This window comes from Lepidochelys kempii, chromosome 27, assembly GCF_965140265.1.
Source record: "Lepidochelys kempii isolate rLepKem1 chromosome 27, rLepKem1.hap2, whole genome shotgun sequence".
NCBI lineage: Eukaryota > Metazoa > Chordata > Testudines > Cheloniidae > Lepidochelys > Lepidochelys kempii.
Window position 1 is genome coordinate 10,869,113 of NC_133282.1, and position 111,819 is coordinate 10,980,931.

A 111,819-nucleotide genomic window follows, 5' to 3' on the forward strand; every position below is an offset into this window, starting at 1 on the left:
TGGGTGCCCGACTCCACAGTGCCCGTAGCCAAGCACCCGGCCAAGCCAATCCGTGTCCGACCAGCACTGGTGCCTGCCTCTGCCCCCCGGGCAGCCTGGAGCATCGGCCTGGCCCCCCCTGGCCATTACATGCTCCCGCTTCGTGGCCCAGGCATTCGGGGTGGGGGACAGTGAGGAGAGCAGGCTGCCTGGCCCCTGCACCGAGCCCAGCACAACCCAGTTAGCTCAGGCCCAGGCTGGCCTAGGGCCAAGGCTTTAGGACACACGGTGTGGGACCCAGCACTGGCCAGGCAGGCCCACCCTGGAGGTTCAGCGTCCCTCGCCCACCGCAGCTGTGACAAAGGGAGCTGTTTAAAGAGCTTCCGCCCCTGACTGGAGCTCAGCCCAGTACATACAACGCTGACGCTGCCAGATGCTTGGCACGTACTGGGCAGCGCATGGGCTGGGCTCGGCCCTCACACAGCCCGTGTGCCTTCCAGGCTTGGGCCGAGCCCGCGACTTAACCTAATGGAGCCTCACCGCTGCCCCTGGAAGGTGGGTCGGGCTCACTGCGCCCCAGTTTGGTGATGGGGAAACTGAGGCACAGAGCGGCCCAATGACTTGCTGCAGGAAGCCTGTGGCCACACCCTGTAGCTACCTTGGGCTCATCAGAAAGCCACATGGGTTGGATTGAGTCGTGATACTGTAGAACATGGCTTTGGCGGACAGGGAGAGGGCTGCAAACCACCTCCCCCATCCTCACCAGGGGCTGAGCTGTTCACGGGGGAAACGCGCGCTGACCTGCAGCTGGTCTGTCCAGCGGTTCTGGTTGAATGGGGAAGCCTCTCTGGCACGCCAGCCTCTCTTACACCAGCGCCGCGCTTGGGTCACGGCTCGGCCTCTAGCCAGCCTCGCCCATCCGTCTCTAACCCCGTCAGGCACCTTGCTCTGCGTGTTCTGGAGGGCAGCTCTTTGTCAGGATATTTGTTCTGCTTTGTCTGCACCCACCCTCCGCCAGAGGCGCACGTGTACACTTGTGCAACGCACACGCTGCAGCCTCCACCGCTTTGCTTGCTGCCTGGCCCCTGCTCAGACACCCTGGCTGCCGTTCCGGGGACGGGCTCAGCGCTTTGTGGCACCTGTGGTGACGGCCAGGTCAGCCCAGCGCAGTCATGGGGAGTCTCCCCTGTGCCTCGCTGGTAGAAATGCTACCTGAACGGTCCTGGTACGAATGCCAGGCAGGGGAGGCACCAACCACCCCACCTCCTGTCCATGTGGCCGGCAAAGCGGGGGCTCTCTGGGGCAGTCAACTCTACCATCTGGCCAGCAGGAGGCAGCCACACCCACCATCGGCTCTGACCCCCCGCAGAAAGCAAAATGAGGCAGGCAAGGCTCAGAAACCTTGTATTACAAAAATAATCAAAACAAGCGCGTGGCCGGGGGCCGCCAGCCCGGGCTCTGGTGCAGAACGTACCAATCGACGGCAAATAGAAAAACCAGACAGACAACGTTAAACAGGCACGGGGCAACATCGTGACGGCTGATCAACCCCAGCTGACCTGAGCTGCTGCAACCCAAAGAGCGACCCGCCCCCCGCTTCTCCCCCCTCCCGCCAGCACCAGCAGGCAGGACGGGGGTGGGGGGGGGTGACACCAGGGCACTGGTTCTGTGGACTCCAGCTGCCCCCTTCTCCAGGGCGGCAGACACCTGGGCCTCGTGAATGGGGACGGGGGTTAAAGGTAATGCGCGTTGCATGCCCGTCTGGTGGGCACCCAGTGGCTCTTCCCCGATTTCTGTAAGCGGGGGGGGGCCCTATAGATATTAGGGGAACCACCCCATATGCCCAGGCCAGCCCTGACCGTCTCCCACCGAGCACCTGCTCTCAAGCCTTATGCTCAATTCAGGTCGGCCCCCTCCAACCGTCCCCACTGAGCCTTGCGCGTCCCAGAACCCTCCCGCCCCAGCAGGTCCTTCACCTGCCAAAGGACGCCCCGCCCCAGCCCCGGGGGCTGCTTGGAGCCAAGCGGCGTCCGCCTGACCCCAGCCGGCTCTGCGGGTCGCCTTTGCTTTACAGCAGCTCAGTCAGCCCCGGGTTCAGCCTTACGCCCCGCGTTGCCCCTTCTGGGTTCGGGGCGGGAGGGGGCGGGAACGGGCCCCCCCCCCATCACGCCGTCTTGGTCCCGCTCTCCACCTCCTTGTGCGCCCACAGCTCCTTGTGCTGCTTGCGCCCGAACCCCTCGTCGTAGTTGCCTTTGCTCTTGAACAGCTGCTGGAAGTGGGGCTTGCAGAAGAACTCCCCGTGCAGCGCCGCGTAGCTCCCCAGGCTGAAAGGAGGGAGGCTGCGATCAGCAGGCCCGGGGGCGCCCAGCCGAGCGCCGGGAGGCGCCGGGAGGCCACGAGGGGGCGCAACGGGAACTCGAGGAGCGACAGCGCAGCGATGTCACCCGGGAGGAGGCGAGGCGGGCGGAGCGGGGCCGGAGCGGAGCGGCTCGGGGAGGGGAGGCGGTGGAAGACGGGAGAAAAGGCCTGTCCCCGGGCACGCAGCCTCCACCCCCCGCGCGGACACGTGGCCTTGCTCCCAGCTGGGGCTGGGTTTTTAGGATAGAGGGTCTTGGAAACGCCCTTCCAAACTCCCGACCCAGCCTTTGGGGAGCTAGCGACGCTCCCGCGACTCCCGGCTTTCCCTCTGGCCCAGCGCGGGCTGGCCTGGGACCTGGGGCCGCGTCAGTGCTCGGGGGCCCGCTGGTTGCATTCAACCGACTTTCGAGCTTCCTCCCTTAATACCTCGGCTCCAGCCACGCGGGAACACCTGGGCAGCCCACTCCGGCCGGAGCAGCGTTCCGGTCCTCGGGCACCTCCGGGAGAGCTCTGGGCGGTGCCCCGCCTGGCACGGCTTTTCTTAGGACTGCAGCACTTAAGCCCGAGTTTGAGCAACGGGCTGTGACTCCGGGAGGCTCAGCCCAACCTTCCCCAGCCCAGCCCAGCCCCCTCCTCACCTGAGCTTGGCATGGCAGTGCTTGCAGCAGAAGCAGGCGTTATGGAAGACGAATTTATCGGCCACCAGCCGCTCCATGGGGTAGACGGGTTTTTGGCAGGCCGCGCACATCTCCTTCACCTGGGCTTTCAGGCTGAACGACTGAGCCGCACAGAAACCAAAGGGAGACGCTGCTGAGCACCCGCCAGCGTCAAGGAAACACAGGTGCCCCCCCCCCCAGCCCTCCCGCTGGGTCCTTAGCAGCGTTTCAAATTAGCCCGAATGCTGGGGCACTGGGCCTGTGCAAACCAGAGCCACCCCCCCCCCAGCAAATAGCTCTTCCTTGGAGGTTTCCACCCCAACTCTGACCCAGCCCAGCCCCGCTTCGCTTCGCTTGACAGCGGCTACAGGCCCAGGGGACAAGGTGGCTGTGGGTACCGGCTGCCTCGTGATCTGTTCTTTCCATACATCACCTGTCACGCTCGCCGGGCAAAAGCCACCCTGCCCCAGCCCCCGCACGCCGGACCCACCCATTGCCTTTGCGTGATGCGGCCGCCCCTAGCGCGGGGACTGGCACGAGGCGGTCGTGCGGGTCAGGTACCTTGGAGCGCTGCACCGCGCTGCCCCCAGGGGTGCTCCTCGCCTCCTAAAAGGGGGAGAGAATCCAAGTGAGAGACTCCCGCAGCCTGCAGCAGGAGAAGGAGCCGGCCAGGCAGCGAAGAGACGCCTCCTGCCTGGCTGGGAAGCAGGGAGGTCGTGGCAGATTAGACACGTGTGGGAGGAGGTTCCTTTTATAAGGAACTTTTAGGTTTGTTGCTGATGACACACGGGGCTTTATTTTTCACGCTCCATGCGAGAAAGCACCGACTTCCTCCTAAGGCTTCTGGGTAACGTAGTCCAACGGGCATTTGCTGTACTAAGTAGTCCCACTAGAGGGCACTCAACATGCTTAGGTCAGCATTTTCAAAAGCTCAGCCCCCACAGTCAGGGCCAGATTTTTCCAGGGCTCAGCATGTTGGGTCCACTTTTAAGAAGTCTGGCCTTTACTCTGACCCCTAATTGGGACCTGAGCGCTTTTGAAAATGTGCCCCCACCCCCAATCAACACGGGTACCAGACTGGCGGACACAGCCCTCAGCCTCTGAATCCTCAGGCATTGCAGACCAGAGTTTGGGGGCTAGCGGCTTCACCCCACTCTACCTGCTGTCCCTCGTCATACAGGAAGACCAGAGATTTCATAATGAGACAGGCCAAGCAAGAGCTTAGTGTATGATGGCCACCCTTAATCCATGGCTCGGGAATTATGCTCGTTGACACATTCACCCACAACTGCAGCCCATAATCTGGTCAGTGATCTGACTGGCTGGCTGCACTTATTCTTTCGTTGTATTACGGCCGTGCTGAGACACTGCAGCTGAGCTCAGGGCCCCATCGCAGTAGGCGCTGCACAGACCCCTAGTTGCTTCCCCAAAGAGTTCCCCAAAGCCAAAGAGAGAAACCAGCTGAAGGGTGAGAAAAAGGAAGTCTCCATTTTACAGATGAGGAACTGAGCACAGACCGGTCAAGTGATTTGCCCAAGGTCACCCAGCCAGCCTGTGGCACACCAGAGAATTGAACCTAGAGCTCCTGAATCCCGATCCATTATCTCAGCCACAAAACCAGCCTTCCTCTTTAACTCCTTCACTTCCCCCCCCGCAGCCCCCCCAAGCACAGACACTAACGCAATGCCAGCTGCATTAAACAGACGGCAGCTCATTGGAGAGTTACTTGCTCTGCTCCATTTGCCTCCCCCCAAAAGGATCGACCCGGTTAATAATCTCAGCGAAAGCACAGACACAAAGGAATATAGGGAAATGCGTCATTCAAATATTACCTGCAAATAAAAACATGCTAACAATTGCTAGGTCTAAAAAATATCTAACAGCCTATCACCGGTACGACGTTTCTACAGGCTGGTCCCCGACCTCTAGGGGCACATTGTCTATTATGTCTCACCCGTTACTAGTTGCGTTAATATTGTCCAGTGTTTGTTTGCTGGACATGTTGTACGTGCTGTTGAACAAAAAGAATGTTTGTGAAATTACAACCATCAGCTTAAATGGCCTCTCCGGATATTGCTATGAACCAGTTGTATAACACATGCCCCCCTCAAGAATTGGTCTTCAGGGATCAAAAGGGGGCCAAGCAGTAGCAAAATTTTATATTTTGTATTTTGTATCATTTAATATAAAAATAATAAAATAATAAATTACATTATGAAATGTAGGTTTCAGAGTAGCAGCCGTGTTCGTCTGTATTTGCAACAAGAACAGGAGGACTTGTGGCACCTTAGAGACTAACCCATTTATTTGAGCATAAGCTTTCGTGAGCTACAGCTCACTTCATCGGATTAGTCTTCATTGTTAGTCTCTAAGGTGCCACAAGTCCTCCTATTATTAAATGTATTTTGAGTAGCAAAAAGGAATGGCCTAATGTGCCATTGGTAGAAATGTATCAGCCAGAATTTCTTTGTGTCTGGACTAATTTCAAGGCAGTAACAAACCTTTAAGGGTCACCACTTTGTTGTAGGTTTAGCATTTTAAAGTAAGTAAAAGAATGCTGTACTTGTTTTTCTTTTGCATTGCAATTTAGTGTTCCTGTTCAAAATGTTCTGTGTAGATTAATTCTGTTTTGTGTGTAAATGAAAAACATATATTAAAAAGTAAGTGCAAAGGTCATCACTCAACCAAATATTCAAAAAACAACAAAAAACCCAGAGGCAAACACAAGAGCGCCAGGAGGCTGCAACACGCCCCTATTAAAATGTCAAAAAAGGGCAAATTAACAACTCAAAAAATAAAACAAGCACCTATCAATAAAAACAAAATAGTTATGATCAAAACCAGTGTAAAATAACTCCCTTAAAAACTTAATAAAAAACAAAACAAAAGAAAAGAAAAAGCACTTGTCAAACAACAATTAATGATGTGCAAAACTCATTGGTCCCAATAAAAAAAATCACTATGTAAACAGGGTGCCTTGCCATAAAACTTGGGGTTCGTCCTGCCAAGACTTCCCCGGAACATCATGTCGTGACCGACAGAACCCGGCTCCTCCCTACCCGTGATCAACCGAGCTGGCCGCTAATTGATCCAGACTCTGGACTGGTAACTATAAGATCGACTTGCGGTGCTGAGTGTGTGTGTGTGTAATGTAATTAAATGCATATGCTAATTGTTGTATCTTCAATAAACGTGGTGTATTGCCTTTTCCCCTGAAAAGGATCCCGTGTGCTTAACAACACTCCGGTGGCACACAGGGCCCTGCACCCTGGGGCCGCCAATGTCAGCTGTATCATCTCCCCCAGCCCTGGTTACCAGAGATTCTACTGCCACTCCACCCCTGCTTCATCTGCCCCATCACCTCACCCGCTCCACCCAGTGGCCTGACTCTGCTCCCCTGGCTTGTCACTGACAGTGCAATGCGAGTGTGGCTCCCAGTGTGATCTGGGAGCACTGGCGTAAGTGACTGTGTGTCGCACGTGGCGGTGGAGAATCAGGCCCACAGAGTTCATCGCTCAAACAGCCGTTCAGGAACAAAGGGGTTAATGGGCTTCTAGCAAGTTACTCAGCAGCGTAACCCAACTCAGGATGCAGGGAAGTCAATGAACTGGGTAATGAAAATATGTCAGTTTCAGCCCTGCTTGCTATAGCTTTGTAACTCCAGGCTTGGCTGCTGCTTCAAAGACACCCCTGACCGACTCTCTCCTTCCCCTCCCTCCCCAGCCTCCGCTCTGTCCCCCCACAAGAGCCTGGTACTGCAAGAGTCTTCTCTCCAGCGCCTGCTGTCTGGAACAGCCTCCCCCTCTCTCTCCAGCCACCCCCTTGATTCTCCCTCTCCTTTCCCAGCACCGCCTCTTCTCCCTCTGGCTCCATCGGTATTGTGGGGGAAACAGTTTGTGTAACACACATGCTGGAAATGCCCATTTCCAGGAGCCGCCTCTGCAGACATTTCCCAGCTGTTCTCAGTGCCTGGCACAATACAGCTAAGGCCAGGGGCCAAATTCCTCTCTCAGGCCAGGTCTACGCTACAGCCCTATATCGGTATAACTACGTCACGCAGGGGTGTGAAAAAACCACACCCCTGAGCCACGGAGTTACTCCAACCTTACCCTCCATGTAGACAGCGCTGTGCCGACCGGAGGGCTTCTCCCGTCAACATAGCTACCACCTGTCGGGAGACGCCGACGGGAGAGCTGTGCTGCTGTAGGTGAAGACAAGCCCTCACTCACACCAGCCCAAGCCTGGAGTCACCCACTGACGTTAATGGAGAGAGATCTGTAGGAAGGAGAAGAGAATCAGGCCCTGTGAAACCAGATGGACTCCCCTGGCTGGGCAGAAGCAGCTGCAGGATTTAGAAAAGAAGCTGCCCCTTTGCAAGGGGTCAACTGCAGAGCGAAACCTCCACGCAGTCCCACAGACGCCCATGTAACTGACCTGCACATCTCGTCATCGATGGGTAAATGGGTCCAGATCACTCTGTGCCTAGCTCCCGCTCGGACTACACACAGTCTGCCCAGACATCTCTGTACCTGGCCAGCACACTCATAGAATCATAGAATATCAGGGTTGGAAGGGACCCCAGAAGGTCATCTAGTCCAACCCCCTGCTCAAAGCAGGACCAATTCCCAGTTAAATCATCCCAGCCAGGGCTTTGTCAAGCCTGACCTTAAAAACCTCTAAGGAAGGAGATTCTACCACCTCCCTAGGTAACGCATTCCAGTGTTTCACCACCCTCTTAGTGAAAAAGTTTTTCCTAATATCCAATCTAAACCTCCCCCACTGCAACTTGAGACCATTACTCCTCGTTCTGTCATCTGCTACCATTGAGAACAGTCTAGAGCCATCCTCTTTGGAACCCCCTTTCAGGTAGTTGAAAGCAGCTATCAAATCCCCCCTCATTCTTCTCTTCTGCAGGCTAAACAATCCCAGCTCCCTCAGCCTCTCCTCATAACTCATGTGTTCCAGTCCCCTAATCATTTTTGTTGCCCTTCGCTGGACTCTCTCCAATTTATCCACATCCTTCTTGAAGTGTGGGGCCCAAAACTGGACACAGTACTCCAGATGAGGCCTCACCAATGTCGAATAGAGGGGAACGATCACGTCCCTCGATCTGCTCGCTATGCCCCTACTTATACATCCCAAAATGCCATTGGCCTTCTTGGCAACAAGGGCACACTGCTGACTCATATCCAGCTTCTCGTCCACTGTCACCCCTAGGTCCTTTTCCGCAGAACTGCTGCCTAGCCATTCGGTCCCTACTCTGTAGCTGTGCATTGGGTTCTTCCGTCCTAAGTGCAGGACCCTGCACTTATCCTTATTGAACCTCATCAGATTCCTTTTGGCCCAATCTTCCAATTGGTCTAGGTCCTTCTGTATCCTATCCCTCCCCTCCAGCGTATCTACCACTCCTCCCAGTTTAGTATCATCCGCAAATTTGCTGAGAGTGCAATCCACACCATCCTCCAGATCATTTATGAAGATATTGAATAAAACCGGCCCCAGGACCGACCCTTGGGGCACTCCACTTGATACCGGCTGCCAACTAGACATGGAGCCATTGATCACTACCCGTTGAGCCCGACAATCTAGCCAGCTTTCTACCCACCTTATAGTGCATTCATCCAGCCCATACTTCCTTAACTTGCTGACAAGAATACTATGGGAGACCGTCTCAGTGCCCCCAGGAACAACTTCGCTGAACCGGGAAAAACATCATCACTTTGAAGCTGAAATACGTCCATGGGCAGATCTAATGGCAATGTCCCATGTCTCAGCGCTTCTCAGCAGCCTCCAGTCAAGTGCACTATGGAAGGGGAAGGACTAGCTCCTGTCCTAGCAGGGGATGTTCTCAGGTCTTTTTCCATCTCTGCCTAGTCTGATCCTAAATGACACATATGCTCCTGATGGAGGTCACAGACTGCCATGGAAACACAAATAAGCACTCAGCACCACAAGGCAGGAAAGGGGGGAGCGGTAACACGGCGGGCCGGCCACAGACCCAGCTAATCAGATTTCTGCTTCCTTGGGGTCAAATTTCCGATTGCTTGTCAGTCGCAACTGGGGGGCAGATTTTCCAAAGTACTCAGCAGTCCCCACTGTGATATTTAATGGCCCGATTTTCACCAGTGCTCAGCACCCAACACGCTGAGCTCTTGTGAAAAGCCGGCCCAAAAGGCACCACCTCTGATCAAACCCTTCCTTAAGACATCGCTGAGCCCGATTCTTTTCTAACATGGTCGGTGCTGGTCAGTATCCTCCAGATAGTCTGGGCCCGTTGTTTGCAGCCAATGGGTCAGTAGCATAGGTGCTGGAACTAGGAGTGTGGACGCACCCCCTGGCTTGAAGTGGTTTCTATTACACACAGGGTTTGCAGTTCGGTTCAATGGCTCTTAGCCCCCCCCCCACTATAAAAACTGTTCCAGCACCCCTGGATAGTAGTGAATTTGTTGCTCAGACTAGTCACCGTCCCTGTTGTCTGGACGGTCAGCCCAGTCACGTGGCGTCATCTCTGCTCCCTGATTGGACGACTGAAACATGGTCAATGGTGACCGATGCAGTTTTGGAAGAAGACACGGTCATGCTAAAGAGGGTGAAAACACCAGGGATCACGGCCACGTCGCGACCAGAGTGAGGAATACAAGCCTCCAGCCCAGGGGGCCACGCGAGCCGGTTTTTAATGGCTCGCTGCTGCCAGCCGGGGTCCCAGCCGCCGGCCCCGCTCAGCCCACTGCCGAACCCAGGCTGGGACCCCGGCAGGCAGCAGCGAGCCATTAAAAATCCTGCCCGCCCCAGCCCACTCTTCTCCGCCCCCATGCGGGCAGGGTGAAGAAGCTTGGTCCTGCCAGAGGCTGCTGCAGGGCAGCCCAGCTCCCCCCTGCCCCTCCTCTTCCCCCAGCCTGCTGGGGTCCTGCCCCTCATCCTCTCCCTGCTCCCCCGCCTCTTCCCCCAGCCTGCTGGGGTCCTGCCCCTCCTCCTCTCCCCCTCCCCTGCCTCTTCCCCCAGCCTGCTGGGGTCCTGCCACTCCTCCTCTCCCTCCCTGCTGGGGATCAGCTGATGGCCCTTGCCAGGGAGGGGGGTAGCGGAGCCGCAGAAGAGGCAGGGGCGGGTCTTGGGGCATGGGGATGGAATTAGGGCATATCCCCTCCAGCCCCCTGCCGTGAGCTGCTCTGGGCAGGGGGCTGGGAGCACCCCCACAATCCTAGCCCACACCCCCAGCCTTCTGCCTTGACTCTTGCACCCCCCACATTCCCACCCCCACCCTGAGCACCAAACGGGAGCTCCTGCACCCCCACCCCCACATTCCCACCTGCACCCCTCACACAAAATGGGAGCTGCCCAGGAAAGCACTCCACACCCAGAACTCCTGCCCCAACCCTGAGCCCCCTCCCTCATTCTAGCTCCTGGCCGGACCCTGCACCCCAACCCCCAGACCTGCTCCTTCACCCCCAGCCCTGTGCTCAGTGCACTCCCACCCTCAGCTCAGTGTGGAGAGCGAGGAAGAGAATGGGCTAGAACCAGGGAGAAGGTAGGTTCCCACTGTATGTGGGCAGAGCTGGGATCCCAGATCGGCAGGGGGCTGAGCGGGGCCCTGGCTGGCAGGAGCCGGCGGACGGAACCCCAGACCAGCAGCGGGCTGAGCCGCTCAGCCCACTGCCGATCTGGGGTCCTGGCCACCAGCTCCTTGCCAGCCGGGGTCCCAGCCACAGGCCCCGCTCAGCCCCCTGCCAGTCTGGGGTTCTGGCTGCCGGCCCCTTGCCAGCCAGCGTCCCAGCCGCAGGCCCCGCTCAGCCCGCTGCCAGTCTGGGGTTCTGGCTGCCGGCCCCTTGCCAGCCAGCGTCCCAGCCGCAGGCCCCGCTCAGCCCGCTGCCAGTCTGGGGTTCTGGTTGACGGCTCCTTGCCGGCTGGGATCCTGGCCGCAGGCCCTGCTCAGCCCCCTGCCAGTCTGGGGTTCTGGCCTCAGGCCCCGCTCAGGCTGCTACTGGCCTAGGTGAACGAAACCCCAAGCCGGCAATGGGCTGAGTGAGCCGGCGTCATAATTTAATTTAGTTTTAAATGAAGCTTCTTAAACATTTTGAAAACCTTGTTTACTTTACATACGACAATCGTTTAGTTATATAATATATAGACTTATAGCGAGAGACCTTCTAAAAAACGGTAAAATGTATGACTGGCACGTGAAACCTTAAATTAAAGTGACTAAATGAAGATTCGGCACACCGTTTCTGAAAGGTTGCTGACCCCTGCCCTAGTGTCGCATCAAGCTGCATTCCCCAAAAAAGCCTCCCACATGGAGCACTCGCCCTGGGTGGATCAGCGGGCATTGAACCTTGGACCTCTGGAACTAGCATACCCAGAGCTCTTAGCGAAGACTGCAGCAGCCATGTCAAACTTGGCCCAGCTGCCCCTAGATGGCATGACACTGTACGTTTGCATTACACCTAGCAGGGTTTAACTATTCAACCAGCTGCAATAATGGCTGACTGATCACCCATGACCGGAAGCATCTTCCCAAGTGCTCAGTGAATGCTCTCTGCCCCAGGAACCGAAGGACACGCCGTTCCTTTGTGGGAAGGGGGTTTCCGACTCTTGCAATGTGGAATAATAACTCCCAGGGGTGAGGACACTTACGTGAGCGGAGGTCGCGCTGGCTGGTCCCTTGGCCTGGAACATGCTTCCTTCCCACTCTGTCTTTTGCCTTAATCCTGAGGTTGATGTTGGTGGCCAGGCTGCTGTGGCTAAGTCTGGCCCCTCGTGATATCTGGGGAGGAAACGTCAAGAGGAGCACGGCTCGTTGGGGCAGACCCGCTCCCTCACCCCAGACAAGCTGCCACCTGTTCAAGGCTTGGCAGGGTCGGTGCATAGAGCTTGTGTGCTTGACCCTGACCGGGTGACTTCGCAAACGGGGTCCCGGGCAAATATGCAGAGCAGCCCCGGGGGGCAGCAGCTCCAGGCTTCCACGGTGTGACGTGGGGAAAGGGTGCTGGTAACTGAGGGGGAGGGGGTGGTTCAACTCCTCAGTACTGTCCCTTGCCTGACAACACCTGCCTCCTTCCCCAGGGTCCAGCCTCTAGGATCACTGAGTAGCTGCACTGGGTCACTGGGCTTTCCTTAATAGGGGTCAGTTGGAAAAAGGCAAGGGCTCTAGATAGTAGCCTCCCAGCATGCCCTTGGGGGCGATTGTACAGTACCTGGCCCATGACTGGGGCTCCTAGGTGCTACAGATAAATAATAATAGCAGTTCACATGCCACGTCCAGGCTCCAGGCCGGAGTCACGCAGAAGTTCTGCCCAGGCAGGGAGCCTGGCCATCAAAGGGACACTGAACATGGGAGGGCGGGGGAGTTGTGAGTGATCTGCCTGTGGGGAGAGCAGGCTGACATGGAGACAGACAGGTCCTGTGGGAGCATCGGAAGCGGTGGGGGCCTTGCCCAGCTCCCGGGGGGTGCTAAGCTGTGGGGAAAAGCAGGCACGCTCAGACTGTGTGTGGTTTTAAGAGCTCTGGTGCTGAGAGCACCAGGAGAGCTGGGGTCGCCCCCTGCACAGACCCTCAGCTCTAGCTCTAGGAGGGGCCAGGTGGCCGAAGCCTCCCCCCGCAGGCTTCGCGCTGTCCTCAGGCTGAGCGCACAGGATTTGCAGCCCCTGAGAAAGTGGCTCCAATTTTACCCAACTCATTTCCCGTCTCCTCTGTGGTTTGCTTGTTATTTCCTGCTCCACCGAGCCGTGCAGCCGGAGTTACACTTGGCCAGACGCACGTGCTCAGCGGGGTCAGAGCAGGCCAGCCACTGCCCGCCGGAACCAGGACCCTGGATCCAAACGCCCACTAAGAAGGGGGTTCACAAGCCAGACCCACCTTGTGGGGCTCAGGCCCCATCCTGGGGCTTGCCCTAGAGCACGCACCCTTAAAAAGAAAACCAGGGCCCTCTTTCTCCTTAGGAGCATCAAAGGGGTCTTTGGACCTCCCGAGAAGCTTCCTGTTCCAGCCAGAACCAGGGCTGAAAAGGAAATGAAGCTCTTACCAGGCTCCGCCAAGCTCCAGCAGAGGCCGCGGCTGGGATGGAGCCAAGCGACAAGCTGGGCTGCTTTGCCCCTAGTCAGGAGATTGGCCCTCTGGGGACGGGACGTTCTCAGCACCAAGGAGACGCTCAGGGCTGGGGAGACCTACAGAGAAAACACAGAGATAGTTTGCCCTGGTAGAGCAGTGACAGCATTGCCCAGTGCGGTGAGGGGGACGCGGGCTCCGATGCCGGTGGGCTTGGCACTGCCCAGTGCCCCACTGCCCTGATGTAAACCCACTCCAGTCAGGGGGGCCTACCCTGCCTGTTCTCTGGGGTCATGGGAGTGTCATCCCGCTGTCCCAAAAACATGTCCAGAGAGCGAGACACCAATGGATGGGGAAACAGCTGCCAAGACATGCAGAAAGCCCCTCGGTTTCTCACCTACCCCCGCCCTCCACATACCTCTCACCATGCCCCACACCTTCAGTCACCCCTCTGCCTCCTCTCCTCACACCCCTCAACCCCCACCCTACACATACCTACCCTTAATGCCCCATTCCCCCACACCTCCTCATCCCCACCCCGTCCACACCCCTAAGCCCCCACCCAAACACTCCCCTCACCACCCCCTCATTTGCACCCCTCAACTCCCACCCTCCACACACCCCAATGCCCCACTCACCACACTCCCCTCAACTCTGCTCTCCACACTCCCTTCAATACCCCACTCACACACACACCTTCAGTCCCTATCCTCCACACCCCCCAGAGTCCCACTCAAACACACACCCTCGGTCCCCACCTTCCACACCCCCCAGTGTCCCACTCACACACACCCCCTCGGTCCCCACCTTCCACACATCCCAATGTCCCACTCACACACACCCCCTCGGACCCCACCTTCCACACATCCCAATGTCCCACTCACACACCCCTCTCAGCCACCTCCCTCAATGTGCCCCCACACTTTCAACTGCCCCTCAACCCCACACTCCCATCAACCTGCTCCTCCCCCTCCCTCTCTACACCCCTCACCTCCCCAAACCCATCCCCCTCCCTGCCTCCCACCTACACACCCCCTCAACGTCTACCACTCCCCTCTCCACCCAGATAACCCTCAGCCTGCCCCCCCACACTCCATATACACCTCTCAGGCCCTGCTCTGCGGCTACTTGTATCCCTGCTTGACCTCTCTGAACACCCTCATTCAACCCCCCCAATGTGTGCACACACACACACGCTTCATTCAGCCTCCCCCTTGCACCTCTCCGTCCCCCTCCCTCCTCATCTGCCCCCACCACGTCCACCCCTCTCTCCCTCCTTCCACACATCTCACCAAAGCTCCCCCTGCAATCCCTTCTCCTGCACAGACCGCACACAGAGACCCTCCCCTCTGTGCACATACCCAGTTCAAACCCTCTCGTCTTGGTAGCTTAGGCCCAGTGGAGGGGCCCCTCAGGGCACAGCTCTGCGGGGATTGAACAGGAGATGTTGCTACACATCCTTCCTGCCAGAGGATAGGGAGGCAGCCATGAGAGCAGCAAGGGGAAGGGTGTGCTCAGGAGTGTGGGTCAAGCATCCTGAGTTAGGTCAGGCCCCACAGTGCGGCAGCTCCCACCAGGGGAGGCATTAGTGCAGACCGGGCTCAGGGGTCGGGGTCAGACGATACAATGGTAAGAACGCCGGCTCCCTGTCTACACTACGGCCTCTGCTGCTGGGAGCTGCACAGATAGTGACTGGCGGGGCCCATACTTGCCAGCGTAGATGCATCCAGAAGGGTTGTCGTTGTCCCAGCCCAGAGAGGCTTTACCCATGTCTCTAGAACAGCCTTTCGGGGCATGGCCCTGCTGCTCTAGAACAACCCTGCCGCTCCAGAACAGCCTCTAGAGCAGCCTTTCCATGTACGTTATCGTGGCCAAGAGCAGCATTACAGGGGCACTCCCCCCAGCTCCAGAACTGCCTTCCAGGCTCCATCGTCTTCCGAGCCATCCAGAACAGACTTCCCATGTGCCACCCCCTCTGCTCTAGAACCGCTGTCCAGAGCACAGTGCTGCTGCTCGAGAACAGCCACCTGCTCCCTGCGCTTTGCCCACGGCAGCCACCCATCAGTCTGTGAGAAAGCTCTGGCTAGACATCCCTGGTGCGCTGTAGACGGCTAATGTGCTGGGATCCTCCAACCGGCCTGGCCAGTCACACAGGGCCAATCGGTGTGGCAACACGGGACCTGCACGCTCAGCCACGCTCTTGGGCGGGACGACAGCGTTAAACAAGCAAACTCTGCAGGTGGCATCAAGGGCCTGGGTTTTCCAGGCTGGATCATTCCCAGCTGAACTTAGTCGCTGAGCCCAAAGAGGTCACCTGGCAGGGTCACTCCAGGGTCTAGCCGCTGGGCCGCACTGCCTCTCAGTTCCTATAGTTTTCCAGCGTTATTAGAAGAGAAAGAAATAGTTACGGAGCAGGAAGGAAGCATGGTGCCGTGGGCAGGGACCCCACTCTCTGCTCCTGCCACTGGCTTCCTGTGTGATCTCGGGTAAGACTCTTAGCCTCTCTGTGCCTTGGTTTCCGGTCTGTACAATGGGGCTAATAGCACTGCCCTGCTGACCAGGTCTGTTGTGAGGATAAATACACTAGAGACTGCGAGATGCTCAGATAGTACAGCAACGGAGGGCCAGATAAGTACTTAGAGCATGTGTGGGAAAATGACAGCGGGCGAACAAGAGGGGCTGAGATCTGGAACGAAAGAGATGATGAAGCAGAGAGAGCAAGAGAGAGAGAGACAGGCATGGCAGGAAAAGGCAATCCTGTGTGAGGGAGAGCAGGTCAGCGTGAACGGAGGAGAGGGAGAGGAGCAGCCATATGCAGAGTTGCTGCCTGTGTGGGTCTGCGTTACACACCAAGACGTGGGACTGAGTCGCGGGTCCCTGTCCACACATCGCCCTATGCCCTAGCGAGAGCGAAGAGGAGGGGGATTGCAACTTGCTTCCACCCACTACAGGGGACGCTTCGCTCTTAAGGTCACTCCTGCTGGAACAAGGCCCAACTATCAGTGACAATGCAGGAAGTAGCCAAAACCAGCTAGGTAACGGAGCTTGTCTTTTCATGGAGGTGAAGGGGACTGGGCCAGATTCATCCCTGGCGCAACTCCACTGACTTCAGTTGGGCCCCCAGTCTCTCAGCACAGGAGGTTGCCCAATCAGGGTTCGGCTGGCCTGTGAACCGGCATTGTCATGCTCTGCAGCAAGAGGTGCAGGGAACTGGCGAGTCGTGCACACTAGAGCATACAGGCAGCACCCCACTTGTGCCTTATGGGTCCGCCTTTCAAGGGCTCAGTGCACCCACAACGGGGGGGCTGCATTTCCCAAAGAGGCCCGCACAGCGGGTGCACGCTGGATGCTGGGCTCTTGAAAACTCGAGTCCTTGTTGCCTAAATGGGAGTTGATCTCTCTGGAAAATGGGGGTGCAATTGTAGGTGCCGAGCACTTGGAAACCTGGCCCTTAGCGCTGTCAGAAATTTGCCCCCCCCCCTGCCCCCGCAAGGCACTGGGCTTCTCTCTCATTTAGATTAAGGCCCATGCTACACCCCTCTGGCAGTGCCATTTACACCCCCTTTATGTGCAAATGAGAATCAAGCCCACTGCAGCCTAGTGATCACGGCTGGGTTTGCAGTGACTTCTGCTAAATCATAGAATCATAGAATATCAGGGTTGGAAGGGACCTCAGGAGGTCATCTAGTCCAACCCCCTGCTCAAAGCAGGACCAATCCCCAATTAAATCATCCCAGCCAGGGCTTTGTCAAGCCTGACCTTAAAAACTTCTAAGGAAGGAGATTCTACCACCTCCCTAGGTAACGCATTCCAGTGTTTCTATCCTATCGTCATTTCTATTCCTGGCTCTGCGACTCATTCACTTTGACACCTCGGGCAAGGCATCTTCCCACCGTCTGCCTCAGTTTCCCCACCTGCACGGTGAAGCTTGTGATAGTGACCCATGAGACCTCACATCGGGGGTGGGGGGTGCTTTGCCAGGCTAATTCTGTCTGTAGCATACAGCTGGTCAGGAACTTTTCAACAAGTTGTTTTCTCGTCAATAGACAAAGGGTCGACACCAAAACAAAATGTTTTGAAATGATCAGAATGTCCTGACTGACTCAAAGTGGGGGGGAGGGGATTAGTTTTTTGTTTCAAGAATATTTTCGAGATTTGGACTTTTCATCCCAGTCCGAGACAGGGAAAAATGTCAATATATATTCATGGGACGGGAAACCTGTTTCCCACCAGGTCTAATGTAGAGCACTTTGAGATGCGGAGATGAGAGGCTCTCTATTAGTGACTGCTAATTAACGATCGATTATCCCGTCGAGCCCGGGCAGCTTGACACACTGGCAGTAACAAAAGGAATGACTTTATTATTTTGGGTTTAATAACCAAGCAGACTCGGTGCCGCTTTCTCATGGCCCCCGTTGACGTTCTGCGTCGCATGTTCTTGGGAAAGGGAGGGCTATCACCCAGCTGCCGCTGGGAGTGGATTCCCCCGAGCCAGGATCAAGTCTGGGCTGACCCAGCAGCAGTCAGTGAAGCTTGTCAGAGAGTAAGCAGGGCTGGCCGTGAAGGGGAGACGTGGGAAATGTCTCCTGCGGGGATTCTCACCCTGCGGAGCCCCTCGGGGCTTTGGGGCATCTTAAGTCCTAGCACAAAATCTCTGCCGAGTAAACTACGTGTATCCCGCTTCACTTTGCCAGCTGGAACATCCTCTCAGGTCAACGGTTGCTGTCACCGATGCCTGTTTGGGAACCTGTGTGGCATGAGTTTGTGGGTGCTCAGCGCAGACCCCCGCAGTGGAACAGTCACCTCCAGCCCCTTGTCAGGAGTGTCACCAGAGAGAGGACGAATGGAACAGACAGTGGTGACTGACCTGCCCCTTCACCATTACAGGGCGCCCCTCCAGGTCAAGGCTGGAGGGGGCACCAGGACAGCACAAAGGAGGCCTGTGCCCGTCCATGACAATTCGCCAACGCTGGACTTGCTCAGGGCAGAGTCCTGAAGTCCCGGCTCCGGCAAACTCCCAGAGACTTCAGCAAGGGTGCGCCGGAGTCAGGCCCTCAGGGTCTGGCCCTTCCGTTCTTTTATTTAATTATTGCCTCCGTGGACAAGCTGAAGGTATCTGCAGGGTGGGAGGGGCTCCAGCAGCCACGAATGCCGGGCGACAATGCCGAGGCACTACAAAATGAGTCACTTTCTGCTGACACTGAACAAGGAACTTTATTCGAATAAGGAAAACAGCCCGATCCCTTAAGCTGCTCTGCCTTTCCGCTTCACTGCAGAGTTTCTGCCTCGAATCTTTCCCACCACCCCTCCCCACCCCCGGTTTCCTGCTACAGATTTAAAGAAACAGGGCCCAATCGTCACAACGAACAACCTCCACACGCTGACGGGCACACAAACTCTGTAGTCTGCTCACCGTCGCTCCACATTGGCGTGTCACTCGGAGGACATGATCTGCCCCGCCACGGTGAAATCTGCACCTGCCATTTGCTCCGACAGGACTAAGGAGACTTTCTGCAGTATATTTGTGAGGGGCAGTGGTACCTCTCGGCACGGCAGAGGCGAAGATTTCCGCCCTCCCCTCACTGTGTTCTCTGCTCCCCGGCCACTCGGCATAGGCCTGGAGCAATCTCTGGCCAGCTGGTGAGTGGCCCTTCAGAAAGCCAAAATGCTTCCTGTAGGGCCAGCGAGCCAGGCACCGGGCCCCTCTCAAGCATATGGTTCCCATTACAAACACTGCAAGGAGTATGTTTACTGGTGGGATAATCCTGCCTTTGCGTCAGACTTTCCCAAGGGTAAAGCGGAGGACAGGAAGGCTCCCCCGTATTGCAGGTTCCATGAGAAACAGCGCCACAGTGAAGGGCGCCTGGCCTCATTTGCTAACTTTGAGTGAATTTCCGGCTGGTGAAAGGTGCCAGGGATCCAAATCAGCACGGGCTCTGCCAGAACAGGGGGATGATTTGCACTCAGTACCTTAGACACGGCTCTTCCCTCTGCACCAGGGAGGCATCTGTGAAAGAGCCCCACCTGACGGCCCTTGGGGTTGATTTTCCTGGCTTAGCCATTGTGTGCAAGCAATGGCAGCGCAAATTTCACACACACACACACAGAGTCATAAGTGTGCCTCTGCCCACCCTGTTTCCAGGGCCCATCCAGCCCTTGCCCTCTGTGCCACGACTGCCAGCCAGGGCATCAATTGACACCAACTGAATTTTTGTGACCTATGGAGCTGATCTGAGACCCACCAAACTCACTGCACCCCGGGCAAAGGTGCCCCCATTTCTATAGCATCAGTTTTGGGGCCTTGACTGGCCGGGGCTAGATCGTCCACCCTGATCGCCACAGGGCTGGGAGGCTGCAGTAGCCCGAGCATACACTCCGCTGGGTCCAGACGGACTCGCAGAGGGCGAGGGAACACATTGGGGAACCTAACTGAGTATCCGCAGGAGTGAGGTTTTCCTTCCGGCCCCCGCACATTAGTGCAAGGTGGGAGAGAGCCTGGGTCTGAGCACACTCAGGGCTCACGTGCGAGCTCTCACTGGACGCTTGGAGGGGTGGGCAGGCGGGCGAGGGGGAGGATAAGTGCAGTTGGAGCAGGTCACAGAAGGGCGGGGTTAGACTGTGGCAGACTAGGAGCACCCCCGAGTGCTCTCTGACCTGTACTGCATGTGAGGCACTGGGAAACATATGGACCAGGAATGAATAGCAGATGGGTCATTCTCCTTTAGAGCCAAGGTGGGGAGACCAAAGATGCCCCCAGTGGTGAGGGCCCTAGGCAGGAGGTGCGAGTTCAAGCCTCTGTGCTACCAGCTTTCCTGTGTGACCTTGGGCAAGTCACTTAGTCTTGCTGTGCCTTGGCTCTGCGTCTATAACATAGGGATAATAGCACTGCCCTACCTCAGAGGGGTGCTCAGATCCTACAGTGATGAGGGCAGATGCTAACCCTGCAGCTACCATTGACTTCAGCTGGAGTCGCTCAGCAATCCTGCAGGACTGGGATGCAGATACAGTGCACCAAGCTCACACTTCTACCAGTTCATCCCTCCAATCCCTTTTCCAGCCACATCGTGCTGCCGAGTTGCCTCTTGAAAGACTGCCCGTGGGAAGGAAATCTGCAGATGAGCTGCTGAAGAACGCTGAAGAGAAATAGGTTTCTAGGAGAAACAGGACTGCCTTTGTCAGGGGCGACAATGCACCAACCACCTTGGAATGGAGAGGAAAAAACCCTCCCACTCACCCCCAGAATTATCCGTGGAAACAAAATGGGAGAGGCTGGAGCAGGTGTCTTTGGAAGGACACCAGGCAGATGGGAATGTTGAGATCCATAGCAACTGCCTTTCAACAGTGGGATCTCAAAGCACTGTACAAGCCCCTCAGCTCCCTGTCAGATGCGGGAGGGCGGGTTTTATACTCCCCTACTTTATGGCAAGGGGAAACTGAGGCACAGCAGAGAGGTCATTTTTTTAAAAAATGACTGATATAATTTGTATTGCAGTAGAGCCTCAGGGCTCTGCTCAAGGCTTGGGAGCTCACTGTGCTCGGTGCTGAGAAACGGGTAGTCAGAAGACAGTCCCCAGAGAGCTCTCAAGCTAGGTTTCTGACAAGACAACAGAAAAACTGGGGCAGGAAGAGGGCAGATGTGCTAGCACTAAAAACGCAGGTTTCCCAGCAGTACTGTTCATCTCCGCTCACCCTGGGCCCAGCTGTGTTCAGTCGGCAGCATCCTGTGGGCACTGCAACAGAGACGAGTCTTAAGGAGGGGTCTGGAGAAAGCGCTGCAGTTGATGGGCGCAGAGTCAGCTGGACGTCCGTGGAATTGGCGGAGTGGAGCAGGGCTTGCACTGAATGCAAACACCAGCCACCAGGAAACCAGGTGCCCGTAATCGATGCTGGAGGGATGGTGGGGACAGTCTAGTCACCGGGGGAAGCAGAGTAGCTTTGAGGAGATTTGGGACTTGGACATGAGACTGCAATGTGGTAATTACTGTGGCTAATTGACTCTCGTGAAGAGAACAATTAAGGGCACTGTGGCTCAGTCCGTGCCATAAGGCCCAGATCCTCAAAGGTATATAGGCTCTTGATGCCCATTGATTTCAGTGGGATTTAGGCATGTAAATACCTAACTGGCTGGTGAACGTGCTGGGCCACATCTGTTTATTGTAGTTATCACTGGGTAAAGTCCTGACCCCCCCCACCAATGTGGCAGAAGGATTTTCTACCCCCACAGCCAGGGGGTCAGAGGAATTTGGAGCCAAGAGGGGAACCTCCACACCAGTTCCAGCCATCTCGCCAGGAGGAGGCCAGAGGTACCATGGGGTTTGGAGGTGAATCTTCTGCTGGAGTTGACACTTTCTGATGTCTGTCCAATAAGCATCAAGACACTGGCATGCTCCTACTTGGGGTGCCCCAGAGCTCTACGGGACATGGGGCTGCCCCGGAGACAATCCCATAAACTCTAGACCACTTTTGTCCTTTTTCACTCCTCCTTGCATCACCGTGCCCCTCCCTCTGGCCAAGATGGACTGCACACTGCTCCCCCTAGGCCCACTGGCTCCCCAGAAAGTGACCCAGGACTCCTTATGGCCCTCAGAGGCTGAGGAGGCTTCCCATGATAGGCTCACTGGCTGATCCCAAGAGAGAAAGATTCCCCCTTAAGCAATCGCTCGGTAAAGCCTCCCGGCAGCCTTTGGGTGTCACTGCAGGGAAGCCATTTCCTTGGGAGGGTCCACACGCTATAGCTGCACTTGGGACTATTACCAGCCAGCTGCAGCCCGTCTGGGCCTGATCCTGATGGCGGACACTGAAGTGAGTGGGAGTCAGGGGTGCTTGGCTCATCTCAGGATTAGGCCCTTGTTGTGTAGCTCAGCTAATTAGACACCAGCCAACCCATAGAGCATTAGCTTTGCCATGCCAAAATACTGCTCCATTTGGTGTTCCGCTCTTGGCAACAGCCATTACCTGATGCTTCAGGGGCTGGCAAAAGCAATACACCTAATGCAGCCAGACTGGCATATGTTGCTGTTTATGGGCGCACGGGATTTATTCTTGATCCCCATAGCTCCTCTCAGCACATGCCATGTGCCCGGCCGTTTGAATACCACAGTACTGCAAATGACACTGGCCATAAAATCATTTGTCCCCTTTTAGAATCTTCCAGTGGTATCGGACTTTCAGTCATACTGCGGCTAAGAGTTCCACAGGTAGATGATTAGCTGCATGAAGAACTAGAGGATCTGCAGTAGTTGGTTACAGGCAAATGGCTAAGACAATGGGACAGACAAGGCATTGAGCGGTTAATTTGCGGTTCTCTCTATGAGCCTTTCTGACCTATATCTTAAGGTAGAATGTACTGGTTTTCTGGCACTGAAAAAAAACCCAAATACCACATTCTCCTAAGGTGCATTAGCAGAAGCCACTGGTCCATCCTGACAACAGTAACTAGATCTTAACAATGTTTTTGTCTGGGAATTTCCTTACTTTTTTCAGAATGTACCTAAAGATGCTCACATATGAAAACACACTCAACACTTATACTTTCTTCTGCTAGAGACATTATAAATAGATACAGGCTTGATTTGTCAGACATGCTGAGCACTCACAAGTCCCATTAAAGTCAATGGAACATCGGAGTGTTCAGCACCTCAGAAAAAAAGGCAAGATTTTCTATGGTGATTAGTGGTTTGGGATCCCTCATTTTTGGGTTGTCCGGCCTGAGACATCTTAAAGGGGCATAGTTTTCAGAACATGAGCTCCTGTCCTCTGATAATCAAACCTCTTCCTGGGTTCCCACTAGTTCCCACTGAAAACCTTGCCCATCATTTGTAAATTCCACATAAGCTAATGGCCCTTATAAACTGTCTGAGAGTCCCCCTTCAAACACCATGACTGGGCTTCTCTTTGGCTCCAGGCCATCTCTCCCAGCATTGGACCTCTCAGAGTTCTTCAACTCCATCTCCAGGGTGGCTCGGCTCCATTCACCCAGGCTAGCGTGTCTCCCAACAAAGGCTTGCAAGAACCCAGCCAGCCACTGATGGGAGTTCTCGGAGGGTCACAGTTTGCAGGGCTATGCTATTGAACTAAGCCCTGTCCCACACCTCTCCAGTATGGAATGGTACCAGTGCTGATGAGACCAAACACAAACCATTTGGGATTTCTTGACCAAGGTGATTTGGAGACTACACACAAAAAAAAAAAAAAAGTAAGAGACTTTAGAGAGTGTGGAAACCCAGTCATTCTATAAACTGGCTTAATTCATCTGAAACTCCCCTGTCCCCTTCAACTTTGCCGCTCTCTGCTTTTCTACTAAACTCTCTCTGCTTCGTGGTTCTCACCCTTTCACCCAATGGGTCTGTTGCATCTGCCAGTTGCATCCTAACATGCAGATGGAGCACTCTCAGGGGCTGTCTTCTTGGTTTTTTGTTTGCACAGCAAGCTAGCACAATGGGGACCTGATCCTTGACTGGGGATCAGCCTACAAGTTGGGCCTATAAGTCATTTCCTGTCAGTTTCAACTGGACTAGGTTTTAAATGATCCATTTGAATCAAATGGGTCAGTGTGTCATTTCTCTGTGCTTCCTTTTCCCCCCGATCTGTAGCATGGGGACAATGATCCTGATCTCCTGGGAAAGTGTTTTGAAATCTATGTATGCAAAATGCTAGATAAGAGCAAGATTTTATTATTAAAACTCTTAGACCTGGAACAATCTCCCAAGGAAGCCATGAAAGCCCCTCGCTCAAGGGGTTTAAAGCTGGACTGGATGAGACATTAGGAAATGCACTGTCAGGAATAATCCTGCATTAGCCAAGGGGGATAAACTAGTTATGATCTAACAGCTCATCTTCCATCTCTGGTTTCTCTGATCACATTAAAAATGAACCCCTCCAGCCCCTCCCTGGTGTGTACTGCAGCATGTGACAAAGAACTGCTGAAGAGGTTACAGATCAACCAAGGCTGGGAAATTCAAGGGAGGAAAACACAACCATGCAGTGCAGACAGTGGGGGTGAGGAGGGCTAGCTGGAAAACAAGAAGGGGCGGGGGGGCGGGGAGAAAGGGCACGAGAAACACCTCAATAGCCTTGGACTGTGGGAAAACCAGAGTCAGTTCCCTGCTTTGAATTAGGCAGAGCAGCACCTTGAACTCGCATCTCCCCCACCCACGTGCAGGTCCCCTACCACTGAGTGGGGGGTGGTCCAGACAAGCTAGCCAGGACCCGCTGACGTTTCCATCACAACCGCTACATTGCCACCAAACGGTTCAGTTTGACCAAGAAGGCATTTCTGGTGGACCACAAGTTGGAACCAAACCGTTCCAGCCGGCTTCAGGGCTGAGTCTCCAGCCCAGCCGCCCCCCAGCCCAGCATCACCCCTGGCTCTCCCTTCTGCTCACCTCCAGGCCAGCTCCTCTCCTTGCAAGCCCAGGCAAGGCTCAGAGAGGTGTCCCGTCCATCTCCCCAGAGGGCTAAGGGTTCACGCCGCCTGGCCCCTGGCTGACCCCATGTCCCGGAGGGGTCCCTCAGCAGTTGTTTTATTTTCATAACTGAGGCGGCAAGCCCAGGGGTGCCGGGGGCTCTGAACGGCCCGGCCCAGGGGTGCCGGGGGCTCTGAACGGCCCGGCCCAGGGGTGCCGGGGGCTCTGAACGGCCCGGCCCAGGGGTGCCGGGGGCTCTGAACTGGCACATATTGAGCCCTGACCACTGGCCAAAACCAGACACCCCTTGGGGTTCATGCAGCCTGAAGACTCAGCCCCCAATGGCCACCCATCTGGACCTCCTCCGAAACCCTCCCCGGAGAGCAAAAGTTGTAGGCGGCTTCCCCTTACGTCTGGCCTGTCTCGTGAACCCCGCTGCCCCGAAATCGGGCAGGGCTGGAGCCCCCCTTTCCCCTGCTGTGCAACACAGTCCATGCGCCTCCTTCTCCCCGGCTCGGCGTCCGCCTCCCTGTGCATCTCTCCATCCCTTTCCCTCCAGCCCCCCGGCGCCGGGGGGCTGCTCCCCGCTCCCTCCCTCCCTCCCTCCCCCAGCTGGGGGCAGAGCCGGGGCTCGCCGAGAGCAGCAGCTCCCCATCACCCCCCCAGCCCGACGCTTTGTCTCCTCCGGGCGGGGAGCTCGGGCGCCCCGTCGTACCCCGCAGAACGGGGACTCACCCTGTGGCCGGGCACGGCTCCTCGCGGGAAGGCAGAGCAGAGGGAGGCTTCCCCGGCAGCGTCTGTCCGCCCCTCTGGCCAGGAAGCGTGTGGGGGGGTGTTGGGGGGGGGTTTCTGCCCAGACTCAGCTCTGGGAGCTGCTTCCTGCCAGCTCCCTCCAGCCGCCTTGCTCGTCCTTTTATCACCAGGCTGCTGCCTGTGATTGGCTCCTTGCTTTTCTCCTTTGTGTGAAGCAACCTATAACCCCCAACCTCCTCCGAGCCCCCCCTCACCATTCTCTCTCTGCCCCCCCGCCGCCGCCAAAATAAAACTCCAAGTGGCTTTCCTGGCCTGTCGGCAACGTGAGCCTTGCCAGAGGAGATCTCTCCAGGGCACATGCCTCAGGTCCCTGCCTCTCTCTAGGAGAGCCAGGGCAAACAATCATTCCTCCTCCCCTGCTGTCAAGATGGGGCCGGTTCTCCAAACAGCCCCCACCCCACAAGACCCCCTGGCAAAGTTCTGGGGTTTGGGCTCAGCCATCTCTGGAGAGGCGGTCAGCAGTGCCCTTTGGTAGAGACCCTCAGGCCCACTTAGCAACACTATGGGGCATGATTCTCTCTGCTCATTGTGGCCCCCCTGACCCCTCCTGGCAGCCCCCCCCCCCGACCCCTCCTGGCAGCCCCCCCCCCCCGACCCCCAGAAGTTCCCTCCTTCCCATAGCTCCGTTCCCAAGTTCCAAGACTTGCTAAAGTTTGTAGGGATTGGGGGACCACAGGCACAGCCGGGGGGTTGATGCATTGCCTTGGGAGATCCCTCCCCCTAAGGTTCACAGCAGACACGCTCCCTTCCTAAGGATCAGAGAAGGCATCCATCGAAAGGTGCTTACTGCTGCCCATCTCCGGGGTGTCTGAGCACCTCACAGGCTTTAATTCATTCACCTTCACGACCTCCCTGTGAAGACAGGAAGCATTATTATCACCCCTCTGCGCTGAGGCACTGAGAGACTAAGTGATTTGCCCAAGGGCACCCAGAAAGTCTGCGCTCAGCTACAACGGCTCTTTTGAAATTTGCACTTTGTTCACTTCTTTCCAGTGTCACACACCAACCTGTTGTGGAGTTTTGCTTTGTAAATGTATTAAGAACCCCAGTAAAAAACTAGTGATAAAAACGAAGCTTGTTTCACATAATGGTCCCCAAAGGAGCCTCCACAGTAGCACGGTTACACTGATAGATCTGTACGAGGACTCATACCATTTAAGTACAGTTTGATGCCATACAGGAAGTCCCTAGTGTGTTTAGATGAAACATCCATCTGCAAATGCATCCAGGTGAACCTAACAGGGGCAGAATTTGTCTACAGAACAAAATGCAAAAAACAGGAATGAATTTCCAGAGGTGTTTAATGGGCAGGGATGTAATAATAAAATAATACATCACACTGATACAGATACAGATCCCACTGTATGGCCTAAAAAACATTTATTACACAAAGTCCTATCCTTCCCCCCTATGACTACAAGGGTGTTAAGGGGCCACTTCACCTTGAATGAGCCCTTGAAATATGTGTTAACAAGTTATACTAAACCATCTGTTCCCCCTTTAGCTGTGACACTGTGAGGATGTTTTCCAGGCCCGAAGAAGAGCTCTGTGTAAGCTCCTAAGTTTGTCTCTTTTATTAAAAAGATATTACCTCATTCACCTTGTCTCTAGTCTCTCTAATATCCTGGGAAACAACATAGCTACAATAACACTGCATACATAACGTTCCCTTATCACTGACACAGCTGAGCTTGACTGGATGGTAAAATTAGACGTTGCTGAGCAAATACAGACACTAAATTACTTGGTTAAGAATATGATCACTATAATAAAGTCCACACAGTGTAAGTTCAGAAATACTACGCATAATCCACAGTGCCCATCTGGGTAGTGAGACGTAAGAACAGAGCAGGAGATGCCTCATTATGTCGTGAATGCTGCCATGAAAGAGAAGATATCCGAGTGTGAAATCTACAATGAACACAGGAAACACCATGGAAAAGAACCACTGAAAGCACATGAGATTCCTTGTTGCCCCTGGTCCAAATCTGGTGCAGATCTATTGGAAAGAAACAGGAAAGATACTCTTTAGGTCTCTTACTAGTGACTACTACGGGTTTGTTTGTATTTTTAAATGCAACTGAGCTGTTGCAAATCAGACTGGGTAGCAATGTACCATTTGCTCACCAGGGGAGTCTAGATAAGTTCATACCAGAAAATGCCCCACACTTCCCAAATGACTCAATTCAGCAATTCCCTTGGCTAGATCAGTTCAGGTACAGCCTCATGACACAGCCAGATGAGTTGGTGGGAAAGTCCACACAAATAGCAAAGGCTTGGGGGCTGAAATCCTGGTCTCATTGACGCCAATGGTAACACTCCTGTTGACTTTAATGGGGCCAGGATTTCATCCTTGAATACTCCCCCACTCCCCAACCCTAGTGGATTTGAGGCCTCTCTCTTTAGCATTGTTCAAATATCACAACTTCAGAAACTCATGGCCAGAAGGACAAAACCCTTACTACCAACATCTAATATGCTTCTGGAGCCAAAGACAATCAGCCTGAAGCAGTTAGAAAAGAAACTAATACCAGGAAACTAGAACAGAAGAAATACAACAACGCCAAGCTGAGTAAGTGAGAGAGAAGGCTGGATTTCAAACAGAAAGTGTCTAGCAAGCGGCAAAGGCCACAGCTGTAGCAGCCACCCACACCAAGGTGATGTCAGACCCACTGCTGAGGGAGACCCCTGCAGGAGGAATAGAAAACACCGAAACAAAACTCTATCCATGGTACTTATCTGAGCCCTGTGACCCTGCTACCCAGGCACCTCGCAACCTTTAATATACGGATCCCCATCACACCCGTGAGGCAGGGCAGTGCTGCTATCCCATGGCGCAGTTGGGGAAATGAGGCACAGAGAGTAGGTCTACACTGCATTGTTAACCTGGGCCTGTGGGACCGGGGCTTGTGGACTCGGTGTTTCCGAGCACAGGCTTGAGCGTCCGCACTGCATTGTCAACGCGGGTCTCCCACATTGCACTACACAGACCTTCTGACTCAGGTTTGCAGCTTGACCTGCATCCACACTGCAAAATGACCGGGCTTGGATGTGCATCCTAGGGCCCATCCCCTGGTCGGTCCGAGGACCCAGGTCCAAAGGGCTTGCTGACCTAAGTCAGAAAGAGTTGTGTGTGGATGGTAGGGAGGGTTGGGGTCAAACCTGAGTCTGAGCCTTGGTTTACAAATGCAGTGTAGACATATGCAAGGTCACATAGAGAGTCTATGGTTCTTGAGGACATCCAGAACGCAAGCAACTTTGATCAGGTGCTTAGAGAGGAAGCATATCTCCCACGCATACACCAGCATCGAAAAACAGCCAAAGCAGCAAACCCAGTCTCCAGGGCGTGGCCCCACCTCAGCGTGGGAACTGAGCGCAGCAGAAGGAACTGTTCTGAAAAGAAAGAAGCAGCTGTTTGATCAGAAAGCCACTGAGAGCCGTTCCTGACAGACACCCAATACAAAGCAGAATAAGGAAGTTCCAGAGCTGCCCTGTACCTTATGTCATCGTTTGCACCAGCGTGAGGATGTAAATTGTTACCCTTCTGTAGCGTTTTGTGCTCCCATTGTGCTGTGTAAGTGATGACAAAAGGTGCAGGGCAATGAAGAATCAGGCCCCTTGGCTCCGGTGTACAGGAGTGCTCTGTACAGGAGATGTGTGTGTATTTGGGTGTGTTTTACTACTTGGCCAGGTCAATTTGTGGGCAGTGGTTTAGGTTTTGTGTTAGGAAGCTGGAAGCATAGCCACTGGCATGAGTCAGACCCCTGCCGTGTCCTAGGGGTGTCCATTTTTGCGCCCTGCGCCATCCTACATGACTGAGACATGGAAACCGATTAATAAATAAAAATACCAGGCTCTTACACAGCATGTTTCATCAGATGATTTCAAAGCACTTTACAAAAGAGGCCAGTATCATTAGCGCCGTTTTACAGATGCACAGAGAGGGGAAGAGACTTGCCCAAAGCCCCCTGACAGGCCAGTGGCAGAGCCAGGACTAGAACCCAGATCTCCTGTGTTACACTGTGGCCCCAAAAGGCCAGGAGCATTCTAGACAAGGGGACCCTCCTCAGCTCATTAATCTGATCTCTGCGTACTGGCTGTTCTCAGGCTGAGTGAATGAATGCACAAAGGGCAGCATGTTTATATCATCTGTGTGGGAAGGACCTTAGCTAGAAAGCGTAGCAGCCCACCCCCCTGCTCTGCTCCACACCCCTCTACGCCAGGACACCCTTCCTTTTCCACTGTTAAAGGAGTCGGGGGGTGCTCCGGGGAGACATGTTGTGGGGGGCTCACCCAGGTCTTTGACAGTAGGGTGGGGTTGCAGGTCAGGATTGAAGTGGGGGCAGGGAGGATTGGGGGAAGGACCAGAACAGCAGCGGAAAGGCTCCAGATCAGGAAATTAGGTGCATCGGCAGGAATTGGGGCGAAGGAGCCTTAGCTACCCTGCTAAGACAAAAGGCACTGAGTCGCCCTGCTGCGTGTACGATAAAAAGCATTCAGCATCTCCTCCCCTGTCACACAGGGCACCCTCGAGAGCTCGGTAACCTGGCCTTCTCCCCCTTCACGGGGATCCCAGGCTGGATTCTCATGCCCCATGGCAATTCGTGGTTCCTGCCCTCCTCTCGCAGCCCCAGCAAGGCTCATTCTTCCATCTCAGCCTCCACCGCACCCAGCAAAGCTCCAGAATGATGCTCAGCTCTATTACTTGTTGCTATGGTGACGAGCAAGGTGCCAGGCCTGGTGCATACTGAACAGCAGAGCTGGGAGGAGGTGGGGGGGGGGACGTGTGTAAATCGCATCCCACGTTCACCTGCACACGCTTCTGCCTTCCTGATACTGTCCTGCCCCAGCATCTTCCCCTCCCCAGCAGGACGGACACCATAAACATCCATGCGATGGGACTGGTGCTGGTCAGAGAACTCTCCACCCTGGCCAGAGCCAGCTTTCCGCTGTGTTGTGGCTTCCAGGAGAGACAGAGAACACAGAGCAGAGCCAGGATGCCTGGGTTCTATTCCTGGCTCTGCCACTGACTCCTTGGTGTGACCCTGTCACATCTCTCTGTGCCTCAGTTTCTCCAGCAGAAAAACGGGAGTAGAACCTAAAGGTCAATGAATGTTCATAAGGTCCTTGGGTGCAGAGGGTTAACACAGTTTGGATAGGCCTGGGTTGGATGGTGCTTACATTCTCGTCACTGTTATTGGCCAACAAGCATCCTGATCTCTACTCAAGCTGGTCCAATCACAGGGGAGGAGTGGGAACAAGGTAACCCAGGGGATGTGTTCTTCTCTTTTGCTCCTTTGTACCAGTTTGTCCTGTGATTGTCTGCTCCAGAGACAATCCAGCTCCTCCAGAGCTCAGGCAGGCTGCCAGCAGTAGGCGCAGCTCTCCTGGGAACAGCCATTCTTAGAGGTTGCTCTTGAGAGCCCCGTCCTTCAGACCCTCACTGAGACAATACTCACCCCCCACTCCCAGGCCAGGAGCGCCACAAACCAGCGCATCTGAGCACATTGTCTGGCTTTGTTGCTAGGGGGGATGAAATTATGGAACACGGACCTGCTTGATTATTACAGGCGGGCAATAAAAGGAAGAACCAGGGAGTGACAGATGGTCCTGGGCAGTCCATTGTTTGATCAGAAACCTGCTCAATCCCTAAATAGCTAAAGCCCGTAACATCAGTTAGCGGGAACACGCTGCACCTTCTGAACAGTGACAAGGCCAGTTTCGTACACATTTCATTACATCAAAACAAGGCCAGGAGGAAAGGATTCAGTCTTGTTAAAAGAGAGGGGACTGAGGCCAAGCCTCAGTGGGGAACCCAACTGAGTTTTCTAAAGAACCAAGTGTAAATCTGTCTAAGAACAAAATGGAAAAGGATTCTGGGGTTCCTACAGAGACATGGTAGATGAGGGGATATCTTTTATCGGTCCATCCTCTGTGGGAGAAAGAGACAAGCTTTCAGACTACACAGAGCCGTTCTTCAGGTCTGGGAAAGATACTCAAAGTGTCACAGCTAAATACAAAATGGAACAGTTTGGCATAAGTAGTTAACACATATTGTAAGAGACCATGCAAGATTCCTCTCTGTTTTATATTAGTCCATCGACAGAGGTTACTCCAGAGGATGCCTGCATAACTGACGTTAGAATCTAGCCCTTTTTATAGAACTTAGCGGGCATGATCCACAACACGACATGAGAAAAGTCAGGAGGGTTCTGCTCAGAAATTACAGTGGTGGGACCGTATAAGCACCAGAGAGGGAGGAGTGAGGTGCATCGGCTGAACTGAGTAAAAGCTCATGACTGGAGTATCCGGGGATGCTGTAGGTCAGAATGAGATGCCTGGGCAGAGGCCTTGGGGCTGGAACGGCATTGGATACTGCAGATAAGGACTATGTGCGTTGGCAGAGCTGTGGTGGCTCTGGACTAGAATAACAGAGACCATTGCAGACCAGGGTTGAGGTGCATTGGCAGAGCTGTATCTGAGGGCTGTTTACAGAGCACCTGACCACACAATGTCAAGTGAGTGTTTCCAGTCTCTCTCATACTGGGCACTAATATACCTTAAAACTGGGCATCTCCTCTAGAAATGAGAATCAACACCTCTAGGGATGAGAGATCCCACCTCTAGAAATGAGCTTCTGTCCTTTCTGCTGCCAACAGGGCGGCTGGTACAATTTGGACACGTGTCCATGTAACCCACACACCTTCTGGGTGTGTTTCAGAGTAACAGCCGTGTTAGTCTGTATTCGCAAAAAGGAGGACTTGTGGCACCTTAGAGACTAACCAATTTATTTGAGCATGAGCTTTCGTGAGCTACAGCTCACTTCATCGGATTCATCACTTCTGGGTGTGGTGGTCTGTCCCATCTAGTGTCACCGAGACCACTTAGAGAGCAATTAATGAGGCTGCTCTACAGGCTTAGCTAACAGCCATTTGGCTTGTAGCTCACATGGTAGAGGCTCATGCACTAAGCTCCAGAGGTCCCCAGTTTGATCCTGCACACCAAAGACTGGGGTCTGTCAGTGTTACATCTGCTCTTAGCAGAATGCACCAATTTATTTCACACAGGACACCAAAGAAGAGAAAGACTTTTGGTTACTTCTAGGGTGACCAGATAGCACATGTGAAAAATCCAGATGTGGGGGAGTAATTAGGGTGGGTAATAGGATCCTATATAAGACAAAGCCCCTTATATCGGGATGGGCCTGATAATATCAGGCTATCACCTTAGTTACTCCTGACCCAGAGACAAAGGGAAATAAAACCCACCCCTCTCCCAATTCTTTGAGCCATCCAGGATCACCAATAAATCCCCTACCAAAGACACTAAATCCTCTGTACTTGTACCCATGCTGCCAGCCACACTCTTTGCTTGACCAATTCAAGATCAGGAACCAAATGATTTGCATTGGCGAGGCTTTCTGCTCACAGGAAGTGAGGCAAGGCACAGAGAAGAGAGGGGTGGTGGAGATGAGACACAGGTGCAGGGAGGAGGAATTAACCTCTCAGATGCTGCAGGCATCGTGATACACATGCCTCCTCAGCATGCATTTGGCAGGCTGGAAAACAGCAGTGTTCTTAATATTCAGAAACAGCTGCTACTGACTCAGCGTAGCCTATAATAATCCCTTCTATTAGCACCTTTCGTCCAGGGACCGCAAAGAGCTTTACTAACCCAGACACGGAGATGGGAACGCAGGCACCTGGAGGCTGGGATGTGGCAGCTGTCTCACAGGGCGCAGCAGCTGGGAATTGGCCTGCTGTACTGTACCTACAGAGGGGCGGGATGCAATAGCCAGAGGTGGCATTTGGCCAGGACAGCCCGGCTAACACCCAGCACTGTACCTAGAAGTGCCAGGGGATCTTTCGTGGCCCCAAGTGGCCTGGAGCTCGGCTTTCCCCCATTCAGAGGAGAGCGGCCCTGGAACCATGGAGGTGCTTTGCCTTCAGCACTGCCCCAGCGGGAAGGAGGCCCCCTCCTCATGGCACACATGGCTTGCACCAGCCACTCTCACCTGCAGCGGTGGGGTGGGGGAGCATTTCCCAGCCTGGCCCCTTGGGCTAGGCTCATTAACGCCCCCAGGAGCCACAGCCTGAATTAGAGCCTCCCCGGGGGCTGCGTCAGACCCACCCGGTGCTGGGCAGCCCCTGGAAGGTGAAAGCTCCCTCCTTGGGGCCCCAGCTGCCCCCTCCCCTTCCTGGGGCCCCTGCTGCCCCCTCCCCTCCCTGGGGAGCCCCTGTCCGCTCCTGCCCCCTCCCCGGGGCCCCAGCTTCCCCCTCCCCTTCCTGGGGAGCCCCTGTCCGCTCCTGCCCCCTCCCCTTCCTGGGGCCCCAGCTTCCCCCTCCCCTCCCCTCCCCTCCCTGGGGAGCCCCTGTCCGCTCCTGCCCCCTCCCCTCCCCGGGGCCGAGCTCCCCGGGGTCCCAGCTGCCCCCCCCCCCCCGGGCAGCTCCTGCCCCCCTCCCCCGGGGAGCTGCTTGCTCCTGCTCCGCTCCCAGACAAGGCGAGCGGGAGGCGGAGGCGGAGGTTGCGGTTGCTCCTCCCCGCCGCGAGGGGGCGCCGCGCGGCGCTGCTGCCGGCCGCTCCCTTTCCTCCAGCCCGGCCAATCTCGTTGGCGCCGGTGGGTCCCTCTCTCCGCTGCCCGGCCCGGCCCGTCTCGTTGACGGCGGAAGATGGCGGAGGAGACCCCAGTCTGCAGCTTCCTGTTCAAGAAGCGGGGCCCGGCGGCCGGCAGGGGGCGGCGCAAACGCCCGGGCAGCGACCAGGAGCAGGGTGAGGATGGGGGAGGGGCCGAGCCCCGCTCCGGACCGTGCCATTGTTCGGGGGGTGGGGGGGAGTGTGTGTTTCCTGCTAAGCCCTCATCACTGATGGATTCCGGGCCATACCATTTGTACCGCGGGGGTGGGCGCTGGGCTGGCCCATTACCTTCGGGGAGGGTTTCTGGGCATGCCCAATATCACTGGGGAAGGGGGGGGACGGTTTCTGGGCAGGACCAATATGACGGGGGGAGGGGTTGTCCCATTATCAGGGGGGAGGATTTCTGGACTGTCCCATTATCACTGGGGAATGGTTCTGGGTTGTCCGAATGTTATGGGGGTGGGGAAGGGGTCTGGACCGTGCCACTGTCCTGGCAGGTGGGGGAGCCCTGACAGACTGGATGGGCCTTGGGGGGGCCCCGCTCTGTGCGTAGCCCCATGATGGGAGCTGAGCCAGCTTTGCCCCGAGAAGGGGCCGGATCCCCCTGCAGCCTGGTGCCCAGCCCCCATACAGGCTGAGTGGCCCCCAAGAGCCCTGTGCCCAGGGCCTGGCATGTGGGGAGCACTCCTTGGGGTGAGGGAATGGGGCCCCACTCTGGGGGCTGAAGACCTGGCCTGGCTACTCCTGCCCCTCCAGTTGACGGCCTCTTTTCCTCTGCAGGGAGCAGCAGTGATGAGGGGAGCACGGTGGTCAGGAAGGAGAGGCGGCGGGAAGCCCACAACCCCATGATCCAGAAGGTGACAGAGCTCATCGCAGAGATGCCCAGCTCCACGCATTGTCCAGTCACTGCATCCCACTCCCTGTGTAACAGGCCTCCCCGTGGAGTGCGGGGTGGGATGGGTCCCATGTTCGGACCCAGGAAATCCTTGGGGGAGATCTGCAGAAGGTGCTGTGCACCAGCACCACGAGACTGCCCACCAGCATCCTCGCCTAGCCATGGCGGTGCCATACGCTCCTCTGGAGTGGATCCAGCCAGTTTATAAGATTTATCTGGGCCCATGACAGATTCAGATTATGCAGGATTCAGATTCTCACTTAAAAAAAACAAACAACCCTATGTTTTGGGCCCTTCTGGTTGTGGGAAAATCTTTTCAAATGTGACCAGTCAGTAACTCGTGCAGAATTGTCTTTCGGGGTCTGCAGGCATCCTCGGCCAATGCCCTGCTGTGAGAGAGGAGAACTTTCCGTCTTCTCTCTAGGGCGTAATATCTTTTAAAGCCTAATGAGGACACCTAAAGGACCTGATTTTACAAATCTAGGTGTGCAAATGCACAGATTGGGTAGATGCATATGAAAATGACCAGCAAAGGGCAGTAACTGGGAGATCTAAAAGTGCCCCATGTGTCTTTTACCCAGAGGGATGCAGTATGCCATAGTAACTTTAGTAACTGAAAATTTAGGCCAGGACTACACCAGCAGTGCTTTGCCAGTATAACTATACTGGTATACTATACCAGCAAAGTGCTTCTAGTTATTTGCAGTTTATATCAACACAGCTCGCTCTTTTACCAGTATAGCTTATTTCACCCCCCACCCCACTCCAACTGAAAAAAAGTTACACCTGAATAGCGGCATCTACACTAGGGGCTTCTGCCAGCACTGCTATAAGGGTCAGGGATCACACCCTTGATAGACAGAGGCATGGTGGCAGAAGTCTGTAATGTACGTACAGCTTTAGTTATTGTGTATGGGTGCTATGGCTCGCTTGATCTTTTCACAGACCTCCTATTGTTACCCATTGGAGATGCACTGTAGATTGAGGGAAATGAGTGGTTCTAACATTGCAGGCCCACAGATCCAAATTAAACCTATCACTTTGCTCTCTTAACACAAGAATTTAACTTTGTGGTGCCCCTCTCTTGGTCTAGGAGAACCAAAGGTGTTTTGCTCCATCTTCCTTCCAGCCCAGAGGTGGCTGCATTAAACCAGTGCTGTGTCTATATGGGCCCTGATTTCGACAACTCCACTGGTTGCCTTCCTGGGCTGCAGCACTATCTCTGGCCAACATGTGATGGGGAACGTGTCCGGGTGTTGCTGGTGGTGGATCTTTCTTGGTTCTTCAGATATTTGCCCTCCCATCTTTCAGACCAGGAAAAGTGGTAAAGAGAAGACCTCGTATGGGGCAAGCAGCAGTGATGATGAAGGAAAGTCACAAGGAATCGGGGTCGCTTACAAATCAACGAGATCAGCGGTAAGCACAGTGCAGCACGTGGCTTTGAAAGGGGCCAGAAGGGAAAATTAGATCACTTAGTCTGCATAACAGAGGCCAGAGAGTGTGTTTGGTTGGTTTTATGATTGGCCCCAGGATCAGGTTTTGTTTTTGAAACTCTATTTAGTGTCTGTCTGGTGCTTTTCTCTCTCTCTAATGTCTATCTTATCTGGCCCCCATCACCATAGTATTTGAGCGCCTCCCAGTCTTTAATGGATCTATCCTTACAACACTCCCATGAGGAAGAGCAGTGCTATTATCCCCATTGTACAGATGGGGAGCTGAGGCACAAGGTGGCTAAGTGACTTGCCCAAGGTCACACAGGAAGTCTGTGGTGGAGCAGGGAATTGAACCCAGGTCTTCATTGTCCTAGGCTAACACCCCAATCGCTGGAGCAAGGAACTCAAAGAACTTTACAAGAAGGTCAGTAACTTTATCCCCATTCTGCTGATTGGGAAAGTGAGGAACAGAGAGGAGAAGTAACTTTCCTAGGGTCACACAGCAAGTCAGTGGCAGAGTGGGAAACAGAACCCAGGAGTCCTGATGCTCAGTCCAGTGCCCTAACCATGCAATTACAAAAAGAGATGTGTATGTGACTACAAATCCTTATTGGTGTAGAAATTTTGACTGTCTTCCCAAATAAACATCACTAAAGGCCTTTTTGCTAGTAACATAGACTCTTCTCCAGTGTTGGAGATCCAAACAGCGTGGTTTAGTGCAGGAGAAGCAGACACTGCCCTATCTAGTTTAACTGCCCTGAGCTGAACAAAAGCCTAAAAGGAACAGTCTACTCGGATGGGAAATCAATTGGATCGAGTTTCACTAATCTGAGGAGGTGTTAGTAATGGAAACAGACTTTTTTAATGCTTGCCATGTTGTGGTAGCTGAGTTGGTCCCAAGATATTAGAGCGACAAGGAGGACGAGGTAATAGTTTTCATTGGACCAGCTTCCATTGGTGAAAGTGACAGGTTTTCGAGCTACACAGAGCTCTTCTTCAAGGCAAGAAGTGGTACAGATCTCGGCTTTGACACGCATTCCCGCTCACTTCCCCTCTCTGTGCCCCCATTTCCTCCTCTGTAAAACAGGGATAGTGCTGAGCTGCCTCCCACAGGGGTTGCAAGGATCTATTAGTTCATGTTTGTACAGTGCCTTGTGACGAGCTCAGGGCTGCGATTATTATTCACCACTTGGGTGTCAGGGAAAGGTCTGTGGCTGTCAGTTTCACATCCCCCAGCAGAAAGTGGGAGGTGCTGGAGAAGAATGTGGCTTTATGTTCATCTGCGGAAACTCCAGAGCTCAGTTTATTTGTAATCAGAGGCCGGGAAGCTCCCACCTGGATATAATTGTACTTAAGTCTCTGCACTGTGGGACTGTTGCTAAAGGGTTGATGAAGCCCAGTATTAATAGAAATGTTTTCACGATATTAAAAAAACAGATGTATTAACTAAATTAAATGGTAAACCTCCCACAGCTGGGTTAGAAATCCAGACAACAGCCTTTGTAGGAAGAGTGGTTTAGTGGTTAGGGCACTAAATTAAGAGATCTAGGTTCAATTCCTAGCTCTGCCATCGGCCTCGTTGGGCAATTCCCTGCAAAATAGGGGTAAATGCTTCCCTATCTTTGGGAATAAAATCCATGAATGAGTGCAAGGTGTGATAGAAGGACCGAGATGTTAAAGAAGCAGGAAGTGAAATGGGCTGTAAACACAAAGTGACTCCTGCCTGGTTAGGTGCATTGTCAAGGTACCAGAGTGAAGTGCAACAAGCAACCAACTGGTATCAGTGGAAAGTGACTGTCATAAGAACTTAAGAATGGCCCTACTGGGTCAGACCAAGGATCCGTCTAGCCCAGTATCCTGTCTTCCAACTGTGGCCGATGCCAGATGCCCCAGAGGGAATGAACAGAACAGGTCATCATCAAGTGATCCATCCCCTGTCACCCATTCCCAGCCTCTGGCAAACAGAGGCTAGAGATGCCACTGATAGACCTATCTTCCATGAATTTATCTAGTTCTTTTTTGAACCCTGTTGTAGTCTTGGCCTTCACAACATCCTCTGGCAAGGAATTCCATAGGTTGACTGTGCATTGTGTGAAGAAATACTTCCTTTTGTTTGTTTTAAACCTGCTGCCTATTAATTTCATTTGGTGATCCCTAGTTCTTGTGTTATGAGAAGTAGTAAACAACACTTCCTTATCTACTTTCTCTATACCAGTCATGATTTTATAGACCTCAATCATATCTCCCCTTAGCCATCTCTTTTCCAAGGTGAAAAGTCCCAGTCTTATTACTCTCTCCTCACATGGAAGCTGTTCCATACCCCTAATCATTTTTGTTGCCCTTTTCTGAACCTTTTCCAATTCCAATAGATCTTTTTTGAGATGGGGCGAACACATCCGTACACAGTATTCAAGATGTGGGCGTACCATGGATTTATATAGAGGCAGCATGATATTTTCTGCCCTATTATCTATCCCTTTCTTAATTATTCCCAGCATTCTGTTCGCTTTTTTGACTGCAGCTGCACATTGAGTGGGTGTTTTCAGAGAACTATTCACAATGACTCGAAGATCTCTTTCTTGAGTGGTACTGGCTAATTTAGACCCCATCATTGTATATGTATGGTTGGGATTATGTTTTCCAATGTGCATTACTTCGCATTTATCATCATTAAATTTCATCTGCCATTTTGTTGCCCAGTCACTCAGTTTTGAGAGAGGCCCCATTCCTTCAGCACCGTGCATTTATCCTGTGCTCCTGACGGCAGGATCTGAGCAGCTTTCTTCACCGGGGGAGTCTTCTCTTGACTGTGAATGGGGAAATGTGCTTCTTGCATTTCAGAAACCTGTAGGTCCGGAGGACATGGGAGCGACGGCTGTGTATGAGCTGGACACTGAGAAGGAGAGAGATGCCCAGGCCATCTTTGAGCGCAGCCAGAAAATCCAGGAGGTCAGTCAGCCGTGACGTGTAAAGCCAGAGCTCTGCGGGGGGAGATGATATGTTCGTCTGTTTAGTCAGGCACTTTACCTTGCCTTCTCATTGTCCAGGGTTGGCCGAGGGGCTGCTTCCCAGTTGAAGTGTGTGTGGGGTGGGGGTAAGGGGTTAGTAGGGGAGAAGAGCTCGGGTTCAAATCAACCTGCTTAGTGCAAGCAGTCGGAAGCAGTTTAGCCACGGGTGCCTGGTCATTTACATGGGACCTGTGGTTGAGAGGTCTAAGCCTGGAACAAGGGATGCTGCAAATCAGGCCGAAGCAGCTTTGGCAGAACTGACTGGAATAACAGGGTTCTGCGGGTGTGCTGGCAGAGGGGTGTGTGAGAATGTGTTAGCAGTGGGGGCTGCAGGTCAGGAGTGAGGCACACTGGCAGAGCTGGGTATGGGGAGCCCAGGCCTGGGATAGCAGGGGGCTGCGGGTCAGGATTGAGGTGCATTGGCAGAGCTGTGGTGGGCAGCCAGTCCTGTTCCACGCCTTTCTTCCAGGAGCACCAAATTCGCCCACTGATTTTGAAAAATGGAAGTGGGGGGAAGCTTTATTTCCCTAAGTTTGACAAGCCAAGTATAAATCCCTTTCCCTGGTTACAGTGGGCACCTCCTGGCTTTCATGGCCATCCCTCATGCTCTGAGAAGGGAGTTGCGGGGGAGGATGGATAGCAGAGAAGGTTGGGGGCTGGCGGGGCCAAGAAGCAGATCTAGGAGACTGGGAAATGGAGCTTTCTTCCCTGTTTTCTTGCTCTCCCTATGTAGGAGCTACGAGGGAAGGAGGACGATAAAATTTACCGGGGGATCAATAACTATCAGAAGTACGTGAAGCCCAAAGATACGTCGATGGGGAACGCCTCCTCGGGAATGGTCAGGTAGGTGGCCTGACTTTTTAGATCGGGAGCCATGCTGTCCGGGCAGCATGTGGAGAAGCTTGCAGCATGGGCAGCAGACATGTGTCTGTTCTGGGGACAGGGCATCAGTTTCCAGTGTAGCAAGCTGGCCCCTTTCACCAATGCTACCCTCCATTTGAAGACTGATTCAAACCGGAACCTGACTGTCGGCGTCTCAGATGCACCCGTTCTAAGCATGCTTCCGCCCCTTTCAGGAAAGGCCCGATCCGAGCGCCAGAGCACCTGAGGGCCACTGTGCGATGGGACTATCAGCCCGACATCTGTAAAGACTACAAGGAAACGGGCTTCTGTGGCTTTGGAGGTGAATGGACCTTTCCCTTTCCGCAGCACCCCAATCCCATCCTGAGTTCCAAACTCACTAGCTAGTCCCTTTTTAAAAAGAACATCCAGGCCGGCACAAGTTCTCCAGACACTGTGCCAGACTCACAAAGTGGCGTCAACCCAGCCAAACGCTTGTAGAGGCAAACGGCAGCATTTAGATGGCTAATGACCTGAACTTGCAGTCCATGAGTAGAGGATGTCTACGGATCTAAGCAGGACATTTCTGGAGGATGGCCACAGACTTCAGACAGCCTGTCTCTTTGTTTATATAGTGCCGTAAATGCACAAGGCGCTGAGTCAAAGGCAATTGATTTCTACAACTAGAAATACAGTAATCACCTGACAAGGTGGATCTTAGCCAGAGGATCTCCGCATGATTGTAAGATGAGCTATAAAAAGAGGATGAACCTGTCCATTCAGTGGGTATTATTGACCGGGGTGACGGAGCTTGGGGGTGTGGTTACAGCTTTGGACTGGGAGTCGGAGGTCTAGAGTCTATTTCCAACTCTACCACTGAGTGTCCCTTTGTAACCTTGGGCATGCCTCCCTCTGGCAGGGAAATAAGAGAAGGTGTGAGGGGATGTGCTCCGCCCATTCCTTAGTGTTTGTGTGTCCCATTTGTGGCCTTGTTCTGCCATGATGGGGTGAGGGTTACATGTTGGATGTGACACTTCAGTGCTTGGGAGCCCCATTGATCAGATCAAGATGTAAACTGGGCTCTGTAGTCTCCATGAGCCACACCCCTGCATTAAACAGGAGGGGGGGATTGCACGCTGATAAGTTGCACCTCTCTTGGGCAAAGCACCCTGCAGTACAGCAGCCATTTATAAACCACTTGCAAAAGGCGGTAACTGAAGAGTGGTGGGAGAGAATGCTAACTCCTTGTCTGTTTGTCCTGCTGCAGACAGTTGTAAGTTCCTCCACGACCGCTCTGACTATAAACACGGCTGGCAGATTGAACGGGAACTGGACGAAGGACGCTATGGAGTCAACGGTACAATAGTAGTCCTCTCCCTTCTCTCCCTCAATTCCATTCTCATGAGGTCTTGCAGCGTTGGTATTTTAGAATGGGCTAGACTGAGGGCTCTTAGGGGATGACGGGTAAAGGAGAAGTGACCAGTGACTCCTTCCCTGTCTCAAATGACATGCTAAGTGGTGGGTCACAGGTTTAAGTTAAAGATAAAAAGGACAGTCCTTCATTGCAGCGGGTCTCAAAACTGTGGAACTCCCTGTTGCAGGATTGTAGAACCCAATCCTGCAGCTGGATCGCTATGTCCAATAATTGCTGCTGTTCCGAGAACTAAGAAAGCACTGAACAACTCTGCTGCTTCAGGATGATGGCTGGTCGCCACGGGGGCTGGAATGAATACCCCTTCCATGAGCAGCATTGCCCAATGGGCCAGGTTCATCTCCTGGGGGATGGGGGCAGAGGAATTAGGCTTTCTTTGAAGTATCAGGTATGCCCTAGTGCCAGAGGCAGACTGTGGCCAAGAAGAATTAATGGCCTGATCGGCTTTCTGAAAACTTCACCCCAGGTAGTCTTACCCCTAAAGGGGTAGTGATCTGCTGTTGCTCCCGGCCCAGGAGCGAGCTATGGGTGGGGCTGGTGGGACATCTCCCTGCCTTTCAGCTGCACTCTGGCTGCTGCACGTTCACATGTATTTCCCCACGTGAAACAGGGCTATTCCTTGCCGCTACGCCGCGCAGTTGCTGCGTCTCCAGGCCACGGGCTGCGTGGCGCTTCTGACCCGTGGCAGAAAATTCCAGGGGCCAGGTTGTGTGTTCAGCGGTTGGGTTTGGAGCCGAGTGGTTCAGTGGCAGCTAGTCTGGGAGGAACACTCGGAAGGCAGCCTCGCTGGTGTCTGCTTATAGCAGTGAGTGGGCGAGGCAGAGGAACCTGCTCCTTGGGGGATGAGCAGCGAGCATGTTTGCTCATTAGACCTAATTATATCTCCTTACCACGCAAGCTGCTGACATCCGAGACGCCTAGCTGCCAGAGCTGGGTTATTTCTGGCCAAGGACCAGGCCCACCTGCTGAGTGCTTCCTGCACTGGGGGTTGTGCGTGTGCCGGGCTCTGGCGGGCTGACTGGGATGCCCCTCTCTTGCCGCCTGACTGTGGTCAATTGTCCTCTCTCCCGCAGACGAGGAAAACTATGAGGTGAGCAGCGATGACGAGGACCTGCCCTTCAAGTGTTTCATCTGCAGAAGCTCCTTCAAGAACCCTGTGATTACCAAGTAAGCAGCTGCCTCTGGTGCTGGGATGGGGACACAGTGATCTGGCTTTTAGATCACTTACTGAGTCCATTCCTCGCTCTCCGTGGCCAGTGTTATTGCCCTCCTCAGGGTGACACTGCATCTGGGCCTTTCAGTTTCTAGCTGCCTGGACCCTTCCCTGGCGTTTTTCCAGCACTTTCCCTCCAAGGCTCCCAAAATGCATTCATTGTCCATTGTAAAGCACTTCCCATTGTGACAGCAGCTGTTTTATTCTGGCTTTTATCACCAGCCTTGAGATTTTTTTTCATCCCAATGCTTTACCAGTGCTTCATAAGCATCATTATCCCTGCTGTACACATGGGGAAACTGAAGCACAGGGCAGTGAAGGGACTTGCCCAAGGTCAAAGAGTGATTTGGTGGCAGAGCTGGAAATAGAATCCAAGCGTCATGATGGGCATCCCACCCTACCATCCCAGCAGTGGTGAGCTGGGAGGTCTTTGTGCCTCAATTGGGAGCCTCTCCTCTGATTTGACAAGGTCCTGTGAGCATGTCCAGGGGTTTGGTCTCTGGAGCATCAGCCCAGCTTCCGTGTGGGACTCCTGGGTACACTTCTCAGTCATGCTCCCTGGCCTGGGATCGCTGCAGAAGCAGCAAACCCAGTTCTTGGGAGCAGGGGCAGATCTCTTGGGTGTAGCACCTTGTGCCTTGTTCTCGTGCGGGAGGGTCTGCAGCTGGTCCTAAGGCTGTGGGACGTTTCCTCTGCTGCATTTGTACTGTAACAACCGCTCAGGCCAGGCCTTGCCATAATGCCCTTTGCAGGTGCCGGCTTGCTGCTACGGGGCAGGGAGGAGGCTAGCTGCTCGATTCCCCGCTGGGTCCCAAGGGAGTGAGCCGTCAGCGCCCTCCTGTCTCCAGGTGCCTCCCAGAGATGGTGACTTTGGGTCTGTCCCCTGCAGCCACTCCTTTGTGGGAGACTTACCCTGGCCCCCTTGTTCCCTCCCGGCAGGTGCAGACACTACTTCTGCGAGAGCTGCGCCCTGGAGCACTACCGCAAATCCAAGCGCTGCTACGTGTGTGACCAGCAAACCAATGGTGTCTTCAACCCAGCCAAAGGTGCCTCACCCCTCCCGCCCTGCCCCCTTCTGGGATCACAGGCCAACCGGGGTGGATGTTGCTGCACTGAGTAGGGAGAGCCGCCTCCTTCTCTCCAGGTGGCGTGGCTTGGCTTAGCACAGGCTGGATCACTCCCCTTGCTAAACAGATCGGAAAATACAGATGCCCTAGTGAGTTGGGTTAAAGCTCTGAGCTGGTCTCCAGCCTCTATCTTGAAGCGCCAAGAGCTGCATGCTCTTCCCCTGCGAATAGCTGGCCAAGTGGAGCCAGCAACAGAGAGGGCCGGGAAGAGCTTCTGATGGGCCGGATCCAGTTTTCCTCTTCTGCCTTGGGTGGGACGTGCTGGGCAGGGGAACAGCCTGACTGGACACAGTAACCAAGAGCATCCAGAGGGTCAGTGCTGTACATGCCTTTGGGTCACCTTGCGGCAGGAGGTGGTGGAATGTCCTAGAAATCATGTTTCCCTCTGTCTGCTGGGGATTACCCAGGAGCCATGAGGCAACTGCTCCCACCTCTAGCCCTGCCTGAGCGATCGCAGCTGTCTGCGCGAGCCCGCCTCTTGGAGGCCCCAGCCCCTCTCCCAGCTGGCTCTTCCCATGCCCGACACCTTGATAGCCCCTTCACCTTACTGGATCCTTGCCTGAGAGCAGAGCTGCAGTTCCAGGGCTCGTTTCAACCCAGCTGCACCTCCCAACAGCCAAATCTACCTTCCATGGCTGCTGCTGGCCCGGTGAGGGCCTTAGCTGGGACTGAGAGCTATTTACGGTTCTCTGGGGAGAAGCAGCCCTTGGGAAGCACAGGGCCTGTTCAGAGCCTCACCCCTGCTCCTCTTGTCTTTTGCAGAGTTAATGGCAAAGCTAGAAAAGCACAAGGGTGAGGAGTCAGATCCCTCGGAGCATGGAGATGAGCCATAGTAGCACAACTCTCTCCCCTGTTCTTCCTCCCACCCCTCAGGGTTTGTAATTATCCCAATAAAAGTTTATAGAAAAGACCTGTCTACTTCGGATTTTGCTTGGAGGAGACTGTCACAAGCAGGTTATTAGCTTGTTAACCCAGCCACAAGGATCACCAGGACGCCCCCTTGCGCTGAGCTGCCAGACTAGGTCCTTTAGCTGTCAGCGCCCCAGTGGTCTCAAAGTGGGAGACTAAGGTGAGGAGGGTCTCCCAGCCAGGCTAATGCACAACACAGCCTCCAGTCAGCTGCTAGAGAAAACGTACCAGCAAAGCCCTGGTTGTACTGCCAGGACTCAAGTGGCAACTTTCCTGTGCTAGAAGGTGGTGGTGGGTGGGCTCCTGCATGCTGGGCGGGCTCCTGCATGCTGGGCTGCAGCATTCCCCCCACCCTCCATGGCTGTAGGACCACGGTGAGGCTCTGTCACCTCCAGGCTGGAGCAAACTGCATTTTAAATCACACAATGAGACCCTCACTTTACAAGGAAGCCTTGATTTGCCCAGTGAGCATGAGACACTCGTGGTCTCTGCTCCCTGCCAAACATGAACCCAGAGACGCTTCTGCCCCAGCTGGTCCCAGTGAGATTTCTTTAAAGGGTGATGCCGCTGGGGTGAGTGACAGCCCTGGAGCGAGAAGTTCTCGAGCTCTTTTAGAGCAGGGGGAGGAGGCTAACCAGGTCGAGTAGAGCAGGCTGAAGGATGGGAAGAATTTCACAAATGTGAAGATGTTTCCAGTTCCCAGGGTTCAAAATGAAACTTTCAAAAACCTCAACCCCTTGAAATTTCAGATGTTCCCCCCCTTTCTGGCATTACTGTGAGGGATGTCTAAAGGATTTTACTGTGTCCATTTCTCTTTCCCATCTTGCTTTTAAAAGAGGTGCCAGTCTCACGTTTATTTATTCACCCTGCTCTGCTGTGTGTGTAGCATTGATTGTGCCTGTTAGCAACCACCCCTATACTTGGTCATATCCTACAGCCTCTGGGCTCTGCCCTCGGTGTACCTGCCTTTAAACCCTCCACAGCGTGAGTCAGGGGTTTAGCTTTCCACAGCAACCTCCTACATGTTCCTCACAACGCTATAAGAAAACATCCCAGCACTCCACTCTTCATTGTCCTAAGTGCAGTGAAAGAGAGCTCAGGCTGGAGCCTCCCACTGAATTTAATCTGATTGCTTAGCGCTCTCCCCGCCTCCCCCCGCTACAATTTCTTTGAGCATTTAAAATCTAAACTCAATTACAAGAGTAAAAGGGCATCCAATCAATCTTCTACAGCTAGACGGGCTGTCACCACCACACCCAAGCCAGAGAAACTTCAGCTCACAGGTTTGGGGAGCTTTATGCCTCTGAGAATAGGGGTTGGGTATCCTAAGGTTTTCACTTGGACTATGGAAGTGATGCCATACACTGAGGGAGGGGGAAGCAGGCTGGATTTGTCGTGCACAAAAGATTATTTCTGGCATTTACTAAAATAAGTTTAATCAGTGTAATTTCCTGGTGCTCTTTTGTTCCCCGAGATATTATCACAGGCTGGTTCGATATGTGAGTTGAAGAGCCCTTTTCCCCCCTAATTCCTAAACCTCTTAAGAGTCCCAAGGCAGGGTCTTGATTTTTCCCCTTCAGGAAAGCCCTATGATGATACAGTAACAAGGGTCCCACTGTTGGTCATTAGCTGGAAGTTTTAGGTCTGCCTACTTCTGACTGCTGCATCTGTACAAGGCCCATTGCCGCTGTGGGAAAACACAGCCCTTTGGGTTCCACACAGCTTCAAATAAACCACCTCCCTTCCTGCACTGTACTGTGCCCCTGGCAGATGTCACAAGCTAGGCTAGTCCTTGAGGTTAGAGCTGCACTGCTTTCCTCCTCTAGCAAGTGCTTCCAGGCTGGCGTTGGAGAAGGAGGGGGCCGTGCTACTGAAACGGCCATCATTTCAAGCAATACTAAGCTGACCTCTGGCCAAGTCTGTGCTCAGCCACGTCCCCTTGCTCTTTGCAGAAAGGGGGGCCTCTGGACTGTGTCCTGGGCATGTTCCAATTCATGAAATTATGTTCTGCCTCTAAACTCCCCCTCGCTCTGCTGCAGGTTGAGTGGTGCTGTCAGGAAAGAGTTACAATTTAGCTAAAAGCAAAGACAAAATCTGCAGAACAAGCAGGAATGATTTTAGTAGCTGGAAAGGCACTGACCATTGTAAACAGCTGATAAGCTTATGCCTGCCCAGTAATACAAATGGAGATCACAGGCCACATTATTCTGTAGCGATTAGCATGTATTATACAAGTCCAGGTCTGTTTGAAACTGCATTTACAATTATTTTTCAAATGCTAGATAGTAAACAAAGCTAAGCTTGAAGGGGCAATTTCAAATGTAAGTGCCTCTTGTAAAGACATTATGTATCTTAAACTCCACTTCAGTGCGAGAATTCTATTAAAATGCAGTATTCTGAAAAAAAGAAAAAACTCAGTTCTTAGAACAATGCTAACCCTCCCTTCACAATCCACTGGATATCTGTAAGCACTCATCCCTCCCCTGCCTCCTTCCCCTGCAAGGTAGCCATAGATGCTTGATGCAATAGGATGACCTCTCTACATATGTACTGTTCTTAGTTTTATCTTTGTTTAGGGTTCTCTCTGGACTTGTAACAATGCCTGTCTCTGTATGTGCAGATAAATGCAAATGAATTGATCAGAGAATGTATATAACTGGCCACTGTGGCACCATATCTTTGAAGCTGCTTGTAGTCTTCCCGGTACCATGAATAAACCCCCTTCGGTATTGTCCGTGCTTGCCTGATTCTTGGGGAAAAGAATCTTTTTGCCGAACAGCGTTGGCGCAGCGAGCAGGGTGTGATTGGGAATCCTCGGAGAGTTTCTCACAACCAGGGATAGAGGTGAGTACCTTTCTACTTCCCACCTCTAGCGCACACCTTGGTTGGGGACTCCCTGAGGCACCCCTCCGCACCCCTTTTTAATACGAACCACATATAGGATGCACAGGCAAGAGGACTGAATGGGTCTGTGTTTGTGTCCAGACACTGAGCACCAGGGATCGCTGGAGGCGAAGGCTGCATTGCCAAGGACTGAGCCCCAGAGCGTGTGGTGCAGTAAACTGAGGACAAGGGGGTGCTCAGTCAGCCTCCCCTGAAGCGCCGCTTAAGTGGGTTTCAGGAAGCTGGGATACGATGTCTTATGAACCCAGAATGTGTCAACGATACCCTCCACGGGAGGGAGGCTCGTTGAGTTTTTGAAAGGGAAACATGAGAAGGTTCAAAAGATGATGGCAAAAGCTGGCTGGAATGAGGGTACGAGTACAATGGATAGCATGTGGTGGTCTGGTCAGACGAAAGGAAGGTTAGGGAAAGGGATCGTAATAATGTATTGCGAATATGAAAGGAAATTACAAGAATTGGAAACACTTTACATCAGCGCTGAATCAAAAGGCAGATTGCAGCCGCAAGCTGAGTGAGCTTGAAGCAGAGAACAAGGCTTTAACAGCAAAACTAAAACAAACCAACTCCTCTGCGCGTGTATTGTTGCGAGCACACAACAGAAGGGTGATTTTACTGACCCTGACTCAAGCAGCGATACTGATAAAGACCAAAATGAAATGAATTGGAAACGCCTTGAGGAACCAATTCAAAATTGGGACCTGGCACACATAGGGGAAGATCAAGATAATTGTCGTCGTCCCCCCAACCCAAAATTAAATGCCAGTGCTCCCTTGGCCCCTCTCCAAGTGACCACTCGGTGGTCAGGGACAGGTGAAAACAGAGTGGCTCATAATACTTATAAGCACACTCCTCTCAGCGCAGAGGAAATGAGGGGCTTACTAAAAGATCTCCCTGATTTAAAGCCCAAAGACCCAAATTTGATATTCTGGAAAAGAATAAACCAGATGATTACCACCTATACGTAACATCCCATGGATCTTCATTTCTTAACAAAAGCTAAATGCCCCGACCTATCATGGGCCAAGATCCCTGCAGAAGGACACCGAAAACGCATTTGGGCCTCTGTTAAATTTGAATCTGAAAATATGACATGACCTGTGCCTGCACTGAGTTTAAGGAAGCTGTCCAAGAAGCCTTGGGGAACGGAGCCGGTAGTTGGGGATTGATCGTGGGCTGTGTACAAGGCAAGGACGAGCCTGCCTCTCAATATTGGGAAAGAAAGTGGGAGATGTATTCCAGCAATGCAGGGACTGCAGGCCCAAAGAAAACAGATCAGGCATTTTTAAAGATGTTAAAGGAAGGTTTTAACTCCCACCTGCAAACAGCCCTTGCTTTGGGAGTGAACCCAGGCTCTGATTATGAATCCATCTGTATGAAGCCAGACAGGCCAAAGAGATAAAAAGCCAAGTCAGGGGCAGAATCACGGCCAGTTGAATCCCTGCGGTACCTCCCTGCCCTTTCAATCTGGTCCTGGTCCCGTCCCACCCTCCCCCTACCTCACAGTGTTCTGTATGTGGGGAAACTGAACGTGGGGCAGCTGGATGCCCAAGCCGAGGAGCCCTGGGCAAGTGGCCTCAACTGGTATCTCAACCAGCTGCCAACCCTTACTCACACCTAAGCAAAGAGGAAATGGCCAGGCTTTTAAATTCCATAACCCGCTAGGATCCAGCGGCCCCCCCTTGCCTGTCAGTACCGATGATGCAGATGTAAATCCCTCGAGGCCACACTTACAGGCATAGATAAGGGGCCAGCCATGCACAGTTCTTGTGGACACAGAAGCATCTGTTTCCATTACTGACCTCTCCCTCCCCACTACTAAATATACTATTTCAGGGGTAGGAGGTGCACAACTCACGGCTTACAAAAGCTATCCTGTTCTTGTAGAATCTAATCTATTCTTTTGGACCCAATCCTTTTATGTAGCTCCAAATGCAGAGGGGACTGTTTTGGGCCTGAATTTCCCCTGCGACCTTGCAGCAATTCTCAATCTTGCTCAAAGTAGTGACATTTACTGATAAACTTATGCATACTCAGACCATTCCCTGCCGCAAGGATCCATCCCTCTCTTCAGTTGCAACTGCCAAATCTGTGGCTCTTACTTGGGATACACCTAACCCTTTTCAAGACCTTATGTTCCAGATTTCCCTCGGTTTGGGCAGAAAATAAGTTGCCTTGCAGTTCGATGCCTGGTCATCTTTGCCCACCCATCCAGGTTACCAGTCAGCTCCCTCCACCTACTGAGCAATACCCTCTCAAACCTGAGGCTGTGGATGCGGTAGGTAACAGTATTTACTCTTTACTTCAGCAAGGCATACTGGTTCCTTATGGAAGTGCACCCTCTTAAGCCCAGGACCCTCCAGAGATCCCCTCTTGGGCGGACGTACAGGAGGGAGATCAGGTCATGGTAAGAACATACAACCCCGGGGTACTTCTGTCAAAATACTCCGGCCCGCACATGGTATTGGCCCATACAAATACCTCTGTGAAAGTGCAAGGAATTCCAACATGGGTCCATAAAACCAGAATTAAAATGTATAAATAAATTAATTTTGTTTATATTGTATCCTTTCAGGTAACAACTGTGACTCCCCATGTTAATCCTCCTGGCCAACATACCTGATGCAGCCTCCTGGGACTCGCCCTTGGTGCATATCACACAAGATACCTGCTTCAAAGCTGGCCAGTATGTGCAATTTCCTGCAGGACACAGTGGCGAATGAGTAAAGAAACCAGACACTTGGCTTACCCCCAGACCGGACCACCTGGGATCTATCGTGGTTACATCTCACCTTCAGAAACACCCAGGCTCCAAAACCTCGATCCGACTACCGCAGCCGGGAGCAGCCTTCGGCTCCCCCCATGCATTTCGCCAAATTGGGACTGTAACTGGGTTTTTGGCCTTACGGGATGTGGGCCCACACACATAGGACCCCCAATTCCAGGGTGCCCTAGCACAGAGTGTTGGGACCAGGACCATGGGACACAGTGTCAGTTTGAGAACACCCCGCTAGAATACTTAACAAATTATTCTATTTCCAGGGCCTTGGATAGATCAGTTGAAATTCACAATATTTATGAGGCCGCGAATGGGTTGGGAGAACATAGGTGTCAATGTGAGCAAGAGAACGTGGTTATCAATGGCATGACAACCACTATAGCCGTGGTTATGCATGCAGTGTCTGTACATGCAGGATGGATGGACATTCCCCCTCTGTTATGGGAGCCTGGGATGGAGGGGCACTACTGTCAGGAATACTGTGTACACCCTGTTAGACGTTTATGTTGTCCTGATATACGATGTTATAGTCTGGCCACTTGTGGATACTCCCCACCTACTACCTGTCCGATATTGTACCCTACCCCTCAGACGGCATTATTCAAGTAGGCCCCAACAAAACACTTCTGCATGATGTTCTCATGGTCTCTGTGATTTGTTCTCATGGTCTATATGATTTGTCCAATTTTTCGGCACCCTTGCAAAATGTATGTTCAGATCACCCTAGCTCGCTGCAATGGCTGCAGGACCAGCTACGGTTTTTAATGCACCATTTGAGCCCATACAGCCAAAAGGCTGAAATGTAGCATTCTAGGGGATGCTGGAGGACTTTTTGGAAGCTTCAACTCTATAATTAATACAATTAATTTAAATTCTGAGAGATCATACAACTCTAGGGCCAAGCCACCCAAGCCCTTAGACATACCAACACTGGGGTGTCTTATGCTCTGACTGCAAGAGAGGATTTTTACGAAATCACTGAGAAAACCTCAGACGCAATAGTCAACCTGGCCAAGTCAGAGGCTAAAGGTCGTGCTTGTGATTTGCTTAACATTGCAAAAGAAGATACGTTAGATGTATGCCTGGGTTTTCCTCCATCCGGAAACCCTCCTGGGTTTTCCTCCATCCACCCACCGCATTTCATTGCGACTTGCTCCTTCAGACCAACACAATTCACAGATTAGGGCCAGAAGGGACCATTGTGATCATCTTGTGTGACGACCTGCATAACACAGGCCAAGCTGGGCTGGTCAAAGAGGATAGGGACCCTTCAGCACCTCCACAGAGCTAGGAAAATAAAAGAAACACTTCAGAAATACTTACATTTTTATTTGTTTTGGCAACAAAACTAGAGTAACAAACTTTATTTGGGTTCAAGTACAGTTTATACACACAAAAAGGACCTGTTGCCAGCACCACTGCTCTCGGTGACCACCAGTACAGGAGCGGATTCTCAGTGCTTCATTGAGAAGGAAGATCGATGATGCACATGGTGCTTAGAAAGGATGAACAAAAGGCCTTAAAATGCAGTCTGGAGAACCTGAACGCCACAGTGAAGGGAGAGCTGCCACAGCAGCAGAGAGGTCTGCCAATGGCAGGGCACAGAGAAAGCGCGAGCTCCAAACTTACCTTTCTTCCTCCCATGGTAGGTTCTCAGAAACAGAAACTGGCCAGCACGTTTCATGCAGTGACATTAGCCTTGCTGCAGGATGGGACCAGCCAGATAAATGGCATTTATTGTAAAATATAGTATGGTGCAGTTTCAAAGACTTTCAAAACTACATCTTACTTTTAAAAAATGCAGCTGGTGGCTGAGGTGGCTACATGAAGAGACAGGAACAGCTGGTTAGTTCCAGAAAATTGGGGTGCCCTTCTGACCTGCACTTCAGGGCATTCAGCACCACATGGCAAGAGTTTTAAAAAAACAAAGATCTACGGGTCTCCTTGAAGAGATGAATGCAGCCTTGCAGAGGAATCTCCTAACCTCTGAGCATGGCTGGAATAGAAGGGGACCCCTTTTTCCAGAGCTGTCTGATCTTCCATTTTCCTCTCAATAAAGCAGCAGGCTAAATTTGTTATTGCCAAAAGAGTGACCCCATGAGAAGAATGCCACACTGAGAACCTGGCGGTCTAGAAGAGAATGTCCAAGTCTAAGAAGAGTTGCATTCCTTCTCCCCTCCTTTACACTTGTCTCAAAGGCACCCTTGTAAAGGAACAAAACAAAGGGTTTATCTAAAGATAGGCTAAAGATACACAGAAACCTCTGAACTAGGGACATTAGAGAGTCAGTAACAGGGGAAAACAATGGGTATGGAGACCAACAAATCGGGATTGACTCAGCCTCAGCTCTGGCGAACAAAACTCCTAATACAGCCTATCCCTGGTGCTCAACAGCAAGAGCTGGGGGGCTCCTGGCACCAAGGAGGAAACATTCAGCATTTCCTACAAACAGATCCCTTTTTCCAGCTAATTTCTGTCCAAGGGTGATTCCAGGCTCTGCTCAAGTAAACGACTAGGTGAAGTTCCTTACTACAGTCATATAAACTCTTCTGCATGTAACATTCATCCCGGCTTCATTTGAGAGGGGCCAATAAATTACTATGTCCAGAAAGCTCCTTCAAGGGCTTTAGAACCGTATATTTGCCACATTGCTCTAGAATTCCCAGTCATCCACCTCTAGCTGTTCCAGACTGGATACCAGTCCAAAAATGCCACTGGGATCCTGTGGCCGCGTACCTTCAAAGTTGGTGATTGGCGTGACAGGGCGCAGTAGTTCAGGAAGTGCTTCGGATGCACGGCGTTTGATCTGGGGGCAGAGGGAGAGTTAGTTTGAGCTATTCTCACTTGGGGAGATTTTATGGCATTAGTAACATTCGACCACACATAGGACATCACAATACCCTCTACCAGAAGATTAAATGAACCACTTTACCTGCTTGAAAAAGGAATGATTCAGCAGGGTGCTTGCACTTGGCCTGTACAAAAGAGAATGAGAAGGGAATGAATCATCATATAGGAGACCTGAGTGTGATTAGCGTAAACGACACTGACTTTCTAACAGCTTTCCTGTGTCTTTACAAGCTCTTTACAAACACTCACCACCCTGTGAGATATAGGTCAGGATGATTCTTATTTTACTGAGGGGGGAAACTGAGGCACAGACGGGGAAGCGACTTAACCAAGGTCACATAGCAAATGAGTGAAGGTGGGAACAGAATCCCGGTCTCCTGACTCAGGACTGGACCTCAGCCACAGGCCTCACCCTTTTATACACAGTAGTAGAAACTTTTATCCTCTAGGCATCCCCAGGGGGGGTTGACAAAGGAAGGAGTTAAGCGCCTTTGCCATTAGAATCTGCTTCACAAGAGGCAAAGTTGTTGGCCAGAATGACCAGGTTATCCCCCAAAGATTTCTCAAAGTGCCATGGGATCTGTAGCTCCTTTCGTGAGACAGCAGCATGAATCATAGAAGATCAGGGTCGGAAGGGACCTCAGGAGGTCATTTAGTCCAACCCCCTGCTCAAAGCAGGACCAATCCCCAACTAAATCATCCCAGCCAGGGCATCCCAGCATGATTGAAGATAGCGCAATCAATTAACTGAAAAGCCATGTGATGCAGTTATCACAGGGACAATCATTGCCCTGTATACTCCTCTCCCCTGGACAGTGAAAGAAGCTATACACGGGGACACAGCAAAAACTTCTGCTAGCCAAATTATGAATAGCCTATTATAGGTACAGAGACGTTTGCCACAGAGTAAGATGACAATACATGGTCCTGGTGAACTAGAAAAGGAAATGCTGTTCTTGCTCTGTTCTCAGCATTTATTCACTGAAGTCTCAAGATGAGCTCTCCTGGCTGGAGAATGAAACTGCTTCTGGGACAATGAGGTCTAGTGAGAATGGGAGTTGCCAGTCCTGAGTTAGTTTCCCCAACATGCCACAGACTCGACGTGTGGCACTGGGCAAGACATTTAACCTCTCTGCCTCAGTTTCTCCACCTGTAAAATGAGGATAACACCTCCCAAGAAGCTTGTGAGGCTTAATAACTGAAATTCTTTGGGTTCTCTGATGCAAGGTCCTATCAAAATGCTACATATTCTTACGGCTTTCAGGCTATATATTTATAGCTATTCTGGACACCTCTTTTGCCGTACATATGGGGCACCTCTTCACACAGCCATGCTTTTAATCAGAGATCACTGAACAAAACGCCAATACTGAGACTCAACTCAAAAGCCATGGCGAGAGATCGGGATTAAAACAATCTTTAAACCACACAGAGTCCACAGTTACAGTACCCAGGCCCCGAATGGTGTTTAGAGCAGATCTGTAACCAAGCATTCCCATTATGGCTGTACCGCAAGTCGGAATTACGCTGCAGGCACTGCTCCACGAAGTGATGGAAGTGGGGTGAGAAGGTCCGATGGTAAGGGTGCAGTGTTGACTCCCCATTGGCTGCCCTCACGTTGCTAACTGCCATCCCTTCACCAATCCCGGAGTTAGCACATGAGCGGGATGTTTTCATGGTCAGCTCCTCAGCCGGGATCGTGGTGGTGTCTAGCAGGCATGGAACAGTTCCGTTCAGCTTCTCCAACAGCATCTGAAATGGAATTGGATGAAACGACTCACATGCATGAGACAGAGCAGACACATTTAAGAGAGCAGGCAGGACTCTCTACAACAAATGTATTTAAACTTCAGATACTCTATGCAACAATCTTCAGTTGTGTCCTGCAAGTGGTCCAGGGTCTGCATGTGTTGTATGTTCATTCAGCATTACTCTTGCTGCAGGACTTAGACACCAGTGTCCTTAGTTGCTATTCTAACATAGATTGTATTACGTGAACTCTATGGGCCAAATTCCCTTCTCACACAGGGCCCGATCGTGAACGTTCCAGAGCGCTCTCAACTTGTCAGCAATTCACAGTATCGGGCCTTTAACTGCTGCGGGGTTGCATTAAGTCACAGCAGTTACACACACGTTACAGTGCAGCATTTGGCCCCTTGCAGCAGTCATATTTGATGACAAGTCTGTAGGTCTCCTAATCCAATTGGCAGGCAAAGTTCTTAATTCTTTGTTATAACCTGGAATGATGCCACATCCAGCTGGTCAGGGCAAGGGCTGAGGTGGCTGTAGGGAGATCAGGGCACCTCTACTTTCATATTAGCTTCCCCTGATTTTGGATAGTTGTTCTCCCGGAGCACCTGTTGGATCCTGGTTCCCTCAGCAGCATTTAGACCCCTTCATTCCTGCACCAAGGTTTCATGAAGTGGCTCAATGTGAAAGTTGATTTGGGTTAAAAAGCAGAAAGGGGAGAGTAGATCAGGTGGAAGCAGCATGCCCAGGCCCCCTTTACATAACAAACCTCCAATAACCCTACACTTATCTAGGAATGCACAGAACAATGCTTTCTGTTTGAGAGTGATGTTATAATCTGGACTGGACAGCAGAGCTCAGGAAGCATGAATGCTCTAACTTGGCACAGGTGACATGTAGCAACCCATGTACCACTGCTCTCAGTAACCTGTGTGCAGAAGGTTGTTATAAAATGTTAATCAAGTTCTGTACCTGGACTTTTCTAGCGGTAGGATGGTACATTAGAATCATAGAATATCAGGGTTAGAAGGGACCTCAGGAGGTCATCTAGTCCAACCCCCTGCTCAAAGCAGGACCAATCCCCAACTAAATCATCCCAGCCAGGGCTTTGTCAAGCCTGACCTTAAAAACTTCTAAGGAAGGAGATTCCACCACCTCCCTAGGTAATGCATTCCAGTGTTTCACCACCCTCCTAGTGAAAAAGTTTTTCCTAATATCCAACCTAAACCTCCCCCACTGCAACTTGAGACCATTACTCCTTGTTCTGTCATCTGCTACCACTGAGAACAGTCTAGAGCCATCCTCTTTGGAACCCCCTTTCAGGTAGTTGAAAGCAGCTATCAAATCCCCCCTCATTCTTCCCTTCTGCAGACTAAACAATCCCAGTTCCTTCAGCCTCTCCTCATAAGTCATGTGTTCCAGTCCCCTAATCATTTTTGTTGCCCTCCGCTGGACTCTTTCCTATTTTTCCACATCCTTCTTGTAGTGTGGGGTCCAAAACTGGACACAGTACTCCAGATGAGGCCTCACCAATGTCGAATAGAGGGGAATGATCACGTCCCTCGATCTGCTGGCAATGGCCCTACTTATACATCCCAAAATGCCATTGGCCTTCTTGGCAACAATGGCACACTGTTGACTCATATCCAGCTTCTCGTCCACTGTCACCCCTAGGTCCTTTTCTGCAGAATTGCTGCCGAGCCATTTGGTCCCTCGTCTGTAGCGGTGCATGGGATTCTTCCGTCCTAAGTGCAGGACTCTGCACTTGTCCTTGTTGAACCTCATCAGATTTCTTTTGGCCCAATCCTCTAATTTGTCTAGGGCCCTCTGTATCCTATCCCTACCCTCCAGTGTATCTACATTTCTAATCTGTTTTTCAAGGTGTGCCCCAGAACCCTACTAGTGTTAAATGTTTCCCTGGGAGGGTGACACCAAGATGCTCCGGTCAATCTGCAAAGGAGGACTGACTTATTTTGAACTGAATGGACCTGCTCCTGCTCCCACTGAAACCAGCAAGAGATTTGATAGAGACCTCAATGGGAGCAGGGTCTTGATTGGTATTGGAGGAGACTAACTGTAATGATCTTCAATTCTCTGTCTACTGCACTGTTTGTAATATCAGATTCTCACGTTTTATAGAAATCCACACAACATGCGGAGAGAGGTATCCCTTCGAGTTATGGATTTGATTAAGATTAACGGAATGGCTGTAGGAAGAAAGGCATCCTCAAGAGGGGAAAAAAGGGAAGGTTTTATTACACATTAAAAAACTCCAAAAGGTGTCAAGTCAATCAATAATAATCCTACAACAGAGGCCTTCAGAAGAAACTCCATATTTTGAAACATTTAAAAGAAGACTGGAGACAGAGCACTAGAAAATTTACTATAGGGAACAATTCTGCGCTGGTGAGGAGATAACCTAATAGATCTTTTCCAATGCTAATTTCTATGTATGCCTTTATGTACCTCAGAGATGCAGCCTCTGGTAGCGTGGAAGTCAGCAGTAGTTTAACAGGTAAGAAAGGAAAGAAAAGAGGCGAGGGTTATTACCCTTACTTTTGTGCAAAGAGTGCCATTAGAGATCTTTCATGACCTCAAGAGCTCAGAATCTGTCACATCTCATTACAAACACAGCTGCCGCCAATAACTCGGTTCCTTGCATTTAAGTATTATTGACAGATACAGAACTCAATTTCCTAACTCCACAGCATGCAGTTATAAGGCTGGGGTGGAAGGAGCGCCCAAGCAGCTTGTAAACCCTACCTGAGTAGCAGGCATATCCTTGAATGGGACGTGTCCATTTGCCAGTTCACAGGCCGTTATCCCCACACTGTAAATGTCGGATTTTGCATCATAACCCTGGAGATTCTAGAACCAAAGAGCGGGATGGAGAGAATTAGCTATAAAGTCAGTTATGTGTTATGCTTATCCTTGCGGGAATCTGATCAGGTACCTGAAGGGGAAGGACAAAAACCAAACAATTAAACCAAAGTGCCCTAGTACTTGTAGAAGTTTCACTACCAAGGCAACAAGGTTTGAGGTTGTTTGTTTTTAAAAGAAAATGCATCTGTCTCAGTGTTGGTGATCAGTTTCTTTGGAAGGAGACAGAAGGACTGCCCAGTGGTTAGGGCACTAGCCTGCAACTCGGGAGATCCACGTTTAGTTCCCTGCTCTTCCACTAACTTCATGTGTGAGCTGGGGCAAGTTACTTAATCTTTCCATGCTTTAGCTCCCTATCTGTAAAATGGGGATAATAGCACTGCCCTACCTCACAAGGAGTTTGCAAGGACAATTAGACTGTGAGGTGCTTGGGCACTTGGTAATGGGGGCCAGATAAACACCCAAGATACATTCTATTAGATACACAAAGAGAATGACCATTTAATGTAATCCGTAACACAGAAACTAGTATTTGGGGAGAGCTCCATGCAGTTCCCCTCCATTTCACACAACTATGCAGACTCCCCTCTGGAGCTTAGCCCCTGCACTGGTGCAAAACTCCATACCCGGCGCTCTAGTACGGACCTTTCTGAAGGCTTATTTTGCCCCCATTGAACACCCACGTCCCCCTCAGGCCGGGCTGATTACACTGCTGCTTTTTTAAACAAAAAAAAAAGAGTGAAGAGAATGAATGAAAACTCATCAGGAGGAAAAATGATGCTAAAAGTCTCTACGGGTTTAACTTAGCACAGCAGCTTTAAACAGTGAGCAGCTAGAAACCCACTTATCACTGAGCAGTGTCACAGAGAGCCATGGGAACAGACTGACAACATAAGGGAATGCGTATAACGAGATCAGAGACTAGCGTTATTACACTCGTTAACATGCTACGGTGACAGCATGAGTGCAAGGCCTTAGCGACAGACCTGGCATTCAAGATTCCACCCAGCTTTAAGAAGTCTGTTTTAGCTGCTCTCCTTCCACCCCAGGTGCCTATCTGTGGGTGAATAAACCGTCTTCCTCCCAGTTGCCATGGAGAGACCACTGAATACAATGTCCTAGGGCAGGGGTTCTCACCCTTTTTCCTTTTGAGGCCCCCCCAACGGCTATAAAAACTCCATGGCCCATCCATGCCACAACAACTGGCTTTCTGCATATAAAATCCAGAGCCGGCATTAGGGGGTCGCAAGCAGGGCAATTGCCTAGAGCCCCATGCCACAGGGGCCCCCGCCAAGCTACGTTCGGCTTCAGCCTCGGGTGGCGAGACTCAGGACCCCAGACTTCAGCCCTATGTGGTGGGGCTTTGGCTTTTTTCCCTGGGCCCCAGCGAGTCTAACACTAGCCCTGCTTGGCAGACACCCTGAAACCTGCTCACTGCCCCCCCAGGGGGCCCCAGACCCCTGGTTGAGAACCACTGCCCTATAGAATGAAAAGATGCCTCTGGGTGCAACTCAGAAGGCTCACGTTCAGTGTTATGGGGGCAGTACGGCTAACGGGCTGCGCTTGCCACCAGGATATGAAATGTTAAGTTGACATGAATGGGTGTCTGGCATGAGGGTCCAGAGCAGTATGACCCACTCAGGACAATAGGCCAGTTTTGTCATTAAAATGCCAAAGACCCAATTCTCCTGCTTGCCGAATCAGAGTAGCTCCCATTGAAACCCATGGTGCGGGAGAATCAGGCTCCAAGAAGGTCTGTGCTGCCTTTTCCAAGAACCATGATTTTGTTACACGATCAGATGCTCTCCTCAGGCTACAAAATTAGCCTGAAAATAGTTCCTTGCTTCTTGGCAAGAAATTCCAGCAACAGTGAAGGAGGGGGGGGGTCTCTGTCCACAAAAGTAAGAAAGTCAACAATGAGGAAGAAGAGGAGAGTGACCCATAAAATGACAGTAGTTCTATCCCATACCTGCTGTAAGACTTCAGGACTGAGCCATGGTAGGACCTTGATACTATACTTGGGGAAGTCGTGGACAACTCTGAGCCGCTGCCCGTGGTTGATCATGCTTAGGTTACTGCGCAGGCCTGAGAGGTACACCTTCCCATCCACAGAGATCAGGATGTGGCTGGCTTTCACACTCCTTAAAGCAAAGGGGATCAGAAGTAGGAGGTCAACACATGGTCAAGGATCATCTACCTTAGAAGGACTTTAAATTCCTTCCCAGCATCTATGTGAGAAGATTATTTTATAGGGATCCTGTACAGGATTTAAGGAAGGCATATTCTGAAGCCTAGGCACATTGAGCATCCAGTGAAAATATGTGACAGAGTGAGTACCAATAGCCTAGAATAATCAGGTTTTGAAACTTACGTCCAAGTATGTGTGGCAGCCATGTTAGTGTTTATCAGGAAAAACATAAATCTGATTAAGGGTCTGGAGGCACTGATTTAAGAGGAGAGATTAAAAGAGATAAATATCTGCTGCTTGGCCAAGTGATATTTGCGTAAGCATAAATAAAGCCTCACCTCTTAAAAAAAAATAAATGCAACTTTGTACCATTAATCTAAAAAAGCTAGGAGAGAGAACTAAAAGTGAAAGTACCTGGAAAGCACGAAACATGTAATTCACTGGATGAAGGAATAGGCTATCACCTCCCTAACATGACACTGGGACTGTACAGCGAACAATGATGGAAGGATAGGAATAATGCAACCTGCTCATTCCCTTAGAGGTTGCGCTTGGATATTGTGTGATGTCATTACAACCACCATAAGATACAGATGGACCTGCTTCACTGAAGCCTCAACAAAGAGGTGTAAACTACATCAGAAAGACCCCTCTGCATGCCAGGGATACAGAAGAATATTCACCCAAGGGAGGGCAGACGGTTGCCTATCCACTGGAAGGGGCAGCTTTAATTCCAATCTGGGGCTCCATGGAAGTTAGTATATCCCCTGAGTATGCCCTCTTCCCAGCCCCTTCCAACTTCCCTGGCAAAAAGGAAGATGCAGCTGTTTTCTGCCATCACATCCTCCCTCCTCTCATCTTCCCACCTTGGGGACCCCATGGAAGGATTTACTTCAGCAAAAGCTTAACCTAGCCCTAAGTTACTACTACACTTTGCCTCAGGAACATTTTGCGATTTGCTCTTTTTAAAGTACTACTTCTGTGGTAATGAGAAGTCCAGGACCAAGGGCATGGACAATGAAGCTCTCTACAGCAGCAGCAGGGCAAGCTAGATGCAAGCCATATTCTTATTCCAAATCCCTTGAGATACTTAGTCCCAGCTGGATGAATATTGTTTGTAAGCATTTCCTACAGAAAGTAGGATAAGTGATAAAGAGAGTGATTTCCTTTTTACCTATGTACATAGCCCATATGGTGAATGTAGTCAAGAGCCTTCAGAACACCCTGGAGGATATAAGCAATAGCCAGTTCACTCATTCCATCCATGAAATGGGTACAGATTAAATCCTTTGCAGAACCTAAAGAGACAAAGAAACGTTTTTTGATGGAGCAGGAAAAACAGAGGACACTTCACCTAAATAAAGATGATTTAACAGAAGCTAAAGCAGCCTGGTCAGATAGCAGACGTATTCTCCTCTCCACCTACCATAAGCCATGAAGGAGGTCACTACCCATAGCTCATTGTCAGCTATGAAGGTTGCTTTATATGGCACAATGTTGGGGTGGTTGAAGAGTTTGGACACATGAAGTTCACCCTAAAAGCCAAAGGATATTTCAAATCAATACAAAATAAATAAATACAAAACTCCAGATATGGTACAGAGGGTCAGCGCTCTAGGAAGGTTAGACTGGACAAAAGGTAGCACTTTAAGGATTGTCTGCCAAAACACTGACTTGAACCTTCTCTTCACCTGAGAAGTTCCTGTCTCTCCTTTTGCAGATAAAGTGGGAAGATATGACAGCTAAAATAATCTCTCACCAGAGTTAGATTTTCCTGGCATGAGGTCTGTGCATAGGCAACAGTTGCTTAGCACTGAATTCAGGAGCTCCTATGTCAGTGCAACATGTCTGGCAATCCCAACTTCCAGCAAAAAGGAATGGTCATACAGGGACATTTTACATAAATTCAAAGAACACACATACTAAACCCCGACCCCAAACAGCTGTTCTGACAATCTCTGCACAAGGGCTAGTTGGTGTTTACATCATGATGTGTCAACGTTAATACCTATTTGAATGAATTTGCTGGAGAAGGATAAACAAATTATGGCATCAGAGCGTCTGTGTTTGGAACTTGATACAGTATTTCCTTGCACTAATCCTATTTTGAAACTGAGGAGCTCATAGGATGCTATTACAGCAGTTTGGTATGGAAAGATCATTGGGTTCTTCCTCTTCAAGTGCATCCTTTAGAAGAGAAAGGATTAGATGCAAGTCTTGATTTTAACCAGAAGAACAATCCCCTTAGAACAGTGGTTCTCAGTCAGGGGTACATATACCCCAGGGGAACGCAGAGGTCTTCCAGGGGGTACATCAACTCATCTAGATATTTGCCGAGTTTTATAACAGGCTACATAAAAAGCACTAGCGAAGTCAGTACAAACTAAAATTTCATACAGATAATGATCTGTTTATACTGCTCGATATACTATACACATATATATATTCCAATTGATTTATAATTCTATGGTAAAAATGAGAACATAAGCAATTTTTCAGTAACAGTGCACTGTTACACTTTTGTGTTTTTATGTTTGATTTTGTAAGCAAGTAGTTTAAGTGAGGTGAAACTTGGGGGTATGCAAGACAAATCAGACTCCTGAAAGGGGTAGAATAGTCTGGAAAGGTTGAGAGCCACCGCCTTAGAATAACACTCAGCTTTCATAGCACCTTCCACCTCGGACCTCAAAGTACTTTACAAACATGAATCACCTCACAACATGCTCATGAGGTGGGCAAAGATCCCCATTTCACAGTTCAAAAACCAGGCACAGAGAAGTGACTTGCTCATGACCAGACAGCGGCTGAGCTGGTTCCAGAGAACCCAGAACACTAGAAACTCAGTCCAGTGCACTAATCCCTAGACACTCCACCATCAGCTTCAAAATAATTTTAGACATATCAGCCAACTAACATTTACAAAACTATAACTCAGTCTGAAGGACTATCTACTACCAGCACCATATAATGGTTTATTTTTTAATTTGACCATTTCTTCATTAGGATAATTGGTCTTTGTGGGCCAGTAATGCAACTACTATGTTAAAGTTGTACAGCATCCAGATGCTTAGCAATGGGCACCTTAGAAAACATTAAATAACCTGAAGCTGAGATCCTAGGAGTCTTGTTCTTTCAATATACATGAAAGATGCTGTGCCCCATTCTAAAGATTGTAGCATCACCTGCAAGAATGTCACCATCTCATTGGTGCAAGCTTCCAAGTTAATCCTTCTGACTGTGACATACTCTCCTGATGGTTTATACCTGGCCAGGTTCACAGTCATCAGCTCCTCAAAGCCATGACCTGAAAAGAGAGAGTGAGATTAACCCCATAAGCGCGAATACAATTAACTATGTGTTGTGGGAGAGCTTCCATCAACACTTCCTCCTTAGCAATTACCCTCATTCCCTCTCTCACCTTAACTGTTGTTGATGGTCTTGTCTAATATAAAAATTTGCCTGTTCTACATCACCTTCCAATTTCAAGTACTCTACATACAAAACCAATTACTTAAAAACCTGCTGGGAGATAGGTCAGTAATATTCCTATTTTACAGATTTGCAAACTGAGGCCCAGAGAGATGCAGTGACCTGCCAAGAGCCATACAGGGAACAAATGGCAAAGCCAGGTATGAGACTCAAGAGTCCTAGCTGATACCCTTTTGCTTCAAGCTCAAAACCACGCCTCCTCTCATCTAGTATTTATCTTTTACTTGGATTGTAGGAGCTTCAGGACAAGAAACCCACCTTAATTTACTTTTTAGACAGTAATTTTACTAGTACTAAAACAAAACAAGAAAGAAAGGATATTTTGCATTTTACATTTCAGAAAACCACCAGACAAGAAAAATTCAGTACCTTACAAAGGAAGCATACATGGAGAATGAAAATTAGGTGTTTTTCTGGGAACATTACCTATTACGGTGAGCAACTCATAACAGCTGCTGTCTGGTAAAAAGCTGCTCATGGTGTCCCTTTTAGGGGAAGATGCTATCGACTCGGAGCTCGCATCATTGGTCTAGAAAAGCAAGATAAAAATCAGAAACGGATATTAATTACATCTAGTAGAGAGATCATCTGTTCCACATTATATTTTTGCACATGCTCATAATATCAGGACATATCTGAGTATAAAAGCTAGCTGTGTCTGCTGTAAATATCTTAATACAAACTGAAACCCAGGAGATGTCTGGATTTTCTGGAACGAGGTATCTGCTTTCTATGACATGTAACCAAACAACATAATTTACCATCTACTATAAACCAGATGGTCTTTTTTAAGACACATGACAGCACTACTCCACCCCTTTGCAACAGCCACCTTTCTCCCACTCTTTACAAACTTCTGCATCATAATCTGTTTGCTTGTGCAGCAGTGACAGACTGAAGACCTGTCTATGGTGGGTTTTTTTGCACTCTGGCAATAAGCTTTTCCTGGCTGAGGTTGCTACTTTTCAGCCACTTATCTATTCATGCTCTCTCTGTGGCAAAGGCTGACAAAGTTGAACTTGTTTTGCTGCAGGAAGAAGCGATGAACCAACTAAGAAAAGCCCAAGATGCATAGATCAGACACACATGGAAAGAAGCTCCAAATGGGAGCAAGAGTTTAGCTGCAGCAAAGAGCTAGTACAAATGAACACAGGAGCAGCACTCCCACGTCTGCCAGCCTGCTTGAGAGAGGCTGCATCTTTTCACTACAACTGAGAGAGCTCCCTGCTATATCCACATGCACAAGCTGAAAAGAGAAATGTTCTTCTCTGTTCATGCTGACTCATGCTTAAAACTGATTAAAAACAAGCTGTGCAATTCAATACACGGGCATTACAGTCCAAGTTGCATTACAGGAGCCTGTCACAAAAACTGACAGATGATTTGATATGCACAAAAAGAGGCCGCAATCTCTGGCAGCGTTAGCAGCACAGTTGAATTCTAATTCTCCTTAGTGGGGGGTTTCAGAGGAGCAAGAAAAGTCTATACACAGTGTTCAGGCATGTTCCATTATTGCAGTGCATTTTGTCCTTCAGTAACGCTTATAGTTAGATGAGTGACACAGGGAGGCTCCAGATTTCTCTCTCTCCAACAGACAGACCAAATCTGTTCATTTTATGTCAACTTTGAATTAGGTGAATTTTTCCTAATCTGCCAGAAACACTAACTCCACCTGGGAACTGGAAACCCAGGTCTGTTCTTTCTGTCTCAGATCACCAGCCATAAATATTCTACAATCAGACTTTCCTAACAATTTTGCTATTGATGCATGCAGCAGGGAAAAAAAACAAAAAACAAAACACAACTCACTTTCTCGTAGCTGCAATGGAAGTGCAAACACACACCTGTCTCGGTCATTGAAGGAAGGAGGTATGATGCAATGACAAAGAGCTATTAAGTAACAAGAGGCTATTCTAACCATACCCACACTATGGCTTGGTCTACACTACAAAGTTCTGTCGGCATAACTATGTCAGCTAGGAGTGTGAAAAAAATCTCACACCCTAGTCAATACACCCGTGCCGGCAAAGCCCCTGGTGTAGATGCAATTACCTTGGCAGAAGCGTACTTTTGGTCGGCATAGTTAACGTCCTTTGGGGAAACGGTGCAGCTACCCTGGCAGAACTCCTTTGGCTGGTATATGCTGCATCTCCACTAGGGGGCTTTTGCAAGCATACTGTAGCTATTCTGACAAAAAAGTTCCATAATGTAGGCAAGCCCTAACCGTTTCTCCAACTGAGGTCTGCGAACCCCTGGGGGCCTGCAAGGGTACTCCAGGGGGTCTGCAGGCCCCGCTGATCAACTCAACTCCTCCCCCACCCTCCCCGCACTGCCTGCACACCGGGAGCAGCTGTTCAGCGGGATGCAGGAGGTGCTGGGAGGGAGGAGCGGGGATGGAGCACGCTTGGGGGAGGGGGGCAGAATCATATCCAGGGCCGCCAGCCCTCTGATCAATTCCTCCCCCTCTCTCCCAGTGCCTCCTGTACACCAGGGAATAGCTGTTCAGCAGAGTGCAGGAAGCGCTGGGAGGGTGGGGGAGGAGTGGGGATGGGGTGTGCTCTGGGGAGGGGGCAGAAAGAGGTGGGGAAGAGGAGGGGCAGTGGTGGAGCAGGGGCGGGAAGAGGTGGGGTGGGGTGGGGCCTGGAGCTCAATGGGAGGCTTCAGGGTCCGCAAAAAATTTTAAATTAAAATGGGGGTCCTTGGGTTGCTAAAGTTAGAGAACTGCTGCTAAAATATATTCTGAACACTTTAGTTATAACTTATTTAAAACAAAACCTACTCCATCTCCTAATGATTGTTTTTAAAGCATTCTTGATGCAAATATTAAATACTTGCTTCTTTAAGCAACAGCTGATAAGTACACTACTGAGAAGTAAAGGGGTCCTAGAAGCATCCTGAATCCACTGGTTCTAAAGACAAAACCAAAGTTTTTTTCAACACCCTAACATTAACAGCTGACACCACTTATGCATTAGAAAATGGAGTTCTCTTTAAAATGTTATGCATGAATTTGGCAAATGATTTTAATGTTATGAAACTGGATACATAAGCTTCCTAACTCCATCCACATACCTTAGTTCTAACCCGCAATGCCCTCTGTTATTCCAGTCCTGGCCTCACTTCCCACAGAGCTACAAGGCCACCTCATTACTGAGTGCCGCATTCTCTAATATTACAGTTCTAGGCTCTGTCAATGCGCCTCCATCCCGAGCCAAAGCTCCATCACCTATTCCAGTTCTGGAGACTCCGGCTCACAATTCTATTAAATCTGCAGTGCTCGTGTTCCAGTTGTGGGGCTCTCTTAAGCAGATAGCTAGAACCTGTGGCAAACTGACTGAAGCTTTGGCAAGATGGATAAGTGTCCACTAGGAATTAGGTTTAGACCAAACTTATCTTCATTTGTGGCTTAACGCAGTTTTAGACTCGAGTCTGAAGAAGTCTTAAGAAAATCCGATTTGGCACAAAAACTTGGCTGGGACAAACTAGAGACTAACTGACAGCTTCTGAAACAATTATGCTGGCTAGAAAGGCAGAATCCCTAGAAAGTTGCAGGCAACAACACAGCTTTTGGAAAACTTCAACATTCTTTGATGATTATGTTAGTTACATGAACATATGATCCCAATTTTTCTACCACAATTAAAGCACTGGGAGTCAAGGAAACCAGCAGTTTACTCTTAAGCGGGAAGAGACAGTTTAGCAAAGGGTAAAAGTTTGCCAGAAGTCTCCAAGGGCATTGAAGAGAAATGAAAAAGAACGCATCTACTGTGCACTCACTCATCTGTGTTTTGGCCACATGGCAAGGCAGTACATTTATATGTAAATACACTCTTACTAGAGAAATGCTAAGGGCTCCAATTCTAATTTTAGGAACATGGGTGAATAGGCTGTAGCTTGTAAAACCTACTGCAATGCATTCGTAAGATGTAGGCTGATTGTATAGATTATATACCCTGTGTGAGATCAGACACTGGGCCACTAGGTCTATATGAGATTATACTTCCAGCTGCTGATAAACTAATGGTCAAGAGGGGAAGCTACAGAACAGGCAATTTCACACCTGCCATTCGAACAGGAAAAACAAACTGGGACTAAAACGTTTCAAAGGTTAAAGTCGTGTTTCAACCAAACCAGAACCAAACAGATTTGACACTTCAAATTAGAGTAAAGAGATCAGTGGTGGAAGTTGACCTGATATCAGGAATCAGATGAAGGGGAAAAAAAAAAGGATGGTAGTACGGTATTCAAGCTCTGCTCATAATTCCAGAATGGCTGGTTGTTTCTGCTAAGATGATTGACAGTGAACTAGTAGACAACAATGGCATTATTGGATATCAGAGTCAACACACTGTTTGAGGGGAAGGGGAGAGTATAAACCTCAGAGATCTATCGTTTCAGTCAGCCTACATACTCAAGACAACATTGTATCAAAGGTCTGGAAGCTTAGTTTAAAATTAAAAAAAGCTGAAATACTGAAGAAACTAATGGCACCACCAAATACTAGCTCGATCCAACACCTGCTTGGAACTCAAAACCTTACATCAATGAACAGCCGAAGAGTGACCGTCACTAATAGAAACTGAGGAATCTGAGTTGTTCAAATTATCTGCACATTTTAAAATGTAACCTAACTAGAGTTATCAAAATACAAATTATTATTTGGGGCATGTAACCCTTAGATCATTTTAACCTTGAAAAATTAAAAAAGTATTCTTAAAATCTCTTATCCTCGGTGTCTAGGGCAATCAGTGCTGAATTAATGCATCAAAATGATGGAAGATTTCCCCTGTGTCAGGAATTGTAGATGGGAAAGATCCATCAGGTTATTGAGTCCACTATCCTTGGCCACTGAAAGTTTGTTTCCTACCATAAATTAGCCTCAGTTCAGATGAAGCATTCAGTTTTCTATAAACTTTCTACTTTTCTCCTGAATGGAACTGGGAGTCAAGACCCCTGGGTTCTAATCCAAGCTCTGTAATACAGACACACTGTACCTCCCTTTTCCCATCTGTAAAATGGGGATAATGCCTACCCCCAATGAGAGAGAGGACAAGGTTTAATTTTTGTAATAACCTCAGTGAAAGGCACTATATTATTTCAGCTCATGCAACTGAAGCACAAAGAGGTAAAAGCTAATCTCTGGCTCAGCCATGATTGGAATCTAGAATCCCAACAGTTCCAAATCTTTTGCTCTACCCACTATGTCACACAACATTATCATTTGGCTATGAATTGAAGGCTGCTACCCATTCTTATTTCTAGATTTCCATTAAATATTCCTACCAATTCTGACTTTCACAGTTAATGCCCAGATCATTACATTTTCCATCATCTCCACCCACCCCTGTCAATGGCAGGACTGACAGGAAAGAAACAGAGGCACATGGGGTCCTGTGAAGCAGAAAGGCACCACCAAGAAAATGAAGATTATTCTGCAGCAATGACAGCTGCTCTGAAACTGTGCATTATGTAGGTGGTTTGCTTTAATACAATGCACTCCAAATTTAGCAGAAGCCAACACATGCAAAAAAATGAAATAAATCTAACACGTTATTTTTTAACTATGGTGCAGGCTGTTTCAACCAAAATAGAACATATCATCTGCTCCCCTTTAGCAATAATTCAGTACATTAGAGACCTTGATTCACCTCTCCGCAGATAAACATTGAGTTTGAAAACTCTACAACTAACCACATTATGCAGAAGGAGCTCTACTCAAAAGTTAAACACTGTATGAGATTAAAAAAAAAATTTAAAAAGAAGTTAAACTGAAATGTTATTTATGAAATATTGCAAAAAAGCTCCTCGAGAGTTTCACACAGGATAACTTTTGGTGTACAGTTAAAAATCACGAAAGCTGTAAAATGAAGAAACGTGGGATTAGCTGCATGAAGTATGACATTCACTAAGGGCTAACATTTCAGGCCTTTTGGTTAGGTTTTAGATTGGACGTATGTTTAAGGAAATTAGTTTTTGAAAGATAATTGTACTGTCAATGCCATTAGGAAACCAGAGCTATGCAATGCCAGCAGTGATTTGCATTTGCCGAATCTAACTCCGGTGGATTATATTTTGGATTCAATGCCTGGTGGAAGATGGGAAGTAAAAAAACAAAACAAAACCACCTAAGTTTCTCTTGCTCACTTTTGACTCAAACTACAAAAATTTCCTTTCCCTGATTAACTAACTATTGCCTTGTTTCTACAACTATCTAGGGGAATAAGATTTGTTTTAAATGAAAGAAAGTCAGCATCAACACCGCAAAGATGTCTAAAGGCCCAGAACAGCCTCCCATTTCGGCTATGTCTACACTGTACACCACTGGTACTTTAATCGGAACCATGAATATGACTCAGATTACAGGTAAAGATTCAAACTGTCCTGTTTTGGACTACACTATGTATTTTTAGATGGCCATTTCATAGCTCTGTAGGGAATTAGTCCTCAAGCAGAAAAGATTTCTCTAAGCAGATAGCAGCACCTGTTGAAGGCTTAAGACTGTTCCTGTGAGCTCTGAAGGAAGTCAAACAGCTATGCCAATGGGTTTTCAGCAGAAGGTGAAGTCCCATTTGAAACTGAAGATTATCTAATTCTCAGTTTGATGCTGGGGTCTCTTTTGCAGATGTGGCATAGGGAAGAGAAAGGAAATCAAATTATTAAAAAAACTGGGCACTGGTTTTGAATGCCTAACCTGAGACAATTTGGGCCCTGTTTTCAGAACCACTTTTGAAAACGTGAGCGTAAGGAATTAAATCTCAGATTTACAGCTAAAACGTCACATGCAACAGCTTCAAAACCACACACCAAAATCTCTTTTCCAGGGTGAAACTTGTTTTCACACATGTAAAGCTAAATATACAGATGAAGTATAAATAAGGTAGAAAGAAAATCAAACTTCCACAAGGAATAATCTCCATGCAATGGACCACAGCACCACAGCCTGCAAAAATCACTTACTTTTCTCCGAGAGTCACCCGGAGGCTGCTCTGGAGTAAAGAAATTAATTGTTCACCATGTTTTCTTCAACAAATACCCATTCAAAACATAGTTTGAATATATATATTTATGAAAATAAATAAATTAAATACCCTCAAAACATAGTTTAGGTACTGGATAGGTGTAAGGATATATTCCCAGGCAAAATCTTTAACTTACAATTAACATCATAACAGTAAGTAACAGACATTAGAAAACATATCAAGAAACCCAATTCTAAAAGTTACAGAGATTCAATTAGCCTTAGGTTAGGGAGATTTGTTTTGTTTTTAGATTGTGAACTTAAACTCATTGTTTAAAAAGAAATAGATTAATACATCTGATGGATTTAAATATTTGGGATAAGCTATTTTGGAAGTTTAATGAGGAATGCAACCTGTGTAGAAAGTGGCAGTTAAATTCTACATAATTCCAAATTTCCCGAGGTAACAAAAATCCACATTTCGACAAGGACACTTATAACAAGATTTCTGTGTAACTAGGGGCTTAGATAAAATGGTCCAAATTTAGCCGTGGTATAAGCAAGTACAATTCACACTGAAATCAAATGAAACAGTGCTCTTAATATTGGGATGAATTTTAGTTTAACAGCTTCATTTCAGGGCAAAGTTTCTAATCAGATTTGTACATTAAAACATGACAGATATTTTTTAAATGTATTTTCTTCCTAGAAGTGCAGTTAAGTCAGAAAAGCCACTGCAAAAAACCACCATCCACATCAGGAGCAAAAAGATACTAGCTACAGCTAGGTTTGAAAAAAAGATTCTGGTAGACCCATCCTTAAACACGTCTGAAAACTGTTTTCAGTGACTGGTTTTAGGCAGGGATTAATTTTAAAAAACAGTGCTAGCCAAAACCATGCATAGCTTCCAAACATGGTAATAAGAAAAGGAGTACTTGTGGCACCTTAGAGACTAAGTTTGTAACCATGGTGAGAATAGACATAGTGTAAAAAAGGTTTGCTAGAAACCCCATCTGAAATGGTTTCAGAGTAGCAGCCGTGTTAGTCTGTATCTTCAAAAAGAAAAGGAGTACTTGTGGCATCTGAGAGACTAACAAATTTATTTGAGCATAAGCTTTCGTGAGGATAGTTCACGAAAGCTTATGCTCAAATAAATTTGTTAGTCTCTCAGGTGCCACAAGTACTCCTTTTCTTTAATCTGAAATGAGGTTCAACATAACTACAAAACTCAATGTGGAAAGGCAAATCTGCAGAATTTACAAGTCAAATGGAAGATTTTGCTAACTACTAATTCCACCTGGGATCTAATCCTCTAGCTAGCTTCCTTTACATCGTCTGTCACAAAGATTCTGCCATCAGAATTTAGCTGACAATTTTGCAAATGATGAAAGTAGCAGATTAAAATCCAGTTTACACTGTTGTCTCAACCCTGGAAAGCTAAAGTGTTACTGTTTTAAAACTTTTTTTTTGCCAGTGAAGTCAGCAGGCCCAATTCAAAGATACTCAAGGAGCAGATCTATTGTATAAGGTAGCACCATATTTACATAGTTACTTTACTGACCACAGTTACACTTAAAGGCTTCTCTTCTATCAGCTTTAATACTTTATTTTAACTAGACTCAGCAACAAAACATTTGGAAAATTTTCAATTTCTGTAATTATCTTTTTCTAGTTCAAAATCTATTTAACAGAGGGAAAAAATGGTTATTCAGGAAAGACCAGACTGCACTAATTTACTGCATTACAAGGTTCTGAAGTTTGTACTACTACTGACTTTAAAATGAACTGCTGTATAAAATCTAAGTTTTTTCTTCTAAGTTTACTTTTGTTGGCCAATTTGAAGACAGTGCTACAAACCGATTTCTTCATTCATGTAGCACATTTACTTATACCACACTGATGGGTGCTTTCAAGTTTAAAGTAAAAGATTTCCACTGAAGCGTCTAAAGAATGGAGTACTTACCTCCAAACAGTTCAAATTCTCTCAAGCCTTCTACAATGAACTTTTCGGACACCCACCGCTAGAGAAGAAAGTCCAAAGCCAATTAGTTATTTCCTCTAGACATATTCCACAGCTCATCCATTTTTATTTTATGTCAACCAAAACAGAATCATATAGATCACTCCGACCATTCTAACATGTGTCTCCTTTGCAATGAGGGGAAATGAGCTAAAATTCATTCAGCAGCTGTAAATATTAATATTTAAACAGTAACAGACAACTGATAAACTGTTATTCTTTCATGTTCTGGAAGAAACTAAGTCAAACAATGTTTAAAACTCAGAGCATCATAAAGGCTGCTAGTGACATGATCTCTATCCACTCAGTTCAATTTTCGATTCGCATCAAGATAGATTAGATATTAGAAATAAACTAAAATACTGGGGGCACGGACTATGTCATCATAAGCTTGTATAGTACTGAGTACACTGTTAACGCTCAGTAAATATTAGTCATTTTACTACTCATTTATGGCAAAAATCTTGGTCGGCTTGCTGAAGCAATCAACAAATTTACTTACATTTATGTTAAACTACCTCTATTTGAAGCAGGCTGGTATGAAAAAGAGTCCACATTCAATTGAAAAGTAAGCAGGATTTCATTGTATCAGTATTTAGCACAATGTGAATGATGTTAAAATTTCAAAAGGGTCGTTTTTACACCATTCACAGTGATCACGTCAGAGATTCTCTTCTGTCACACACACACACACTTTGCTGCTGACTTATGAACCTTAAGGGACACCAGGTTTCCAATCATAAATAAATACATTTCCTTAACTGCGTTACTGTTGCTTTATATTAAAAAGCCTTTTTAAAGTGTATTGTCATCCTCTGCACATTTCATTCTCAACAATGTATCTTCACTACTTAGTTTACTTCCTGTTTAAGTGCTATACACAACAGCTTTGTTATGGAATTCCAGCATTTAAAAGGAAACATTAAAAAAAAAAAAAAAGGACTTCATTTTAAGTTTAAAAGACACTTTAATATATACAAAATATAAATTAAAAGACACTGTCAATTTAGTTAAGTTTCAAGACATTTCCTCCATCCCTCTTTCAAAGGTACCATCAACTCAGTTAAGTTTCAGCATTTGTTTTTTCTGCAATTTCTGTACATTATAAAACAATAAGTGATAAAATCATTTTGTATAATACATAAACAGAAAAAAAGATGTATTCAACAATTAGCACTATCTAAAGAGAATGAACACTGAGAAAAATGCACATAATAAGCATTTGGCAACACATCTAGCTCACAGATACATACCTTTTAAAAGTAACTCTCTCTCTCATAAATCAAAATAATTGTATTTAATTAAAAATCTAGTTCTCCAGCAACAAGATAGAGTATGGTCCCAATCCTGCAACAAGAACTGTGCAGGCAGGCCCCTTTGGAGCTCCAAGGAAGTCAATGGGATGGGCTCCACCCCACACAAACTGTTGCAGAATCAGAGCTTATCTCCATGTGTATGGAAAGATTTACAAAATCAGTTGCTTTTTGGAATAACGCTAGAAGCTAACACTCACCATAATTTGTTCTGGGTTACTTACAAGAAAAGACATGGAATCCAGATTTGTAATGCTACTCCAAGTTCGTGAAATTAAAAATATCCTGAAAATGAGAGCAAGACAATTGTTTTAAGAAGGCAAAGCAAATGAGTTGTCTCCACAATAAGCCTTTCCCGCAAATGAGTTACTGCTCTGTTCCATTCTATACAGCATGTCTCCAGTTGCACACATCAAAACCTAGGTCGCTCTGCTGACTGTTGAAAGATTAGAGCACAAAGGTTTTGTATAAATTAACTTTAAGAAGCTCCGCCACAGTGACAGCAAGTTTTGCAAGGTGAATTTTCCCAAACAGGTTCAGAAATACCTGAACAAACCATTTAAAAAAATCTGTAGAAAAGATATTTCACAGAGGTGGATATGCAGTACAATATTTGGTGGACTACACGTTCCACAGGGCAAGGACCCTTACCCTACAGCAGTACTACAGCTGTACAAACAACAGATTACTGTTCTCTGGCGATTCAAAAAAATAGGGAAAAATCATTTCTGGCCAAACAAAACAGTTAGTTTTGATTTGAAGCTTTTAAATTAAAAAAAAAAATAAAACTAGACGAAATTTCTAAAAGGAAAGTCATTTTAAATAAAAAACCAAAACATTTCATTTAAAAAATGTCAAAACAAAACATTCTGATTTTGAGGTGTTTTTTTTTTAAAGGCTTCCCACCCACCGCCACTGAAACAAGTAAGTGAAATCCACATAAATTTGCAAAATGTTTCTATGTAACCTGCATTTTTCACCAGTTTTGTTCAAATACTTCATCCAGTTCTAGCTGTACAGAACCTCACATAATGGGGCCCCAATGCTGTTTAGTGTGTCTAGGTCCTACCATAATACAAATGTTTAATAATTTCCCAGAGAGAATAGCAACAGAAAGGTACACAGCATGTTACACAACTGTTAAGCAAGTAGCTGGGAATAGGAATATCTGAGTCCTAATTCTTCTGATTGAGTCCTAATTCTGCTACTGATTTGGTGCATGACCTTGGGCAACTCACTCACTTGCCCTGCTCCTCAGTTTTCCCATCAGTAAAATGGGGATAAAAACACTCACCCCCCTTTGTAAGGCCCCTCAGATTAAAGATGCTGTATAAGTATCATTATCTTGCAGGGGATACACAAAGGAAGCTTTATAAAAATAGAACTGCTGCAGTGTCTGAGCGTCCAGAATACAGCATATATCGTCCCTACTGACAGTTACAAGAAAAAAGTCTGGCCGCTCCCCAGTGGACAAACCACACAAACTTACTTAATCATAACATCGACTGCTCCAGGGGGAAAAAAAAACGAAGTGAAATCCTTAAACATGACATCCATCACAATCTCTTCACCACCGAGAGGATAGCTATACACTCTCTGAAATCCATTTCATCCTCATCCATAACACCTTTACATTAACACTTTGGCGAAACCATGGGAACAGCCATGGGTACTAGGATGGCTCTCCACATGGCTCTCCTGGGCCACATTGAGGAAGAATTTCTGGAAAAATTCACTGCAAAACTAATGCTATATCTAATATACATTGATGATATTTCATCCTCTGGACAGATGGCCTAAACTCCCTCATAGATTTCTACCACCACTTCAACAACCAACACCCAACCACCAGACTCTCTCTAGAACATGCCAGCATCAACTTTCTGAACACCATGATCAGCTTCAACAATGGAAACCTACAGAAAACTATATACAAGACTCCCACAGATCACCACACTTACCTCCACAGATTCAGTTATCATCCCAGACACAACAAGAAATTTGTTATCTACAGCCAGGCACCCAGATACCATAGAATATGCACCAAAGTCCAGAATATATATCTTAACACAGTGGTTCTCAACCAGTGGTCCGGGGCCCCCTGTGGAGCCATGAGCAGGTTTCAGAGGGTCCACCAAGGAGGGCCTGCATTAGACTTGCGGGGTCTCAAGGCAGAAAGCCGAAACCCACCGAAAGGGGCTGAAGCCTGGGGCTTCAAGCCCTGCCACCCAGGGCTGAAGCCAAAGCCTGAGCAACTTAGCTTTGTGGAGCCCCCTGTGTCATGGGGCTCTTGGAAACTGCCCTTCTTGCTACCTCCTAACACTGGCCCTGGCTTTTAGATGCAGAAAAACAGTTGTTGTGGCACAGGTGGGCCATGGAGGTTTTTTTGGCATGTTTGGGGGGGGGAGGTGTCTCTGAAACAAAAAGGTTGAGAATCCTTGCCTTAACACACTTAAAACAGCCCTCACTAAACAAGGACACTCCACCAGAGAAGCAGATGACATCATGGAATGGGCCGTCCAAATACCAGGGAGAACCTGCTTCAAACTCGGGGGAAAAAAAACCCTCCACTGATCACACACTCCTAGCTGTCACCTACCACCCCACGCGAGATACAGGGTATCATCAAATAACTACAATGCATACTTGATGGAGGCCACATCCTGCATGAAATCTTTCCCAAACCCCCTCTTCTGGCCTTCAAACAACCCCCCAATCTTGCTAAGCTCACCCATCAGAAGCAAGCTCCTCACAGACCAGAACACACCAACTAAAAACAGCACCAGACCCTGCCAGAACATATGCAAAATCTACAGACATATCTTCACTGCTATGATGATCAACCCCCCTGCCAAAACACACCTTTCAGGACCCATGAGTCCCACACGTTGTGATAGGCCTGTGTTGTATACCTTACCCAGTGCATCAAATGCCCCATCACCAACGTGGGTGAAAAGAGACTTTGCTCTCACATGAACTCACACAGAAAAATGATAAAAGACAATAACACCCCATCACCCACAGGCAAACACTTTTCACAAAGTGATCATGCGATATCAGCTCTCTCAGTCCTCATCCTTTAAGGAAACCCGCACAACAACTTCACAAGATGAGCCTAGGAACTTAAATTCATAACTCTGCTGGACACTTAAAAACCCTGGACAGACCAGAAACATTGGTGTTATGGCCCATTACAACAATTTGTAACACGCTGTGCCGCCTACTAACCCTCCTTTGTCCTATAACTGCAAAGATGTTAATTACCCACTTCACTTTAAGTAGTCTCCTACACCACCTGTGAATCTCCTATGCTTCGCAACCTGTCCCACCTTATATTTAGCTTAGGGCTTGACTACACTGGCACTTTACAGTGCTGCAACTTTCTCACTCAGGGGTGTGAAAAAACACCCCCCTGAGCGCTACATGTTTCAGGGCTGTAAAGTGGCAGTGTAGACAGCGCTCCCAACGCTGGTAGGTGCAACTACACAAGCCACGCTGAAGAGCTGCCGCGGCAGCGCTTTAACATTGCTAGTGAAGACATGCCCTTAGACATTGTGGCTACCTTTTCCAGACCTAAACAAGAGCTCTATGAGGCGCAAAAGCTTGTCCCTTCCACCAACAGAAGTTGGTCCAATGTAAGAGATTACCTCACTTGCCTTGTCTCTCTAGAATAAAAGGGGACAGGCAGAAGCTTCCCTCAATCAAAAAGAGCAAGATGGAGTGAGAGGCCCATGACAGCGGTGGCTCACACTGTCCAACCCTGCAAAAGCAAGCTGGGCTCCAAGCAGGGGTAGGAGCCCAGGGGGACAGCACTGAGCGGGATGCACCATGCGCTCTGGGGAAGGGGCAGCGGTGGGCAGGAGAGGTATAGGGGGCAGGGGGCACCCAGTGCGCGGGAGAAGGGACAGTTGTGGGCAGGGAAAGAACAGGGGGAAGGTGCACACAACAAGCTGCGGGGAGAGAGGCAGGGACAGCTATGGGCAGGGAAAGGGCAGAGGGCACCCAGTACACGGGGGAGGGGTAGAGATAAGGGGTGAGGGGGCACCCAGCACACTGAGGAGGAGAAAGGGAAGGGGCAGGGAAAGGACAGGGAGGCACACAACCGGGGGGGGGGGGGCGGAAGGGGCGGGGACAAGGGGGCGCACAACGGGGGGGCGGGGCACCCAGCGCGCTGAGGGGGGAGGGGCGGGGACAAGGGGGCGCACAATGTGGGGGCGGGGCACCCAGCGGGCTGAGGGGCGGGGACAAGGGGGCGCACAACGGGGGGGCGGGGCACCCAGCGCGCTGAGGGGGGAGGGGCGGGGACAGGACAGGGAGGCACCCAACCGGGGGGGAAGGGGCGGGGACAAGGGGGCGGGGCGCTGAGGGGGAGGGGCGGGGACAAGGGGGCGCACAATGTGGGGGCGGGGCACCCAACGGGCTGAGCAGGGACAAGGGGGTCGGAGATGAAGCGCAGGCGGCGGCGGCGGCGGCGGCGGCGGGCGGGCTGTACGGAGACCCCCCCCGCCCCACTCACTCTCTCCTCCGGCTCCAGGCGCCGCTGCCGCTTCCCCGAATCCCCGGTTACCTGGCGAAGGGGAGACGCTGGGTGCGTGACGCGATGACGTCACCGCGCTGCTGCGTGGCCTGCGCACTGGGCCTCTGACCCACCCAGAGGGTGAATGGGGGGGGGACACTCCCCAATCCCCGCCCCCCGGGTAAATAGGGGGGGCGCAATCCCTGAGCCAGGTCCATAGCCGCCCCCTCCTACACAGGGTGTATGGGGGGAGGGGTGCACTCTCTGAACCAGCCACATAACTAACCCCCCGTGGGGAAATGCGGGGGGGGGGACGGACAATCCTTGAGCCAGCCCTATAGGAACGCCCCCCCCCACAGACAGTGGGTAAATGGGGGGGCAGTCTCTGAGCTAGCCCCGTAACACTCGTGCCCACACTCAGGCTGAATGGGGAGGGGAGGGGAGGGGAGGGGTGAAAAGTCCTCAAGGAAGGGGGTGGAGAGAACCCCTGAGCCAGTTAAATAACTCCACCCCCATTGTGGTTTGAGCATTGGCCCGCTAAACCCAGGGTTGTGAGTTCAATCCTTGAGGGGGCCATTTAGGGATCTGGGGCAAATCTGGGGCAGGAGTGGTCCTGCTTTGAGCAGGGGCCTGTTGGACCAGATGACCTCCTGAGGTCCCTTCCAACCCCGATGGTCTATGGTCTCCATGCTCCAGTGGACTGAAAGGAAGAAACCCAAGCGTCACCCCTGATTGTGGAATCCTTTAGGTGAAGCTCCAAGGGAGATCTGGCATTTTGCCTCAGAAAGGATTGCAGGATTGTCCAGCCTCCTATCTCTGAAACCAAATATTGCAGCCATCCAAGGTTGAAAAGAAAAGGAGTACTTATGGCACCTTGGAAACTAACCAATTTATTTGAGCATAAGCTTTCGTGAGCTACGGCTCAAAGCCATCTCAGGTTTGTATGGATGGGATAATAAACTTTCTCTGCACACTTTTGTATAGTAGTAGTCCAAAATAATGCAATAACTGCAAAACTAATGTTTTTCAGTATTACTAACTTTTCTTATAGCCCTAGCTTCTAGCGGCGTATGGGGGAATTTCAGTTTCCCTTTAAAATAAATTTCCAGCCCAGCCGAGGGCAGAATAAACAAAAAACTGGAAAATGTGAGTTCATTGAGTCTACCTAAAAGCACGTAAAAAGAACCCCCAACCTATTATTTTTAATCTTGTGATGTTCAAGCCAACCATGATTTTGGGTGGTCTGATGCATGCTTTTGAAGGTGTGGACTATGACATCAGAGCATGCTAGGAACTTTTGTAAAAGAGATAGCAATAATTTACAAAATCATGTTCATGAATGTAAGTTTCAAATATACAAAATATTATTCAAAATAATAATTGTGGATAAGAAAATGAGCACTGGCTAGTTGGGATTATTAAAATCTCATACTTCAAAAGTACATAGATGAACACTCCATGCTGCGGTCAAAATTCCAACTTGAGTAGTTATTTCCTATAGTAGTACCCTGGCAGTTTTTGATTTACAGCAGGGGTGGGCAACCTACAGCCTGGAGGCCGCATCGGGCCCTTCAGACGTTTTAATCTGGCCGCTCGAGCTCCTGCCCAGGAGTGGCGTCGGAGGCACTGTTCCCTCTAAGCTGTGTGCATGTATACAGATCCCAAACACCGCGCACACGACGAAACACCACACGCACAAAAATTTGCAGAAGAAATTTTTTGCACACGCAGCCTGTCAAAAATTAGAGGGAACGTTGGTCAGAGGCTTGCTCTGCACGGCTCCCGGAAGCAGTGTCATGTCCCACCTCCGGCTCCTATGTTGCCCCCGCCCCAAGCGCTGCCCCTGCAGCTCCCATTGGCCAGCAAATGGGGCCAATGGGAACTGCAGGGATGGCACCTGCGGACAGGGCAGTGCAGGGCCACCTGGCTGTGCCTCCATGTAGGAGCCAGAGGAAGGACATGCTGCTGCTTCCAGGAGCTGCTTGAGGTAAGCACCGCCAGAGCATGCACACCTGACCTCCTCCCGCCCTCCGAACCCCTTGGTCCCACCCTCCTGCACCCCAGAGCCTCCACCCCCAGCCGGAGCCCTCACCCCCCTACCCGCACCCCAACCCGCTGCCCCAGCCCGGAGCCCCCCCACATACCCTGAACTCATTTCTGGACCCACCTCACAGCCTGTACCCCCAGCTGGAGCCCTCACTCCCTAACTCCCAATTTTGTGAGCATTCATGGCCCACCATACAATTTCCATACCCAGATGTGGCCCTCAGGCCAAAAAGTTTGCCCACCCCCGATTTACAGTATTCAGTATTATTCCCTTCCCCTCAAACTGTATTCTTGATGCTATGAGTCATTAAATACCTCAACAGCTGCCACATTCACTAGAGGGGGTGGTGTTATGGAACCAGGCAATGACCTTTATACCCTCATAGCACATTCCATTGAAGGATCTCAATGTACTTTACAACCAAGAGGACGAGGTAAAAGTTAGCCCAATTTTACAGAGAGATTAAATTTCTTATCCAAGATTACATGGTCTGTATCCAGGGCTCCTGCCTCCTAGTCCCCTTTCTTCAGCACAGGCTCTCCTTCATGTTAACAGTAAAGCTTGTAAAGGGCTGTAAGCATCTTTTAGAGGAAAGATGTAGAGAAAATGCAATTGACTGCAAACCAAAACACTCAGAAAAGAATAAAAACAGCAAGACACCAATGTGACTGTAGAGGTTCGTAATGCAGGAGAGCCCCTCTGTGATTCAAGAACCACCAACTTACTGCAGCTCTCTCTTCCAAAAAGCTGGTAGGGACACAGTACATGAAAGACATGCCCTCAACCCCTAGGTATGGGTTGAGGGCATAAAAGGGATAAAAGACCTGTGGGACAGCTACAGTTGGCGCAGGTCAGCTGTCAGGCTCCCAGGGCTCAAGTTCTGGGGCAGAAAAATCACCCCACCTTTGCAGGGTCCCAGAGCTTAGGCTCCAGTCCAAGCCCAAATGCCCCCGCCAGTTCTTATGTTCCCCTGCCCCCCACCAATTGTCTTTTCTCAAGACTAAACATGACCAGTTTTTTTTATCCTTTCCTCATAGATCAGGTATTCTAAACATTTTATCATTTTTATTGTTCTCCTCTGGACTGTCCAGTTTATCCCCATCTTTCCTAAAGTCTGGTGCCCAGAAATAGGCACAGTACTCCAGCTGAGGCCTAACCAGTACCGAATGGAACAGGACAATTATCTCCCAAGTTTTACATACAACATTCCCGTTAATAAACCCCAGAATGGGTGTAGCCTTTTTCACAGCAGCATCACATTGTTGACTCATTCAATTTGTGATCTACTATAACCCCCAGATCCTTTTCACCAGTACTCAGCCCATCATGTAGTTGTACATTTGATTTTTTCTCCCTAAGTATTTTGCACTTGTCCTTAATTAATTTCATCTGGTTGAATTCAGACCAATTCTCCAACTTGTCAAGGTCATTTTGAATTCTAATCTTGTCTTCCAAAGTACTTGCAACCCCCCTCCCAACTTGGTGTCATTTGCAAATTTCATCAGCATACTCTCCACTTTATTATCCAAGCCCTTAATGAAAATACTGAATAGAACCAGACCCAGGACTGACCCCTGTGGGACCCCACTAGCTATGTTCTCCCAGTTTGACATCAAAATATTGGTAACTACTCTTTGAATACCATCTTTCACTCAGTTGTGCACCCACCTTACAGTAATTTCATATAGACCACATTGCCTTAGTTTGCTTATTATTGAATATTGAATATACAAATTGAATATTGAAATATACAAAAATATTCCAAGAAGCAGGAAATTCAAATCCTCCAATTCTCTGCCTATTTACAAGAATAGCCTGGTTTGCACCCAGAGACCAGCACATGGGGGTATGTCTAATTTTAGGCCTTTGATTCTTGGCTTCTTACAAGGTCCTAAAGCTCCTGATGTTTGAAAGACTACAGCTTACGTTCTCTTCCCCACATCTGGAGAAGAGGAGAATTGAACCTGTGTTTAGAGGGCATGCAAGATACTCCACCTGCCTGAGGATTTTAAAATCACAATAGATAAATCTTAAGAGGTGTGGGTGGGCCTACATATGGAGGGTGGGATGGGGTATGGGAAGCAGAGTTAAACTGGTGTCAGAATCTCAGCTGAGATGAATTCCCTGACTCAAATACTCAATTGTGAACCCCCCCCCCAAAAAAAAAATTTTGGGGGGGGGAGGGGGGAGAGAGGAGTTCAACTTAAACAGAATATGAACCACCTTCCCTGGATCCCTCCCCTCCCTACTGTGGGAGTACTAGCACCATTTTGAATTTAATGCAAATGGATTTTAGATTTGGGGTCGTCAACCCTTCATTTTGCAGTGTTCTGGCCTATCCTCAGAACTACTCAAACTTCCTGAAAGTTTAGACACAACCTCTTGGGATGCTACGTCTATTTCTTTAATAAAATACTGTTATTTCTTCCAAGATCAATACTCCATGACTAATGAAACTGGAAAGATTTAAGGTATCTAGTGACTGAAGAGAGATACATTAAACTGTCCTGTGACTAGTCTTACCTCCCAAAATATTAATACTGTTGTAGATTTCACCCATGCCCTTCTCATCCAAAGATGGGCTGTTGCCTAATGCTCTATATTCTAGAATCTCATTTTCCCCCGCAAGGTCTCAGCACGACCAAGTGGAAAGGGCTAGGACACTGGTATTTCATCTATGGCAAGCAGGGTTATATACTGTAAGGCTGACAAAAAGGTAATAGCTTCTGTTAGGAGACAGCACTCTTGACAATGACAAGTTTACTGGAGCAGAGTGGAAAACCAGAACTCTAATAAGCTGGTTCAATGTAAATTTTTTAACATAAACAGGAGTACTCATAGAAGATACAAGGGTTTAATAGAGGCTATACTCAAAAGGAACAAGGAGTCCACCAAAGTAAAGAAGGCAGTTAGAATGTTTCAGTTATATTTTACTCTTTTCATAGATAGTTCGTATGAATGTTCATATTACAAAATTAGCTGCCATGGCCCAAAAGCGTATGGAACTTCAGCAAAGCATTGTATTTACTCAAAAGAGCACAAATACTTTCTTTAAAAAGAATTTTGTGAAATTGTATGACTTGCACCCTCTCAAGCTAAACAGAGCTAAAAGAGTAAAATTACACATAATTTTATGCTATTTTTGGCTTTAAATTACTTTTCATTAGCTGTTATAAAATGATTTGTATGTATCACATTACAGATTTTTGCACTCAAATCAGTGTAAAATGTCTCATGCTGTAACAAAGGCTTTTAGCACATGCTGTTTCAACAGCAGCTCATTGTTATTGCCTCAGAACAAAATTTACACAAAGCATCAAACAAGAAAATACAAGAGAAAGACATCCAAATTATTTCCCCAAAAAAAACAACTGCAGAAAGTAGGTTACAAAAAAAAATAAAATGCTTTCTAGGTAGGAAACATCAATAAAATGCAGCAGACAGCAGCGTACTTGTATAATTGTGTCCATTTCTTCCCCCTACCTCCACATGCATCTCTTTCCCCACCTCAATCTTAAAATCCTGAAATAAATAACTATTTCAACAGATCAAAAAACTATATAACCTCTAAATATTTTTTTTCCTTGCTTAGGGAAAAGGGAAGTTGCACAGATATTTAATTGCAAATCTAGCCTCTTGCTGAACATTAAATAGGCGGCAGCTGCTATCAAAAAGAGGAAAATATTTAAGAGGCAACTTTGTACAGTTAAGAGTATTCAAATCTAGATGAAGTTGCCAACTCACCATGCATTCGCTTCTGAAGAAGAAGCACAAAGTACAGAATTCACATTGTATTACACTTTCAACATTCACAACTACAGATAAGAAACAGTTCTCATGTATGCCATTCCCTGATATCTAACCGATCTACAGCTTTTATCTTTATGCCAACCATAGCATAGATTGTGCAATACTGTTTCAGTGCCCTGTGTTTGCAAAAAAAGTTATCTTTCTAAACTATACTGGTTTTAAATCCCTGAAATATCCATACCATTTTTGGAAGGCTCTATGTTTTGCACCTTTACAAGCTTGATGCAGATATAGAAACACACCAATGTTTATTGTGCAATTTCACTAACATGGGGGGGGGGCTATTTTCCTCCCCCTAAATTAAGTGGAAAAAATTACCTGTAACATTAAAAATCTAAATCAAAGCACTGATGTAAAGTTACTGGTAAAGATTAAAAGTTTTATAATCTTTTTTTTTGTTTTAAAAATCACAAATGGTGGTCAAGGGATATTGCAAGTTTGAGTTTTGTATTTTTTTAAAGCATCAGAAGTAGCAAAATAATCAAACCACCTGGAAGAAAGTTGCAGAGACAAAACACCCTCTATACATATCTGTATGTTGCTGTAATACCCAAATTAATTGTTAAGTAGTGTGGATGCAAAGAGCATTTCTCTTAATGGCCAATAGCGTTTGAAGAAGTGTAAGGTTATGAAATTAACTAGTTCTTTGTACCCTGTGAATTAAAAGTCTACACATGGCACTGAGATCGAGTTTCCCACAATGGTTTCACATGGCTTTCACTTTTATTTGCTTCATCTTCATCTGCTTCTTCTCAAGTTTTTTCTGCTCACGTCGCAAAGCAGCTTCCTGGAGAAAAGGATACAGAGAACTGAATGAACATCAATACTCTCACTGAAAAAGCAAGCTGACAATGTGAGAAGGTCAAGATAACACAAATTAAGGTATTGTGTTCAGGATGCAGTCTCCTCTAGAGAGACAGACTGGCAAACAATTAACAAATCAATAAATAAGTGAAAACCAGCTCCACTTTTATGCCAGATCTCCAGCAGGACAGAAGATAATACACTGCCATGCTTCTGGAATACCTACAAGTGAGCCTCAATGTATGGGAGACACTTGCTGTTACTTCTTTAGCTGTTCTGAAAATCCATTATACCTCCAACCGGCGCTGTTTCTCCGGATCTTCCTCGTTCATAATTCGCTCCTTCTCTGCCCGTTTCTTCTCTTCCCGGCGGGACTGGGCAGCCTCCTGCCTTTGCACGTGAGTCAATTTAAGGAAGTTCTCTTCTACTCTGGCCCTGTTCTTATCAGCTTTTTGTTTACCCTTTCCCCCAAGAGACAGAAATAAAAACAGTTAATACAGATAAATGATTGGCACTAAGGCAATGTTCCAACAAGCAAAAAGAGGGACAGTGTCTGGAATAGCTACAGACACTAAAAATAGCTCCTCTCAGTATTTAAACAGCAGTTCTACTCTGAAAGAGTGATTCCACATGTATTGCCTGCAGATTAAACCCATGTGTTTGTGTGTTCCCCCACCCTTCTCCAATATTGGTCAGCTGTACAAACTCAGGACCTAAGTATTAAACTGGATTCTTTCCTCATTATTTCAACAGCAGTAAAGATTCTGCAAGTCAGGTTAGGCCCACAGTCACACAAATATAGTCCCATTGCACTGGTGTAATTGACTGGAACCTAGTTCTGTGTGCCTTATACATAGAGGAAGAGAAGCCAGTTAACTCTCAGCTGTACTGGCTTTGCAGAGCTAACAAGTGTGAAAAGCAATTACAAAAATTTTGTTACTAAAGCAAGTGGGTCTGACTAATACATGTATGGAGCAGATCTGCTGCTGAATAAAATGGGGCTACTTTTCTTTTTTTTTAATATAGTAACTTTTCAGAGTGGAATCACACATTAGTAAGATATGGGCAAGTATATTGTCTCTTTTACTTCAAGAAAGCTTTAAAAAGTTTAAGAGGAATTTTCCTTACCACTATTCATCCCAGGTATGGAGGTTTATCATCTAAAGGCAATAAATGTAAGATCCTTATATACCGCCTTACATCTAATTACCTCTTAAAGTTATTTGCAAATAACCTTTCCAATGGTCTTTGTGTGCATTGGTTCTTGATCATCTGAACTCATCACCTTCTCTTCAAACCGAACTACCTCTTTTTTTGCAGATACTCAACTGTACATAACTGTTGCCGTCTCTAATCACCCCTCCCTGCCCCCCATGGCCAAGTAAGACCGTGGCTGTATCAGCTTCCTTGAGTTAAGTGTGCAATAGTTTGAATGCTTTTCTTATGCAACAGGTAGCAGAGAATACCAAATCCAACTGATATTCCCCATATGTTTTAAGGCAAGCAGAATGTAATCACCATAGATGTTACAGTTGAATTTTAAGGCTCCTCACCTTACAAAAGTTACCATGGGACCTTTAACCATAAGTAGTTTTATATCTTATCTGACAGCAACGCATACAGGAGCATGTGACTTACTTCTCTATTTAGACGGAACTTTTTCGCTTTGTCAATAGAATAAATAACCATGTTCATCAAAGGCAGCAAAGCCTCCATATCCTTTGGGGAAGTGTTGCCTGAACCAGGCACTGTAAAAGCAAAGACATTTTCATCAGATTAATTCACGGACATTGGCAAGGCTTTTGCTATTAATTAGAACGTCCTCTCCACATTGCTCAGCCTGCTTATAAAAGTCTGCAAAGAAAGATGCTCTAATCCTCCCTTTAAAAATGAGTTAATTAACAGAAGTATTTGCTTTGGAGATTAAATTCAGATTTTTCAGATGGCAGCAGGCACATTTCTCTCATACTATACTTCCAGATTGATTAAGAATACAGGCTGCAACCATGTTTTTATACTGGTATGAAATTCCTGCTTTGACCATTGCAAAATACAATTTAAAGGCCACGGCTTTGCCCTCTGACATGCCCACAGCTTCCTTTGTAGTTAATGGGAAGTGTGTATATGCATTTGTAGGAAAAATGTGGTCTTTGCTGAAAATAACTGGAAGCCTTGTGGGTTAGCACTTTTTAAATTTAAAAAGTGCTAAGCCTGGCAGCCCTGACAGCTTCTATTAATCCAAAAAAAACGAGCACAGCACAGATAGCAACAGGCATGACCATAAGCTGTCCCCCACTGTCCTAATACTGACCTACTGGGATCACCATTAGGGATGACATTCCATTCTTGACTTTTGGCAAGTTGGTTGTTTAGCCTTCATCGCCACTTGTGGTGATGGGCTGTGGAATATGGACATCTGCCCACAAAAAGTGGACAGAAAACAAATTCCTTCCCCAAATACCATAAAACTGCAGTCAGACCAGAATGACTTTTGATCATTATTGACCTGGGCTGAATTTGAACTGGTGACCTAGAGAACTGAAGCTCCATTATCAATGTCATACCACTCAGTCCCTTACAGTGCATTATTGCATCCCTTGTACTTGTTACTCAGGGATCCTGTACCTTTATCTACTTGCATTTAAGTCACTAGAAATACTGTCTACTATCCCAAAAGTGACATGCTTTGGGCACTGTGATCAGACTTTGCACAGATAAGTTACTGGAAACCTTTCCTTACCATTAAATGTAAACAATAGTGTCCTTTTAGTGTCGGGCAGTTTTAAAGGCTGACCCTCCCTGGCAGAAGAGAGGAAATAAAGGAGTAGTTGGAATAAGAGAACACAAAATACAGACATAACATTATACTGTGTATTTCTTAACACACACTTGACTACTGCAGAACTGATAGCCACTTGCAAACGGCTGGTAGCATTTAAAAACAATATAACTGATATTCAATTATTTTTTCATTGACACAAACAAGGTTTCAAAACAATAGTTTCCCCGAAGTTAATTTTTTCCCCCATCCAAAAGACATTCATAAAATAAGTGTTAATGTTTAAGTAGGTAGGCAGCACCACCCATTCAGTAACTGATAGAGGCAATCCAAGATCTGATGTGCTACTGAGAAGATTCATACCTATCACAGAAAATATATTTACCACAGAAAAATACTTCATTCCTGTATGGAATACTGTACCTCCAAGGGGCATTCCATCTGTGTATTCCTCACCTCATGCCTTTTTGTGGCATCAGCAGCCTAACTTTAGCTTCGTAGCCCCTGGGCACAGGGAGCTTGTCTTCATATTTATCGAGTACATACACCCTGTGATACTATGGAAACCAAGTCCCTAAATTTCTGCAGGACACTCAGGAGCCTAGTGCTTTCAGTATTTTGCACACATGCTGATTTATATTTGGATCAGATAAAGTTGTTTGTTCTCTCATTGCAATGTGGGAATTATATGGGCTTCCTAATAAATTATTCACAGCATATCGGGCCCGTGTATTGGTGCAGCATTTGCTTCAGATTATTGGATATATTGTTAGCAGGTGCCCCAAGTGACATCACTTTGAAAAAGGAGGCCTGACGCCGTGAAAAAGTCAGCGAGTCTGTACTTCTACAACACAGGTGAGAACCATGGAGGAAAGACAAAGCTAAGATAAGAAACCAAGGGCAGAACAGTAAAGACAGCTTCACGTGAGAAAGGGTAAGTGTCCCTTGGTTTTCTTAGAATTGTCAACCTCAATGAAACAGAGATGCAATATTATTTCTAGGATCCACAATGCATACAAACCATGGTTTTCCAGCCACGGTGTACATGGTTTGCGATTGTATTTCTAGGTTCTTCATCTTTACTTGACCAAGACCCTTTGCTGGCAGCTGGTCACTTCCCAAGCAGCGATGCATGCTATACCTGGCAATTGTTAAACTGGGTGGAGCAGTCCAAGTTCCAGTGAAGTCAGAGCACACAACTGAATGGAGGGCAACAGACATCCCGATCTTAGAAAACTAGTAAAGCATCTGAAAATGTTGGGAACTTCTGGTTACCTGCTTCACCTTTACGTCCTATTTCTATACGTCTCCCCCAGTGCAACAGGTAGCCTGCTAGAATACTCTCACAAGTATGTCAGTCTATACTTTGTCTGCTGCTCTGTTATAAAGCTATTAGAAGATGTCTAGTTTCATACATACTCTTGCATAAGTTTTGGACCGGAGAACTGGTCTGAAAAATGGACGGACTCTATCTTGTCAGCATAGTGTGTGAGGAAATGTACCATCTGAAAGAGAAATAGAGGTTAGTTTTTCGTATAACCAATTCATCTCCGACCTATCTCCTGAAATGGTTTGCTTATAGCGTCTCTGCGTCCTGCTTTTTGACAATTCTTGTGCTCAAGTTACCACCCTGACTTAGTGACTCTTGCTAGAGAAGAGCTCCATGCGGATAAACTACATCCCAGTCCTGAGTGAATGTTAGCAACTCAAGGATGTAAGATGGAGAGTTCTCAATTGGGGCGTGACATTTCATCCAATGATCAGCCACAACTTCAAAGGTGTATACTGAAGGTCTTTAACACTCCACCACTTTGGCAACGCTTCTCTGCCTACTTCAGCATTGCAAATGACAGCTTAAGTCCCAAGTTTACAATGGATATGCTAATATATAAAATTTAATACAGATATTTTCTCCATTGACAACAGTATCCATTTTCTGTCTCTTGCATTTGCTTTGGGATCTTTGTTTCTAAGGGAGAGAACTATGTGGCATTCAATTCCCTGCTGTATCATCTGTGAAAGATTCCACACTGAATTCCAGCCTTAAAATGGCCAAGCCCATCAAGAAAATGCCTGAGAGTTTCTACTGGTTCTTTCAAAGTTACCTTTGTGTCCATCATTCCCTCTGTGATCTCTCCCATCTCTGACAGGATAGCCAGCGACTCTGGAAGCCCATACTTTGCCCCAGACTTGGGTTTGTCACTGCAGAACTCACTCTATTGGAAGGAGAAGAGAAAAAAAGCGTCTCTTTTATTGGGTTTGAACAGTGCCTAGCACAATGGGGATCCTGGACAGTACTGAAATACAAATAAACATGATTTACTGTTTCTTAATTCCATCTGACTGAGGACAGACATTTTCAGCATGAAGTACACTCCCATAATACCATAACATCCCAGACGCTAACATATATATTGTATTCTTAATTTAGTATCTTTAAATTTTGAAAGGTTACTTGCAGTTGATTTTTACAGATGAGATGAAAACTGACTGTAGGGACATGCTGACATGGATATATCAGGGAACTGATGCATCTTACATTGGTTTTGGCAATATAGCAAAGCCTGTACAATGAAGTGCAGCAGAAAAACTGACCCACATCTTGCAATTTCACTTTGCTGCTGCTGCTGTTTGGGGAAAGTTAAAAGCAGCAGCAGTGGCTCTAGAGTAGTCTAGAGAGTTGGTCACATCAGGAAAGATTCTTTGAAAGTATCGAGACTTGAGAGTGGATTTTTTTTTTAAAAGAGGGGATTGTTAGTGAAAATTTAAATTCTGCAGAAATTAATGGCTTAGGCTAGCTGACTTGCCAGAGAAAGTTCCCCATTCATCACTAGTGAGTAGATTTTTCGAAATCGGACAAAGTAATTGGTGCTGGATTAAGAGAGATCAAGCAAAAATTTAGAGCACCTGTCGACATATCTAAAACTCGATTTCGAGAGACCCCTTGTAAAGGTGACAAAAGTTTCCTTTCCCTTCTGCTAAAATTGCCAATGTAGAAGCAAATCAGTACCAGTTTTAGGATGTGGATACTTGTCCACTGGGAACAGGACTAAGAATGCACTTCCCAAATTAATTCTAATAGGCCACTTAGCCTTCAGATAGTAACAACTTTCAGTTATTCCGAACTGGCCCTGGACTTGAACAAGCAACCTAGAGATGAAAGACTTTATACCTTTCATTACCAATCGCCTGAACTATCCATTTACTTCCAACTTGAACACACACATACCAGGTCCTGCATTTCCTTCTGAAGTCGCACTAAGGCTTTTCTTGTTCCAACAGCAAACACATAGGTATCCATATCTTCATCATTCATTGTTACTTTTATTTGCTGAGGAAAAAAAAGAGAAACCAGTAGTGACTGGATTTATACTATTATTATTTGTATTAGCATGGCACCTAGGAGCCATAATCATGGACTAGGCCCTGACAATAGACTCCCCCATCCATGGAGCACTTGCAATGGACAGATCCAAGTCTTATTGTGGAACAAATGTTTTCACTACAAAAAGTTAGCTGTACATTTTCTTTTGAAATATCCAGGTGTTATTTCAACAGGGATAAAGCTGTTCTGTTTATGTCTGGACTTAACGGCTTCTTCTCTCACTTCTAAAACCATACAGTAACTGTCCAACAAAATTAGAAAGCAGAGTTCCCAATCTCAGGGTTTATTGGCAATGGGCAACATAGCAGAGCTGAAGGAGGACTCAATTTGAGCGCATACTAGATAGCCAATAGCAGACTGTTTGCATGCATTTGCCACTTCTAAATGAGACAGAATAAAGAATACATCAACAATATAAAAACTAAAATATAATAGAAAATATATGAAAAAGTAAAACCTAGTAAGTACTAGCAGAGCATACCCCCCCCCCATTTTTCCTTACAGCATGCCTCATGGATACTGTGTCCACTGTGTGGATACTGGCATTTATACTTTGACATGGTGATATAGGCTCCCATTGTCCATTACACTAACAGCTGTTCAACATCAATTAGCTTTACAAGATGCACAATACCGGGCAGATAACAGATTACCGAATGTGATTAGGCTGCACTCATAAAAGGGTTCAAAAGACAGAACAACTGTTCAAGAGAGCAAGTCACAAAAGCAAGTTTTGTCATGATGAAGTTGAAGCATGACAGACTTGCTTCACAAAACCACATGAACAATAAAACCCACAGATACACAGACAAGTCACCAGTCATCAGAAGTTTGGTGTATCATGAAAAAAAAGAGAAAGAGAGAAAAAGAACGTGAATGGTGTTTGCAGGTCATTTCACAGAGTTACTTTGTTTGAAGGAAGATGGAAGAAAGCTGCATTTCTCTATGAAGCCACTGTCCGGCTAGTTGTGGGAAAGACCAAAAGCCTAGTGGAGTTGAAGGAATGCAACAGGAACTATGCACAGTAAATCTAAAGAACTGAGTGCATACCACTTGGTCACAGGCTGGCCTCATCATACGAGCAAGTACATTCAGAAGGTCTTGCCTCTTGAGAAACTGAAAGAGAGAATGTTTTAGTACAGTAGACAGTGCTGCCGTTTTTGCATATTTAGCAATTTACTGGAGCGTAGTAGCATCTACAGGCAGGCTAAGGTCTTGTCTGCATACACAAAGATTCACTAGATTAACTTAAATTTGCTTAGTTAAACTGGTGCCACTTTGTGTGGACTGTTGGTTTAAAACTGGCTATATCAGTTTAGCTTGAGCCACACAAAGTTGCACCAGTTTAACTAATTGGTATAAAAATCAGCTTTAATTAAACTGGCACCACTTTGTGAAGAGACCAGGTCTTAGAAACCTACAAAGCTTTCCATTCTCCATTTGCTCCAGTGATCACAAAAAGCATGTATTTAGCACTACATACATGAATCAAATATTCAGCTTTTTAATATGGAAGACATCTGAGTTTCTTCATTTCTCATTGGAATCTGTTTCTATAATATTAAGAGCTCCTTCTGCTAAGATGGAAGTAAATGGACATTAAGATAAATAAATGTAGTTGTCAAAGTTGCAAAGGGACAGATAATTTGGGACTGGCTATCCTGTAGCGTCTGATGGGAAGTTTGTGGAGGTATTAGTTAGAAGTTCAAAGGTTAAAAAAAAAATTGACAAAGGCAATTAAAATGGAAAATTTTAAATATCCAGTTTACTTTTGACCATTTTATGCTATTTTTTGGACCATTTTCATTCTCCAAGCTAAACATAAATGCTGCAAACACTTACTACTGGGGTGCTTATTATTAGTCTCATGGTTTCATTTTTTGGTTCTCAAGTGCTAGCTCAAATCTGTAGTGTTCAGCCTGTAAACACTGCAGGGAAATATTTACATCCAAGCACAAAACTTTTCATTGAAATAGGGGAAAAAATCATGGAAATATTTCTATTGATCTTAGGTTGGACTGTCTCTGCCAAACTAATAGGAAAAAGACAAGTTCTCCCCTCCCCAGGTGATGAGTATTCCACTGGTTCAAAACCCAGGACTTGATATATTCAGTGACCAAAAAAAGCACTACTAGACTGAAGGACCACTAACAGTTTTACAGTTCAATCTCTTATCCACCATCATGACCAGGAACAATTGCCCCACAGCACCAGACAGTGGGAGTTCTCCACTTTCCAGAAGTATTCATTGGTACTCTCCTCAGATCATGACAGATTGAACATTGGAGAAATCTTAAAATGCTGGTATAATAAAAAAAGTGACTATATAAAAATGGCCACTACTCATTCAGCATATCTGCTTTCTGAGTGTATTCAGAATCCAGTCTGCTGACCTGAATGATTAAAAAGAAAAAGCCGTACCGAGGCCTCTGGCTACCCAACCGGGTGGGGGGAGGGGCGCAGCCACCTGGCTAAAATTTGAACTTCCATATGTTAGTTAATGGAACAATACTGCAAGATTCCCCCACTCTTACCTTTAGCTGAATAAGCATTCCCTCACAGCACACCCTGCCAGAGCACCATAAGTTATATATGTGTTCGTTTTCTTGGTTGAGCTTCCCTGTGCTTGTGGCTTCTTTATTTGTCCCATCATCCCCTGAAAGTAAGAATATATTAGTTAATAAAAGGAAGTGTAATCTAATGGTTGGTGACAAGTAGTGAAATGGCATCATTAGGATTAGAATTTATGTATTCCTGGGTTATTCTATTGGACTACAGTGCCATCTTAATGCTCGCTTATGCAACTTATTCTACACCATTATGGTCGCTGCATTTAGATAGCATTTCAGCATTGGAGGGGTGGTATATTACTTCACAACATGCAGAACTGCCATTAATATTAACAAGTGCTGCCAGAGGAAAGGCTATTCCTCTCCCCAGCCCATTCTCATCAGTAATATAAACCAGTCACATTCAAAGCAGCGAACAGTTGGGCATAGCAACTGCAAATACTTACCAACAAGGGCGAAGTTACTTTCCAGCAACTCCCTGTGAGTGTTGAACCAGGCCTGAGCTAGCCGGTTGTTTTTATTCTTCCCAATGATGTAGTTCATGATGTAAGCAAGAAGACCAGTTACCATCAAGATCTCCATGTAGTAACTCTCCCAACTGTTTTGAAGATGTGCAGGGACCTGTGGTGAGCGAATGAAGTAGTTTTATTATGGGATGTAATGGATTCTGCACAATCATGTAAGTTACCAGAGAAGCTTCATCCCTGAATGACAGTGATAAGCTTTGCTATAGACCAAAGCCTGCTTAGGGCCAACTTCGTTAGTGACACATGGCTTATTTTGTACTAGCAGCAATCATGCTGGAAGATAGTGGATACAGTATTCTGTGACCTTAGGCTCCAAGCATTCACACTCTATAAACACTATTGCAATAATATTTGTACAAAATATGCCTTGTGTGGTACCATATGAAAGCTAACACCATTCTGGTTATTAATATAATTGTAAAACACTATAATGTTATATGTGAAGTTACGAATTCCCTCTGTATGAAGTTTCTAAAATGTGTTTGAACCAGACAAGACTGGGGAATAGGTAAACAGGTTTTTCCACCAAAAGAAAAGCCTCAATCCAGGTGCAATCATAGACAATTGGCCATCACAGTCAAGTGATCCTCCATTAGCATATTGGAAGCTGAAGGGACAGATCAATTTACATTGCAGAAAGTACCTCTGGGCAAGAAACCAGCATGGAAAGTTCTCCATCAGACTCCAATGCACTTTTCGTCAAAGGAGGGGCACTGAACTTTGAGAAGGATACATTTCAAAAGTTCACCGGACAATAAAAGAGAGGGGCAAAGAACCCCAAATTATCTTTCAACTCAGACAAAGGAATTGAGCACACTGTATTTTTTGGGAGATCCTGACCAAGCTGATGATCAGCCATCTTGCTGGAAGGAAGTGTGGTAAGAACCTTACCTTGAACCAAGACTGTAGCCTGTTAAGTTTATTCACTAGAAAGTGTTTTTACTTTTGTTTGTAACCATATCTGACGTTATCCTTTATACCTGACCTCACGTGAAATCTCTCCCTGATTAAATAAACCTGTTTTACTTTTATTCTAATCTATGTTTGATTTGAAGTGATTATTAACTCCAGTTAAAGCAACAAGCTGCTGTGCTTTGGTCTCTGCAGAGGAGCAACGGACTTTATTACTCCTTTGAATATTCCAGAAGAGGGCTGGACATTTCTGGGCACACAGTTTTGGGGTCATTTGGCTAGTAGCAACCAAAGCTAGTGGAGACCAGAGTGTGACTTTGGTATAACAACCAGGCTGCTGATATCAGAGTTGCTGAACAAGAACTGCTCTACACACAGACACTCAGTGCATTCTTGTACACTGGCTGGAAGTGTCTAGACAGGGAGCTACAGAAGCAGACCATTTTAAGGCATGCAGGATTACAAGACAAGCGGTGACAATGTCTCGCTAGTCTGAATTGCAGTCTAAAACATAGCATATGCCTAACACAGGTTCCCTGACCAGTGTGAAGAAAAGATTTCTTTTCCAAGAGCCAGACTGTGCTAACTAATAATCTCCAGTGTAGTCAGCCTAACACCTCATCGCAATTGTAACACTACTCTGTTCAGGTTCTTACACCATGCCCATCACTGCATTATCTGAGCACCACCAAAGGTGTGACTGAAAGATGCATTACAACTGTGCTGTAACCAACTTTTGAAAGTGTTTTCAGAACACAGTTAGGAATTCTAGTACAAATAGTAACCAAAATCTAATAGGAAGATCCTGCTGTCTCTCTGTGGAGTTCTCTTTTTGAAGTCATTAGAGGGTGGTTATTAGTTTTACTGCCAAGATATTGCCCCTCAGTCAAAAGAGATGAGGTATTTCCCACTGGCACATTTGATTACAACATTTTAAAAAAATGTAACTCTGCCCCCCTTTTTGTCTCTTAACTGCTTTATAAAAGCCTCAGGTTTTTTTGGAATCAAGAGGACTCAATATTGTCTATTTCAAATCTGCAATGTTCAACCCCCGTTACGCTTAAAACACCCAACAATTTAAATACAGTTGTTATAACTATCATTAGAACATGTTAGTTCTAATGATAACATGAACATTAGAACATCCGGGGAAGTCCCGGATGACTGGAAAAAGGCTAATGTAGTGCCAATCTTTAAAAAAGGGAAGAAGGAGGATCCTGGGAACTACAGGCCAGTCAGCCTCACCTCAGTCCCTGGAAAAATCATGGAGTAGGTCCTCAAAGAATCAATCCTGAAGCACTTGCATGAGAGGAAAGTGATCAGGAACAGCCAGCATGGATTCACCAAGGGAAGGTCATGCCTGACTAATCTAATCGCCTTTTATGATGAGATTACTGGTTCTGTGGATGAAGGGAAAGCAGTGGATGTATTGTTTCTTGACTTTAGCAAAGCTTTTGACACGGTCTCCCACAGTATTCTTGTCAGCAAGTTAAGGAAGTATGGGCTGGATGAATGCACTATAAGGTGGGTAGAAAGCTGGCTAGATTGTCGGGCTCAACGGGTAGTGATCAATGGCTCCATGTCTAGTTGGCAGCCGGTATCAAGTGGAGTGCCCCAAGGGTCGGTCCTGGGGCCGGTTTTGTTCAATATCTTCATAAATGATCTGGAGGATGGTGTGGATTGCACTCTCAGCAAATTTGCGGATGATACTAAACTGGGAGGAGTGGTAGATACGCTGGAGGGGAGGGATAGGATACAGAAGGACCTAGACAAGTTGGAGGATTGGGCTAAAAGAAATCTGATGAGGTTCAATAAGGATAAGTGCAGGGTCCTGCACTTCGGACGGAAGAACCCAATGCACAGCTACAGACTAGGGACCGAATGGCTAGGCAGCAGTTCTGCGGAAAAGGACCTAGGGGTGACAGTGGACGAGAAGCTGGATATGAGTCAGCAGTGTACCCTTGTTGTCAAGAAGGCCAATGGCATTTTGGGATGTATAAGTAGGGGCATAGCGAGCAGATCGAGGGACGTGATCGTTCCCCTCTATTCGACATTGGTGAGGCCTCATCTGGAGTACTGTGTCCAGTTTTGGGCCCCACACTACAAGAAGGATGTGGATAAATTGGAGAGAGTCCAGCGAAGGGCAACAAAAATGATTAGGAGTCTAGAACACATGACTTATGAGGAGAGGCTGAGGGAGCTGGGATTGTTTAGTCTGCAGAAGGGAAGAATGAGGGGGGATTTGATAGCTGCTTTCAACTACCTGAAAGGGGGTTCCAAAGAGGATGGCTCTAGACTGTTCTCAATGGTAGCAGATGACAGAACGAGGAGTAATGGTCTCAAGGTGCAGTGGGGGAGGTTTAGATTGGATATTAGGAAAATCTTTTTCACTAAGAGGGTGGTGAAACACTGGAATGCGTTACCTAGGGAGGTGGTAGAATCTCCTTCCTTAGAGGTTTTTAAGGTCAGGCTTGACAAAGCCCTGGCTGGGATGATTTAACTGGGAATTGGTCCTGCTTCAAGCAGGGGGTTGGACTAGATGACCTTCTGGGGTCCCTTCCAACCCTGATATTCTATGATTCTATGTTCTTTTGTTGCCTGTGTAATCAAGATACACAAACATGTTAGAGAACCATGTTTTAACTGTGGTACACACTAACTAAAACATGATTTGTTACTATGGTTATAGCATGTTTTCTCTCTAACGTAAGGATAAACCATATTCAAAAATGCTTTGGTCAAAACCCATGTTTAAAACACGGTTACTTTTGTTGCAGAGACATTTGCTGATCACGGGCATAATATTAAGGCAATCTTATTCCATGTGATAATAAACTAGACCAGAAGATGACACCAATTCAGTTTGAGTGCACACGAGTGGGAAGTACTAGCAGTTTTACATAGTTGTTAACACATTAAGGAACAAGCCATCTACAGTTGAATACGTCAGTTTCAAATGTCATGATATTACAATCTGTGAATCAGCATAATCCAGTGCATAGGAGCACTGGAATGGAACTCAGGAGACCTGATTCCAATTCTGCTACTAACTGGCTATGTGATGTAACATCTCTGAGCAGTTTCCTTTCCACCCTTTTTCTTGTCAATTCAGATTGTAATTTTTTCAGGACAAAAGACTACCTTTAACTTTAACTATGTCTGTACAGCAGCTAAAACAATAATGCCTTGCTCTCTGCAGGGCCCTCTAGGCACTACAATACTACAAATAAATCAGGGTGCTGAATGGAAAGACACTCAGACATTTATACCTACATCAACAATTGTTATGGGGTCTTTGCTTTTGCTGGGAGATGCATCTGTTTTTTCTTCATAGCCTTCAAATTCCTCATCATCATATGGCTCACTCTCAGTATCTCCTTCCTAAGGGATAAGAGCACAAGCAGCCTCAGCATCTCAAGCCTGATAAGCAAGCGGCAAACACAACAGAGGTGGGACAGAAAATAAAGGGATATGCATCATCTCTCTAAAGCAGCAGTCTCTTTTATAATGTTACAGCTGAGATTTTAAAGTTAAGATAAATGAAAATTGCTGGGGTACAAGTGTTTTGTTTTGTTTTTAATTTGGGACATTTCTGAAATAAAATGTTTATTCGCAATTTTATGAAGATTTAACAGCCATTTCAACCCCAAGGATATCAAAGTGCTTTATAAACCAATATCCAAATGATTCTCAAGAGACTGTTATATTTATCACTGAAATGCACCTACCTCTGCAGTGAATCATAGCAACCTCTCAACAGGACACAGCAAAGCCTTACAAAGTTTATGATGGGAAGAGAAGATGACTACATGCAACTGAAACTGTATGGGACATTTAGGGTGATTATATATTGCCTCCCAAGTTAGACCAGGACGCAGAAGTTAACATCTTTACTTCTGCAGAAGTGCCATGGGATCTTTAATGACTGCAACTGGTTGGATCTCTGTTTTACAGTTCACTAGGAAGATGTTACATCCAGCAGCAGAGCTCTCCCTAGCACCACAATGGGTTCACTATCTACTCTAAAGGAAGAGTACCACTGTCTGAAGACCTTAGGTGCTCCTTTGAAATATTCCATCTAAATATCGACCCTGCCAGACTCCACATAGCTTGGAAGATCTGATGGGATCACAGCATAAGTACTGCAGTGGGGTATAGTACAAGAACAATCATGGATCTTGGTTTGATAACTGAAAGAGCATTTCAAATGAGAAGCTAAAAGGGGCAAAGGCATGAATTTGACATTACTTGTGCATCTGCATCATCAAAGTCCTCCTGATTTTCATCTTGACCTTCAAGCTCTACAGTAGCCTCCTCCTCATCATCTTCTGTAGTTATGATCCTCTGGGGAGATTCTGTGGTTACATCTTCAGTAACATCTTCAAACTCAGCAAAGTCATTATCATCGTACTCCATAATGTCATCTCCGTCCTCAAATTCATCGAACTTGGCCAAAGAAAAGCCCCATGGGACGAATAAAACAGCAAGGAAGATCCACAAGCTCTTCATTGTCACTACAAAAAATTCAAATACAAAACAGGTTAAAAGGGGGAATTTATTTAGTTCTCCCAAGGTCCTAATGCATTAAACATCTGCCCAATTATGGGAAAGCAGAACAAGGAGGGTACAATTATAAGACATTGTCTAATCAATTTCTGAGCTCATGCTCCCTAAAAGGCAAAGAGGGGGGTAGATTGTGAAAATATATCTAATGATTAGCACAAGAGACAGACAGAGACAGGACTCCTGGGTTCTTTCCCAGCTCTATCAAAGATTTTGGGATAAGTTACTTATCTATCAAAGATGGGTGAACTGAGGCTTACAGAAGGTACCTCATATTATACTTACATCACACAGAGGCTCATTTGTAAAATGCTTTGAGATCCTGGCATGAAATAACACTATAGAACTGCCAAGTCTTAAATTAAGAGGCATTAGCGCCAAGGAAAGAGAGACATTCTCATACTCCTATTCCTCCCCACAACTAAGAGGAGTTCTAGAGATTCCCCCCCCCCAGCTTTTCTTAAAAAAAAAACAACAACAACAACAACAACAACGCAATTCTTTCTCTACTCAAGTTTTCCAACATGCAACTCACACCTCTCAGGTTTGAGACAGGGGTCTTTGCAGTTCAGGACAAATGACACTGACATCCTAGTCCCTATATACTAAAGGCACTTAAAAAGTATACAATGGATCACATTAGCAACTTACCATGAGCCTGAAGGCTGCATCCAATTTGCATGGCATGTTGCAGACCCTCTTGCTTAATATGGAAGTGCAGATTGCAGAGATTCCCTCCCAGACAATCATAGCAAGTAACTAGGACTGACAGAGCACTGAATTCGGAGAACTGTGGTCCCACAGACCACAGTCTGGCTTCTCCTGCTAAAGTCTCTCACCAAGTGTTCAAAGAGGAGGCAAAATTCCTTTTTATCTTCATATACACACACACACACACACACACACACATACACATCCCTCAGACAAAGGGTTGAATAATGGAATGGAGGATGTACAGGTGTCTGACCCGAGTATGCATGCTTCTGGTACTTTTATCAAGTGTTTGCTTAACAACCAAGTATGGGTTCCCTCTCTGCGTTGGTATGGTACATCATTTAAATACACATCTGATAAAGAAATAAAAACAGTTGTACAAACAATGCCTAGCCAATTGGGAAGCATAGTCTGACCTTAATCAAGTCAGTTTGCTTACTAACAGTGGTGACTTATACTGAAAAACCTTCCCGCAACAGATTCCTGATCTAAAAGACACACAGCAAGGGAATGTGCACATTAAAATTAAATAATAGAGAAATCAACACAGATCATTGAAGCTAAAGGTGGAGTATTTGCTACTGTTTATTTAGCAAATTTGCCTGTCACGGTGTCCTTGGGAACATATACAATATGTAAGTTAGATAGCTATCACTTTACCCATGTCCGGATAAAAAGATGGACTCCCAATAAGACTCTCTCTACAATAGTATCACTCATCAAATGTCCAAGTGATCAACTCTCTCCATTTTTTGTTCATTTTAAAGAACATAAGAGACTGCACCTGCGATGGTTATTACCCATGTATTCAGGTCACTAAACGGAAAAATTAGGTAGCAATAGCACCATCAATATCACAAAATACACTTGATCTAATCATTTGAAACAGCAGAGCAGCAATTGTGTTCTGTTACTTTCAAACAACATATCCTTGATCATTCTAAGATGTGCGTTCAGGAATGGGTCCTGCTGAGCAGTTTCTGCTTTTATTCTGGACCCATTTGTTATGTGTTTAACAAAGAAAACTGGGAAGAGTATGGCTGTTTCACTGGGAGACAATGTGGGCCATTGAATAGAAGACTGGACTGGGACTCAGGAAACTTGAGTTTTGTTCCCAGCTCTGCCACTAGCCTGTGGTGTGACCATGGGCAAGTCACTTCACTCTCCGTTTCCCCGGTCTCCACTTTGTTTTGTCTACTGATCATAAACTCTTAAAATAGTACAGTGCCTAGCATAATGAGGTCTCAACTGGAGCCTCTAAGAGCAATACTAAGTCAACCATAGCACTTCACAGACACTTGTGGAGAATTACCACCGAGTTTGATGGAAGTAAAGCTCATCTTCTCATTCTCACTGTGGCGCTGACTTGAATGTTGACTTTTGTTTTAGTTACCCGAAACTAACAGAAACCATTTTTTGTTACCATAATGTGATATACCTTTGAGTACTACTTGTATGGCACCCAGAGCATTCCAAGTATTTTAGAGATAACAAATGAGTCCCTTTCTTGAAGGCCTTCCATTCTAGATAGACAGCGTAAATACGAAGTGTACAAGGGTGCGCATGAGCAAGATACAATGCAACTAGATAAAGCACTGAAGTTTAGAATATTCCTTAAGAGCTCCACAAATTTTATGTGAATTGAATGAAAAAGGTGATACCACTTATGAAGAGAATACGAGCATTATAAGGGTAGAAACATTAACTCAGCCGGGCTATATGATCAGCTGAACATCCCCCATTCCTTTGGAATAATGAATCCTGAGACTACTAAAGCAGATCCAATTACCAAGTACCCTGCCACTTCTGTTAAGTTAGATACCTCTAGGGAATCACAGTCATAATCCATTTTTCATATGACTTTACAGATTTGGGTGTCACAGTGAATACATTTTCAGCAACGGAGGCCTAAGCACAAAACTGCTTGAAGAGCTGTACTTCATAGTGCATCCTGTGTGGTCACCACAATTCATATGGTGCACAGTTTCCCCCTTCAGAGGGGGCAATTCACCAGTTGATCTGCCTCTGGTAGAAAGAACAGAGGTGGCAGTAACTCACAGCTTCCACCACTGAAAAATGACTCATAGCAATGCCCTGCTCCACAGGGCACAAAGCCACAGTGCTATCTGGAATTTAGGACCATATATTATGGGGTGGCACTGTTTCTTGTAGGGAGCGCTTACTGCTCCGATATTAAATCTTTTCCCTTCCAAACAAGACGAGTTTCCAGGATCTCATGACAAGTCCCTAAAGGCACACAGTCAAGGTTAGAGTACCTAAAATTAGCTGTGCCCTAGTTCTTAGATGCACATCACACTCCGCTCCACCTGTCAGCTCTGTTCTTGGGAGCAGGCAGGGTCCCAAAAGACATTGTTGGCTCACCCCAATGGAGCAGCTGGGCAGAGCAAGGCTCAGAACCCCCAGCGCTCTTAAGTTGGGGGGGGGGGCACTGCCACACACGGCCCAGCAAGAGAAATCAGGAGTTTGGAAGTCAGCATCATTGGAAGTAGTGGGGGGAGGAGAAGAGATTTCTCCAGAGCAGTGTTTTTCAAAATGTGGGTCACGACCCAGTTCCGTAAGGCACTAGGTCGCCTTGCCCTAGTCAGCACCGCCAACTGGGACGTTAAAAGTCCCATCGGCCGTGCTGCCCAGCTAAGGCAGGCTAATGCCTACCTGTTCGGACACCGCGCTGCGCCCCGAAAGCAGCCAACAGCGGGTCCAGCTTCTCGGCAGGGGGGCCACAGGGCTCCACACACTGCCCGCGCCCTGAGTACTGGCTCCACGCTCCCACTGGCTGGAAACCGGCCAACGGGAGTGGAAGAGAGCCGTACCTGCAGGTGAGAGTTACATGAAGCCACTTGCGTGCCTCCACCTAGGAGCTGGACCTGTTGCTGGCCGCTTCCGGGGCGCAGTGCGGTCCACGGTGCCAGGAGAGGCGGGAAGCCTGCCTTTGCACCCTAGCTGCGCCGCTGACCGGGAGCTGCCGGAAGTAAGTCCATGCCCCAATCCCCTGCCCCAGCCCCCCCAAGCTGGAACCCCTTCCTGTACCCCAAACCCTCCACCCCAGAGTCTGGACCCCCAGCCCACACCCCCTCCCGCACCCTATCCTCCTGCCTCAGCCCTAGGCACCCCCCCAAACCCAGAGCCCCCTCCCGCACCCCGAGCCCCTCAGCCCCGGCCCGGAGCCCCCTCCCGCACCCCGAGCCCCTCAGCCCCGGCCCGGAGCCCCCTCCCGCACCCCGAGCCCCTCAGCCCCGGCCCGGAGCCCCCTCCCGCACCCCGAGCCCCTCAGCCCCGGCCCGGAGCCCCCTCCCGCACCCCGAGCCCCTCAGCCCCAGAGCCCCCTCCCGCACCCCATGCCCCTCAGCCCCAGAGCCCCCTCCCGCACCCCGTGCCCCTCAGCCCCGGCCCGGAGCCCCCTCCCGCACCCCCAGCCCCTCAGCCCCGGCCCGGAGCCCCCTCCCGCACCCCCAGCCCCTCAGCCCCGGCCCGGAGCCCCCTCCCGCACCCCCAGCCCCTCAGCCCCGGCTCCGTTGGGTCGCGGGCATCAACCATTTTCTTCAACTGGGTCCCCAGAAAACAAGTTCTGAAAACCACCTGCTCCCGAGGAGAGGGCAACGGGGGTCAACATGGGGCCTGTCGACCCCGCCTCGCCGGGAGACCGCGCCAGGGGCGGGGCTGGGGGGTCCCCACTGGACCCCACCGGCCTGATGCAAGTCCAAAGGGCTCCCCCCGCAGGGAGGGGGGGCCCAGAGCCGCTCCGGGGTGAACCCCCGGGGGGGGTCCCGGGGGCGGGGAAGCCGCGTCAGCCAGTCCCCGCCGCCGCCTTTACCTGAGTCCAGTGCAACCCGCCACCTAAGCCCAGCCTCGCGGCGCTCAGCTCCCCCCTCCGCCAGCCGCGCACCCTGCGCGCTTTGCGTAAGTGAGCGCAGGCGCAGTGCGAGCGGGGAGGCGGGGTTCCGGGTCCGCCGCCGCTCCCGCCCTGCCCCGCGGCCGGGGAACAGCTGCCGCGAGGGAGCGGGGGATGGTGCCTGGGGCGGGTGACCCCAGCTCCTGCCGGCCACGCACACAAACCACCACGTGCGCTGCCCCCTCCTCTTCAGACCCCCCACTTCAGGTTGCCAGGCAACGGCGCGGCCCCTTGGTATCAGTGCAACCCCCAATCGCCACGCTCCGCAATCCCCGTGGCGCTGTGACGTCACGTCAAGGCAGGGCTGTGACGTCAGGGAATGCGGTGACGTCCCATCAGTGGCGTGATGTCACTTTGAGAGGTCACCAGGTTGCAGGGCAGCAGTGTCACACGGTGGTGAGAGGTCGTAGGCCCCACGCTGGCTTTGTTGCAGGTGAACCCATTCAGAAGATACTGGGTGGGTCAGACTGTTGGTCCTGCTGTCTTGGCTCCGACATTGGCCAGTGCCAGATGCATCACAGGGAACAAACAGAACAGGGCAAGAGCGTGAGAGCCATGCCCTGTCATCCAGGACCAGCTGTTATGTGAAGGGGAAAGAACACGTCCCTGTTCACTTTCTCCGTACCGTTTATGATTCTGTAGGCCTTTTATCGTAACCCCCTGTAACAAGGCGTTCGCTTGCCTTCTTATTTGGAGCTGGGCTAACGGGCCTGGCTCAGGACTTCCTGGCCAGCACCCTGATACCCGCCTCCCCACTTAAGAGCCACAAGGTCTGACTGACCTCGGCCCCTCTGCCCGGGGGGCTCCTCCAGGGAAGTTCCCCACTCTTGGCCAGGCGATCCCCGGCATCCTCTCCTGCGGTTTTCTCCATCCCCCTCCCGCAAAATGTACACTGCTCGGGGAGTGGCTGCCCCCCTGGTTCCACCTCTGCCTGCAGGATGTCACACCAGTTGCACCCCCGTACACCCTTCCCATGGGTCTGCTTGCTCTGGGCTCTGTTGTCTAGGGTTCACTTCTTTGTTATTTCTGGGACTTTGCTTGTCTTCCCCACTTGGGATCCTTGGTTTAGGGATATCTGCCCCCTCCTTCAGGGCACCCCTCCACTTCTTTCTAGGTAGTGGGGCCCAGTCCTTACCTAATACCACTGAGTATGGTAGCCCCTCCAGCACCCCAAACCACTTCCATTTGAAGTGGCCCCTCACTTCGGCCCGAGGAGGACCTCTTGTCCCCATGGATACACTCAAGGGCCATCCTTGCCTCCACACTCAGCCAGTGCGGCTTCACCAGCCCCCTCTGTACAAGCGAACAGGCTGATGCTTGGGGCCTGTTTGGGGGTTCTACCCAATCCTCACTGGGATGGTGTACAGTTTCTGCCCCCCTTTTCACTCCCCAACTTGAGTCCAGCCACAAAACTCAGCCCACCCACACTCCATATCAAGGCAGTCATGTTTTGTGTGTCCAGGTCTCCCACACTGCCAGCAAACAAGCTTGGCAGACCTCTCAGGTGCTTTTTGGGGCTCCCCCTTTCTCTCTGGGCCTTTCCGGGAAAAGGGTTCTGCCAGTTTCTTCCCCGACTCCTTGTCTTTCTGGGGTCAGTCCTCCCTCCGGGGACCCTCTGCCTCGCTATATTCCTCAGTCAACCTGACGGCTGCCTCAACGGTGACAGGCTGGTGACGCCTCACCCAGACGCGTATGTTCTCGGGGAAGCTCTGCAGCAATTGTTCTGGGACCAATGTGTCCATCATGTCTCCCACCGTGCGCATTTCTGGCCTCAGCCAGCGTGTGGCCCAGTCAATTAGTCTCTGGGCGTACACCTGGGGCCACACTGCCGCCGTCCATTGGGCCGCCCGGAACTTTTGGCGGTACCGCTCCGTCGACAGGCCCACCCAGTCTAGAATGGCCCCCCGCACCCCCTCATAGTTCTGGGCTTGCTCATCGCTCAAGGCCATATAGGCCACTTGAGCCTCTCCTGTCAGGTATGGAGCCAGTCGGAGGGCCCAGGTTGCCTTCTCTCACCTGGTGCCTGTGGCTACCCGCTCGAAGGTCCTGAGAAAGACGTCTGGATCATCCGCTGGGCTCATTTTACAAAGTCCCCAGCCCGGCAGCCGGGTGCCATCCCCTCCCGCAGGACTCACCACTCGTTGCAGAAGCTGTTGTTGAACGCCGGTCTGCTGTATGAATTCTCGCAGACTCTGCTGTTGCTCAATTTACCAGGTCAGTAAGGCCTGTCTCTCAGCCTGGTGGGACTGCTGAAAACTTTGCAGGACCTGCTGCATCTGCTCCTGCTGTTTGACCAGCCATTGCAGGGTCTCCTCCATATCCGGGCTGCCAACCAAGTTCGCTGGCTCTTGGATCCTGGACAAGCCCCCACATGTAACGAGGTGTTCATTTGCCCTCACAACAAATCAGCCAGAGACCCCTTCTGAGTGCAATCACCAGTGCTTTTTATTTTCACTGTCAGCTCCCACCACCTTCTATTTACACTCTGCTCCAAACCAGCAACCTGGGGGACAGCTAGCATCTCCAGCCTGCAGGGCAGGGATGCAATGCAATGCTCCTCTCCTCCCCCTGCCTGCCTGCCTTATATAGCCCCCTGGCTAATAAGGCTCGCAGGTGCTTCTCTTCTAGCAATTAGGTGTGGCATACTCAGCCAGGCCCAATTAATGCTTATTAATTGGAGCTGGGCTAACAGGGGCCTGGCTCAGGACCTCCTGGCCAGCACCCTGTTACACCCCCACTTAGTCATCTCTGAAGATCCTTGAGGGACCCTACTATTTACTTTCTTTCCTTGTGAAAACTGACCCTTTATTTCCCTTATTGACCTTTGTTTCCTATCTTGTAACCAGTTACTAATTTATAACAGGACCTTCCCTCCTATCTCATAGAATTGGAGGACTGAAAGGGACCTTGAGAGGTCATTTAGTCCAGTCCCCTGCACTCATGGCAGGACTAAGTATTATCTAGACCATTCCTGACAGGTGTTTGTCTAACCTGCTCTTAAAAATCTCTAATGATGGGGATTCTATGACCTCCCTAGGCAATTTATTCCAGCGCTTAACCACCCTGACAGGAAGTTTTTCCTAACGTCCAACCTAAATCTCCCTTGCCGCAATTTAAGCCCATTGCTTCTTGTCCTATCCTTGGAGGTTAAGAAAAACAATTTTTCTCCCTCCTCCTTGTAACAACCTTTTGACTCATGACTGCTTAATTAGGCTTTCTGACTCCAAACACACTATATCAACTGGATCACCCTTGTCCACATGCTTGTTGACTCTCTCATTGATGAGGGAATGTGATATATCCCCAGGGAGAAGAATGATGACACCCACCAGCAGCAAAGATAGGTGGTAGCCTTACCATGCAAAATCCTGCTCATCATGTATTAAAATCTCACAGTTACATTTTCTGTTCAGATTAATTAAGTAAAGTTTGTAAAAACACTTTGAAAATCTATAGGACAGCATAATAAATCAATATGATTTTAATTTATTTTCACTGGTTTTTGTGGTACAGCCAGGCAGAATTTATTCCTGCAACATAATTGCTCCTCATCACTCCTATTTTTGGTTAGGAGTGTCTTTGTGTGTGTAGAGATCCTAATCTGACTATAACAGCTAGGTGTTAATTTTTATTGTTTATTCTAATTAATTCATTATTTATTAATATTGTTGGCTTGCCCTGCGATAATCATATCGGGCCATAAAGGGAAGTTAATATTATTATTATTATTATTTAAGTCAAGGCTGAATGACATAGAGTCTTGTGGTTCTCCTACTCTCATTCTGTAAAAAACAACAGTATTCAGTATTGCCTACCTGTCAAATATCATGAGTCAGGCCTCAAAAATCAAGAATTTTTTTTAATCGCTTTTGTGTCTTTTTATTTGTCTTCTAGTTTTAAGCCTTTAGGGTTCACATTTCTTTGCAACCATGAGGGATAAGAACATCTTTACAACAAAAGCTGAGATTCTCACATATTTACAAAAACAACGAGGAGTCCAGTGGCACCTTAAAGACTAACAGATTTATTTGGGCATAAGCTTTCGTGGGTAAAAAAACCCACTTCTTCAGGTGCATGGAGAAGTGGGTTTTTTACCCATGAAAGCTTATACCCAAATAAATCTGTTAGTCTTTAAGGTGCCACCGGACTCCTCGTTGTTTTTGTGGATACAGACTAACACGGCTACCCCTCTGATACTTGGTCACATATTTACGTAATTTCAGGATCTGGGGCTGTGAGAAAAATGCTAAATCTCGTGACACTCAAGATAAATTGAGGTTTGGACACACTTATGTTACTGCCCTATTTTGGGCCAGAGCAGTAAGGTCAGCAGCAAGTCTCTCAGCATGGGTCCACAGACTCAGGCCAAGGAATTGCAAAGATTTCCCAGAAATGAACAAAGGTAACCATTGTTTTCGTGATTGAAATCTTTCAAAGGCATTGGACTTCATACATTTACTCATGATGTTTTACCATTTTCCCGTGTTTTTTTGCCACAGATGCATGGACATGATCAGAGCTATGCACAAACTTCCCGTTTGCCCTTTTGTCGAGTCGCGCTGTTAAGCGCATTGAAATAGCAGCCATATAATAAAAGTATTAATTTTAAATAAACCAATCTGGTAAAAAATCAATCCCAAAATGTCACTGTCTAGAGGTCTAAAGCGTAAAAGAACAGCGACTTCATTTAAATCTGGATGGCTGGATGAGACTATAGAGACAGTTACACCGAGGTCACATAGTGTAATGCTTGTTAAACTTCATGAAATATTCACATATGATGAGGACAACAGAGTGGTTTGTGTATATTGTCGAGATGCCAAAGCTTCGGGAGAATTTTCAACAGGAAGAATGTAGAATGATGTATGGAAGTTGGATTTCTTAAAGTGTCATCTGTCAAGTAAGTCTCATATAGATGGGTTTCAGAGTAGCAGCTGTGTTAGTCTGTATTCGCAAAAAGAAAAGGAGTACTAGTGGCACCTTAGAAACTAACCAATTTATTTGAGCATAAGCTTTCGTGAGCTACAGCTCACTATCCACTACTGCTGTTGCAGACATTGGCCCGGGGTCCGGGTCCATCACCTCTGACCGGGTCCTGGTAGAAGTTTCCAGAACAGCACTAGGCGTGATGGCTGGTTTAGTCTCGCTGTGGGTGACCATTCCCACCCCCTTGGCTGACTTCATATGATTGGCCAAGTCTTCCCCCAGCAGCATGGGGATGGGATAATCATCAGAGACTGCAAAAGTCCACGTTCCTGACCAGCCCCGGTACTGAACAGGCAACTTGGCTGTAGGCAAATTGAAAGAGTTGGATTTGAAGGGTTGAATCGTCACTTGGATCTCCGGGTTGATTAAATTGGGGTCCACTAAGGAAGCATGGATAGCCGACACTTGTGCTCCAGTGTCCCTCCACGCGGTGACCTTCTTCCCGCCCACACTCACAGTTTCCCTCCACTCCGAGGGTATCTGGGAGGTATCTGGGCCTGAGGACCTCTGGTGTGATTCCGGTGCAATGAACTGTAATCTGTTGGGGTTCTTGGGGCAGTTGGTCTTTACATGCCCCGGCTCGTTACATTTAAAACATTGTCCAGCTGACGGGTCACTGGGGCGAGGTGGGTTGCTGGAGAACGGTGTGGTGGGACGATAAGGTGGCTGGAGGGTTCCTTGGGCGGCCCCCGGTAGTAGGGTGTGGTCTGAGGTTGTCCCTTCTGGTATCCGCTCCAACTGCGACCAGTTTTTTTTCTTCTCTGCCACCTTCACCCATTTGGCTCCAATCTCCCCTGCCTCGATTACAGTTTTGGGTTTCCCAACTAGGACGTATCTTTCTATCTCCTCAGGAACACCCTCTAAGAACTGTTCCATTTGCATTAGGAAGGGCAAATCTACTGGAGATTCAACACTTGCTCCTGATATCCAGGCATCCCAATGTTTCACAATGTGGTAGGCATGTTGGGTAAATGACACGTCTGGTTTCCACCTTAGGGCTCTGAATCGCTGACGGGGATGGTGTAACAAGACTTAGAAAAAAACCCCTTCATTATGGAGCGGATTGCTTAGCATGATTCTTGAAAGTCCAGCTGAAAAGCAGAGGAGGCAAATTAATCTTGAACACAAGCCCTCAAACCCAGAAGAAATCAAAATACTTATTGACAGTGTGTTGTTGGCTATTAAAATGAACAGCTCAAAGCTTTCTGTTCAGGATATTAATGACCATATGGAAAAGTATGTGCGCATACCAGCAAGCTGGAGAAGTAAAAATTATGCTTTTGAATTTCTTGAAATTATCAACTGCATTGTTCAAAATGACCTCATGCATGAAATAGCATTGGCAATGTTTCATACTCTATCTGTTGATGAAAGCACTGATATATCCATTAGCAGATACTTGATACTCTACTTTAAATATAGATCCATAAATTCTGCAGACTATAAAACTTTGTTTGGTGGACTATTACGATTGCAAGAATGTGAGGCTGTTTCAATAGTGTCTGCAGTCAAAGAGTTTTATAAAAAACAACCTGATCTAATGAAAATGGTGGTGTTCACATCTGATGGTGCCTCTGTGATGTTGGGCAAACTCAATGGTGTGGCGGCTCAGCTGAAATGTGATATTCCACACTTAGTCCAGCAACATTGAGTTGCACACCGGGAAGACTTGGGGATTTCTGATGCATTGAAAGAGGTCAGGCTGATAAGAGACATCGAAACCTTAATGAGAACTGTCAACATGGTGTTCTGTCAGTCATCCAGGAGAAAATGCAAATTTCAGAAAAAAATTTAGGATGCTTCTGAATGTAAGTCAGTGGCTTTCAGGCCACTCAATGAAGTGTGCTGGTTATCTAGGCACTTTGCACTTCGAGCAATTATTCACAGCTATAATCCTCTTCTGGAATATTTTGAGCAAGACAAAGATACTGATCCAGTTTCTAAATACTGCCACAAAAAGCTGAATACCATGGAATACCAAATAACATTAGAAGTTTTGAATGATGTTTTGTCGGAGCTGGCTTCACTATCCACGCTGCTCCAGAAACGGGGCCTTACACCTCTTGAAGCATTTCACCTTGCCAAGGTAAACTGAACAAGATCAGAAGACAGTACCTTGGAGATTCAGTCTTATGGAATGACAAAGTTAAGGCTCTCTTGGATATAAGCTCTCAAAAAAATAATGAAATTGATACCAGTTCCATAATAACTTTCATAAACATCTTGTGTGCACATTTGGCAGACAGATTTCCAGAGGATGAAGGCCAGGAGTGGTCCGCTTTTGATTGTGCAGCAATAGTTAAGTGTGACTTCAGTTTTGGAACTCATCAGGCCAAATCCTTATGTTCAAAATACAAAGACTTTCTTGCTGAAGAGATTGTTATAGTCAGTCAGTACAATGCCTTCAAGTTTGCAGTAGCCCAAAGAAT

At 48.2% G+C, this 111,819-nt stretch overlaps 4 protein-coding genes across 17 annotated transcripts; 1 reads left to right on the top strand and 3 right to left on the bottom strand.

Annotated features, from left to right (window-relative positions):
• Nucleotides 1-1,367: 1,367 nt before the first annotated feature.
• LIMD2 (LIM domain containing 2) lies at nucleotides 1,368-25,374 on the bottom strand. The gene is made up of 6 exons (XM_073326163.1): nucleotides 25,172-25,374; nucleotides 13,009-13,150; nucleotides 11,622-11,751; nucleotides 3,555-3,599; nucleotides 2,976-3,115; nucleotides 1,368-2,303 (listed from the first exon to the last, which is right to left on the bottom strand). The coding sequence occupies exons 3-6, from the start codon at nucleotides 11,661-11,663 to the stop codon at nucleotides 2,144-2,146; spliced, it is 387 nt and encodes a 128-aa protein (XP_073182264.1). The 5' UTR covers nucleotides 11,664-11,751; nucleotides 13,009-13,150; nucleotides 25,172-25,374; the 3' UTR covers nucleotides 1,368-2,143.
• Nucleotides 25,375-33,798: 8,424 nt separating this feature from the next.
• On the top strand, nucleotides 33,799-50,798 carry LOC140904089 (E3 ubiquitin-protein ligase RNF113A-like). Of its 3 annotated transcripts, none has more exons than XM_073326371.1 (10): nucleotides 33,799-34,018; nucleotides 34,664-34,740; nucleotides 36,090-36,194; nucleotides 39,053-39,160; nucleotides 39,953-40,062; nucleotides 40,296-40,402; nucleotides 41,327-41,416; nucleotides 42,565-42,658; nucleotides 43,644-43,750; nucleotides 50,217-50,798. In XM_073326371.1, the coding sequence occupies exons 1-10, from the start codon at nucleotides 33,919-33,921 to the stop codon at nucleotides 50,240-50,242; spliced, it is 924 nt and encodes a 307-aa protein (XP_073182472.1). In that variant the 5' UTR covers nucleotides 33,799-33,918; the 3' UTR covers nucleotides 50,243-50,798. The 3 variants fall into 3 exon arrangements, with proteins under 3 accessions (XP_073182472.1, XP_073182471.1, XP_073182473.1); XM_073326370.1 differs by lacking the exon at nucleotides 50,217-50,798 and adding an exon at nucleotides 44,594-44,739 and having other exon boundaries at nucleotides 33,801-34,018; XM_073326372.1 differs by lacking the exons at nucleotides 33,799-34,018; nucleotides 50,217-50,798 and adding exons at nucleotides 34,299-34,380; nucleotides 44,594-44,739.
• A 25-nt stretch (nucleotides 50,799-50,823) lies between these two features.
• STRADA (STE20 related adaptor alpha) lies at nucleotides 50,824-78,472 on the bottom strand. 11 transcript variants are annotated; one of them, XM_073326377.1, is made up of 14 exons: nucleotides 78,384-78,466; nucleotides 74,092-74,152; nucleotides 72,498-72,555; nucleotides 70,534-70,562; nucleotides 64,003-64,105; nucleotides 63,270-63,391; nucleotides 61,514-61,622; nucleotides 61,262-61,385; nucleotides 59,869-60,040; nucleotides 57,783-57,887; nucleotides 54,781-55,022; nucleotides 53,353-53,395; nucleotides 53,157-53,226; nucleotides 50,824-51,707 (listed from the first exon to the last, which is right to left on the bottom strand). In XM_073326377.1, exons 2-14 carry the CDS (start codon nucleotides 74,101-74,103, stop codon nucleotides 51,691-51,693), a joined length of 1,206 nt encoding a protein of 401 aa, XP_073182478.1. In that variant the 5' UTR covers nucleotides 74,104-74,152; nucleotides 78,384-78,466; the 3' UTR covers nucleotides 50,824-51,690. The 11 variants fall into 11 exon arrangements, with proteins under 11 accessions (XP_073182478.1, XP_073182474.1, XP_073182477.1 ...); XM_073326373.1 differs by lacking the exon at nucleotides 50,824-51,707 and having other exon boundaries at nucleotides 51,729-53,226; XM_073326376.1 differs by lacking the exon at nucleotides 50,824-51,707 and having other exon boundaries at nucleotides 51,729-53,226; nucleotides 78,435-78,454.
• A 4,798-nt stretch (nucleotides 78,473-83,270) lies between these two features.
• CCDC47 (coiled-coil domain containing 47) lies at nucleotides 83,271-104,451 on the bottom strand. Of its 2 annotated transcripts, none has more exons than XM_073325624.1 (13): nucleotides 104,327-104,451; nucleotides 99,466-99,731; nucleotides 98,491-98,598; nucleotides 94,225-94,399; nucleotides 93,743-93,864; nucleotides 92,259-92,324; nucleotides 91,053-91,154; nucleotides 89,929-90,039; nucleotides 89,243-89,328; nucleotides 87,785-87,843; nucleotides 86,683-86,792; nucleotides 85,338-85,505; nucleotides 83,271-85,027 (listed from the first exon to the last, which is right to left on the bottom strand). In XM_073325624.1, the coding sequence occupies exons 2-13, from the start codon at nucleotides 99,724-99,726 to the stop codon at nucleotides 84,947-84,949; spliced, it is 1,449 nt and encodes a 482-aa protein (XP_073181725.1). In that variant the 5' UTR covers nucleotides 99,727-99,731; nucleotides 104,327-104,451; the 3' UTR covers nucleotides 83,271-84,946. The 2 variants fall into 2 exon arrangements, with proteins under 2 accessions (XP_073181725.1, XP_073181723.1); XM_073325622.1 differs by lacking the exon at nucleotides 104,327-104,451 and adding an exon at nucleotides 100,432-100,672.
• Between the last annotated feature and the right edge of the window lie 7,368 nt (nucleotides 104,452-111,819).

Coding starts and splice junctions, on each gene's coding strand:
- STRADA (XM_073326373.1), bottom strand. Junction 70,563..72,497: donor AGAATTTGAACTGTTTGGAG/GTAAGTACTCCA, acceptor TCTTTACTCCAG/AGCAGCCTCCGGGTGACTCT. Junction 53,227..53,352: donor ATCATTCCTTTTTCAAGCAG/GTAAAGTGGTTC, acceptor CTCTGCCCCCAG/ATCAAACGCCGTGCATCCGA.
- CCDC47 (XM_073325622.1), bottom strand. CDS start 100,462: ATGCAAATTGGATGCAGCCTTCAGGCTCATG. Junction 92,325..93,742: donor GAATGCTTATTCAGCTAAAG/GTAAGAGTGGGG, acceptor TCTCTCTTTCAG/TTTCTCAAGAGGCAAGACCT. Junction 85,028..85,337: donor AGAAACAGCGCCGGTTGGAG/GTATAATGGATT, acceptor CCTTTTCTCCAG/GAAGCTGCTTTGCGACGTGA.
- LOC140904089 (XM_073326370.1), top strand. CDS start 33,919: ATGGCGGAGGAGACCCCAGTCTGCAGCTTCCTGTTCAAGAAGCGGGGC. Junction 40,403..41,326: donor GGGCTTCTGTGGCTTTGGAG/GTGAATGGACCT, acceptor GTCCTGCTGCAG/ACAGTTGTAAGTTCCTCCAC. Junction 43,751..44,593: donor TGTCTTCAACCCAGCCAAAG/GTGCCTCACCCC, acceptor TGTCTTTTGCAG/AGTTAATGGCAAAGCTAGAA.
- LIMD2 (XM_073326163.1), bottom strand. CDS start 11,663: ATGTTCCAGGCCAAGGGACCAGCCAGCGCGACCTCCGCTCAC. Junction 3,116..3,554: donor GCGCGGTGCAGCGCTCCAAG/GTACCTGACCCG, acceptor TGTGCGGCTCAG/TCGTTCAGCCTGAAAGCCCA. Junction 2,304..2,975: donor CACTGCCATGCCAAGCTCAG/GTGAGGAGGGGG, acceptor CCCTCCTTTCAG/CCTGGGGAGCTACGCGGCGC.